Raw genomic sequence first — 124,335 nt, 5'->3', positions numbered from 1 at the left:
CGCAATAGCCATTTCGATTTTATAGCGGTACTGTACTATGAAGCTTTTGCTATTTAAGTGATCTTTGGTCTGAATTGCTTGGCAGTTGGAGTCTGAGGGCTGCCTGAGGGATTCCTATGTGGGAACACCTTTGCTGCAATATATCAAAGGGGCTACAGACACATCTGGACCAGTGGGAGCATCGGTTCCTTAAAAAAAAAAAAAAAAAAAAAAAAAAAAAGTTTGATCTTTCATTTTGAGAGCACATTACTCAGATAAGAGGCTTGGATATGGGGAAGCACTCTTATTCATCACTGGGCAATGCAAAGCACTGAGATTATGTGGAGTTAAACTGTATGGACTTTCACTTTACAATAAATTTATATTTGATAGGATTAATATTTTTGTGTTTACATTATAGTTATGTTTGAATCTAGATAATCATTTATATGATTACATTATTTAAGGGGCATGCACACTTTTTTTTACATTTTAAGTATAAAGGTTCCATGTACACTGGGCTAAAAAACAAAAACAAAAAAAAAAAACCCACGTCTGTTCTCTTGGGAGTAAAAAACACTCAGAGAATTATTTTGTACAAAGTCTAGACGAGTTTAGGAGAGTTGTAGGTTTTTTCTGCAAGTGAGCTCCAATCAGAAGCATAAACCAGGTGTTTTTTTTTTCCTGCTTTTAAACGTTGAGCTCAAAATATGCATCAACGTCCTAATGTGCATGGACACATAGGCTAACATTGAGCTGCTTCTACAGGCAGAACACAAAACTCCTGTAGAAGCAACATTTTTTATGCCAGTGTGCATAGAGCCTTAGAGGGAGCTGGGGAGGAACTGTGCAGGTTTTTCACCTTAATGCAGAGAAAGTATTAAGGTAAAAAACAACTTTTAGCCAGTGAGTATGAACTGACCTTTCAGGTCAACTAATTGACTAGGTGGTAAAGAATGGCTAAAATTGATAGTCTCTTTCTTGCAGGTTCAGAAAAGGACAGAAGTAACTTCACCTGGAGACTTCAAATCCAGGTTGCAGAAGAAACTTGGGAGAAAACTCCAAGAAAAGTGAACCCCTTTTAGGTTAAATTAAATGAAAAAAAATGGCAACCGTCATTTTAGATGCAACTAAACAAAGTTCTTCCTCCACTTCCAGCTTAATTGCACAAGAAAAGAAAAAGTAGCCACATTGGACTTCAGGTGGTCTGCTGTAAATTGGATGCACAAGTAAATCCCTTTTATTCTGTAATGCAGCTACCATTACTTGTGCAATTGAGTTTGATGTGGGAGACAGTCCACCTGGTGAGCTAGCACACAACACCGAGTTGATTTAGAACACCAGAATTCTTAAAATAGTCTTAATATGCAGAGAGCACTACATTGTACATACCCTTCTCCTGTGAGGGCGCAGCAAGACTGAATATGCCATGGGTGATCTTTTATGGCGCTAAGGGTGAGGTATTTAGAAATGTCTGCTGCCGACATGCACCCCTTCATATCCTGCTTGTTTGCAAAGATGAGAACTGCTGCCTTCCGTAAATCCTAAAAAAAAAAAAAAAAAAAAAATGGAAAGAAAAATCACATTAAAGGGCCATGCCAAAATCATACAATATATAGAAATCACAGTAGTTGGTTTGACACATTTGTTCAAAAGACAAGCATATACCCAACCACTACATTAAGGGAAACATGAACTATGAAAAACACAGATATGCCTTTGTATCAAGACAAGTACATTGGTAGAAGTGTGCCTACATTTACAACCAGTGCTGCAACTCTCATTACACGGAGCTCTCTGTAGCAGAGTGTAGGTACCATTAAGCATCACTAGGACGGGACAGTTTGACAGGGTCAAACCCAAATCACATAGCAAAAGCTTACTTTTATAAAATATGCATCAGTTTACTCCTGTATGACTGTGTAACACATATGGGTCATCTAAGAAATGGGCTTTAATCCTGGGCACCGCATGTATGCGTTCCTCTGTTACAGGGCCCGGGTGTCCTGCTCACGATCAGAACCTCGGGGAGGAAAAGATACACTGGGGCTGATTTTTTTAAAACGCAGAGTGCAAAATCTGGTGAAACCAATCAGCTTCTAATTTCAGCTTGTTCAATTAACTGACACTAAAACCTGGAATGCACGGATCAGCAGCTGCTGACTGAGGAAATGTTTGCTTCCAACATATCCCTTTCACAGCAAAACAAAACATTGCGAGGACAGCCACAAACTGATAGAAATTCGTCCAGTCTGTTGAACCGGTAGAATTTCGATCAGTGTATAGTCAAGCTTTATTCTGTACCAAATTTCCCAATGTACGTTTGGGTGTGTGGTTTGGTTTTAATCGCCATTTACATTGTTCAGTTCTGTCATTGCGGTTATGAACATTACCCTACGTACATAGATGGGAACATTAGACCCACACCAGAGAGGAAACTGAGAAAATCTTAAGGGTCACATGAAACAAAGCTTGCCATTATACACAACTTGTGTAGATTTCTAAACCTGTGCAAATGAAGTAACCTGATTCTACGATGACTAAATGGCCTCCAAGGCATTTCATATGCATATAACAATGTAAGGCTCCCAGCTCTTAGTCGCCCTTTCCTCTGGCTTTTGTGCTGCATGACGCAAGCTGAATACCATCACCCATTTCAGTCACCAGGACTGAAGTGTCCCATTTTCATTAATCTCTATCATAATAAAGTGGCAGCTCTTGGTTTCTACCAGCAGCTGCATACTTACTAGTTCCACAGCATTGCTAATATTTGTATTGAAAAAGAAGTTCAGCATCACTGCTTCAGAACTTCAGAAGCCGCCAATGGAATACTTTTGTGACCAACTCCCTGAAATATCTCAAGGTTTTTGTAGCACATAACTCAGGGGCACCCACATGAAAACTGGATTAGTGACTGCATGTAAATGACAATGTTCCAGTTGATGCCAAAAAGGGGGGCCACCCACACCTTGAATTATAGCGGATATATAGTCAAACATAACTCCAGCTAGGTATGCTTGTAAAAGCAGAAATTAACAGGCCCACAGCAGGTATGCCATCATCAGCGTATGACCAGCTTGAATATAAAAAGAAGTCACAACGTGTAGCCAACACCCCCCACCCCCGGGTCCAAAGCATTTCACCCAACTCCAGTCAAAATGCCTCACACCCCCAGCAGGACTGTCTACACTGCATCGGCTAACTGATTGTTTTGTCTAGGGTTAACAGAGCCTAAACTCATCTGATCCTTTAATCCTCCAGAAAACCGCACTCCCCCATATCCAGCGGTGGCCTGTTCCCGACTTCTTCATGTCCAGAGCTGGTCTATGGGCATGATGTCGTCAGGAACAGTCCATTGCACAAGACGGCACTGGTCTTGCACTGGAAACATTGTAGGTTTAGATGTGTATCTTTTCAAGAGCCCCTAAACAAAAACCAAGCAGGTAAACCCATGCAGTGCGGGCACAGCCCCACTGCATGGGAACAACAAAAAAAAAAAAAAACTAAACAGTTGACATCTGCACATATTGGCAGCATGGGAAAGGATGACAAGTTTTGAAATAATGCCAGTGTTTAAGAAATTGTATCTTTTATTAAACACATCAACATAATTAAGAATGTACTGTAGTAAACCTCAAACACTAGAGAACCTGACTGTTATGATTTGGGCTTAAAATACACACTGCACATCATAAGCTTGTAATATCCAGAACTTTGCATTTTTCTCAGCTTGTAACATACCTCGTGTGCCAGCATTCTGTAGAGTTCTTCTTTTGTGATAGAAAGCCGCTCTCTGTCAGTGCTGTCCACAACCAGAATAATAAACTGTGGAGACAAAAGTTTTTTTCAAAATTCTTTTTTTTTTTTATAACTTGAATTTGTTCGCTACATATGATCAAACGATTCATATAGTAAACTGCTGTCATATAAAGTAATAAACTTCAATCCTCAAAGCTGTTCAGTACAGTGAGTAACAGATCGCAAGTAATCAATTTAGTTTGCGCTGTTTAGATCAATGATGTAACAATCCCTTTCACAGTTTATCAGAACCCCTGAAGTGCCAGAGCAAACAAAACGTTCCTAATGCCAACTGAATAGGTGGACATCCTCTGAGGAAATGCAATGCATTGGTGGGGGGGGGGGGGGGGGATATTGCAGGAGAGGGTGTGCATATTGTCCCAAAGCCCTTTTTTCAGGAACACCTATGATGCCATGAAGAAGCAAACCAGCACAGCACACAAACCATCATAGCAGGCCTGATGGTGGTAAAGTGAAGTCAGTTCTCATTAAAAAAAAAATCCTTAGGGTCCTTTCACATTTTATTTATTTTATTTTTTTTCAAAAACACACACCATGGATACGGATGTCAATTCTTACATCAGTTTTCATGTCAGACATTTGTTTTTTAAAAAAGGGGAAAAAAAAAAAAAAAACACACACGTACTGGACGCCGTGTTTTTGGGTGTAAAACGGATGTCAGCAGATCGGATGCAAGTGGATGATGTCCGCTAACATCTGTTTTTCGTCCGTTCTTTAAAAAGGGAAGAAAAATAGGGGTTTCTTCTGTCTCAAAAAAACTGAACTTAACGGAGGCAGATGTCAGCACATAATGATCTGATAGCCCATAGACATACATGTCCGTTTTCCATCCACATACAGATGGAGGAAAAACAATTAAAAAAAATCAAACATACAGAACGCCCGTGTGAAAGGACCCCAAGAGTAAAAGTAAAGGCAAAATCTAACCAACTCCACCTTATCTCAGATTTAGGCCATGTAAAAGCAAGTCCACTTATGTTTAAGCTGTGCCAATATACTGTAGGAACCTTCAGGTTTAGTGGTGCAAGCTGCTGCAATCATTGGGTTAGGTGCAAACAAAATGTGGGAGGCAAAAAATTTAACACCTCATATTTTGGTGAAAGATGTTCTACTCAACATGTCACACTTTACAACTGAGTACACCCATGACACGGGGACAAACTATGGTAAAAATCTCCATAGGTGACACTTTAAAAGTCTAACGTTTGCAACGATTCCACATGTGTGGTGCCATCACTGTGAACACAGGGGTGCACCAAAAAAAAAAAAAAAAAAAATGTAATTAACGATTTTAATTGAACACTTTTTTTTTTTTTTTTTTTTTTTTTTTAAGGATTCATCTCACCCCGTCTAATGTACCTGATGAGGACCAGTAGCATCGGTACTGGGCTCCCTGATGGGAAGGGAGAGTCCAATAAAGGTGACTGACCAGCAGGAGGTGGGTGGGGAACCTCTTCCGCTGCCTATAAAAATAATCAGGTGACTATAGCCACTTAGGCAGGCCATACATGGGTCAAATTTCGAAAGAATTTTCTTTTGAAAATCTGATCTAAGAATTTGTGTTTGAATTTCGCACCATTTAGTGGGCTGCAGCAACAGACTATTTTCATGCAGCCATGAAAATAGTCTGAATGTGAGTAATCAGGCATGTTGAAATCTTTTGAAAAACAATTTTCTAATCGATGATTAGATGATCGTGCGAAAAAAAAAAAAAAAAAAATATCCCACACACAAAAGATTCTCGGCTACAAAAATTATTTTCTGTAGCAACATGAGGTGAAATTGAAGGCTTTGTTGGCTGAACTTTGAAATCAAAAAGGTTAAACCATCGTTACAAAACGCACAAAATTTCTGATTGTCAAAAGAAAATTCTTTTGGAAATTCGACCATGTATGGCCAGCCTTAGATGACTTCCCTTGTGCAGAATAGCTGAACAAAATGATATCTGGATCACGGCCACACACACAATTTTACCACACAGATTGGCAATGTACTGAAAAGGGGAAAGTCCTAAATAGAGCGTATAATGTAGAGAATTGAATAGGAATCAATGTACTCTTTATATTGCTTGTAACAGTAGAAGACGAGTCATTTATTTGGATATGCTAATCTACTCCCAGAATGAAAGATTAAATACATATGAACGTCAATTTGCTACAATGTTTCCAGATCAGCTGTTGGAAACATAAATAGGCTGACGTCAAACGAGAGCAGTCTTGCATCGAAGACAAAGCAATTTACCAGAACCTATTAGAAGACAATCGGCTCACGGAATACAACCTAAGGCCTCATGCACTGTGCTGTTGTCAGACAGTATGCGTTTCAGAATTGTCCTGCTAAAATATACAAGACATTCCCTGAAAAAGACATCTGGATGGAAGCATATGCTGCTCTAATACCTGGCTATGTATTTCTGCACTGATGGCGCCTTTCCAGATGTGCAAGCTGCCCATTCCATACACACTAATGCATCCCCATACAAGAGATGGGGGCTTTTGAACCGAGTGCGGATAACAAGCCGGAAGGTCCCTCATTAGTCCGGATGACACGGCGCCCATGACTGCCCAAAAGAATGCCAAATTTTGATTCTGTGCTCAGAACAGTTTTTCCCTTTGCAACAGACCATTTTAAATGAGCTTTGGCTCAGAAAAGGCAATGATGTCTCTGAATCATGTTCAGACATAGCTGCTTCTTTGCATTATAGAGCTTTACCTTCCATTTTTGGATGGCACAACGAACCTTAACATTTGGAAGTAATTGAGTGCATGCAGTGATCATCACAGAATCATGCACTGCCACCTGAAGATCACAGGCATCCAATATTGTGGTTTGGCCTTGTTCATTGTGCAGAGATTTTTTTTCAGATTCTCAAAATCTTTTGCCATCACATACTGTAGATGTTGACGTATTTAAAAGACTTGGCAGTTTTACATTGAGGAACATTATACTGAAATTGGCTGTTTACATGCGAATTGTTCTAGATCTCCAAATAGATCACTACTTTTATTGTGATATATGATAATATATACTATATTGAAATTGATAACACAGATTTATACAATGCATTATTCATGCCCACAAAATAAATTATATATACACACACACATATATATACATATACACACATACAGTGGTGTGAAAAAGTGTTTGCCCCCTTCATCATTTCCTGTTCCTTTGCATGTTTGTCACACTTAAGTGTTTCGGAACATCAAACCAATTTAAACAATAGTCAAGGACAACACAAGTAAACACAAAATGCAATTTGTAAATGAAGGTGTTTATTATTAAAGGTGAAAAAAAATCCAAACCATCATGGCCCTGTGTGAAAAAGTGATTGCCCCCTAAACCTAATAACTGGTTGGGCCACCCTTAGCAGCAACAACTGCAACCAAGCGTTTGCGATAACGTGCAATGAGGCTTTTACAGCGTCCTGGAGGAATTTTGGCCCACTCATCTTTGCAGAATTGTCCTAATTCAGTTACATTAGAGGGTTTTCGAGCATGAACGGCCTTTTTAAGGTCATACCACAACATCTCAATAGGATTCAGGTCAGGACTTTGGCTAGGCCACTCCAAAGTCTTCATTTTGTTTTTCTTCAGCCAGTCGGTGGTGGACTTGCTGGTGTGTTTAGGATCATTGTCCTGCTGCAGAACCCAAGTTCGTTTCAGCTTGAGTACACGAACAGATGGTCAGACATTCTCCTTCAGGATCTCTTGGTAGACAGCAGAATTCATAGTTCCTTTTATCACGGCAAGTCTTCCAGGTCCTGAAGCAGCAAAACAGCCCCAGACCATCACACTACCACCACCATATTTTACTGTTGGTATAATGTTCTTTTTATGAAATGCAGTGTTCCTTCTACGCCAGATATACTTGGACACACACCTTCCAAAGAGTTCCACTTTTGTCTCATCGGTCCACAGAATGTTGTCCCAAAAGTCTTGGGGATCATCAAGATGTGTTGTGGAGAAATTAAGACGAGCTTTGATGTTGTTTTTGCTCAGCAGTGGTTTTCTCCTTGGAACTCTGCCATGCAGGCCATTTTTGCCCAGTCTTTTCCTGATGGTGGAGGCATGAACGCTGACCTTAACTGAGGCAAGTGAGGCCTGCAGTTCCTTGGACGTTGTTGTGGGGTCTTTTGTGACCTCTTGGATGAGTCGTCGCTGCGCTCTTGGGGTAATTTTGGGCGGCCGGCCACTCCTGGGAAGGTTCACCACTGTTCCATGTCTTCGCCATTTGTGGATAATGGCTCTCACTGTGGTTCGCTGGATTCCCAAAGCTTTGGAAATGGCTTTATAACCCTTTCCAGACTGATAGATCTCAATTACTTTCTTTCTCAATTGTTCCTGAATTTCTTTGGGTCTCGGCATGATGTGTAGCTTTTAAGGATCTTCTGGTGGACCTTACTGTGTCAAGCAGCTCCTATTTAAGTGATGCCTTGATTGTGAACAGGTGTGGCAATAATCAGGCCTGGGTGTGGCTAGAGAAATTGAACTCAGGTGTGGACAACCACAGTTATAGTATGTTTTAACAAGGGGGGGCAATCACTTTTTCACACAGGGCCATGATGGTTTGGATTTTTTTTCACCTTTAATAATAAACACCTTAATTTACAAATTGCATTTTGTGTTTACTTGTGTTGTCCTTGACTATTGTTTAAATTGGTTTGATGTTCCGAAACACTTAAGTGTGACAAACATGCAAAGGAACAGGAAATGAGGAAGGGGGCAAACACTTTTTCACACCACTGTACACATACACACACACGTTACGGACTAGTTGCCAAATTTTTTTTCCTGCTCTTCCTCGTTAGTACCACATTGCCAGATTTGAGCTGCCCTGTCCCAACTTGTGACATGTTGTTACCAATTTCAAAATTATCTTTTTTTTCCTTAAAATGGTAACATTTCCTCAGTTCAAACATTTGATATGCATTTTCAACCTATGAATAAAATATGGGTGTGAGATTTGTAAATCATTGCATTCTGTTTTTATGTAGATTTTAAACAGCGTCCCAATTTTTTTTGGAATTGGGGTTGTATATTTATGCACATGCATGATTTTTTCTGCCTAGAAGTGCTGTTTAACCACTTGCTGACTCCATAGCTATATCCCGCGCCGGATCATATACCCAGTAGGGCAGCCTTTCTCAGGCTTGTGATGACAGAGGAACCCTTGAAATAACTTTCTGATCTCCCCTGCTAAAAATTACTATATCTAAAATCTATTATACACTAGTGTGATGGTCAGTCGAAGAATGCTCCTTACACGTGTGGACATTGGGATGAATTAGAACCTTACAGATAGCTAAAAAGATCAATGTGTCAGAGGGAACATATCCGAGAGTCAGAAGTCGATTACTGCTCAAGGAACCCCTAGAAACCTCTGGAGGAACCCCAGGTTTCATGGAACCCTGGTTGAGAGCCCCTGCAGTATGGGGTAGAGGAGATCTGTCAGCGCCATCGCTGTGCTGCGATTAGACAGCACAAGCCCATCAGATGTGGGCCGCCACCTGCCAATTGTCAAGGATAGAGACAGAACAGAGCTCTGCCTAAATAAACAAGACAGGGCTCTGTTCTATCAGCAGGGATGTGATGGATTTTCTTTCCCTGCAATGCAGAGAAATAAAATCCATTTGATCCTTTTGTAAAAACGGTACACAAACACTGGTTTGGCACATATTTAACCCTTCAATCCTGAATATTTAACTCCTTCCCAGACAGACAGTGTCCGTACAGTGACCGTGCATATTTTTAGCACTGACCACTATTCGTGTCACTGGTTTCCACAAAGTGTCAGACTGTCCGTCGAAATATCAGTCCCGCTATAAAAGTCGCCATTACTAGTATAAAAAGGAAAAATTCCAGTACATATAACACAATGGTTTATAGGCACTACAACTTTTGCACAAACCAATCAATATACGCCTATTGGGATTTTCTTTTTTACCAAAAATATGTAGCAGAACACATATTGGCCTACATTTATGAAGAAACGATTTATATCAGAAAAGCCTCATGCACACAAGGACATGTCAAAAATCAATGGTTCCTTATGAGAGCCCATTGATTAGAATAGAAGTCATATCCAAGTTGGATCATAACTAGAGGTCGACCGATATGGGTTTTTCTTTGGCCGATGCTGATATTTAGAAATCATGGCAGCCGATATATGATGGCGATTTTTTTTGACCGATATGTTAGGCCGGATTCCCCCCCCCCCTCCCCTCCCCCATCTTAAAATCTAACAGACACCTTTCCCACCGGGGCGTTTTTTCAGGCGCTTTTGGGCTAAAAATAGCGCCTGTAAAGTGTCTGCAAAACGGCTCCCCTGCAGTCTGTGTGAAAGACAGAGTGCTTTCGCACTGAGGCGATGCGCTGGCAGGATGTTAAAAAAAAAAAAAAAAAAGTCCTGCAAGCAGCACCTTTGGAGTGGTGTATACCGCTCCTCCACCACTCCTGCCCATTGATATGAATGGGCACCACTGCCGAAGCGCATGCAATGCGATTTGGCAGTGGCGCTTCACGGGCGCATTTAACCTCTTCCTCGGCCGCTAGCTGGGTTATATGCGCCCCACTAGCAGCCGAATAGCACCACTAAAACTAGCAGCGTTTTACCATCAATGCCTGTCCGCTCCAGTGTGAAAGCAGCCTCAATAAGTGATACAGAAAATTTCTTACATTTAAACATTTATTAAACAAAACAAACCTCCAGTTTACTTGTATGTATAATTTAGATTAAAAAAAAACAAAAAAAAAAAACAACTATATTTTATATAAAAACCAGGTAGTCAAAACTTTTGAACGAAAAAATAAAAAAAATGGGCTAACCTTACTGTTTTAGTTTTTTTTTACCTTTGCGCAAATGCCGTGTGACATAAAATATTGCAACAACCGCTATTTTATTCCCTAGGATCTCTGCTAAAAAAAAATATTATATATATATATAATTTTTGGGGGTTCCAAGTGATTTTCTGGCATAAAATGCAGGATTTTTACTTGTAAGTGTCAGAAAAGATTTAGTCTTTTAATGGTTAAACTGAGAACTCTACACACAGAGCTCAGTTCATTCATAAGTGTAAACATTGTATCTCAGGTGCCCAGAGAGGAGGAAAGTCGCTTCACTGAAGACTCAGGCAACTTGCATTGACTTCTATTACAGAAGTCATTTGCAAGTCGTGCTGTAGTTCTAATCGGCCTTTTTATCAGCACAATCGGCCGATGCTAATTAAAAAACGGCAAACATTGGCCGATATATCGGTTGACCTCTAATCATAACGATTAGACCTGTGCTGTGACTTGTGCTCTGAGGATCTTGAAGGGGAACACCATGCTAAAATAATGAGAAAAAATAAAAATAAAAAAAATAAAAAACACACACAAACGTAGGATCCCCCCACCCAAAATCCATACCAGACCCTTATCTGCGCATGCAGCCTCGGAAGGTCAGGCAAGGGGGAGGGGGGGTGAGATAAGTAATGGCGTTAGCGTCGAGAGAAGACGGAAGAAGAAAAAACGGTGGCAGCAGAAGCACCAGAGGAAGACGACAGTGAGAAAAACTGGAGAGGGGAGGAGACATGGGTGATTAAATACCACCAAAATAAACTACTTTTTTTTTTTTTAATAAGGCATATATTTCATTTGTGTACAGCGTTGCATGACTGCACAATTGTCAGTTAAAGTGATGCAGTGTCGTATTGCAAAAAATGGCCTAGTCCTCAAGGGGGGTAAATCCTTGATACCCACCGATCAGCTGCCACTGTGTGTAATAAGCATGTGTGCCTCCTACCCAGATCATACATATACACACACACACACACACACACATATATATATATTTATATATATATATATACACATACATATACACACATACATATCTGCTATAGGGTGGACCTTAAGTGGTTAAAAGTACACTGGCCAGATCTGACAGAGGCTTTAGCTAAAAATGTAGCCATCTGAAAATTTATAGTAACTGAAGCAGCAAGTTTATTTCAATTTAGTTTAAACTAAAGTCTCTGTTCATGAATAATCCAGATTAAAAAGGGTCAGCCAAGAAAGATATTTCACATTGCTGAGCCACTCACTGCCGTTTTTAATTTTTTTCTTTTGTAACTTGGATCTCCAGTTCCTTATATTAAAATAAATTGCTGAGATTGTGAATGTAAATAAAAGGCAGATTTTTCTGATTACTTAGTGTTAGGTGGAGCCATAGAGGCAGTCATGGAAATGTAAATAATTCCAGCACTTATGGTCACTTTCATTCTGAGTTTTCTGGAAATATGTGCTGGAAAATTTTCCAAGTACAGCAAGTCAACTGTACACAAGTTAAAAAAAAAACAAAAAAAAAACAGATTTTCTTTAAGCATATTCTAAATTACAGCTGTGCAAGGGGAAGTCAATTGGACCGAATTGCTCAAGTATGAAAGAAAAATAAATAAAGTTTCCGAATCAGAAGGATGTGTTGGGGAAATGTGGAGTGATCGAGATTAGGAAGGGTCCCTTTAAGGCTGTTTTCAAACCACATTGTGTAACTGGCTCATGTCTGAGGTTGGTTCCAGAGAGGGCCTATCCACTGCGCACATCAAAAGCCTGTACTGATTTTCATATCCCCAACACCACCCCCCCCCCATTCTTCTGTGGTTACCCCTCTATATCTGCAGGTTTTGGTGAGCCAATCCATAAGATTTGCTCCCTAGTGCCCTTTTACCAATGGCAGCTGAAGTCCACCTCTGCGTGCACAGCTCCCGCTGAAGTGGGCCTTCTATGGAAAAAACGGCAGGACCACTTAAAGCAGTTATCCACCCTAAAGGGGAAGTTCCGCTAATCTGATCCCTCCCCCAGGGGGGAGGGGGGTGCAGTTACCTGGATAATCCAGGTATCTGCACCCACTTCCGGGACAGACCGCCGCAGACGCCCCGCCCCCCGTTGTGTTCTGGGAAACACACAGACTTGCAGCGCGACTCGCGCATGCGCAGTAGGGAACCGGGCAGTGAAGCTGCAACACTTCACTTCCCGATTCCCTGAGAGGATGGCGGCGGGGGCAGCAGCGAGACGAGCGATCGCTCGTCATCTGCCGCCAACATCGCTGGACCCTGGGACAGGCAAGTGTGATTTTATTAAAAGTCAGCAGCTGCAATATTAGTAGCTGCTGGCCTTTAATATTTTTTTTTTTATTTTTTTTTTTTTTAAACAATACTTTTTTTTGCAAATTACAAAAAAAAGTGCATTTTTTTTCTAGGAATCCGCAGAGCATTGTATCGGTGATCAGATCACTGGATGTAATGTCTGGCACTTGCAGACTCAGTACAGCAAGTTACTGAAGAGCAAGAAGAATTCATGAACCACGAAGGTGCTCACTGAACTACAAGCCGTCTGCAGTGGAAGATGGGACTTGTAGTTCATGCATTCAGACTGAATGAGATGGCTGTGTGAGGAGGGTTGGTTTTTCAGGCAAGCAGCTTCAACATCACGTTGCACCCCAAATACGCAACCCAGCATGTTACTGAGGCATATTTTCGCAGGGGGCCGTCTGATTAGGTCCGCCTGTCTGTTTTTTCGGGCAGACCTGCTAGGACCCTCTATTTTTCCTTTTTGGGCAGCTGGATGTTGAAAAAAAAAAAAAAAAAATGAAAAAAGCTTGTGCTTCGGCACTCGGCTGCCTCCAATCCCATAAAAACAATTGGAAGGGATTAGTTTACCTCCGTTTGACTGAATCGGAACAGAAGGCAGTCGGACAAATGGACAGCTGGTCCATTTACATCCAACTGTCCATAGGGCAGAGATGGCCGTGTCCTTGTCCTCTGCTTATGCAGAGTGGACACTGACCTGTCATCCGGCAGTTCTGCTAGGGAGCCAGGGACAGATCCCCTGCTGAGCAAAACTGGATCCCGCCCCTGTGAAAAAGGCCCCAGAACAGATCCAATAGCCGACACCCCAAATTTTGATGTACATGTGTGTGTGTCAGAATTCGCGTCCACATCCAAAAAAAAAAAAAAGTTTTATTCCCACGTTTTTGCAAATGTATTAAATTGAGATTTGTAGAATATCAAGTTAAGAAAGGCTATAGTCCTTACTGCAATAACTGCATAAAGCCTTAACAATTATAATGAAAAATAGGCAATATATGGAATACATTGTTTTTAATTAGACTTGAACTGTTATTTAACCACTTGCAGACCAACCGTCATACTGCAGCAGGTCGGCACGATCCCGCGAGCCGTCATAGCTGTACGTCAGATCCTTTAAGTAGGATAGCAGGCACTGCACTGCGGGGGTGCTGATGCCCGTGACTGGCAGTCGCAATGACTGCCGGCCATGAGAAGCAGATGTAAACACAGAAATCCCTGTTCTGAGAGGAGATGCAGATTGTGAGTTCCTAATAGCTAGGGACCATGATCTGTCATCTCCTATAGTCAGATATATATCGGCCTAAACTGAAAAAAATTAAAAATAAATAAATTTTGAAGCCCTGAAAAGCATATACAGAGTGTTTTAAAGCACATTTATCTGCCCTTATGTACATGGAAAAGTACATAATGTGCAATTTTTATATTTACACAAAGATTTTTGCACATGTAGAACACAAATAATTAGAAGTTACATGTAATGCTGGCCATACACGCACAGAATTTCAGCCGTTTGCAGGCTAAACGATTATTCATTGGCCGAAAGTGAATTGGCCACTGACAAAATAAACTTGTTTACATTATAGTTTCCATGATCATAGTGCCCAATAAATCATACAAGACAGATGATCGTTTTCATTACAATATACATTTTAGGTGAAACCGTGCCCATGGTCCAAATCGTCCGTTAAGTTGGGTCCAATAGCGGCACAATTATCAAACAAGCTTTCTAAAAACGGCCAGTTTTGGCCAAAATTCTGTGCCTGTATGGCCAGTATAAAAAGTACATATGGCTGTCATTGTGTACATTTTAAAATTACACATTTAAAAGGTCATCTGGCTCAAAGCCATACAGAACTTTGAAGGTGGCATTACCTCAGTATTGGAGTAGTAAGTGTTCCAGGAGGATCGCAAAGATTCTTGGCCTCCAATGTCCCACATCAAAAAGTGGGTATTCTTTACTACTATTTCCTCTACATTACTTCCTATAGTTGGAGACGTATGAACCACTTCATTCATTAAACTGAAATGAAATGGGAAGTTAATCAGAAAACATTCTGAGAACTTGTACACAGGTTAGGAACTCAAAACATTTTTATGAACCAGCCTTCTGACACTTTGTTATCAATTTTTTGGAAAAAATACACTTTAATGAATTGTCATGCAAAACACACACAATACCATACCCAATTTCTCGTTAAAGAGGTTGTAAACCTCCCTTTGTAAGTTGTACCTAAGGTAAGCATAGAATAATGCTTACTCAATAGGTACTGTCAACATCTCCTAAACGTGTGCCGTTTGAGATATTTACTGTGTCGATGAGGTCATCGGTGAATGCGCTCTAAAAGGAGCGGCCACCCGCGCCGTTTCTTCAGGTGTGTGCACCGTGACTGGCGTCTCCTGCAAGCATGCGCAGGAGTAACATGTGGCCCCGGCCAGTCACAGAGCCGGAGTCCGTGACCCTGGAAGGAAGACAGGCGAAGATAGGAGACCGCATGCAGCGGTTACAGTGCGTGCTTTGTTTGTAGGTGTCACATAATTGCTAGTATGCAATGCATACTTGTACATTATGGCTTTACTTTGCAGGAAATTAGAAAGAAAGGAAAACCCACTAGGGTTTACTTCCTCTTTAATATAAAATATGGTGTTACACCGGGTAAATATATACCAAACATGTCACGCTTTAAAATAGCCTATGAAGATTTTGAAGCCTTTACAGCAGGGGTTTCCAAACTATGGCCCTCCTGTTAAGGTAGTACAATTCCCATCATGCCTAGTCATGTTGGAATGTCAGAGTTTGACAATTCCTCATGGGGCACGTAGTTCTGCAACAGCTGGAGGGCCGTAGTTTGTAACTCTTAACTGGTAACCTGTAAAACAGGGATCTCCAAAGGAGGTCTAGTGCTAGAATTATTGCTGTCGCTCTGACACTCACAGCAATACCTCATTTGTAGTGCCGATCGCTGTTTACATGTGTACAGGACCAACAAGCGCAGTCAGCTTTCAACGCGAAGATGGGGGGGGGGGGTGTCACAAGGAGTGCAAACATTCCTTGCTACAGCAATATACAGTGACAGATACCCTTTATGGAGAGATCTGGGGTCTATTAGACTCTCTGCCCTAAAAGCATCTGATCACACAAAGATCTGCGTTCAGATGCTTTTCCTATTCAAAAATGGCGCCGTTTACATCTGAAGAAACCGGAAGCAACAACCGTACTTGCCACTCCTGGTTTCATACACCATATAGGTCATCAAAGACCTTCTAGTCCTCCGTGGCCTCTATGGTAAGCCGGTGGACATGCTGGCTCCAGTTTCTCGAATGAAGATCCCAGAGACATGGTGGCAGACAACCCCTCCCGTTGCCTGTAAAAGCAATCCAGTGCCAATTAGCCACTCAGATGGCTTTTATATAGGTTCCTGTGCAATTCACATGCGGTGTAATTTCAGCCCATTTATTTTGAACGGGTTGAAATTGTACTACTCTGAAAGTATTGCATGTGCCACTTCTGAAATCATTGCAACCAGATCACATGGTACCTTTGTATCATAGACCTGGTGCCAGCAAACACACTATATTTGCAACATGCATTTGGGTTGTCATTAAACTATTGACACCTACTGCAGACAGTGTTTTGAATGCAGTGCAGGAAACTGGTTTCCCACACCGTATTCTGGTCTGAACTGGCCCTTAAAAGGTGTACTTAAAAGGTAAACAGCCATGTTTTCCCACATGGGGATGCACAGGGCACCTCACACAAATGTTAAACTGGGGGCAGCAGCTGTGTCCCACTTGATATAAATGGGGCAGCCTATACAGGGATGCAAGGAACACCTGTGTTCATTCCCATGTAAACAGTCCCATTTATACCAATTGGGATGCAGTGGCTGATATTCCCAATTTGACATCCATGTGTGTGGATCCCTGTGCAAACCCATGCAGGTCCCCAAACGCACACAGTGGGAGTCCGGGGACAGCCACACAGATGTCAAATTGTATGTAGATTAAATTGCAGCATACCAATTTTTATTTTATTTTTGTATTGACTGTATTCGTTTATTTTTTTATTTAGGCGTTGTCCCTACGTTTCACCTAGTGGTCAAGCCAATGGTTTAAACCATTTCCGCCGAGTGTACGCAGAAGTGCGTACTCGGCTTTCGGGGGTTATACCAGGTTGATGCCTGAACGACGCTTGGTTGTTATCCGGGGAGGAGCGGGTGGGGATGTCCCCCCCCACCTTTCGCCGCTCTTCCAGTGCCTCCCGGTGGCACGGGAGACCCGATCAAACATCCGCCGCTTCTGGTGGCTAGGGACAGACTGGAACAAAGCCAGAAACTGGTTCATTCCAGCCTCCCCATTGTAAAAAACCGAAGTCACTTCCTGTTTACTCGGCTGCCAATGGCGCCGGTTTTAAAAAAAATACAGAATCGCCAAAAACGCTGATCTGAATACTTTAAGTGCAAAGGAGGGATCGGGGGTCTTTTAGACCCTCGATCCCTCCATAAAGAGTACCTGTCACCACCTATTACTGTCACAAGGGATGTTTACATTCTTTGCGACAGCAATAAAAGTGATAAAAATATAAAACTACAACTTAAAAAAAAAAAATCTTATTTTTTTTTATATTAAGGGGCCCCGAGAGCTCACGCAGCAAAGAAAACGTATTGGGAAGTCGCGCCCACATATGTAAACGGTGTTCAAATCACACATGTGAGGTATCGCCGCGATCGTCAGAGCGAGAACAATAATTCTAGCACTAGACCTCCTCCAACTTTAACCTGGTAACCGTATTTAAACTTGTAAACATCAAGTGTCAGAAATGGGCTTAGTCACGAAAGGGTTAATACCACTTTAAGAAGCCCACATGAACAAAGCCCAAAACAGGTATGTAAATTAGCGGTTTGTCCTTAACACAAGGGTTTATACAATGATGCCGAGACAGCAGGTCACCTTCTCTTTTATGGCTTTAGTAGTGGGAGATTGAAAGGTGGCACAAAATACTTACAACTGATAAAGTATAGTAGTCTTTCCTGCATTATCAAGTCCAACAATGATCACCTTGTGTTCTGTAGAAGAAAAAAAATAAAAATTTACTTTTTTTTCGTGCAAAAAAGGGACAAACCTTAATCTACCAAAATACTTCATATAGTTAAAAGGAGACAAGTATCTGTTTAGTATTTATTGGACAATTCTCTGTCCAACTGAATGAACCCAAACGACAGACTAACCAGAAAACAGGCCTCATGTACACTGCTGCCGCCAACAGGACATTTTAGGAGCAGTTGGGCATTTATTTTTTAACTGCTCCTGAACTCTCCTCCATGTCATCTTATTAGTCCATGTACACAGGGTCGTTTACAGCGGTTTCTAGGCAGTTAAGGCTTTTTTTGGAATGCAAAAAAAAAAAAAAAAAGTTAAGTTTAGAGGCATTTCAAGCGCCAAACGCTTCCAGGCATGGCTAAACACAAACACGGCATGTAAACGCAGCACAACGGATGTTTTAAGCGTGGATTACCATCTGTCAAGTTAAATCATTCAGGAGAGCTAGTAAAAAACGTACCGTGTACATGAAGCCAAAAGCCATAATGTGAAGAGTTGCCTTAATGATCAAAAGAGAAAAGCTGGATGGTAGAGCTAAATCCTATGCACTTAGTGATTGTAAAGGAAGACTTTTTTTTTCATCTTGATGCATTCTATGTATTAGGATTAAAAAACAAAAACAAAAAAAAAAACAAAAAAAAAAAAAACACCCGTGTGCAGCAGCCCCCAATTTCAATCTAGTGATATTGCATGAGAGACTCAGATGTCCGTGACTCTCCTCATTGGCAGACAGCAGCGAAGCACCAATGGCTCCCACTGCGGTCAAAGTCAGTGAGCCAATGAGGAAACAGAGGGGGGTGGGGCCTAGCTGCGGCTCCATGTCTGAATGGACACAGCGGCGCTTTGGCTCGGGTGCCCCCATAGCACACGTAAGGAGGAGGCCATGAGTGCCAACGAAGGACCGGAGAAGAGCAGTATCTGGGCTGCTCTGTACACAAACACCACACAGAGCAGGTAAACATGATTTTTTTTTTGCTTTAAAAAGAACACAACAAAAAATTAAAAAAAATAAACCACACAACACTTGAGCATCACTTTAACATAGTAAGAAAAAATTGTTTTTTTGTGCGTTGCGCTGCTGGATTATATATGTCCTGGATGGGGGGAGTGAGGAAGGAAAAAAGAGGGGGGGTTTTTGTGGGGGAGGGGGAAAAAAACCGCTGAAGTTGGTAAATTGGTGTGGCGGATTTAGGGATGTCAAGTCTGCTTATCACAGAGTTTTGCAATCCTTGTTGTGTATGTCAGTAAATGCAGCAGAAGTAATGGATAGCTGGCAGGATCACAAATTATAGTCCACAGTTACTGGTTGTGGAAAATAGTCATAGAAAGGGGATGATTTCTTTAGCACAGGCAGGTAGGCAGCATGTTCAAGGGTAGAAGGTACCTTGTAAAAGACATATAAACAGAAGAAAAAACAGCGCCAATCTAAGTGCAGTATTGTTGAATCAAAGACATTTAATTTGTGAAGTTATGCACTCACACTCTACCAGAAAGTTTCAGGCACATCATGTATCTAGAGGGCATCGCAGGGCTCTCGAGGAGAAGCGGTAACTCGTTCGGCTGTATCTCTCGTCCGGTGGCGCCGGTGGTTCCCAGCGTCGCACGGCTTGGTGTAACAGCGTCAGGGAGGTCCGTTCGTTGTTATGTTGAGGGGCGCACTGCGATGACGTTTCGTTGTGGTTTACGTTGCACGCGTTCGGAGCATGCGTGCTCCTTCATCAGGCATCTCCATGTTACACCAAGCCGTGCGACGCTGGGAACCACAGGCGCCACCGGACGAGAGATACAGCCGAACGAGTTACCGCTTCTCCTCGAGAGCCCTGCGATGCCCTCTAGATACATGATGTGCCTGAAACTTTCTGGTAGAGTGTGAGTGCATAACTTCACAAATTAAATGTCTTTGATTCAACAATACTGCACTTAGATTGGCGCTGTTTTTTCTTCTGTTTATATCACTTTAACATGTCCTACAACTAGAATAAGTGGTGTCATTCTAAACATTAGACCTCTGATCTAATTTACCAGAAACCCTCGGAGACAGCAGATTTATGACACACAAGGAAATGGAATTTGCAATGCCCTGAAGGTGATGATCACACAATCCATAAAAATACTGCTTGCTTCATTTTGGTGCAGTTTCTAGAAAGATAAACCAAACTGCATTGAATATGAAACTAGTATATGGAGGCCAATTCTCACCTCAAGTATTCTGTTATTTCAGCACATTTAGAAAATTTAGAAAATTACTGCTACAATGACCTGAATATATAAATAATCTGAACAACCTCTATTAAAAATAAACCTTTACTGCATTTTAAAAACAAGATAACTTAAAGGATCATTTCACCTTTTATCCCTTCACCTGCTGTCACAATAAAAAAATAAAAAATAAAAAAAAGACGTCAAGTTCTGTGAATAGGAAACTACAACTACTGGCACCATTTGCAGCTGTCGGCTTGTAGTTCTCAATGAACAGGGCCGTCTTTAATATTGATTGGGCCCGGGGCAAACAAACATTTCCTGGTGCTGTGGTAGTTCATTGATTCTTCCCGTCAGTGTGCAACCGCCTGCCTGTACGAGCAGAGCTCACACCAACAGTCTGCAATATCCCTGCACTGCACCCAAGTAACTGCTGACTTTTAATGACACTTACCTTTCCAGGGCGACCGCGAAGTCAGCCGCCCAAGGCCGACCCATCCCTCGGGTCCCGGTGCCACCAGCCTCACTAAGGGAAACAGGCAGTGGAGCCTTGCGGCTTCACTGACCGTTTCCTAGTGCACATGCGCGAGTCGCGCGGCATTTAGTGAATGGGACGCGTTGTGTTAGGAAAGCGTTCCCAGAACACAGCGCGCCCCATTACCCAGAAGACAACACGAGGAGAGAAGACCGAAGATCACTGTGGCGTAGGAAGAGACAGATTAGGAAGACTGCCTAGCAACAGGGGTTTCTAGTAATAAAAAAAATTTGAAGAAAAAAAAAGTTTTTACATTTTTTTTAAGAATATTAATGCTTTATTTTTATTAGGGTGGTCCTCCACTTTAAAAGCAGAGCTTCACCCTCAAGAGAAATCTCTGCTTTATGTCCTCCAACCCCCTCCTTTACTACATTTGGCAAATTTAAAATTTTGTTTTGGGGGGGGGGGGGGGGGGGAATCCGGGCAAGTACTGAAGTTTTGATAGGAGGTACCCACTCCCACTTCCATTTGGATTGCCTAGGCCAGGGATATGCAAATAGCGGACCTCCAGCTGTTGCAGAACTACAAGTCCCATGAGGCATAGCAAGACACTGACAGCCATAAGCATGGCACCCAGAGGCAGAGGCATGATGGGACTTGTAGTTTTTCAACAGCTGGAGGTCCGCTAATTGCATATCCCTAGCCTAGGCGATCCAAGCGGAAATTTGCCCCTCCCACAAGCTTCTGGAACATGTGACAGGTCCCAGAAGAGCTGCAGGAAAATTCACAAAGCACAGCACATGCATGCGCAGCCCACTGTGAAGCCACAAGGAGTAGCAGCTGGCTGCCTACAGTAATGATGCCAGTACCAGGGACCTGAAGACTAGCGAAGAACTGGCCTGGGTGAGGACAATGCTTGATCCCTGGTCAGGTGTGTGTCTTATTACAGTACTTGTAGCTGTTTACTTAAATTTTTTTTTTTTTTAAAAGGGTGAAGATCCTCTTTAACCACTTGCCGATCACCAATTTACGTTGGCAGTATGGCATGGTCAGGCAAAAGGGCGTACCTGTATGTCCCTTTAAATTTGCAGAACATGCCCGCGGGTCCCGCAAGCTTGATGTTCGCTGGCGGCTGGCGAGGAGAGGCAGAACGAGGAGATGCCTATGTAAACAAGGTATTTCCCCGTTCTGCCTAGCAACATGACAGGGATCTACTGCTCCCCGTCATTGGGAGCAGTGATCTCTGTCATGTTGTAGTGAGCCCACTCCCCCTCCCCCCTACAGTTAGAACACATCCAGGGAACACACTTAACTCCTTTATCGCCGCCTAATGTTTAACCCCATTCTCTGTCATTTATACAGTAATCAGTGGCTATTTGTAGCTCTGATTGCTGTATAAATGTCAATGGTCTCAATAGGGTCCGCCATAATGTTGCAGTCTTGTGGAAAAATATAAAAAAAAGGATATAAAAATTCCATAAATCTATCCCCTATTTTGTAGACGCTGTAACTTTTGCGCAAACCAGTCAATTTACACTTATTGTGATTTACCAAAAATATGTAGAACACACAATCGGCCTAAACTGTGGAAGAAATTTGTGTTACATCTTTTCCGGGGATCTTCATGGCAAAAAGTAAAAAATATTGATTTTTCTTCAACATTGGTGGCCTTTTGTTTATAGCGAAAAAATGATAAAGAAATGAAAAAAAAAAAAAAAAAAAAACAAGGTTGCCCGGTCTGATGAGTCAATTTCAGATGTGACATTCAGGTGGTAGGGTCAGAACTTGGCATAATTAACATAAAAGCATGGATCCACCCTGCCTTGTATCAATGGTTTAGGCTGATGGTGTAATGGTGTTTGGGATATTTTCTTGGCACACATTGGACCCCTTCGTACCAATTGAGCATTGTTTAAACACCACGGCCTACCTGAGTATTGTTGCTGACCAGGTCCATCCCTTTATGACTACAGTGTACCCATCTTCTGATGGCTCCTTCCAGCAGGATAATGCACCATGTCACAAAGCTCAGATCATCTCACCACTGGTTTCTTGAACATGACAATTAGGGATGCACCGAAATTTCGGCCGCTGAAACATATCGACCAAAAATGGCCCTTCCGGCAAAAAGTCGAAAGAGAATTTGTCGATACTGGCACCGAAAATGGGGCGGGCCTGCTGGGGTTGGCACCGCCCCCGGTGCTGCCCATCACAAGGTGTCATTCTGTCTTTACTCTCTCCTCCTCCCCTCCCTCCTCACCCATGCTGCAGGCAGCCCGTGGGGTCTCGCTGTAAAGTCCCCCTCTCCCCAGCGGTGGCTGCATATGGCTCCTCAGCCGATGTGTAAATCGGCTGTGCAGGAGCTCGGGCACGCCGTTTACTGTGAAAGTAAGGGAGAGATGTCTAGCAGTGTGTGCTGTGCTCTCTGCCTCCCCCTAGAGTGCAGTACCCAGCATGGAGATTAAGGTACAGAGCTGCAAATTTTTAAAAAGTCTGAAATAAATATATATATATATATATATATATATATATATATATATATATATATATATTTTTTTTTTTTTTTTTTTTTGAATGCCTCTGTGTGCGCATGTGTGTGTTATGTGTTATATGTGTGCATGTTTATATGTGTGTGCGCGCATGTATGTGTTTTAGGTGTGTGTGTTATGTGTGTATGTTTAAATGTGTGCATCTGTGTGCGTGTGTTTTTATATGTGTATGTTTATATGCACTGGTGAGGCACAGGCAGGCTACATGATGTGCACTGGTGAGGCTGCATTGATCTCCTGCACCGTGTCCCCAGTCTCTGGCCATCTCCTGCACCGTGTCCCCAGTCTCTGACCATCTCCTGTATAAAAATATTTTTTAAAAACAGTCAATTTCGGTATCAGTGCTGTTTCGGTATCGGTTTTTGGGATCAAGGAAGATTTTCGGTATCGGTTAGGGCACCAAAAAACCCATTCAGTGCATCCCTAATGATAATGAGATCACTGTACTTCAATGTCTTGTACTTCAGTCAGCAGCTCATCCCTCCACTTGTGAGGAACTCTGTGCAGAGACTGGGTATAAAATTGCAGGAGCCCCTCCGTTTTTCTCTGCCCGGGTGGGGAGAAGTATTCCCACGGGCTCCCAGGCCTCACTTGTCCCACTGAACTGGTATTCTCCATTTGCAGTCTTTTTTGTTTCTTTTTTCCTTTGAGCTCATTACAATACCATCCAACCACGGTCATGATCTGGTGGGATACCCAGGTGGCTTTCCTTTTGAAAGGTTTGGTTCCTGTGAGGTTCATGTGTCTCCGGTGCAACCTAAAGGCCGCGGCTGAGATATAGCCAAACACTGTTTATGCTTTGCCATCTGCATCCAATTGAGTAAAACGGATATTCCTATAGGACAGAGAAATCGATCTGCAATATTTGAATTTCTATTTCCATTGTGGTCATCTTCAAGCTTAAAGGCCTAGGCTGGGCTGTAGCCACCTGCCTTTTAAGTTTGCCGTCTGGTAAGCAGAATTTACAGCTACAGTGGTTGGGCACTCGTTTTGCGTGTGTACACTGTGGTGATTTCAAGTCTTCCAGTGGTCCAGAAATAACGATTTCCGTGTTTTTGTGTCAGTTTCTGTGGACTCATAACATTGAGACTTTTTAGCACAGCTTTTCTAATTTTATCTGTACTTCAATGGCCTCCACATCTCATTCCAATAAAGTACTTCAGGATGTGGTGGAAAAGGAGATTCACATCATGGATGTGCAGCTGACAAACCTGCAGCAACTGTGTGACGTTATAATGTCAATATGGACCAAAATCTCAGGAATGTTTCCAACACCTGTTGAATCCATGGCACAAACAATGAAGGCAGTTCTGGAGGGGAAAAAAAAGGGGGGGGGGGGGGGATTCAACCCGGTACTAGCAAGGTGTACCTAATAAAGTGGCCGGTGAGTGTATAGGGCAGTGATGGCGAACCTTGGCACTCCAGATGTTTTGGAACTACATTTCCCATGATGCTCAACCACACTGCAGAGTCCTTGAGCATCTTGGGAAATATAGTTCCAAAACATCAGGGGTGCCAAGGTTTGCCATCACTGGTATAGGGACACCGATGTGGAATCCCAACCAGGACTACAGGTTTGTGTCAATGCATATCAGCCTATTTAAATTGTTTATTTAACCACTTGCTTACTGGGCACTTAAACCCCCCTCAGTCCCAGACCAATTTTCAGCTTTCAGCGCTGATGCACTTTGAATGACAATTGCGGGCATACAACACTGTACCCAAATGAAATTTTTAGCATTTTGGTGGTATTTAATTACAGCTGGGAGTTTTATTTTTTTCTAAACAAACAAAAAAAGATGAAAAAAAAAAAAAATCATGTTTAACCACTTTCAGACCGGACCATTTTGCTGGTAAATGACCAGAGGTCTTTTTACAATTTAGCACTGCGCTGCTTTAACTGGTAATTGCGCGGTCATGCAATGTTGTACCCAAACAAAATTTGCGTCCTTTTCTTCCCACAAATAGAGCTTTCTTTTGATGGCATTTGATTGCCTCTGCGATTTTTATTTTTTGCGATATAAACGTAAAAAGACCGCAAATTTTGAAAAAAAATGATATTTTCTACTTTTTGTTATTAGAAAAATCCAATAAACTCAATTTTAGTCATACATTTAGGCCAAAATGTATTCAGCCACATGTCTTTGGTAAAAAAAAAGTCAATAATTGTATATTTATTGGTTTGCGCAAAAGTTGTCACATCTACAAACTAAGGTACGTTTTCTGGAATTTACGCAGCTTTTAGTTTACGACTGCCTATCTCAGTTCTTGAGGTGCTAAAATGGCAGGGCAGTACAAAACCCCCCCAAATGACCCCATTTTGGAAAGTAGACACCCTAAGGAAATTGATAAGTGGCATGTTGAGCCCATTGAATATTTTATTTTTTTGCCTCAAGCGATTGAATAATGACAAAAAATAATTTTTTTTTTTTTTTTTTTTTTTTTTTTTTTACACAAAGTTGTCACTAAATGATATATTGCTCACACATGCTATGGGCATATGTGAAATGACACCCCAAAATAAATTCTGCTGCTTCTCCCGAGTACGGGGATACCACATATGTGGGACTTTTTGGGAGCCTAGCCGCGTACGGGGCCCCGAAAACCAAGCACCGCCTTCAGGCTTTCTAAGGGCGTAAATGTTTGATTTCACTTCTCACTACCTATTACAGTTTTGAAGGCCATAAAATGCCAAGATGGCACAAAACCCCCACAAATGACCCCATTTTAGAAAGTAGACACCCCAAGCTATTTGCTGAGAGGCATGTTGAGTTCATGGAATATTTTATATTTTGCCACAAGTTGCGGGAAAATTACAAACTAATTTTTTTTTTTTTTTTTTTCACAAAGTTGTCACTAAATGATATATTGCTCACGCATGCCATGGGCATATGTGAAAAGACACCCCAAAATAAATTCTGCTGCTTCTCCTGAGTACGGGGATACCACATATGTGGGACTTTTTGGGAGCCTAGCCGCGTACGGGGCCCCGAAAACCAAGCACCGCCTTCAGGCTTTCTAAGGGCGTTACAGTTTTGAAGGCCATAAAATGCCAAGATGGCACAAACCCCCCCCCCCCCCCAATGACCCCATTTTGGAAAGTAGTGAGACTAGGTAATAAATGGCGGGTGCCCTGAAACTATAAAAAAAAATAACTAACCAACCAGCGTCACCTGTAACAGTTATATGGTGATCACTGGTGAAAGGGTTAACTAGGGGGCAATCAGGGGGCTTTATGCGGTAGTATATGGGGGTCCCTGGCGCTATAAAAAGCTGCGGCAAACCTAAATACCTACCTGCCTAACTAGCGTCACCTGTGACACTAATACAGTGATCAGAAAAACGATCGCTTATTAGGCTGGGTTCACACTGGAGCGATGTGGGAACGCCACGAATCCGCGGCGGGTTCCCGCATCGCATGCCTCTCGGCGGCAGTTCACACTGCCCTATGCGAACTGCTGGGAGTGTCAGTGAAATGTTAATGACACCCCCAGATCAGTTCGCATATCGCAGTGCGATCTGCAAACTCGGATCGCATGGTGTGAACACCCATGCGATCCGATTCTGCTGCGGACCAAAAAAAGGGTCCCGTGCGAGTTTGCGGCGGGTGCGACACGAATTCAGCCATACTATCTGTATGGCTGAACTCGAATCGCACAGAGATTGGATGTGATTTGCACTGCAGTGCGGTGCGAATCACATTCGTTCTCATAAACTGCTGCAATGTGAACCCAGCCTTAGTGACACTGGCGAGGGGGGGTGATCACGGGGTTAAACCTTTATTGGGGGGTTAGGGGGGCACATTAGAACTAAAGGGGGCTAACCCTAACTGCCCTAACAGTTATTACAGTCACAAATGACACCAATGCAAAAAAAAAAAAAAAGCAATTGGTGTCACTGTGACTGGGGGGGCAGGGGTAATTGGGGGGTGATCGGGGGGTAAAGGGGGGGTGTGAGTGTGCCTGGCATGTTCTACTGTGTAGTGTAGTGCTTGTGCAACTCACCGATGCTCTCTCCTCGGTGCCAGAACGAAAAATACCGACACGGAGGAGAGAATACATCACTTCCTCTCCTGTGTTTACATTACAGGAGAGGAAGTGATGTCACGGGACATTTTCATTCGTCGGGAGCGATCGCGAGGGGGTGGCCACGAATAAATGGCCGTCCCCTCGTCCGGGATCGCTCCCCGACCCGCGGGCAGGCAAGGACGTACATGTAACCCCTTATGCCTGCCCGTGCCATTCTGTCGACGTACATCGTCGTGCGGCTGTCGGCAAGTGGTTAATAGTTTGTTATAAAATTTTGCAAACGGGTCATTTTTCTCCTTCATTGAAGTGCGCTGATGAGGCGGCACTGATAGGCTGCACTGGTGGGCACTGATGGGCTAAATTGGTGGGCACTGATAGGCATAGTTAAGGCGGCACTAATAGGCACAGATAAGGCAGCACTGATGGGCACAGATAAGGTGGCACGGATGGGCACAGATAGGTACCACTGATAGATCGGACTGATAGGTGGCTCTGATAGGTGGCACTGGTAGATGACACTGATGGGCACGGATATGTGGCACTGGGGTGCAGCACCTTTGTTGAGGCAGATTGTGGGCACTGCTGGGTGGCACTGGGGTGCAGCACCTTTGTTGAGGCAGATTGTGGGCACTGCTGGGTGGCACTGGGGTGCAGCACCTTTGTTGAGGCAGATTGTGGGCACTGCTGGGTGGCACTGGGGTGCAGCACCTTTGTTGAGGCAGATTGTGGGCACTGCTGGGTGGCACTGGGGTGCAGCACCTTTGTTGAGGCAGATTGTGGGCACTGCTGGGTGGCACTGGGGTGCAGCACCTTTGTTGAGGCAGATTGTGGGCACTGCTGGGTGGCACTGGGGTGCAGCACCTTTGTTGAGGCAGATTGTGGGCACTGCTGGGTGGCACTGGGGTGCAGCACCTTTGTTGAGGCAGATTGTGGGCACTGCTGGGTGGCACTGGGGTGCAGCACCTTTGTTGAGGCAGATTGTGGGCACTGCTGGGTGGCACTGGGGTGCAGCACCTTTGTTGAGGCAGATTGTGGGCACTGCTGGGTGGCACTGGGGTGCAGCACCTTTGTTGAGGCAGATTGTGGGCACTGCTGGGTGGCACTGGGGTGCAGCACCTTTGTTGAGGCAGATTGTGGGCACTGCTGGGTGGCACTGGGGTGCAGCACCTTTGTTGAGGCAGATTGTGGGCACTGCTGGGTGGCACTGGGGTGCAGCACCTTTGTTGAGGCAGATTGTGGGCACTGCAGGGTGGCACTGTGGGCACTGCTGGGTGGCACTGGCAGGGCTGGCCATGATCGGGACTAATGTCCCGATCACGGCCGCCGGTGATCAGCTTTTTTTTCTCCTCGCGCTGACAGCGCGAGGAGGAATAATAGCCGATTACCGGCTCCGTTATATCACATGATCAGCTGTCATTGGCTGACAGCTGATCACGTGATAAGGGGTCGGGATCGACCCCTTGAACGGATCGGTGATCAGGCGAGTCTCAGACTCGCCGATCACAGAGTGCGCCACGCGCGCCCCTCAGGGGGCACGCAGGCCGCTCGTGCATGGGACGACGTCAATAGACGTAGTCCCGGAAAAGGAGATCCGAGCTGTAGCCGTCAATTGACTATAGCGCGGATCTCAAATGGTTAAAAGGCCCCTTTCACACATATACATAGTTGGTAAGGTTGAATAAAGACACCAGCCCATCCAGTTCAACCTGAGTGTCTACAATTGTCCCTATCCCTGTACGTTGCACATTCACATCAGTCCCTACCCTCAAGGAGCCCACAACCCAAGGTCCCCCATTCATATACTAAGGCCAATTTTTTCAGGACCGAAGCCAATTAACCTCCCTGCATGTCTTTGGAGTGTGGGAGGAAACCCACGCAAGCACAGGGAGAACATGCAAACTCCGGGCAGGTGGTGTCGTGGTTGGGATTCGAACCAGCGACCCTTTTTCCTGCTAGGCGAGAGTGCTACCCACTATACCACTGTGCCGCCTGCAGCAACGTGAAAGTCACATGATTGCACCACGATTTCTGGGAATGCCTGTGTAAACTTGGAGGTCTAAGGCCCTCAACTCACATCAAAGTCAGACCAAAGTAGTACAGGGACTACTTTGAAGTCGCACAGATATGAATGTTATCATGGGGTATGACTTATTACGTGACCGATATCCAAAGTCGCGGGAAAAGTCACATCTACATTTATAAAATACAAATCTTTTTACTCACCTAGAAGTTTCACTTCTGGCATGTTTTGGAAGAGCTTGGATTTAAAGACTAAGGCTTCATTCCTACAAGGCGGATCCGCTGCCTCGGAGGCCGCCTCTTTAGCAGGAGATCTCTCCGTTGAGCCGGCGGATGACAGGTCTCTCTGCTCACTGAGCGGGGAGGGGCTTGTCAAGCACCGCTAGTTTCTATGGAGAGATCGGATGAAAAACGGACAGCATGTCCATTTTCATCAGATCTCACCTGATCCGATAGTGACGGATCCGGACGTAGGGCCATCGTCTGCTTTTGGCAGATTGGACCAGATGTCACTGCTGACATCCGTCGCTCCATAGACCAGCATGGAGTGCCCGTTCAGGTCCACCATCAAAACTGACAGGCGGGCCTGAGCGGTCTGACAATGTGAAAGGGGCCTAAGCCTTTTTCTAACACTTGTTGCTTACAAGTTAAATTCTGTATTTTTTGCTAGAAAATTACTTAGAACCCCCAAAAGAATAAAGTGCCGTCATTGCAAAATTTTATGTCACACTGTATTTGCTCAGCGGTCTTTCGAAAGCAAAATTTTTTTGAGAAAAAGTACATTTCAATAAATTAAAAACGAAATCAAGTTAGTGCAATTTTTTTGTATAATGTGAATAATGTTACTCTGAGAATCATGATCTTTAGTCTAAGCAAAAAAAAAAAAAAAAAAAAAGTGACGATTCTCAATTTATTTTATTTATGATTCCAGAATCATGCAGCTCTACTGTAGTGCAGTAACATCTTTCTTCCTATGTGAGAATGTCATCGTTTACAACTGCAGTACCTTGTAGTCAAGCAAATACCAACTGCAAATAAATCAGACATCTCAATCAAACACTATTCTATAAACACAGGTTTCAAATACAAGGCCCGTGAGCCAAATCGGACCTGTCAGGCCCTGCCAAGTGGCCCGCATAGCGGCCTCCAGCTGACAACTGTTAGTTTCTCACTGCCAAGTCTCCTAAGTGTAAACATCTCCACCCAGCGAACGGTGGCAGCGCATGCGTGGCCCGTCGGTCTTCAAGGGGACAAGAATAAAACATCTTCTGCTCGCTCTCCTCAGTCCCTTCAGAGGTGCCGGATTTTTGTGAATTCAACCACTGATAGCTATGCCGGTGTTTCTTTCTCCCCATCTAGCGGGATGAATCCTGAGGGTGGGCTTTTGAGGACTTGGAGAGGCAGTGTCGTGCTGACGATTTTGAATTGAAGGTGAAATAAGGACATCTAGAGCAGAACTGAACACTGCTGCTCAACACAGATCCGCCTTCATAGGGGAGGTACTAACTGTAGCCCGATGCACAAGAAGGCAGCCACCTATATGGGGAGGTATCAGAGCTGGGCCAGGTAGGAGACAGTACAGATGTGAGGAAGCTGGCAGGGGGCACAGTGTGAGGGCTGTGGAGGAAGCAGTGTGTAGAAAAGGGGGGCTGGGAGGAACATGCTGGTGCCAGAGGTCAGAACCCAGTAGGGAGGGGTGGAAATATGTCACACTCTACACGTAGCGCACCCCTAGAGTAGATACATATATTCTATAACATCACAACTTCCACCAGATGCCAGTTTTGCTTCAACTCTTCCCATAAGCGGTAGATAACCTGAGATGATGGCTGACTAAATCAGCAGTTTTGAATTGAGAAAGTGACGGTTAGTAAACCTTCCCTATTGTAAACTGTCAGAGCCTAAGAAGCAGCAAAACTTGATCTATCCACCTCCCCCACATTCCCTGTACACTAAAATGAATACATTAGTATAAGAAAAGTTCCTGACCGCTGGCCCCATGAGAAAAGGTCTGGCTAGGATGTCATAATGGGATGGCAGTTGACAAGGATCGTTGTGTAACATTGCAGACATCTCTTCCATGCTTAAATCCAAAACAAAATGCAGCTTAACAATCATTAAATATTGAAATTTTGGTGCTAAAAACACAGGATGCACTCAGCCGAAAACTATAGTTTTTAAAAGAATATATTTTTATATAGACTTTATTATATTTGTCTTAATTAATATCATGAATTTATTGTTGACCATTATTGGCACATTTCACGCAAAATAAGTGCAAGAAAAATGCACCTTTTAAATTTTAAGTATGTCGACAGACTGGTCCATTGCGCTTCCATTGTGGTGTTAAATCTTGCTGCATTTTTGGCCATTTTAAAACTGACCAAAAACACACCTCGCCGTTGAAATGAATTAAAAACGCAGGAACGCATCAATTACACACCCATGTTATGTTTTTGAGTCACGTGACCTGTGAAAAAATAAAAAATCATAAACACAGTAAAATAATAAAAACCACCACAAAACTGTGGCAGAATCGTGTGCGTTTTCTGCACATTTTTCCCGTATCGACAAAATGTCAATATCACCATTTTTGGTGCATCTCTAATATCAAGCATGCGCTTTAAATCCGACCTGCATAACATTCAGAAGCTATTTTTAACCATTTCTCTCTACAAAACTACTTGAGATTAGACATTTTTAGACTGTCTGGTGTGGTCGGCTCTGGAGGTCATTCCACAGCATCTCTATGGGGTTAAGGTCTGGTTTCTGACGAACACTCAAATGCTCATTTCCTTTTTCTGAAGCCAGTCTGGTGGATTTACTTCAATGCGTAGGATCATTGTCCTGCTGCATCACCCAACTTCTACCAAGCTTCAGCTGGCAACCCCCCCATGGTGTTCTGCATTTAACATCCTGCCAGTTCAAAGACTTACATTAGTAGACTCATGAGCAGGGATGTTTGCCAGTCCAGTGATGTCCGAGCCTTTAAAGTGATTGTAAGGGTTTGTTTTTTTTTGTTTAAAACAACATCATACTTACCTCCACTGTGCAGCTTGTTTTGCACAGAGTGGCCCAGAACCTGCTCTTCTGGGGTCCCTACATCCTCCTCACATCCTCCACATCAGATAACCTCCTCGGAGAAACGCTTCACCGAGGGGGTTACCTTGCAGGTGCACTCCCGAGTCCGGGAGGTCGAGTTCGGACCCCCAGACTGCGTTGCTATCAATCTAGCCAATCAAGACACCACACCGGCTAGAGCGGGTGTGCTCATGCCTGGCGCAAGAAAAAAAAAAAAATAAAAAAAATAAAAAGGAGGTTTCAGGTAAGTAAAAAGCATTGAGATTTAAAAAAATAAAATAAAAAAAAAAAACACACACAATGTGGTCAAAGTATCTGCGGATATTCTACGGCTATCTATGCCCAGAAGTGGGTACAGATGCCTGTAGTATACAGGTATCTGCACCTCCCTGAAAGGTGCCAATTGTGGCACTGGATGAGCGGAAATTCCACTTTAGGGTGGAGCTCTGCTTTAGGCCGGGTTCACACCGCTGCGATGCGGGAACGCCGCGAATCCGCAGCGTTTTCCCGCATCGCACGACTCCCGCCGGCAGTTCACACTGCCCTATGCGAACGGCTGGGAGTGTCAATGATATGTTAATGACACCCCCAGATCCGATCGCATATCGCAGTGCGATCTGCCGACTCGCACAAGAATCGGATCGCATGGTGTGAACGCCCATGCGATCCGATTCTGTTGCGGACGAAAAAAAGGGTCCCGTGCGAGTTTGCTGCGGGACCGCTGCGAGTTCAGCCATACTATCTGTATGGCTGAACTCGCAGCGCTACGGAGATCGGATGTGATTTGCGGTGCGAATCACATCCGGATCTCCCCCCGCAGCAGTGTGAACCCAGCCTTAAAGTGAGATAAAAAATACATAAAAAGTAAACATGTTATACTTACTTGCCCGGTGTAAAGGTTTTGCAATGAGCAGCCCCGATTATCCTCTTCTTGGGCCCCCTGCTGGCGCTCCAGGGCCCTTTTCTCCAAGTGCTTCCATAGCAAGCCGCTTACTAAGGGTGTACTCGCGTATGCTCGCTCCCGAGCTCCGCTCTGTGTCCATAAGAGACATGGAATGGGACTTGGCCTCACCCCCTGCTCCCTCCTCACTGGCTGAGATTGACTGCAGTGGGAGCCAATGGCCCCCGCTGCTGTCTTTCAGCCAATCAGGAGGCAGAGACCCAGGAGAGCAGCCATTCATGCACATCGCTGGATTCCGATCGGGTATTAGGGGGGCTGTGGAGGGGAGCTGCACATTGAAGGTTTTTTACATTCGTGCAGAGAATGCATGAAGGTAAAAACCTTCAGCCTTTATAACCACTCTATTGCACCTTACATGAGGATCAGACCACATTTTATGGCAAGTTGCTGCTGAAAAAAAAAAAAAAAAAAAAAAAAGAAAAACGTAGTTTCCACTATATATCTGATTGGCTGTTCTGAATACTAGAGCAAAGAAAAGTTGATCAGATAACATCTATAAAATAATCTCTGTGCATTCTGCTGTATATTTTGGTTTTGGGAACTGAAAGTCCTTTTGCCCTCCTATGTACAATGGAAAAAGATCTTCATAAAAAGCAAACATAGCTCTTTGGATAAGAGGCACACAACACTAACCGGAGATATAATTATTAACTAAAACCACTATAGAAACACCTGAAAATAACTCCTTACATAGTATTCAAAAATATAGCCCAAGGCATACAAAACCACTCATCCTGAATGCCAAATATAACTTCTATCAAATCATTCACTAAGAAACTCTGGTGCATTTTATGCAGAGTGGATAAAAATGATAAATAAAAAGCGATACATTTTTTTAAACTAGCTTTTATTTTTAATAAAATGCTTTTGGAGTAAAAATCGATCTAAAAGATAGTTTCCTATTTATTGTACATTCAAAATTTAGTTTATTCAGCATGAAATGGCGCTTTGTTATGTAACATGAGGCTGTATATTCTGAGAATATATATATATATATATATATATATATATATATATATATATATATATATATATATATATATATATATATATATAATCTTCCTTGACATTGAGTCGGGATATCTAAATGATGCCTGCTGCTCCTCCCCCCCGGCCACCATCCGCTGATTCTCCAGGCTCTCCCGTGACCGGAGAAAATTGCCCGGCACTGGATGACGATGATAGAGATTACCAGTCATCTCTATGACCATTGGAGGCCCAGGCACAACATTATGACGTCATGCCTGGGTTCCCGGAAGTAAACAAAGCCGCAATCATGGCTGTCAGAATGAGATCTGTGAATTATTTTTGCAATCTCATGCTTTGTTCAAACCACACACGTGAGGTATCGCTGCGTGCATTAGAGCGTGTGCAACAAATCTAGCACTAGATCTGCTCTGTAACTCTAAACTGGTAACCTGTAACCTAAAAAATTTCAAAAGCATCGCCTATGGAGATTCTTTAAGTACCCAAGTTTGGCGCCATTCCATGAGTGTGCACGATTTTAAAGCGTGACATGTTCAGTATCCATTTACTCGGCGTAACATCTTTCACATTATACAAAAAAATTGGGCTAACTTTACTGTTTTGTTATTTTTTTAAATTCATGGATGAAACAGTTATTCCCCCCCCCCCCCCAAAAAAAAAAGCGTTTGAAAAATTATTGCAAATACCGTGCAAGATAAAAAGTTGCAAAGACCGCCATTTTATTCCCTAGAGTGTCTGCTAAAAGGGGGAAAAAAAGATTTAAAAAAAAAAAATTATAATATATATACCGAGTAATTTTCTAACAAAAACATTATGATTTTTACATGTAGGAGAGAAGTGCCAGAATAGGCCCAGTATTGAAGAGGTTAAAAATTATGATTTAAATCAAGCTACAAATTTAAATTGACTTGTTTTAAATCAAACCCACCTTGATTTTATGTAAAAGAACGTATTAGCACTACGTTTTTGGAGCTCCCTTCCATGAATGTGGCCATGTACAGCAGCTGCATACTCCTTGCATTTCATAGGAGTGTTCGTTTGTACACGTCCCACTGTTTTGTTTCACCATAACCATATTTGGACCCATAATCTTCTATTCAGTTAGGAATTTGGCTGCCATGTGTCCACACAGATTACCTTAAAGCAGCAGTCCCGGCCCTTGGGGGTACCATTTCACCCACTGGCACCAACGATGGGGCACCAGCCCACCCCCCCCCCCCCCCCACCACCAAAAATAGGGCATTGTTTACCCACACTGGACACTGACATTTTCTACTCTCACTGGCCCCCTAAAGTCTGAAAGACAGTAAAATAGCCCTTTGTTTAAAAAGTTTGGAGACCCTTAGAGGATTCTACCCAAAAACCAAGGTACACCATTTAAAATGATGAAGAAAAAAAAAAACCCAGTGCAAAAGTATCGACTATACTGAAAAGATAGCTTCATTAAAATGAACTCAGGAAGAAATGCAAAGCAGTAAGTGTTTAATTTTTTTTTCCCCCTTTAACAGCAAGTGAGGCATGTGACAGGGGGAAAAATATTGCTGTGGAATGTACATGTTGCGTCTGCCAGTGGAAGAGTTGTAGCTGTGCCATGTCTGGGTAACTAGGTCATCTCAGGAAATGTTTCCTTATCCTGATCTTTTGTGCAGACCAAACTTAAAGGACAAAGAAAAAAAAAAAAAAAAAACACGTGTGTGTGTGTGTGTGTGTCCTGCAAAACGATCCAAGGGTTATATAAATTAGATATACTACAGCTTGAGAGCTTTATTTTGTGGTTGTGTACCGCATTCAAAATGCATTGGGTGTGCGATGTGCTGCAGTGGTTAATGTATTCCTGACGACACCCCAAACACAGATTGCAAACAGTGCGCTTACCTCAGAGGTGCACTGAAGTGAAAAATTTTATAGTGTCAAAACCGAAAAAGAGTAAAAAAAAAATATACGGTATTTATATACAAATTGTATTATATTCAACTTCTATCATAAAGTTAAATTAAAAGGAATTGTTGGCCATTATTGGCACCTTTAGGGCAAGAAAAGCTCTAGAAAAATACATCCCTTTGAATTCTCTGCATGTCTTCACACTGGTTCGTTACATTTCCCCATTGCAGTCAGGGTGGATATAAAATCAATGATTTAAAGAAAAAAAAAAAAAAAAAAGAAGATTTTTGGATTTTAAAATCAGATTTTTTGATTTAAATGACTAAAAAAAATATGCTTTTGAAGTTCCTCTAAAGATAGTTTTCTATTTAAGATACATTAGTCATATCGTTTATTTAGCATGAAATGGAGCTTAGTTATGTAGCAAAAGGCTATATATTCTGCAATATTTACATTTTTTGTAAACTCATTCAATGAATCCAAGCTCTGCAAGCTGAGAACATGTACTGCATTGATGCATTCACACAATTTTACAGTAACCATGAGATAAAGTTCAGGAATATTCCTTTATTCCATTGTTGGTTTCCGATATTGCGGTTTTACAAACCTGGCAGCTTATTATTCTAAATAGAAATCTATATTTACAAATATTAAAGATTCTTACTAGCAAGAATTACATTTAAAGAGTACCTTTCATTTTAGATCCATCATGGCAGCGCCTGTTAGCGGGCATCCACTAACCTGCTGCCACCACGTCCCTCTAGTCGTGTCACAGCAATCCCATTAAAGTGAATGGGACTGGCGGTGAGTAACAGCGGGTCAGAGGAGGAGACGCTGCAGGAGAGAGGACAATTGCTCTTTAAAATTTATTTTTATCAAGCCTTTTTACTAGTGATTTAAAGTGACTTGATTTAAATCAAATCCACCCCGATTATGAAAAAAAAATAAAAATAAAAGGATCTTGCTTGGTGTATTTTTGGTTAAAAAAAAAAAATAAAAAAAATCAAAAAATGCACCTCACTGTTAAAATGCATTGAAAACGCAGCAAGAATGCAACCGTGTTATGTTTTTGATGCAGTTTGAGTCACATGACCTATAAAAACACACCAAAAGCACAGTAAAATCGTGGCAAAATCTGTGTGCCATTGCCACCTTTTTCCCTAGTGGATGCCAAACACCATTTTGGGCCGCCGTAATTTCGGTGCATCTCTAGTTTTTGTCTGCACAGATTTGCAGAGTATTGCAGTACCTTTTGATCTGGCGGCAGTGCATTTTTACCCACAGTACATTTACTATGGGCGAGCGGTGTGGGCAGGCTGGATCACGTACATGTACATCATCCAGCATGTTGCAGCGGATCCAGGTACCCGGACACTGAAAGTAGCCAGGGAATTGTGTGCTTGCTATGCCATCACATGCTCACAAATGTCAACAAAGCAGCTGTGTTTCCTATAGTGTAGGGGTGCACCGAATGGGTTTTTTGGTGCCGAAACCGATACCGAAACATTTAAAAATATATATTTTTATACAGGAGATGGTCAGAGACTGGGGACATGGTACAGGAGATGGTCAGAGACTGCACACGATACTAGAGATCGATGCAGCCTCACCAGTGCCCATCAGATGCAGCCAGCCAGAGTGCCCCATTGCAGCCAGCTTGTGAAGGGAAGAGAGGAGAACCGTCTCCGCCGCCTGTTTGATCACAGCGATCACACATAGCCCCCCCCCCCCCCCCCGTCCGGGCACTTTGATAGACAGATCATCCATCCAATCCTGCGGGTGATCTGTCTATCAAAGTGCCTAAACAAGGGGGAGGGGCTGTGTGTGACGGCACGTGGCTGGTGGCATTGATATGTAAATAAAGGCGGCATTCATATGTATATCATGCCCCTCTGTAGTGAGATGATGTGCTATAACCTCTAGCAACCAATCAGTGAGCAGTATTAATGTACAGAAATCTATCAATTAACAAGCAGAAATCATTTGCTGTAGCCTCTAGCAACTAATCAGTGAGCCGTAATGTGTGCTGTAACCTCTAGCAACCAGTCAGTAAGCAGTAATGATATGCTGTAACAGCTGGAAACCAATCGCAATTGCTGCCTGATCTGATACAGTAAACTGATTTTAAGTCTAGCTGCTACTTATTGTATGTCTCAGAGTAAGTGGAGGGTGGAATTGCATGGGGGGGGGGGGCCCAAGAAAATTTTTGCCCAGGGTCCAATCAATATTAAAGACAGCCCTGGGTGGGGGACCCGATGGGACTGGCTGGTGGGCGCGATCACCTTCACGAGAGCCAGAACAGGGATTTGTGTGCAGTAGGGACAACCATCTGGCTCCTGCTCTAGTCAGTCCTATACCCCCAGTTAGAAACACACCCAGGGAACGCATTTAACCCCTTTGTAGACACTAAAGTTTGCACAAACCAATCGATATACATTGTGATTTTTTTTTTTTTTTTTTAAACAAAGTAGGATATTATAAGTAAAAATTGTGTTTTTTTTTCCCGAAATTGTTGCTCTTATAGTGCAAGAAATAAAAACTGCAGAGGTGATCAAATACCACCAAAAGAAAGCTGTATTTGTGGGAAAACCAGCTTTGTTTGGGTACAGCGTCGCACGACCGCACAATTGTCAGTAAAAGCTACGCAGTTCAGCATCGCAAAAAATGCTCTGGTCATTAAGGGGGCAAAACCTTCCAGGGATGAAGTGGTTAAACATCCTTTCACCAGTCAATATGCCTGATCATTGCCATACGATTATTTTCTTAACTTTTCCAAAAAAAATTGTGACAAAAATTGCCACTTTAACCACTTCAGCCCCGGAAGGATTTACCCCCTTCCTGACCAGAGCATTTTTTGCGATTCGGCACGACTTCGCTTTAACTGATAATTGCGCAGTTATGGCTCCCAAACAAAAGTGGTGTTTTTTTCCCCCACAAAGAGCTTTCTTTTGGTGGTATTTGATCACCTCTGTGGTTTTTATTTTTTGCGCAAAAAAATAAAAAAAAAACAATTACAGTAAAAATGTCACTGACAGTGAAGGGATTAACCACTAGGTGGCAACGAGGGGTTAAGTGTTCCTAGAGGCGTGGCTGTGTGTGACACCACACTGATCCCAATGACAGGGAGCAGATGATCAGTGTGCGGTCATTAGGCAGAATGGGGAGATGCTATTTACATCGGCATCTCCCCATTCTTGAGCTCCTGGTATCCCCACGTCGATCGAGTCCGTGGGACCCGTGTCCACGGAGCTCTCGGTAGGCGGGCAATTTAAAGCAACGTGTGGGTGCGTTACTTAGCCCAGTCGTGCCATTCTGCTGGCATACATTTACAGGAGCTGGTCCGGAACCGGTTAAAGTTATAGTAAAGTTTTTTTTTTTTTATTTAAAACATACATATCATACTTACCTCCACTGTGCAGCTCGTTTTGCACAGGGTGGCCCCGAGCCAAAAAAAAAAAAAAAAAGTGGCACTTCCGATTTAGGCACTTTTTTGGGCTCCTCCTTTCGCCTTAGGAGGCCCTCCCTCTAGGCGATCTCCTGGGATGCATGACAGGTCCCAGGAGATCGCCTGTCCACTCCGGGAGCACAGCGCGACTCACGCATCTGCCGTGCATGCCCGGCCATGAAGCCGAAAGCTGTCATGGCCAGGTGCCCAGAGTGGCAATGGAGGTGCTGGCGGAAAGGAGGGGGAGAGGAGCGCCACCCTGTTCGGCCGCATTGCTGGAACGTGGAACAGGTAAGTGTCTGTTTATTAAAAGTCAGCAACTACACCTTTTGTAGCTGCTGACTTAACATAAAAAGCCAGGAACTCCTATTTAATAATAAGTAAAAAAAGTAGAAGTCTATTATATAAACACACTATACAGAAACACATAAAAAGCTGCAATACTGCGATCAGTACTCCCCTTATAATATAGTACAGAATGATTATTAGTGGTATTGCTCTCTCCCGGGGACAGGGTATTAATGGTGGTACTCAGTGGGATCATACAGAGAAGGGGGTAGTATTGATGGTGGTACTCTCAGTAGGATGAAAACTGGGGGGAGGGGTAGTCACACAGGGGGATGAGTAGTGATTGTACTCTCTCTCAGGGGGGGGGGGTAGTGTCAATCATACACAGGGATGGGGGGGGGGGGGGGGGGGGGGAGTGTTGTGCTGATGATGGTGGTACTCTAAATCTCTAAATGGAGGGGGGGGGTGTAGTAGTGATGACGATGGTACCCTCAGCAGAGGGGGGAATAGTCATACAGATAGGGGAAGATGAGTGTAGTAGTGATGATGGTAATGGCGGTACTCTCATGGGGGGGTGTAGTAGTGATGGCGGTACTCAGTGGGGATTGGGGGAGGGGTGTAGTAGTAATGATGGTGGTACTCTCAGTCTGGGGGGGGGGGGTGTTGTAGTAGTGATGGTGGTGGTACTCTGTGGGGATGGGGAGGGGTGTAGTAGTGCTGATACTCAGTGGGGGGGGGGGGGCGCGTAGTAGTGATGATGATGATGGTGGTGGGGGTATGCTCAGTGAGGGGGTTTAGTAGTGATGATGGTGGTGGTACACTCAGTAGAGGGGGGGGGGGGGGGGTGCAGTAGTGATGATGGAGATGGTACTATCTGCGGGGTGTAGTAGTGATGATAGTGGTGCTCTCATTGGGGTGGAGGGGGAGGAATGTAGTAATGATGATGGTGGTGGCACTCGGGGGGGGGGGGATGTAGTAGTGACGGTACTCTCAGTGGGGGGGTGTAGTAGTGATGATGGCGGTACTTTCATCAGTGGGGGAGGGGAGAGGTGTAGTAGCGATGATGGTGGTACTCTCGTGGGGGAGGGGTGTAGTAGTAGTAATGGTGGTACTCTCAGTCTCGGGGGGGGGGGGGTGTTGTAGTAGTGATGATGGTGGTGGTACTCTGTGGGGATGGGGGGAGGGGTGTAGTAGTGATGATACTCAGTTGGGGGGCCGTAGTAGTGATGGTGGTACTCTCGGGGGGGGGGGGGTGCAGTAGTGATGATGGAGGTGGTACTCTCTGGGGTGGTGTAGTAGTGATGATAGTGGTACTCTCAGTGGGGGGGGGGGTGTAGTAGTGATGATGATAGTGGTACTCTCAGTGGGGGGGGGAGGGGTGTAGTAGTGATGATGGTGGTGGTATGCTCAGTGGGGAGGGGTGTGTAGTAGTGGTAATGGGGGTGGTACTCTCAGTGGAGACAGGGGGGTGTAGTAGTGATGATGGAGGTGGTGGTCTCAGTGGGGGGGGGTGTAGTAGTGGTGATGAAGGTTGTAGTCTCAGTGGGGGGGGGTGTAGTAGTGGTGATGGAGGTGGTAGTCTCAGTGGGGGGGGGGGTAGTAGTGATGATGATGGTGGTACGCTCCGTGAGGGGGGGGGAGGGGTATAGTAGTGATAATGGTGGTGGTACTCTCAGTTGGGGGGGGGGGGGGGGGTTGGGTGTGTGTAGTAGAGTAGTAGTGATGGAGGCGATACTCTCAGTGGGGGGGGTGTAGTAGTGATGGTGGTACTCATCAGTGGGGGAGAGGTGTAGTAGTGATGGTACTCTCAGTGGGGGAGAGGTAGTAGTGATGATGGAGGTGGTACAGTAGTGATGATAGTGGTGCTCTCATTGGGGTGGAGGGGGAGGAGTGTAGTAGTGACGATGGTGGTACTCCGTGTGGGGGGGGGTGTAGTAGTGATGGTACTCTCAGTGGGGGGGGGGGGGTGTAGTAGTGATGATGGTGGTGGTACTCATCAGTGGGGGAGAGGTAGTAGTGATGATGGAGGTGGTACTATCGGGGGGGGGGGGGGGTGTAGTAGTGATGATAGTGGTGCTCTCATTGGGGTGGAGGGGGAGGAGTGTAGTAGTGACGATGGTGATACTCAGTGTGGGGGGGGTAGTAGTGATGGTACTCTCAGTGGGGGGGTGTAGTAGTGATGATGGTGGTACTCTCGTGGGGAGGGTGCAGTAGTGATGATGGAGGTGGTACTCTCGTGGGTGGTGTAGTAGTGATGATAGTGGTACTCTCCGTGGGGGGGGGGGGGGGGGGTGTAGTAGTGATGATGGTGGTGGTGGTGGTGGTACTGGTGATAGGGGTGGTACTCTCAGTGGGGGGGAGGGGGTGTAGTAGTGATGATGGAGGTGGTACTCTGGGGGGGGGGGGGGAAGAGGGGTGTAGTAGTGATGATGAAGGTGGTACTCTCAGTGAGGGGGGGGGGGGGATGTAGTAGTGGTGATGGAGGTACCCGGCCGGCTCCCTCACCTTGGTTACAGAAGAAGTTCCACAGCTTGGCGAAAATGAGTCCCATGGCGGCGGACAGCGGCTCTCCCTCTCTCAAACACACATGACTAGGCCGGGCTCCGGACTCTGTCACACCTCCAGGAACCGCACACACTTCACACTGCCAGCCGCCGACTACTCACACCACCGCCGCTGCCTCTTCACAGCCGCGGGCGCGCTCACGCCACGGCTTTACCTCAGCCAGCGTCTGACGTGCGGGTGACACGGTCAGGACGTCACTGGCCTTTCTTCTCCCCGCGGCACCATGGTTCTACCACGCACCACCTCGACCAATCATAGGCAGACTTTCCCCACACGCCTACTCTGGAACGATACCATTTGACCGCAGTTACAAGGCTGATGTGATCCTATTGGCTGTTCGGTGTAAATCGTTATTGCTGATTGGTTAAACTGAACTTTAGTACCATGATCGATTGCTGATTGGTTTCTCTGAAGTAGCTTTCTTATTGGAAGTTAGTTTGGCTGCACTATCCGTTCAGGGGAAGAGTTGTGACTTTGCCTGCATGATTAAAGTGTACCTCCCCTTAAAGTAGTTGCCCAGTCTCCTGTGAAAAAAAATAAAAGTCAGCAATTACAAAGACCGTAAATGCTGACTTTTGAAAAACCGAGAGCCCCGGATCCAGCGGTGTGCTCACTCGTGCCGGTGTTCTGCCTAATAGAGTCCGGCCATCCATATGTGTCCGCTCCGTACTGCGCATGCGCAGTACGGAGCAGACGAAGCTTCGGAAAATCTCCGAAGCTGAACGGCGCCTGCGCCGTGAGTGGAGGAGGTAGCCCCACTATCCAAGCGGACATAGGGTTTAGAATTTTAGAGGGCCCCTCGCGGGCGAGCTTCGCTCGCCACGCTTCGGGCTCGGCCTCGCTGCGCTCGGCTCTTTTTTATTCTAACTCTATGTCCACTTGGATAGTGGGGATAGAACCTGGACTCACGGCGCAGGCGCCGTTCGTCCTCGGCAATTTTCGGAATCTGTGCTCCTGTGTACTGCGCATGCGCAGTACGCAGAGGACAGCATCTGATGGAGGACACTATTTGACAAGACACCGGTCACCCGATTTCTTCTCTCCTCAAATCCGGCATCTTAACCACTTGCTTACTGGGCACTTAAACACCCTTCCTGCCCAGACCAATTTTCAGCTGTGGTGCTCTCACACTTTGAATGACAATTACTCAGTCATGCAACACTGTACCCAAATGAATTTTTTGTCCTTTTTTTCCCACAAATAGAGCTTTATTTTGGTGGTATTTGATCACCTCTGGGGTTTTTATTTTTTGCGCTATAAATGAAAAAAGACAGAAAATGTTGAAAAAAAAACGCATATTTCTTTGTTTCTGTGACAGAATTATGCAAATTATTAATTTTTCTTCATAAATTTTGGCCACAATTTATACTGCTACATATCTTTGGTAAAAATAACCCAAATTAGTGGATATTATTTGGTCTTTGTGAAAGTTAGAGAGTCTACAAGGTGTGGTGCGAATCGCACAAAATTGATCACATCTGATGTACTGGTGGCCTATCTCGCTTCTTGTGACCCGAACAAGTCAGGAAAGTACAAATACCCCCCAAATGACCCCTTTTTGGAAAGTAGACACTCCAAGGTATTTAGTAAGAGGCATAGTGAGCTTTTTGATGTTGTCATTTTTTCCCACAATTCTTTGCAAAATTAAGATTTTTCATTTTTTTTTCTCCACAAAATTGTCATTGTAATAGGTTATTTCTCTCACATGGCATGTGTATACCACAAATGACACCCCCCAAAAAATTCTGCTACTCCTCCTGAGTATTATGCCCCGTACACACGAGAGGGATTAAGTCTGACAGACCTCCAAAGGAGTTCCGACGGAGTTCTGGCGGACTTTTCGACCGAACGGACTTGACCACACACCATCACACCAAACTCCGACGGAGTCGAAAGTGATGACGTACGACTGGATTCGACGTAGGAAGTTCATAGACAGTAGCCAATAGCTGCCCTAGCGTCGGTTTTAGTCCGTCGGAGTAGCACACACACGAGCGAATTTTTCGAAGGGGACCGGGTCCGGCGGAGTTCCGTCGGGAAAATTTGAAGCATGCTTCATTTCTAAAGTCCGTCAGACTTTTGCGAAGCTAAAGTCCGTTGCAGCCCACACACGATCGGATAGTCTGACGGACTCGGTCTGACGGACTTTGGATGTTGAAAAGTCCGCTCGTGTGTACGGGGCTTTACAATACCACATGTGTGGGACTTTTTCACAGCCTGGCCACATAGAGAGGCCCAACATGCAGGTAGCGCCATCATGTGTTCTAGGAACATAAATTACACATCTAACTTGTTGACTATTTATTACACTTTTGAAGCACCAGGACAATGACACGTGACACTGATAACAGGTGGCAATGATGACACTTATACGTGGCACTGATGACACGTGGCACTGATGACAGATGGCACTAATATGTGGCACTGATGACAGATGGCACTAATATGCGGCACTGATGACACGTGGCACTGAAGACACGTGGCACTAATACGTGGCATTGATGACAGATGGCACTAATACGTGCCACCGATGACAGATGGCACTAATACATGGCACCGATGACGCGTGACACTGATGACAGATGGCACTGATAAGTGGCATTGATGACACGTGACACTGACAACAGATGGCACGTGACACTGACAGGTGGCACTGATGACAAATGACACTGATACGTGGCACTGATGACAGATGGCACTAATACGTGGCACTGATGACAGATGGCACTATGTGGCACTGATGACACGTGGCACTGATGACAGATGGCACTTATACGTGGCACTGATGACAGATGGCACTGGGGACAAATGGCACTGACAACAGGTGGCACTGACAACAGGTGGCACTGGGGGCAGGTAGCACTGGGGTGGATGGCACTGGGGGCAGGTAGCACTGGGGTGGATGGCACTGGGGCGGATGGCACTGGGGCAGGATGGCACTGCTGGGGGAGGATGGATGGCACTGTTGGGGGAGGATGGCACTTTTTTTTTTTCAAAACAAAGCAAAAAAAAACAAAAAACTGTTTTTAACTTGTAAACAACAAATCTCAGAAAGAGGCTCAGTCCTTTCGTGGTTAACCACCTCGCGCCCGCCCTATAGCCGAATGACGGCCGCAGAGCAGGCGCGTTCGTCCGGGAGGCCGTCCCTGGACGTCCTAATGTTTACTTCCGCAATACGCGCCGCCGCGGGCACGCATCGCGGAAGTTCTGTGTTCGCCGTGTCCCCCGGGGACAGGCAAACACAGATCGCTGTAAACGGCCAATCACAGAGGCCGTTTACAGCGCGATCGGCGTGTCCAATGGGAGATGATCTCATATGTAAACATATGAGATCATCTCTCAGCGCCGCTCTCCCTCCTCACACAGACAGAGTGTGAGAGGGGAGAGATGAACGGCTGCAGCGGCAGCCCAGAACTGGAGGGCGGCGCTGAGAGATGATCTCATATGTTTACATATGAGATCATCTCCCATTGGACACGCCGATCGCGCTGTAAACGGCCTCTGTGATTGGCCGTTTACAGCGATCTGTGTTTGCCTGTCCCCGGGGGACACGGCGAACACAGAACTTCCGCGATGCGCGCCCGCGGCGGCGCGTATTGCGGAAGTAAACATTAGGACGTCCAGGGACGGCCTCCCGGACGAACGCGCCTGCTCTACGGCCATCATTCGGCTATAGGGCGGGTGCGAGGTGGTTAACCACGAAAGGACTGAGCCTCTTTCTGAGATTTGTTGTTTACAAGTTAAAAACAGTTTTTTTTTTTTTTTTTGCTTGCAAATTACTTAGAACCCCCAAACGTTATACATTTTTTTCTAAGACCCTAGAGCAGGGATCTTCAAACTACAACCCTCCAGCTGTTGCAGAACTACACATCCCATGAGGTATTGTAAAACTCAGACGTTCAGACTATGACTAGGCATGATGGGAATTGTAGTTCCTCAACAACTGGAGGGCCATAGTTTGAGGACCCCTGCCCTAGAGAATAAAATGGCGGTCGTTGCAATACTTTCTGTCACAGTATTTGAGCAGCAATTTTGGGGGAAAAATACACTTTTTTTTAAATAAAACATAAGACACCAGTAAAGTTAGCCCAATTTTTTTTTATTGTGAAAGATAATTTTACGCAGAGTAAATTGATACCCAACGTGCTACGCTTCAAAATTGTGCCCGCTCATGGAATGGCGACAAACTTTTACCCTTAAAAATCTCCATAGGCGACATTTAAAAAAATCTACAGATTGCATGTTTTGCGTTACAGAGGAGATCTAGGGCTAGAATTATTGCCCTTGCTCTACCGATTGCACAGTTTTCATATGCGTTCGCTTCTGCGCACAAGCTCGGCGGGACAGGGCGTGTTTAATAAAATGTTTTTTATTATTAATTTTTTATTTTTACACTGTTTTAAAAAAAAAAATAAGATTGTGTCACTTTTATTCCTATTACAAGGAATGCAAACATCCCTTGTAATAGAAAAAAAACATGACAGGACCTCTTAAATATGAGATCTGGGGTGAAAAAGACCTCAGATCTCATATTTACACAAAAATGCAAGTAAAAAAAAAAATTAAATAAAATGGCCCTTTAAGAGCTATGGTCGGAAGTGACGTTTTGATGTCGCTTCCGCCCTGCAGTGTCACAGAGACGGGTGGGGGCCGTCTTATTCTCACTCGTCTCCACACACAGCCCTGAGAAGGACCGGATGGCCTCCGTCGCTGCCGACAGCTCCAGTATAGTTGCCAATATTGTAAAAAAATTTATAGGGACACTTTTTGGGCTGTAGGCTGAGTCTTATTATAATTAGGGGGTGGGGCATGCATTTGTAGGCGTGACATAGCAAAAAAATGCCCCCCGTACATAGTAACCCCCCTGTACATAGTTACTCCCCCTGTACATAGTAACTCCCCCGTACATAGTAACCCCCCCAGTACATAGTAAACCCCCATACATAGTTACTCCCCCTGTACAGAGTAACCCCCCGTACATAGTAACTCGCCCCTGTACATAGTAACTCCCCCGTACATAGTAACCCCCTGTACATAGTAACCTCCCCTGTACATAGTAACCCCCCGTACATAGTTACTCCCCGTGTACATAGTAACCCCCCCATACATAGTAACCCCCCTGTACATAGTAACCCCCCCCTGTACATAGTTACTCCCCCTGTAAATAGTAACCCCCCTGTACATAGTAACCCCCCTGTACATAGTTACTCCCCCTGTACAGAGTAACCCCTCTGTACATAGTAACCCCCCCCCCCCCCGTACACAGTTATTCCCCCTGTACATAGTAGGAGAACGTGGGTCCGGCAAGTAGGAGAAGTATGTGAAAGTTTGTGATGAGGAAACTCATTATTGCACACATGCACAGTGCTCATCCTTAATGCACAGAAGCGGCGCCGTGTGTTCAGTGGAGAGAGGAGCAGCCGATCCATGCAGCTAACCCCGCCTTCGGAGTTGTGAAGAGCCCCCTCCACTCTCCACTGAACCCAAGGGGAATGATCTAGCGCCAGCGGTCATTTTGTTGGAGCCAGCTGCTGCAGAGCCAAACATTCCCAATTTCCCTGGACAAAAAAGGCAAAATCCCAAATCGGGACGGCCTCCAATCAGGAAGAGGATCCCAAAATCTGTATTGTTCCGGGAAAATCGGGTCTGTTGGCAACTTGGGGCTCCGTTAAGCGGCAGGGGGAACCGGATCACGACAGGAGGGAGGGGGCCTCTCCTGCTACCGATAAAAGAGATTACGCGGTGAATCCACTGCAGAGACCACTTTTATCTTGTACCGGACCGCTGGCCGAACACGGAGATACTGGGGTTATGGCAGCTAGCTGCTGCAATAACAACGATATCCATCCTCAAAGTGAGGACATACATCGGAGCGAGGAGGTCCGCAAGTGGTTAACTGTGGGCACCCACCTGTGGCAGCATGTAGCTCCACAGCCCACTGAACATGCATAGCTTCCAACTGTCCCTGATTTGGAGCAATGTCCCTCTGTCCCTCTTTCCTCCTCATCATTTGTCCCTCATTTTGGTCTGATCTATATAATTGTATATAAAATACACTTTTTAATTTTCAAAAAGTGTTTCCCAGTGCTAAACCTTTCATCCAAAATCTAAATTGCTGCATTTGTAAATTTCAATATAAGCCAATATAAAGGAATAGTAGTGGTAAAAAAAAAGCACTTGTGGATTTAACAAATTTTTTTTTTTTAGGTTAATTCTCCTTTAAGGGACGTGACAGGGGGGGTGTCCTATGCCTGCATGCTTTCGCTAGTAGGTGTCCCTTATTCCCATCTCAAAAAGTTGGGAGGTATGAACATACGAGAACCGCTCCGCACATTTTAAATGGTCCCGCAGTCGCAGTCTTCATGAACCTGTCATGTGTCCCAGAAGACTGGGGGTGGAGAACTTCTACTTCCGATCACCTAGCCAGTCAAAATTGGGTGATTGGTTTGTACAAGCCATGGTATATATACTGGAATTTACACTGCTATAGAAGCTCTGCTGGTGATAAGCAACTTATAGTAGGACTGGGATAATGTGGCGAACAATCTGGCACTAGCTGACGCTGGGTGGGACAGTGACTAACTGACTCTGACACTTTCTGAAGTTGTTAGTGACACTCAGGCTGCATTCAAAATTCAGAGTTTTGAAGGATTTGCCATGATTTAATAACAATGATGTGGGAATGACAAATCGCAGGACTCACATTGAGATGCCATTCATTTGAATGACACCTAAAATTGCGGTGCGGGTCTGCTGTGATTGTCGAGTGATAAATCACACTGCAATCGCGGCAACCTGCATCGCCTGAAGCATGACGCTCAAAATAAGCTCCTGAACTTTATTTGAGTGACATGCTTCATGTGATGCGGGTTTGCCGTAATTGCAGTGCGATTTATCGCTCGGTGATCGCAGCAGACCCACACAGCGATTTAAAGGGTGATTCAAATGAATGGTATCTCAGTATGTCATTCACAGATTGGAGCTTTCAAATCGCGGCAAATCTGCCCACAATTCAAAATGGTGAAGTGTGAATGCAGCCTAATACAATGATAATACGGTACACTGTCACTGTACTAATGACACTGGTTGGGAAGAGGTAACATCTAGGGTCAATCAGAGGGTTAATTGTGTGCCTTACTTGTGTAATGTAAGCTGTTTTTATTTTACTATCTGTCTAATTTTTCTCCCTGCTTTGCAGGAAGAAGAAACAGCCAGATCGCTGTTTCCTGTACATAGAGCTCTGTTTTTTTGTAAACACAGAGCTATATGTGATTGGCCACAGCTGATCAGCTGATTCAGTTAAAATCAGTGCCTGAAATCAGCAGCACAGGTTGGTAGGGGGTGTGAGTATAGGCAGCTGCAGTGCAGAGTCAGGAGAAACATGGTTCCTCTATGGCAGGGATATGCAATTAGTGGACCTCCAGTTGTTGCAAAACTACAAGTCATGTCATGCTTGTGGCTGTCACATTCTTGCTATGCCTCATGGGACTTGTAGTTCTGCAACAGGTAGGGGTCCACTAATTGCATATCCCTACTCTATGGTATCCTGGGTCACTGAGGCAGCAATTCAGTTGGATGGTGACAGCTCTTGTGACTCTAGCAGCCATTTGGGTCAGGCAGAATCTATTTAGGCCCCTGGCTCCTGGGTTGGGCACACATTTAGCATGTGGCTAGTGTAGGGGCAGGTCTCCTGTCTGTCAAGGACAGTACTAGTGGTCTGGAAAGGTTCCAGAAAAATAGGGTAAGTATAGGGACCCCCCACTCGTCCTGGAACCCCCCCCCCCACTTGGATACGGAATGGCCAGGAACCTCAAGACAGACGCTGTCAGTTCAGCTGAGACCTTCTCATGATGATCCGACTTGCGGTGTGGCTTTTGCGCTAAGGAACTTGAATGGGAGCCCTCGCCAAAATAAAAATAAAAAATAAGCACGGGTCCCGCCCAAAATCAATACCAGACCCTCATCTGAACATGTAGCCCAGCAGGTCAGGAAAGGGGGGGGGGGAACAAGGACGAGCAACCATACCAGGTCACCCACTCTCAACATGGGGGATGGCTGCTTTGGGGCAAAGCACCTTGTCCTCATGTTGATGGGGACAAGGGCCTCTTCCCGACAACCCTGGGCGGTGGTTGTGTGGGTCTGCAGGCGGGGGGCTTATCAGAATCTGTAAGATCCGAGCCCCCCACCCTAAGTGAATGAGTATGGGGTACATTGTACCCCTACCCACTCACCCAAAAAAGTGTCAACAATTAAAACAGTACACAAGTTTTTGACAAAGTAATTTATTAAAGCAGCTCCGGTGTCTCTTCTTCGGATTTCTTCTCCCTCCAGCAATGTCTTCTCCCTCTGCCGCTGTCATCACCCATTCCGCTGTCCACTCCCTCTGTTACTTCTCACTCCGCTGTTTTATCCCCTACCGCTTCTCCTCTCTCTGCTGTCTTCTCCCTCTGCCACTCCTCATTTCTCCCCTGTCTTCTCCCTCTGCTGCTTCTCCTCTCTCTGCTGTCTTCTCCCTCTGCCACTTCTCCTCTCTCTGCTGTCTTCTCTCTCTGCCGCTTCTCCTCTCTCTGCTGTCTTCTCCCTCTGCCACTCCTCATTTCTCCCGTCTTCTCCCTCTGCCGCTTCTCCTCTCTCTGCTGCTTCTCCACTCTCGACTTCTATTCGAATCAGTGGGCTCTCATAGGGAACCATTGATTTTGACATTTAAAAAAAAAAAAAAAAAAACGCTTGACGAGGCTTATAATGTCCAATGTTAAGCCACATCAGACGTTTTTACAGCTGTAACATCGGTCCTCAGAATGCGCTAGCCCTGGATTTTTTTTGCAGATTAAAAACGCCTATGCCACTTACAGCTCTTAAAAGTCTGTATGTGCATAATGCCATAGAATAACACGGAGAGGCATTTTTAAGCTGCAAAAAAAATCAGCGGCATCTCCGTGCAAGGGACATCTAGATATGTAATCAGAGCACTGATCATCAGTGCCCTGATTAAATAAAGCCCCCTCCCCCCACAACCCAAGTTTGATAGAAGCTGGTGTCAAGGTGCTAATGAGATGGTACCTAGTCCCTTCGAAATTGGCTAAAATGTTCCCATCAACTTCTCCTCTGTGTTTCCGAGGCTGTGGCCTACGGGGTGACATGTTACACATTTGGTGGACTTGCCCCAGAATACTCAGTTCTGGTATAGGATTTTTACCTGGATTTCCAAATTTTCCGCCATCCCTGTTCAGATGTCTCCTCTCGTGGCGCTCCTTAATTTCCCAGTAGAAGGAGCCTCCAGGAGTACACAATGCCTCATCACCTTTATCTTACTGGGAGCAAAGCTTACTCTTGCCAAAGCCTGGAAGCAACCCACTATTTCCACCCTGATGGCCAAAAGGAAAATTTCATGGATCATGCTCCAGGAAAAGATGGCAAGTGTACTCCTGGATCGCTCGGACAAATTCAGGGCCACTTGGGAGCCCTGGGCATGCTTTGTGGGTATTGCCCTGTCCACGTAATTCCACACGGATTGGGATCCCGATTACAGCTTCATTACCCCCTAGTCGACTCCTGCTAGAAGATCTCATTTACCTTTCTCGTCCTTTTCTTTCCTCTCTCCTTTTTCCTCTCTTCTTCTCCATTTTTGCCTTTTATGTGACGCTTAGCGACGGACAGTCTGTCGTAGCTGCTCCTTTGTAGAGCAGGGTCAGTAAAGCCTAATTCAGGGTCTGTCCTTGCACTACAATATAGGCTAAAGCCTGTTTTTACCGGCTCCCGGGATACCGGGGTGCATACACTCAACTGGTTACTTTGGGCTCTGACGCCCGTCCTGGATGTTGTTATAATCATCTCTGAATCCTCGCTCTCACTGACTTCAGTTTTGGTGAGGGGTTGGGGGTCCCCGGTCACAGCAAGAGCCCTTATGGGGTGACGGAGGATCCTCCCTCTTTCCTTTACATCCCTTTTAGCTGGGATTTTGAACAGATGTACAAGATAGCTCCTGTCTATTGGAGGCTATTGACTCATCCAGGTACCTCAGTTTGTAATCCCCGTAGTGCTTACTTTATAATGGTTCATTGACTGTATTATGTTGATATGTTCGACTGTCAGCCTGCTTGGCAATTTCAGGACTACAAATATTTTAATTTCATGTCACCTCCTGATGCACTTCTGTCATATCTACATTGCTTCTGTTTCTTTTTCTTTATGCAAAATAAAATATATTGAAACGAAAAATAAAGCCCCCACAGTGTCGCCAATCAGTCTCTATTAATGATGGCAGTCAGTGCTAGCAATCAGTGTCACCTATCAATGCCCATAAGTGCAGCATATTTGTACCTCCTCATCAGTGCCACCTAAACAGTGCCCATAAGTGCTGCCTATCAGTGCCCATCAATTACTGACAGAAATTAAGATTTTTTTTCCAAACATTTTTGGTCTTTATTTTTTATAATAAAAAAAAAACAGAAGTGAGTCAATAACACCAAAAGAAAGCTCTATTTGTGTAAATAAAATGATAAAAAAAAATTTCACATGGTTACAGTGTAGCATGACTGCGCAATTGTCATTCAAAGTGTGACACGGTGGGGGGGGGAGAGGAGAGAGAGGGAGGAGAGGGAGAGGGAGGAGAGTGAGGGAGGGGGGGGGAGAGAGAGGGATGGGGGAGGAAAGAGAGGGGTTGAGGAGGGGGAGGGGAGGAGAGGAGAGGGAGGGATGGGGGAGAGAGAGGAAGGAGGAAAGAGAGAAGGAGAGGGGGAGGAAAGAGAGGGAGGGAAAGAGAGAGGAGGAGAGGTATACAGACATACAGAAAGAGAAGGGGAGGGAGAGTAAACAGAGAGGTGAAGAGTTATACCGGGGGAAAGGTACGGAGAGGATACAATATAAAAGAAGGGGGAGGAGACCCTCAGGGTAATAATAATAGGATAGGGTGATCTACTTGCAGTCTCCTCTATACTATAGCGGCTCCCAGTAATATCATTGCCCCCCATTTCCTGGTCACGTGTTTCCTGTGACATCACAGAGCAATCTCCAGGATAGGAAGTCGCCCCTCCGGTGTGTCTGTAGACCGGATACATGTGTTACACCGAGGAAGGATTTGCTGTCAGAAGTGGATCGTCCATTGCTGCCCATACATGTATTGTACGGATCGGATGTGTGATCTCTGGTGTGTATGGAGATCGCCTCCAGGGACAGTCATGTCTTCTTGTGTTATTTAAATATCCCTGATTTCCATACTGAGCGTGTTTAGAACGATCCTGATTGTATATGTCAGATCTTCTCATAATGCAATTATGTATGCTTGGCTCTTATTTGCTTGTTTGTCTTATTTATTACTGAAGAGCAACATTTAAAATGAAAATATTGTCAGTCTCTTGTGCCAAAACATGCCATCAATGTATAACCAGTTTTTCTAGATCTGATTGGAAGCTCTGTGTAAGTCTATGGACAGGCAAATGTAAACAAATGTGTGAATCTGTCCAGGTCTGCACTAAAAGTGGAAACGTTTGCTGCCTTTCATTTATTTATTTTTTGGGGATATAAATGTGATGGATCTGAGGTCGTCAACTTTTATTTCCATCTGCTCATAGTCTGATCATTTAAGGTCCAGGAGGGCATAAAACACATCTATACCATTCAGCCTCCATTCACACAGCGGTGCGACTTGTCATGTGACTTGACAGTTCCAAATCGCATGACAAGTTGCACCCAATTGCCAGCAATGGAACCGTTCATATCGCTACAACTCATGGCACAGCTATTATGAAAAATGTTCCTGCACTACTTTTTTACCATTTATTTTTTTATTTTTATTTTTTCATTTAAACTTGCATAGACTTCTATTAAATGAAGTTGCAAGCTGCAATGAAATTGGCAGCACAAATCGCACTGATATGTGGCTTTGAAATTGCGCTATAGTAGCTCAGCTGGGATTTAGCAATATATCTGTTCACGGATCCCCTGCAGATCAGAACAGGCGCAGCTGGTGTGAAAGAGCCCCAAGGCTGGATTCACAAGAGTGCAATGCCAGACATCGCATGTGATTTGGACCACATTGCTGTGCACATGCATGATGTAAATTCGGCCCATACAAACTGTGCATTTGCACCAAAATGATGCAGGAACATTTTTTTTGGTCCACAGTGGAATCAGATCGCATGGGTGCTCACACCGATTTGATCTGATTTCTGTCCTGTTTCGCAGTTCGCACTGCATTCTGCGAACCGATTTGGGGGTGTCATTAACTTTACATTGACACCCGCGGAGAGCGGCGTGAGCTGCCTGTGAGTGAGATGCAATGTGGGAACCCACACAGGAATTGCGCTGGTTCCCGCATCTCACCACTGTGAACCCGGGACTCAGGGTCACCACACATGTCTGATTGTACAAGGCCCTGGATGGTAGATCTACAAGAGATTGTACAATCAGATTAAAAAGTTTGTGGTCACCTTAACCGCTTGCCAACCGGTTCACGCTGATATATGTACGCAGAAGGGCACATACAGGCAGATTAACTTTTAGCGTGGTTTGTGGGTGTGCGCGCACCGCGACCTCCGTAAGTGTGATTGCAGGTGCCGTGGGCTCGATGTCGGCGGGCATAACCGCGATCGTCTCACGGAGAGGAAGAATGGGAACATGCCAATGTAAGCAAACATTTCCCCATTTTGGCTAGGGACACTGATCACAGCTCCCTGTAATCGGGAGTGGTGATGAGTGTCGTGTCACACATAGCCCCTCCCCCCAGTTAGAATCACTACTCCCTAGGACACACTTAACCCCTACATGCCATCTAGCGGTTAAACCCCTTCAGCGCCAGTCACATTTACACAGTAATCAATGCATTTTTAATTGCACTGATTGCTGTATAAATGTGAATGGTCCCAAAAGTGTCTGATGTGTCCGCCATAATGTAGCGGTCAGGATAAAAATTGCTTTTCTCCGCCATTACTAGTAAAAAAAAAAATTATTAATAAAAATGCCATAAAACTATCCCCTATTTTGTAGATACTATAACTTTTCAATAAACGCTTATTGCAATTTTTTTTTACAAAAAATGTAGAAGAGTACGTATCGGCCTAAACTGAAGGAAAAACATTTTTTTATATATATTTTTTGGGGATATTTATTATAGCAAAAAGTAAAAAATAATGAATTTTTTAGAAAAATTTACACTTTTTTTTTTGTTTATAGTGCAAAAAATAACCACAGAGGTGATCAAATACCACCAAAAGAAAGTTCTATTTGTGGAGAAAAGGGACGTCCATTCTGCTTGGGAGCCACGTCGCATGACCGTGCAATTGTCTGTTAAAGTGACTCAGTGCCGAATCGCAAAAAGTGCTCTGGTCTTTGGGCAGCCAAATGGTCCAGGGCTTAAAGGGGTTGTAAAGCTTTGTTTTTTATTTTCTAAATAGGTTCCTTTAAGCTAGTGCATTGTTGGTTCACTTACCTTTTCCTTCGATTTCACTTCTAAATGTTTTTTTTTCTGTCTGAATTTCTCTCTTCCTGTTTCTCCTCAGTAAACTTCACACCATCACCCGAGCGGTGTTTAATCAGCCAGAACAGTTTACTGAGGAGGAACAGAAAGTGAGAAATTCTGACAAAGAAAACAAAGAAAAAAAAACATTTAGAAGGGAAATCGAAGGAAAAGGTAAGTGAACCAACAATGCACTAGCTTAAAGGAACCTATTTAGAAAATAAAAAACGAGCCTTTACAACCCCTTTAAGTGGTCAAAGCCCAAATTTGGACACCTAAAAAATGACGCCTTGCAGTGGGACTGTGCCTACATTTCAAGGGTTAAAATTCAGTGCACTCCTGGTATCATGACCAAAAAATGCTTTGCCCATACTTCTTTTCTGGGTCACAGGAGAGCAAAAGTAAGTGCACTCCTGTGACAGTCCACAGTCAGAAAATAACACATTTTTATTAGCTGATGTCGCAGAGCATCACCAGGCTCTGGAAGGATCCCGACATTAATGTTGTGATCCACCAAGTTGCTTGATTGACAACTGGCTCTGTCTTTCATTGTGTGGCTGGGAGCCAGAGCCAGCTGCTCCACTCCCCTCTCCAGCCTGGAACACCAGTACTTAAAGGAGGGGGAGAACAGTGACTGACAGTCACAGCAGAGCAGCTAAGACTAGAAAATCCACCATCAGAGCACTGGAAGAATGGCAATAGCGAAAATGTAAATGAAAGAGTTAAGTTCGTGAAGTGACATGCACCTTCTTGGACTTAACTCATAGTAATATGCCAAATTTTACAGTGGATTTCAGCTTTAAAGTTGATTGTACAGAGCTTGTTTGGTCAGATTGGTGAGCCTGAAACGAATGATTTCATTGCTTCAGTCAATTGTAAATACACAGACTCCAGTGATTGGATAGTTCTGCTGCTAATTTGTGTGTCTGTACATACAGGTATAAATGCACACATACAGTGTACATACAAAGAAAACATTTGCTCAGTGTTTGTTCTTATTTTAGGTTATTTTAGCTGCAGTATAAAATGTGACAATCCGTCAAGCATAAAATGTCTGTTTTCCCGAAGATTCTTTTTAAAAGAGAAGTAGAAGATTATCTGCGCAATGGTTATCACAATAAGGAGGTGAGTTCTCTGTTTTAAAGTAGAACTGTGACCTACGATAAAACAATGTGCTGTTCTACCTAAACAAAATACCTTTTCCCATCAGCAGTATATAGCAGTCTTGTGACTTCTATCAGTTCCTGGTGAAGCCTGTAGGAGGAGTTTTCATATTGCACTGCCGTGGCAGCTGGTGCGTTTAGTTTTTTTTTTTTTTTTTTTGGAGGGGGGGCGGCAAACAACTCCCCCGCGCCCCCCCCCCAATGCTGTCAGTCATCCAGCCCCGCACTTACCCCATCTAGGTCACAGGCGGGCAGTGCTCCTACAGGCAGTGGGCAGAGGCCTCTGTCGTGTCTCCTCCTCCCCTGAATCCCAGCAGCTTCTGCCGTTTGTCCCCTCCCTCTCTCCTCCTAGGCATCCAATAGGATTGCCTGTCCTTCTAGCTAATCGGGTGACAGGTTTCAGGACACGCTTCCTGATTGGCCCGGGAGGAGGATCAGTGGGGGCAATAGCAAATATTCATTCGCTATTATCATACAACTGGGTGGGCTCAGGGCGCAGTGCTCTGCACCCCGAGCCCACCTTTCTTTGAAGCCTATTGGAGCCTCTGGCTCTAATCATGTGCTTCCAAAAAAAAACGCATTGGAATTCATGCGTCTGGCACCTAGCATGTAGTATAGGGGGCTTGGACACATGGACGGGGGGGGGGCGCCCTGCACCCCTAATGGATGGGTCGCCACTGCTGCACTGTCTATCCTATGAGGCTGCAGGGCTCCTGACCCACTGTCTGGACAGTGCTGATTGGCCCTGTGTTGATCACATGCACTCTCCCAAGATAAAAAAACAAAAGACTCTCTAGCAATACACACCAAACTGAGCATGTGCAGCTTTACTCCAAAGGCTCTGTCTTATCCGGACCTGTCCAGGGGGACATTAAAGGGAGGGGAGGATCTGTGTATACAGGATCAAAGAGCTTTTTTACACAATGCAGAGAATTAACCCCCTAGGTTTCACAATGAAGTGCTTTACTGCATATACAAGCTGATTTAAGGCTGGGTTCATACTGCCGTACGGAGCAGTTCACACCAGGGGTCCGGTGCGACCCTGTTCTCTGTTTCAGGTCCGATTTAGGTCCAAATGTTTGGCTGGATTCAGACCTGAAATGGACCAGAAGACGCACAGGACTCTTGTGCAATTTGCTCCGCAGCCATCCTGGAGATGTGTGAACTGGCTCCATAGAGAGCTGGTCACAGTCTCCTGCATCCAGTTCGCAATACTGTGAGCCCAGCCTTACTGTTATGGGTTTAGTAACACTTTAAGTCTCATGTAGTCTGTGGACCTGGGGAAAAGCAGCTCCTTCTGTATTCCAATACTAATAGGACTACTGAGGTACTGGTATGTTCCTATGAGCTCCATGTTATCTTCACATATGCATTAATTGAATAAGCTGAAACACATGAATGGCCCTATTGTTATCCTAGAGTAGGTCATCTCCAAACTATCAAGCATCCGGCTCACTACAAGACTTTATCCAGTCTTCAGCTAGGCTTAGGTGCATATCTTTAATATGCATAGATTGAGGATTCAGGTTAGCAAAGACTGCTTAAGGTCTCCAATGATAGGGACTCTGATGGGAACCTTAATGTAAGAGAGAAAATCTGGTGGGGACCCTGAAGTAAGGGATATTTCTGATGTGGACCCTGTATAGGCTTGCCATCTGTCCAGAATTCACCCGGACAGTTCGGGTTTTGAATCATGTGTCAGGGTTTCAGTCCACCTGAAACCCAGACGCATTATTCAGAAAGGAATGTGGCTTGGAACAGGGCCTGAAAGGAGGGTGAGGGGCCCCTATGTGTGCCGCATTACTGTTCTGTTTGGCACTCCCAAAGGTGTCCCAGGTCTGTTAAAATCCTATAATGTATAAAAACAAATGCACCGCTAAAGTGTTCTGGGTTTAGCTTGAGGAAAAACTCAATTTTAACCCTGATGTAAGGACGGACTGTGATGGGGACCTTGATATAAGGGGAACTTTTATTGGAACACTTATGTAAGGTGAACCCTGATGGTGACCCTGATGTAAGGAGGGGCTCTAATGGTGACCCTGATATAAGGGGAGCTTTGATTTGAACACTGATGTAAGGGAGGACTCTGATGTCAACTCTGATGTAAGGAGAACCCTGATGGAGACCCTGGTGTACATAGGAGTTGCAATTGGGGGACCCTGATGTAAGGGGTACACTGATGGGGACCCTGATGTACAGAGGGACTCTGATAGAAATCCTGATATAAGGGGAACTTTGATTGGATCACTGATGTAAGGGAAACCCTGATGGGGACCCTGATGTACAGAGGGACACCAATGGGGACTCTGATGTATCGTAAATCCTGATATAAAGGAGGACTCTGATGGGAGCCCTGATGTACGGAGGGACTCAGTTTTAAATATAAAACTTTTTCTTGGCACCAAATTTTTTTTTTAAATATACAATGTTATTCTCTAAATTAAAACATTGAAGACCCCTGCACTATAGCTATGGGTCATGCCTGTATGACATTTTATGCACCATTTTATATCCTCCAGCTGATTGCTAGTTTGGGCCTGGATGAAGTGGAAAGAAAATTTGACCGTCTGCAGCGTTGTCTATCGCACCCGCCATCCTTTACTACCGTTAGGGTGAACACGCTGGTGACATCCGTGGAAGCTGCCAAGCAATATCTAGGCGATGAAATAAGAAAGGTAAAAGATTCTTGTTTTCCCACTTTGCTTTAAAGCTAAACTCATCTTAGCACAATTTTCAAACCTTAATATGTGCTAGTAAAACCATACATATTATCACAACTACTTTGTGCATCCAGGTGGATTATACCTTTTGATTTAGAAAAAAAAAAAAGGAATACATTTTTACATTTAGCTGTATATTTCTTGCTACTACCATAACCTTCCACCAAAGTGCAACCCAAATTAAATTCTCCTACTCCTGACGATTGCAGTGATACCACATATGTGTATGTTATTTGTTGTTTGTACCCGTAGTAGTGCACATTTTTTCTTTTTTTTTTCTTTTATCCTACTTAAAGCGGAATTCCACCCATATAAAAGTCAGCAGCTACAAAAAGTGTAGCTGCTGACTTTTAATAATCAGGCACTCACCTGTCCCACGGTCCAGCGATGTGGGCAAACGAAGCCTCGCTCCTCTCCCCCTCTCTACGGTGCCGGCATTCTGACTGTGGGCGTCTGGCTGTGGCTTCACAGCTGAGCACGCACTGCACATGCACAAACCGCGCTGTGATTGGTCGGGCAATCTTCTGGGACCTGTAGCGTGTAGCGTTGCAGGGTGGGAGGGGGGAGAGGTGAACTTCCTTCCGGCGCCATGAAGCCCTGGGAGGAAGTGGAAGCTGGATGCCTCTAAAAAAAAAAAAGAATAAAAAAAAAAGCGTATCCATTACCCCCCCCCCCCAAAAAAAAATGACATGTCAAATGTGGCATGTCAGAGTGGTACCTTCCCTAAGGCTGCTTACACACTGGGGCGGTATTCAGGCCTGTGTAACGCCTGAAAAAAAACGGCCCCTTTAACTCCAGTGTGAAAGCCGGAGGGCTTTCACACTGGATCGATGCGCTGGCAGGACGGTGAAAAAAGTCCTGCTAGCCGCATCTTTGCAGCGGTGAAGGAGCGGTGTATTCACCGCTCCTATACCGCTCCTACCCATTGAAATCAATGGGACACCGCGGCAATACCGCCGGCAAAGCGCCGCTGCAGCAGCGCTTTGCGGGCGGGTTTAACCCCTTTTCGGCCGCTAGCGGGGGTTAAAACCACCCCACTAGCGCCCGCACACCGCCGCTAAAACGACGGTAAAGCGCCGCTAAAAATAGCGGCGCTTTACCGCGACGCTGCTCCCGCCCCAGTGTGAAAGCAGCCTTAGTTCCATTTTTGGGTGGAACTCTGCTTTAAAACACACTGACACTGATATAAAAAAAAAGCCTATCGCAGTGATCTGGTGACCTGGAATAGGAAGATTCGGGTCCAATTGTTAGTACGGGGCTTTCCACGAGACCCGGTCTCTATGCTGGGAACGTGCTGTGGGAGATGCGCAAATATGCTGCCCCACAGGAAAAAAACCCAGTTCAGTGGGCCCACTTAGTTGTGTATGGTCAGCATGCAGGAATTAATACATCAATAAATTCATTTTTCTAATACATACAGTGTAAGTATCTGAATTTTAACTTGGTATTGGCATCTTGCAATCCTCTGTAAGCACAGGCAACGGAAGAAAAACAATACTGGGGTTCTAACCACTTTTTCACTCTATGCAAAGCAAAATGTTTTTTATTGCAGTTCTAATTTATTATTATACAGGTTTTATATAGCGCCAACAGTTTGCTCAGCGCTTTACAACATGAGGGCAGACATTATAGTTACATTACAATTTGGTACAAGAGGAATCAGAGCACCCTGCTCGTTAGAGCTTATTAAATGGCTCTTTGTTGTTACTTTACAGCAATTTCCAGGTGACGTTATCCCAATTCATCAGCATCCCAGACTCAAGGACCTTCTATTAATTCCTGTTACTGGACCAAGGTTGGTAAATCATATACTGTATACAGTGCATCTGAAAAGTATTTACAGAGCTTGACTTTTTCAAAAATGTTTTTATGTTAAAGCCTTATTCCAAAATGGATTAAATTCATTCATTTCCTCAAAATTCTTAAAACAATTCCCCAACATGAAAGAAGTTTGTTTGAAACCTTTGTAAAAATTGTTTTTTTTTTTTTAATTCACATATCCGTAAGTATTCACAGCCTTTGCTGAATACTTGGTTGAAGTACCTTTGGCACCAATTACAGCCTCAAGTCTTTTTGAGTATGATGCTACAAGCTTGGCACACCTATTTTTGGGCAATTTCTCCCATTCTTCTTTGTAGGACCTCTCAAGTGCCATCAGGTTGGATGGGGGAGTGTTTGTGCAGAGCCATTTTCAGATCTCTCCAGAGATGTTCAATCGGGTTCAAGTCTGGGCCACTCCACGACATTCACAGAGTTGTCCCGTAGTCACTCCTTTGTTATCTTGGCTGTGTGCTTAGGGTTCTTGGTCATTTCCCTGACTAAGGCTCTTCTCCCCCTGATTACTCAGCTTGACCGGGTGGCCCGCAGTAGGAAGAGTCCTGGTGTTTCCAAACTTCTTCCATTTACGGATGTGGGAAGCCACAGTGCTCATTGGGATCTTCAATGCCGCAGACATTTTTCTGTACCCTTCCCCAGATCTGTGCCTCCATACAATCCTGTCTCGGAGGTCTACAGACAATTCCATGGACTTCATGGCTTGGTTTGTGCTCTGACATGCACTGTTAACTGTGGGACCTTATATAGACATGTTTGTGCCTTTCCAAATCATGTCCAATCAACTGAATTTACTACAGGTGGACTCCAATCAAGTTGTAGAAACATCTCAAGGATAATCAGTGGAAACAGGATGCACCTGAGTTCAATTTGAGTGTCACGGTAAGGGTGTGAATACTTATGTACATGTGATTTTTGTTTTTATTAAATTTGCAAAGATTTCCAACAAACTTCTATCATGTTGTCATTATGGGGTATTGTTTGTAGAATTTTGAGGAAAATAATTAATTTAATAAATTTTACATTAATGTGGGCCTGGACTCAAAAAGTAAAGGTTTGCTATATTGTAGGAAATATCTAACAGTGTTAATAGCACTTATGACTAAACACTGATGTTGGTGTGAAACGCGTTAGTTCTATGTTCCCTTGAATGTTGTGTGGAGAGTCTCTCTTGCATATGTCTAAATAAAGGTGATTTTATTGGACGTACGGCCGACCAGATTCTTCTCTTCTACTGTCAAGTTTGCCACAAACAGGGCCAGCACCTGCCAGCGTGCAGTGGAGGTGATACAAGTGGAAACCTACATAGAGCGGTGATTATCTTTTGTTCATGCAGACTCGTTAGCGAGAGCCATTTCTCTTATATTCACCGACTGACACAGCTTCTCTCTTTAGACCATTGGGTTGTTATGCCACCTTCAGGAGAAGACTAGACATTGATAATAAAACTAGAACCTTCGGTAACGACCCCTTAGCATGCTACTGCAGCCTCAGTTTTATTTTGCCTAGTGAAGGAGAAGGACCTAGGAACCCTGACGGGCCCATCGGTCTGTCTTTTTTTTTTTTTTTCTGCAAAAGCTTGGCTTTTTGCACAAGATAGATCCTGTGAACTGCTATCAACAGCTGGCTGGGTCACAGGCTGGATACCCTTATCCTTGTAGTCTCCCCAGCCTGGCCATCGAGCGTGTGCAGGTCGCAGCTCCGCGCTAGGCCGGCCACAATGAAACCTCAGCTCCAGAGGTGGTCAGTGAGCTTTTATGCTCCAGGGCACACATATGACCAGGCTACTGATGTCTGCATCACAGTGTGCTGGGCCAGCAGCCACTCTGTACTGATCAGAGAGTGGATCTGTAATGGAATGTCTCCCAGCTCTTCAGGACTGGTAAGTACAGCTCTCCCTGCCTCGGTGGGGCTGAGCAGCTGGGCATTCCCTGGGAGGTCGATTTGGGGGTCCCTCACCTCCCTTTCTTCATTCCCTATCTTCCCTCCCCCCTCCCTGTGTGGGATGCTGCAGAGCAGCGTGTGTGTGTGTGTGTGTCTGTGCAGGGGCTCTCATGGGGGGGGGGGGGGGGGGCTGCGCTGGCTGGCTGTGTCCTGAGTCCTGTTTTTCATGTCCCTGGAAGGTGCCTGTGAGGCTTTACCTGTGTCCTTTGCAGCACTGTTTCACCACCATTGTTTCTCTCTGTCCCTCATGGTTTTGCATTAGTGGCCATCTTAGGTGTAGGCAAGGGAAAGCATGCTCTCCTGGCCTTCGGCGGCCATTTTCCCTTATACTGGACGCCGGCGGCCATTTTCTGGCAGCCTGAACACTTTTTGTTAGCGTTCTCTAGCAGCAGCATGTGCCCCTGTGCTCTGGTGGCCATTTCCCCCTGTGTTTTATGTCCTTATACTGGACGCTGGGTGGCCATTTTCTTTGAGCTTAAGCACATTGCAGAGCGGTTTCAGCAGCATTAGCAGCAGCTTCCACCGACACAGAGCTGATTCCTCTGCACCTGGGAGCCAACAGAGACCACAGGCACTACCTGCTGGATAGCACAGAACCTTTCATGGTGGTGAGTCCTGCGGGAAAGAGCCCCTCAGCCAGCAGCAGTAAGGAGGGTGGGACTGTCGCTGTCCTAAGTCCCCTTCAGGTGGCAGACAGGGTAGGGTCAGCATGGCTTCAGAAACTGGTGTTTCTTCCCCCGAAATCCAGGCAATTGAACTGGTTTGCCTGCGAAATGCGCAGTGCCCTTGGACGTCTTGTTGGCTTTCCTCAATTCGTTGCCAATATCGAGGCGGCGCGTGAGCGCAAGGTGCTAAAAAGCGGCCCCTGCCCCCCCCTTGCGCTAAAAAGCGGCCCCTGAACCCCCCCCATCCTCTGGGGAGAGCTCTGACACAGACTCTGGCCCTACTGAGGCGGGTGACCCCTGCTCTGTATTTTCAGATGACGCTGACCAGGACCGTTCAGACAGTGAAGATGAGTCCCCGTCCGGGTCCGTGCACGACAAAGCGCTTGTTGGAGCACTTATCACAGCTGTGCGTGATACCCTGAAGATTCAGGAGCCAGTAGATCCCTTTGCTGATGTAGCGGTCCCTTTTGGGTCCCGTAAGCCAGCCATTCACCTAAAGGTGTTCCTGTATCTGACTTATTTTGACTGACAAGTTCATTTACAAGGAATGGGGTCACCCGCAACAGACCTTTTCGGTCCCGAAATACATGATGGTGCGTTACAGTTTTGAGGAGAGCCTTTTCAAAGTGGTCGGCTCCTCTGGTCGTTGACCCCCCCCCCCCCCCCAGTATCCAGGTTAAAGGGGTTGTAAAGGTCCATTTTTTATTTTCTACATAGGTTCCTCTAAGCTAGTGCATTGTTGGTTCACTTACCTTTTCCTTCGATTTCCCTTCTAAATGTTTTTTTTCTTTGTCTGAATATTTCACTTCCTGTTTCTCCTCAGTAAACTTCTCACCATCATCCGAGCTGGTGGTTAGTCAGCCAGAACAGCTTACTGAACAGCTTACTGAGGAGGAACAGGAAGTGAGAAATTCAGACAAAGAAAACAAAGAAAAAAAACATTTGTAAGGGAAATCGAAGGAAAAGGTAAGTGAACCAACAATGCACTAGCTTATAGGAACCTATTTAGAAAATAAAAAACGAACCTTTACAACCCCTTTAAACAAAGTAACCACGATCCTGGTAAGGGGACTTCTGCATTTAAGAATCCCATGGACAGGAAGGCCGAAGCAGTGGCTCGTACCTTGTTTACGGTTGTGGGGTCAACCATGCGACAAGTACTGCCATCCGCACTTGTGTTGCAGACACTGAGTGGGCAAAACTGTTGCACCGTGAATTGGGAGAACAGCAGGCTTCTCCTGTCTGCGTGGAACTAGCAGACCAACTAGTGCATGGCCTTAAGTATGTTGTGACGTGGCCCTGAATACTCTTCCCCCGGTTATCCAGGGCTTCAGTGTCAGCAGTGGTGCTGAGGCGCCTGATTTGGTTGAAATGCTGGTCTGCTGCTAAGGCATCCAAAAAAGCCCTGACGGATCTTCCCTTCCTTGGCAACCGGCTCTTTGGAGCCTCTTTGGATGTCATTATTAAGAATGCCACAGGTGGTAAGAGTACTCTGCTCCCACAGGCCAGGAAGGTTAAGGAGCCAAGCCATAGGCAAGGGCCCTCTTTTTCTGCTCACAAACGGCTTTTTCGTCTACCCCGCGCTTCGGCTAAACGTCCCCAGCCCGACAGGACGACCGCGGAAGGACAGAAACATCTCTGGAATCGCAAGCCTAACAAGCCTGCGAACAAAAGTGCTACAGCATGAAGGTTTGCCCCCAACCATGACTCGGGTGGGGGGTCACCTTCCGGAGTTTGTAGCCCGATGGTCCTCTCGACTGTCCGACTAATGGGTCTGCGATCTGATTTCCTACGGCTACAAGATAGAGTTCCTCTCTCTTGACTGCAAAACAGATTGTTCCCCTCCAGCATACCCTTTCTCCCGGCTCTCCGGAAGGGCCTCTTGGGGGCAATAAGGGACCTGCTGAATCACGGGGTGATTGTACCTGTTCTGGAATCGAAATGTTTCCAGGGGTTCTACTCAAATCTGTTTGTAGTGCCCAAGAGGGAAGGGGTACGTTCAATCTTGGATCTAAAGCCCTCAATCACTTGTGAAAGTGCAGAGGTTTGGAATGGAATCAGTTCGCTCAGTAGTTGCTGCACTCCATCAGGGGGACTCCCTGGCATCCTTCGACATCCTGGATGCGTACCTGCACATACCCATATGCCTCCGGCATCAAAAGTCTCTGCGATTGCAGTCGGGGAAGCCCACTACCAGTTTGTGGCTCTCCCTTTTTGGTTTGGTATCAACCCCCCGAGTCCTTACCAAGGTGTTGGCGTTGCTATGGCAACGCGGGATCACGATCGTGGGTTACCTATACTATCTCCTCCTGAGAGCTTCTTCCACCTCAGAGTTAGAAGAGGATGTGGCGATCACCATGCAGACCCTGCAAGAATTTGGGTGGCTGTTGAACCTAAAAAAGTCGGTGATAGTACCGACTCGTTTGGAGTATATAGGCTTGCTGCTGGACTCCAGGGAAGCGAGAGTGTTTCTCCCTTCAGACAAGCTGCAGACTCTCAGAGCCGCGGTAAAATTGCTGATGAACCGCAAGTGGTTGTCGCTGCGCTTCTGCATGCGAGTCCTGGGACTCATGGTGTCCTCTTTCGAGGCAGTACCATATGCCCAGTTCCACACCAGAGTCCTGCAGAAGGAGATGTTGACAAAGTGGGACAAATCCTCAGTTTTCCCTCGATCGACAGATCCAGATGAGCCAGTTAGTCAGGGGTTCCCTGATCTGGTGGCTGAGGTCCCCGGTGCTTCAGTCCGGGAAGTCGTTCCTACCTCTGAAATGGACGGTGATCACAGCGGACGCCAGCCATTTGGGCTGGGCTGGGGTGGAGTGATGGGAGTTCAGTCGACTCAGGGCCTCTGGTCGACAAAGGAATCCATTTACCGATCAATCTGCTCAAGCTGAGAGCAATCAGGCTATGCCTCTGCACATGGTCAATGAGACTGCAAGGGCGTCCGATCAGGATACAGTCAGACAACGCCACTGCTGTGGCATATGTTAATCACCAAGGAGGAACAAGTAGCTTGGCCACCGCACGGGAGGTCGCTCACATACTTCGGTGGGGAGAGCGAAATGTACCGGCCCTGTTGGCCATTTACAACCTGGGTGTGGAGAATGCGCGTTGCATTTGGAGGTGTTCAGGCTACTGTGCCTGCGGTGGGGCACATCAGACGTGGATATTCTGGCCTCCCGTCTCAATAGGAAGGTGCTGAGATTCGTGTCCAGGAAAACAGATCCGTGGGCAGACGCATTAGAAGCGCTGGTGGCTCCGTGGGATCAGTACCAGCTGATCTACGCCTTTCCTCCACTGAAACTGTTACCATGTCTGCTTCGGAGAGTGGAAGCCGAGGGGATCCCAGTAATACTGGTTGCCCCAGATTGGCCTCAGCGTCCTTGGTACGCAGACCTAGTGTGCCTGGTGGCAGATGCTCCCTGGCGACTGGTGTTGCAGGAGGACCTTCTGTCTCAAGGTCCGATTCTCTATCCTGCTTTACCATCGCTGGCTTTAATGGCATGGCTATTGAGAGCCAAGTGTTGGGGAACCGGGGTCTGTCGGACTCAGTGATCCCAACTATGTTGAGAGGATGGAAATCTTCTTCTCGGAAGGTCTACATCTCCATGTGTGAGGAGAAAGAATGGCATCCACTCTCCTTTCTATATGCAGGATCCTGCTGTTTCTTCAGCAAGGGGTGGACCAGAATTTGGCACCCTTAACCACTTGCTTACTGGGCACGTAAACCCCCCTCCTGCCCAGACCAATTTTCAGCTTTCAGCGCTGATGCACTTTGAATGACAATTGCGCGGGCATACAACACTGTACCCAAATGAAATTTTTATCATTTTTTTCCCACAAATAGAGCTTTCTTTTGGTATTTAATTACAGCTTGGAGTTTTATTTTTTGCTAAACAAACAAAAAAAGATGAAAAATAAAAATAAAATAAAAAATAATGTTTAATAGTTTGTTATAAAATTTTGCGAACAGGTCATTTTTCTCCTTCATTGAAGTGTGCTGATGAGGCGGCACTGATGGACTGCACTGGTGGGCACTGATAGGCATAGTTAAGGCGGCACTAATAGGCAAAGATAAGGCGGCACTGATGGGCAAAGATGGGCACAGATAAGATGGCACGGATGGGTGGCACTAAGGGGCACTGATAGGTACCTCTGATAGATGGGACTGATGGGCACTGATAGGTGGCACTGGTAGATGACACTGATGGGCACGGATATGTGGCACTGGGGTGCAGCACCGTTGTTGAAGCAGATTGGGGGCACTGATGAGTGGCACTGTGGGCACTGCTGAGTGGCACTATGGGCACTGATGGGTGGCACTGACGGGGGGGCACTTATTTATTCCTGAGGTGGCACTGGCAGGGGGCAGGTGGGCACTGGTAAGCTGGCCGTGATCAGGACTGATGTCCCGATCACGGCCGCCGGTGATCGGCTCTTTTTTTCTCTCCTCGCGCTGAGAGGAAAAATAGCCGATTACCGGCTCCGTTGTATCACATGATCAGCTGTCTTTGGCTGACAGCTGATCACGTGGTAAGGGGTCGGGATCGACCCCCCCCCCCCCCTGCTCGGATCCGTGATCAGGCGAGTATCATAGACTCGCCGATCACAGAGCGCGCCCCTCAGGGGGCGCGCAGGCCGCTCGTGCACGGGACGACGTCAATAGACGTAGTCCCGTCAAAGGAGGTCCGCGCTGTAGCCGTCATTTGGCTATAGCGCGGATCTCTAGTGGTTAAAGGACAAATATCAGCTTTGGCTTTCCTTTTTCAGTGACCTCTGGCATCTCACTCTCTAGTGAGTACTTTTGTTCAAGGGGTGCGACATGTAGTTCCTCCGGTGCGTCCACCATTACCCCCGTGGGAACTGAACCTGGTATTATCGGCGCTTTAAAAACCGCCATTTGAAAATACCAGAGAGTTTCCCCTGTTGACTCTTTCCCAGAAAGTGGTCTTTCTGATGGCCATCACATCGGCCAGGAGGGTTTTCGGGAACTGGCGGCCTTGTCCTACAAGTCGCCCTATCTGGTTATCCACAAGGATAAGGTGGTGCTGCCTCCGCAACCGTCTTTTCTGCCGAAGGTAGTCTCGGCATTTCACATCAATGAGGACATTGTGTTACTATCTCTGTGTCCTAAGCCGACACATCCTAAGGAGGTGGCCCTTCATGCTTTGGACATGGTTCGGGCTCTGAAGGTGTATTTGTCTGCCATGGTTCCCTTCCGGAAGTCAGACTCACTGTTTGTTTCGGTGCCTGGTCCAAGTAAGGCATGGCAGTCTCGTCGGCCACCATTTCCAGGTGGATCAGACAGATTGTAGTACAAGCCTACGCCTTGAAGGGGCAGGTGCCCCCCTTTCCGGTCACGGCCCACTCCACAAGGGCAATCTCAACATCTTGGGCATTTCCGACATCAAGCGTATGCCGCTCAAGTGTGTAACACAGCGACCTGTTCGTCTGTCCACACATTTACAAAATTCTACAAGGTAGATGTCAGTGCATCGGGTGATGCCTGTTTTGGCTGCAAAGTTTTGCAGGCGGCTGTATAGTTGCAATTGCATATGCAATTTTTTTTCCATTTTTTTTTTTTTTTTTTTTCCTGTTTTTTTTGGGGTAAAAACGCAGTACCTTTAAGCTAATGCACTGCTGCATTCGTTACCGCAGTTTTTGGTGCGGTTGGAGGGTAGTGCTTCTCCATTGAGGAGCACCCTGTTGTGGTGGTTTTTCCACACACTGTCATTTTTTTGTGGGTAAAGTTTGTACTAGCTCCCACATGCCATGGTGGATGAAGTTTTTTGCTCGCTTTGGCACTGCTTGGGGACGTCCCAATGGTCTAAAGAGAGAAGCTGTGTCAGTCTGTGAATATAAGAGAAAATAGGATTTTTTCTACTCGCCCTAAAATTCTTTTCTCTGTAATTCACCGACTGACACAGCACCCACCCCTCATATTTTTCTTTACGTTATACTGCTTGTTGACGTACTGAGGCTGCAGTAGCATGCTGAGGGCTTGTTACCTAAGGGACTGTCCCTTGGGCGGAACTAGAAAGTTCTAGTTTTATTATCACATGTTAACATGTAATGTCTAGTCTTCTCCTGAAGGTGGCATAACAACAGAATGGTCTAAAGAGAGAAGCTGTGTCAGTCGGTGAATTACAGAGAAAAGGAAAAGGAAATCCTATTTGTTTAGTAAATCAACCCCTGTGTTTCATCACAAATGTGGGAGTGCTGATGTGATAAAACAAATCTCTTCTCTCCATTGTTCTGCCTACTTCAGATCTAATTATAGGAAATGTCAGTTCTCACACTACAGACAGAGGTCATGCATTAAAGCGGAGTTCCACCCAAAAATATAACTTCTGCTTTAAGGGAAGGTGACCCCCTGACATGCCACATTTTTTTGGTGGAGGGGGGGGGGGGGGCGCGGCGGAAACTCTTTTTTAGAGGGTTCCAGCTGCCACTTCCTCCCGGGGCACCTCAGCGTCGGAAATAAGTTCACCAGGGTCCCGCGCATCGCTGGACCCTGGGACAGATAAGTGTCCAATTATTAAAAATCAGCAGCTGCAGTATTTTTTTTTTTTTTTTTTTTTTGGAACTCTGCTTTAATCTATGCAGTGCCTCATGTTTGAGCACAAACAGAATTTGGACATGGTGAGGGGGCAATAAGTGGGAGTACCATCGGTTTGCCTAAGGAAATCTGGGGACAAGAGTGAAGGGCGAGGTTTTCGTTTATGCACTAGCATTCTATGGGACTTATTTGAATATTCATAGAATTTCTGTTTTGACCACAAAAGAGATTTGTAAATTTTTGTCATGTCTAGTGACCTAAGTTGATTACGCAGAAAAATAACGGCTTGGAGCCCAGCCACCATGGGGGAAGACAACATGAGTTTCCCAGCTTTGCAAAGTTTAGACAGGATAGAGGATCGTTAGAATGCTGCATCTTTTTTCAAGCGAGAACCAGTGGCTATGCAATGTCCTCGAAAGACGACCTTGTGGGCCACCCATAGGGTGGAGGGCCCCGAGACCGTATTTAAGTTAAGTTCGAAGTATTCAGTTAAGCTTTTTGGGAGGAGGTCTCTAGTTTCAGGGGTATGCAGAAAGGACTCATTGAGGCGCCAATGACAAGTTCTAGGAGAGATGGAAGAAATGGCAATATCTAGTTGCACAGAGGAGTGGTCTGATCAAGTTATGGGATTGATTTCCGAAGGGAACCACGTACGTCAGGAGGGGATATGAAGAAATTGTCTAATCTGAAGTAAAGTTTATGGGGGTGTGAATAAAACGTGTATTGTTTGTGTGTGGTGTGTTTAATCCTCCAGATGTCTAGGAGGCAACACCAGCTTTCCCAGACAGGTCAGAGGCCATGAAGGATATCAGGAAATGTTTGCTAGCAAATTTGAGGGATCCCCCAGGGCAGAAATGGGTCTCCCGGACCAAGATAACGTCCCCTTTGGAAGCTTTAAACTCTTTCAGAGCCAACCATCTCTTATGAATAGAGTTTAAACCTTTTACATTGTAAGTAACACATTTTAACCGCTTCCCGCCCGCCCTATAGCCGAATGACTGCTATAAAGCAGGCGCTTTCGTCCGGGAGGCCATCCCTGGGCGTCCTCGTGTTTACTTCCGCAATGCGCGCCACCGCGGGCGTGCATCGGGGAAGTTTTGTGTTTGCCGTGTCCCCCGGAGACAGGCAAACACAGATCGCTGTAAACGGCCAATCACAGCGGCCGTTTACAGTGCGATCGGCGTGTCCAATGTGAGATGATCTCATATGTAAACATATGAGATCATCTCTCAGCGTCGCTCTCCCTCCTCACACAGACAGCGTGTGAGAGGGGAGAGATGAACGGCTGCAGCGGCCGTAAGTGAAAAAAAAAAAAAAGTAAAAAAAGTGCCATTTGTCCCCAGTGCCATTTGTCCCCAGTGCCACGTGTCATCAGTGCCACGTATCAGTGCCATTTGTCGTCAGTGCCACCTGTCAGTGTCATGTGCCATCTGTTGTCAGTGTCACGTGTCATCAATGGCACTTAGTGCCATCTGTCATCAGTGTCACGCGTCATCGGTGCAACGTATTTGTGCCATCTGTCATCGCCACGTATTAGTGCCATCTGTCATCAGTGCCACATATTAGTGCCATCTGTCATCAGTGCCACGTATTAGTGCCATCTGTCATCAGTGCCACGTATTAGTGCCATCTGTCATCAGTGCCACGTGTCATCAGTGCCACGTATCAGTGCCATCTTTCATCAGTGTCACGTGTCATTGTCCTGGTGCTCCAGGGCCTTCAAAAGTGTAATAGTTAGTCAACAAGTTAGATGTGTAATTTATGCTCCTAGAACACATGATGGCGCTCCCTGCATGTTGGGCCTCTCTATGTGGCCAGGCTGTGAAAAATTCCGACACGTGGTATTGTAATACTCAGGAGGAGTAGCAGAATTTTTTGGGGGGTGTCATTTGTGGTATACACATGCCACGTGAGAGAAATAACCTATTACAATGTCAATTTTGTGGAAAAAAATAAAAAAAATAAAAAATCTTAATTTTGCAAAGAATTGTGGGAAAAAAATGACAACATCAAAAAGCTCACCGTGCCTCTTACTAAATACCTTGGAATGTCTACTTTCCAAAAAGGGGTCATTTGGGGGGTATTTGTACTTTCCTGACTTGTTTGGGTCACAAGAAGTGAGATAGGCCACCAGTACATCAGATGTGATCAATTTTGTATGATTCGCACCACAGCTTGTAGACTCTCTAACTTTCACAAAGACCAAATAATATCCACTAATTTGGGTTATTTTTACCAAAGATATGTAGCAGTATAAATTGTGGCCAAAATTTATGAAGAAAAATTAATAATTTGCATAATTTTGTCACAGAAACAAAGAAATATGCGTTTTTTTTCCCAAATTTTCGGTCTTTTTTCATTTATAGCGCAAAAAAATTAAAAACCCCAGAGGTGATCAAATACCACCAAAAGAAAGCTCTATTCGTGGGGAAAAAGGGACAAAAAATTAATTTGGGTACAGTGTGGCATGACTGAGTAATTGTCATTCAAAGTGTGAGAGCACCGAAAGCTGAAAATTGGTCTGGGCAGGAAGGGTGTTTAAGTGCCCAGTAAGCAAGTGGTTAACAACATATTTAGTCTAATCTGATAAAAAGGAAAAAGGTAAACATCGTAATGTACATTAGGTAAGAGATACCATGGTATAGGGATCATGTAATGGGCAAGAGGCAGCAAAACCACATTTAGTACATTGGTAGCATCATGACAAAAATATACACAGTCCAAAAGGTGTAGTAGCCTCAGGTCAAAAAAGGGGGCATGAAGAAAAATTAAATAAAAACAAAAAATAGAAATAAAAACAAAAACAAAAACAAGAATTTAAAAAAGGCAAAAAAACTAAAATTTGTCTGTGTCAAAAAAGAAGCCTCCAGGAAACCTAGGTCTAGGGCTGCGAAGGGGAGTATGAGCACCTCCAAAAATGGGGGTGGACGGTCCCCCTTCCCCTTCCAAGTATCAAGGCCTGGGTCACATAACAGGAACTCTAGAACAAACAAACTTGTGAGCCAGGGTGCCATAAATACAACAGGCAGCACACCCCATGGGCAAGGGGGTGAATGAGTCCATCACAGGAAGATGGGTCAATCAGGAACTTCAAAAAGGTCACGTAAGGTGGTAATGAAAACCGTATCTAGATGGCAGGTCTTCAGGTTGGGAACCTGAAAGTGGGGAGCCTCTGAGGTGTGGAGTTGGCTTTGGCTGACTTCTGTCTCACCTGGGTCCAGTAGCGACTCAGCCGTTGGCAGCTTAGGTGTAGCAGGAAGCGGCAGAGGGTCTTCGCCCAGGAGCGGTGGTAGGCCTAGGTTGCGTAGAAAGTTGTCACTTTCCTGGAGATCCCAAAGTGAATACTGTATACCTTCATGGGAAGCAGAGCGGCAGAATGGGGCAATACATGACTTTGTGGGTTTGGAGGTGTAGTGTCAGAGGGCGTAGATTCCTCTGTCTAGCCAAGGTGATAGACGAGAGGTCACTGAAAATCTGGATGCTAGACCTCTTGAAGTCCAATCTGGATTGGTTTGTGGGTGGCAATAGTAAGTGCTTCTTTGCTGTCAGTAGTGGAATCTGACAAGCACATCCCTCGGATTGGTTTAGGAGTGAGGGATCTATGAGCCCTGTCTAAACACCAGTCGATGTCGGGGACGTTAGGGGCTACCACATTGAACAGGCTTAGGAGGTATGAATGGAGGTCCCTGTCCTCCACTGCTTCAGGGATACCTCTGATTCGCAGGTTTTGTCTGCATTACCTGTTTTCAAGGTCCTCTTGTTGTGCTTGAAGCTGGGTGACTGGTTCATAACGGCATTATTATCTTCTAAGGCCTGAACATATTGCACTAGTTCATCGAACTTGGACTCCAGTGTATCAGTGCAGTCTCGCAGCTGGCCTATTTCCCCTCTCAATTCCTTGGCAAGTTTACCCACCTCTTGTGCATTGTTGTGGGTGATGGCCTGGAGCAGGAAGTGTTTTTATTTTATTTATTTATTTATTCAAATGCTTAACCTACGCAGTCTTACCCGAAGGCCTTGATGCGCAAAACAAGACATTGACGTTAAATGACCTTAAGAGAACCAACATACAAACAGGGCAACATACAAAATAAAAGCCAAGGAGTCTGTCCAACACACCCCAATTAAAATTAGGTGACTCCAAAAAGTAGAGTTTCCGTTTCAGAGGCAAGGAGTTCCAAAATTCAGCTCCTTGTACTTCTCTCATTCTCCCTCCGCATGTTTTCTTTTTTAAATTTTAGAATCTTCAATATGGCCAAGTTTGCCGATCTCAAGGATCGGGTAGGTGCTCATTGATGAATTTTTCCTTCAGATACTCTGGGCCACGTCCATGCAATGTTTTATGGACAAGACATCCAGTTTTGAACAGAACCCGTTCTTTCATGGGCAGCGCCAATGCAGGGCTCTAAGGGATGGAGTGATGTGGTCACGACGACAAACACCTGTCAGTAACCTTGCTGCAGCGTTCTGAATCAACTGGAGCTTGTAGATGGTACAAGCAGGCAGACCCAGATACAGGGCATTACAGTAGTCCAATCGACTGCTGATAATGGCATTGAACATGGCGATCTTGTCAGAGTCTGCGATATAGCTAAAAGTCAACCTCAGGAGTCTCAGGTAGAAGGGGCATGAACTCACCACCTGATTTACCTGAGGGCACAAGCTCAACCTAGAATCAAAGTTGACGCCCAGGTCCCTGGAAAAGGTTTGAAAGATTCCGGCAGGACAGAAACAGGTTGGAATACACCTGGTTACTGAAGATGATGCATTCAGTTTTGGATCCATGTAATTTTAGATAATCGGCACCCATCCAGGTTTGGATTTCCTCCAGACAGGAGGCCAGCATAACCTCATCCTCCCCTTTCTTGGATAATTTGAAGTAGATATGGGTGTCGTCAGCGTAGACATGGAACGGGAGATTGTGATGGCAAATGATGTACAGCATCGGCCTCATATAGATGTTAAAAAGGATCGGAGATAAAGCCGATCCTTGTGGGACCCCGCAAGACAGGGAGCGATCAGAGGAATAAAATAGTCCCAACTTTACCCTCTGAACCCTGTCTCACAGGAACGAGGCTACCCATGCCGAAACTATGCCATCCATTCCCGCCACCATCTTCAACCTATCCACAAGTATAGAGTGGTCGATGGTATCAAAAGCTGCCGACAGATCCAGAAGAACCAAGGCCGAAGATTCATTCACATATATGCAGTTCCCAATGCTACAATGTAGTCAGCTACTCTATTGAAACTGCAGGAAAACAGGACCATTTGTATCTCTGTGCTGCAATGTAGAATGTTACAGGAAATGTGACCCTAATGATGGAGAGGAATTTCATTGCATTATAATGCAATGTTTCATACAACCCGCAGCCAGAGATATATTTATTTTTATTTATTTTTTATTAGGAAGAAATATTCAAAAGCCTTGCAGTTGCAAAGAAAGAAAAAGACATGCCCGTGACAAGCACAAAAAAACTCTGAATACAAATACATTCACATGTGAATAGTCTTTTATTTTGTCTCCCGCAGCAGCAGGATTGCACTCTCAATATTGTAAAATAAATTAAATTAAATATTTAACAACGGGAGTAAAGGTAGCCATGTACAGCTCAATATTTCTCTTGTTCAGCCCATGGGTTGAATGAGAGAAAAAGAATGAGTTCACTATTTTCATTTTTTTCTGAAAAGGTGAACTAACACTTTAACCACCTGTTGACTGCTCATATTAAATATACTGCAAGCAGGCAGCAGGCTTCAGGTTCAGTAAGGTACGTGTAGGTAAAGGCTTTCTTCTGGGTTTGTGCGCCCTGTCTGCCCGTGTTGTGAGAAAGAACAGTCAGATTAGTAAGTAAAAGCAGCGCACATTACACATTGTTAGGCACACATTTAACCGCTTGTTTTCCCCTTGATGTTAACCCCTTCCCAGCCAGTGTCATTAGTCCAGTGTCAGTGTATAGTATTGTCACTGTATTAGTGTCCCAAACATGCTCATCCATGTCTTTATGGACCTTGCTTTTTATGCACTGGTCCAAATCATTTGGCGGAGGGGGGGGATTATGGTGTGGGGGGTTGTTTTTCAGAGGTTGGGCTTGGTCCCTTAGCTCCAGTGAAGGGAACTCCTAAGGCGTCGGCATACCAAGGCATTTTGGACAATTTCATGCTCCCAACTTTGTGGGAACAGTTTAGGGGTGGCCCCTTCTTTTTCCAACATGACTGCACACCAGCGCACAAAGCAAGGTCCATAAAGACCTGGATGAGTGAGTTTGGGGTGGAGGAACTTGACTGGCCTCCACAGAGTCCTGACCTCAACCCGATAGAACACCTTTGGGATGAATTAGAGCAGAGGCTGCAAGCCAGGCCTTCTCGTCCAACATCAGTGCCTGATCTCACAAGTGCGCTTCTGGAAGAATGGTCAAACATTCCCATAGACACACTCCTAAACCTTGTGGACAACCTTCCCAGATTTGAAGCTGTTATAGCTGCAAAGAGTGGGCCAACTCAATATTGAACCCTACGGACATATGCCCCATACACACGGTCGGACATTCCGACCACAAAATCCGTCAGATTTTTTTCAGACGGATTTTGGTCGAAACTTGTCTTGCAAACACATGGTCGCACAATGTTGTTGGAAAAGCCGATAGTTCGGGACGAGGTGACGTACAAAACGTACGACGGGACTATGTAGAGGCCAGTAGCCAATAGCTTTCGTCTCCAAATTTTTTCTGAGCATGCGTGGCACTTTGTACTTTGCAATTCTCTACACACGGTCGGAAAAAGTCAGATCGGATTTTGTTGTCGGGAAAATTTTAGATCCAGCTCTCAAATGTTTCCAGTCGGAAATTCTGACAAAAAAAGTCCGATAGAGCCCACACACAATCAGATTTTCCGACAACATAATCCGATCTGACTTTTTCCGTCTGAATTTCCGACCGTGTGTATGGGGCATAAGACTGGGATGAGAATAAAGTTCATGTCCATTGTCTGTTAGCAGCAGATTTCACCCACCCTATCACAGTCACACAATAAGTCATTGATTACTGTCATTGCAGCACCGCTCCTATAGCTGAGTAAATTTCAGTGTGTGTGTGTGTGTGTGTGTAATAAAAAAATATATATACTGTGTGTGTGTGGATGTATATATATGTATATATGTGTGTGTGTGTGTGTGTATGTGTATGTGTATATATATATATATATATATATATATATATATATATATATATATATATATATATATATATATATATATATAAATAACACATATCTCATTGTTTGTAGATGCTATAACTTTTGCACAGACCATTTTAATGTACACCTATTGGGATTTTTTTTTACCTAGGACTTTTAGTAGAATACATTTTGGCCTAAATTTATGAAGAAACGTAAAAAAAAAACAATTTTTTTTTTTTTTTAACAGAATTTTTTTTATTATTATTATAAAAATTTTGGCCCTTTTTTGATTTGGATAATAAAAACAAAACAAAAAAAATGGTAATTATATGCCACCAAAGAAAAAAAAAATCACTATTTGTGTGAAAAAAAAAAAAATCCTTTCATGCAATTACCAGTTAAAGTAGCGCAGTGCTGATTAGTAAAAAAATGCCCTGGTCATGAAGGGGCTAAAACCTTCTGGAGGTCAGGTGGTTAAAGCGCAAGTAAACTCGCAGCACGGTACTCTCTGCATTCACAGCACACTAAAAGGGGTTGATTTACTAAAGTGTGTTGTCTGCAGTGCAGTTGCTCTAGAGCTTAGTAAATTTAGTTAGATCTCTGCTGACTTCCATCATTTAATCTTGCTCAAGCAAAAATGCATTTTTTTTTCCTTTTTCCTTGCATGTGATTGGTTATTCTTTGTAACGTGAAGCTTTTCCTCATTTATGATGCTCTGGAGCAACTGCACTTGCAGAGCACACAGTCTATTTACTGTTAGTAAATCAAACCCTTAATGTGCATTTACAGTGACATCATCGGCCATAGCAGAGGTGAATATCTCCTAAATGGCACAAGTATTCACCATACCTATGGGTAAGACATTATAAGCTCACCTGTAGGACAAGTTTTAAGCTAGATTTTATGACTGCTTTAAGCCAGGGCTCGACAAAACCCGGGCGCCAGGTCGCATTTGCGACTAGAATTAGCGACCTGGCGCTTGGGGCATCACAGCTGGGGGTATCCTGTCACCGCGGACCCCCCCCCCCCCCCGGCGTGATCGCGTCGGGCCGCGCCGCTGGTGGCCGGTAATTGAGCCCCCGGCTTTGAGGCCTTCTACGATCCTATGGTTCCTTCTGGAATCTGGCGCCCTCTTGTGGTGGCCGTTGGAATTACAACCAGCAATGCTAATAGGCTGGCAGGCAGGGGAAGCTCCATCTCCTTCCCTTTACTCGGAACCCCTAAACATTATATATATATATATATATATATATATATATTTTATTCTAACACCCTAGAGAATAAAATGGTGGTCATTGCAATACTGTCTGTCACACTGTATTTGCACAGCGGACTTACAAGAGCACTTTTTTGGGGAAAATGTATTTAATAACAAAAAAATAAGACAACAATAAAGTTAGCCCAATTTTTTTTTTTATATTGTGAAAGATAATGTTACATCGAGTAAATCGATACCCAACATGACATACTTCAAAATTGCGCCCGCTCATGGAATGGCGACAAACTTTTACCCTTAAAAATCTCCATAGGCGACGTTTAAAAAATTCTACAGGTTGCACGTTTTGAATTACAGAGAAGGTCTGGGGCTAGAATTATTGCTCTCACTCTACCGATCTCAGCGATACCTCACATGTGTGGTTTGAACACCGCTTTCATATATGCGTTCGCTTCTGCACGCAAGCTTGGCGGGACAGGGCGCGTTTAAAATAATTTTTTTTTTTCTTATTTTAACTTTTATTTTTATTTTTTTCACTGTTATTTAAAAAAAAAAAAAAAAAAATGTGTGTCACTTTTATTCCTATTACAAGGAATGTAAAAATCCCTTGTAATAGCAAAAAGCATGATAGGTCCTCTTTTATATATGAGATCCGGGGGGTCAGAGAGACCTCACATCTCATATTTACACTAAAATGCAATTTAAAAAAAATGTGTCATTTGAAAAAAATAAAAAAATAAAATGTCCCTCTAAGAGCTATGGGCAATGACTTGGAGACAGGTGGGGGGCGCTATCTTCCCCTCACTCGTCTCCATGTCAGGCCAGGGACAGGTCCAGATCGCCGTCACCGACCCGGCTCCTAACTTTTTTAGCTGGCTCCTAGATTCCAAGCAAATTTGTCAACCCCTGGCTTTAAGCAGTTGCTCACGCTGTGTGAGTCACAGCAAGGGCGCATAGAAAACAAGTGTTCCATGTGTCCTGTGCACACCATAATGCAATGTGTGATGCAGTACAGAAAAATAACAACATGCTGCATTTTTCCGCAGTGCAGTGGATGGCACAGCAGGTCACCACACATCATACTGTAATTCGGAGACTTGAATGATGTACAACTGATGTATAACTTTTTGTACACTCTCTCAATAATGTTTAAAAAATAAATGAAACAGCGTGATTGCCTGAAACAGCATATCGCATATTACCTTCACCTCTGGCAAAATGGACACCAGCTGGCATACTAAAGGTGAAATATTTTACTTGTGGTTCCTGTGAATGAACCCTTAGATGCTGGAGAGCAGGAGGTACATGAGAAGCCTGGAATGAGGTGGGGGGGGGGGGGGGGGGGGATTGCGGGGATCTGCTCAAAAATAAAACCTCAGCTTAAGACTGGCCCTTTAAAATGTACCTAAATAATTAAAATGACCTTCTGTAACTTTTTCCCAAAACACCTTTCAGGACAGCACCCAAGAGATCATGGCTCCTCCTTCAACAGGAAACACCTCATCATTCTGAGCTTTAACAGGAGGCCTCCACACAGCTTCCTTCAGTTTTTTGTGTTTCCTCCAGCCGGAGGAACATCTCTGGTGGGAGCCATAGTCTCTCAAGGCTTTCCTGAGAGACAAAGGTTCTCGCCTGTCATTTTTTTCTTTTTAGGAGATTGATCCTCTTCTTACTTGCCTCTTGCTGGATGGTCCCATGGACTCCCTCTCCCATTCCATGCTCAGGGAGAGCCTGTACTGCCTGGGAGTGCTGCCCGTTCTTTTCCTCCAGATAGGCATTGTGGTGATCCCCCGCTGGCTGCCTGCATCGCGGGACGGTGGTGGGGCAAAGCTGTGCAGCCACCATTGTTCTGGTGACCGAGGAGAGCCTCGGTCATGTCCTGTGTAGTATACAGGAAGAGGCAGCACTTCCGGGTTGGGCATGCGGGGTCATTTCCTGCTGCAAAACGCAGGGGGTGAGGGCAGGGTCACCTGGTGCTCTTAAACTTCCGGGTCAGCGTAGAACCGGCTTTCTTTCAGCCACATGACTGCAGTATGGCTGCAATGGAGGATGCAGCGGATAAGGGTCAAGCCAAGGAACCAGCAATGCCAAGGTAAGGGACTGTGCTCCTTCTCACTGTGGTCCTTTTTCTTCCCCCCCCCCCCCCCCCCCCCCGTGCTCCCTGTTGTATGTGTAGCACAGTGGCTAGTGGGTTAGCTCCTCTGCCTTGCATAAGGGACTCCACATAGTGGTAGTGGTGGTGGCTTGCTTGGGCACAGGGAAGTGAGATTTTCTTTCCTAGTGCACCTGGGTGTTTGTTTTTTTTTACTTGTGTTGTACAGCAGCATTTAGCGTGGTCCTTTTTTTTTTTTTTCTTCTGTTTGTCCAGGTCAAAGCCTCTGTTCAACCAGTCAAGAGAAGGTGCCCTGTCTGCAAAGAAAAATTAAGCGAAGCTTGGTCAAAATCGCTTTGTGCAGATTGTATTGCAGATTTAGTCAGGGAGGAATCTCCATCAATTTGTGGTGATCTGGTTGCAGCCGTTAAGAATGAGCTCCGTGACAACTTTCAAGATTTCAGGTCAATCCTGAGGGAAGAGCCAGGTCCCTCAGTGGAGCCGAGGGCTCCTCCAGCCATCTGCAGAATCCCAAGGGCTTTCTCTGATACAGGCAGGAGGTCCGGTCTCCCAGGATACTTCCCAAGAACCTGTTCCCCCCGCTCCAGATGGAACAGAAGAGGAGGAAAATAAAGCAGATGCCACCTCTAAGTATAAGTTGTCACTAGAAGAGGTAGGAGGACTCTTGAAAGTAATCCATGCTACCTTGGGGATATAGGAGAAAAGAAGGAGCTCTCACTGCAAGACTACATGTACGCTGGTCTGGGAGACTCAAAAGGCTGTACGTTTTCGGTCCATTCGATAATCAGTCATGATTAAAAAAGAATGTCTGGAACCAGGGAAGAAGCTATTTGTTCAGGCCCACAAGAGAAGATTCCCATTTGAGGAAAATCTTGACTCTATCTGGAACAAGGTTCCCAAACTGGATTCCGCTTTCTCGCAGGTCTCAAAGTCAACTCACCTTGCCTTTGAAGATATTGGCACACTAAAGGAGCCCATAGATAAGAGGATGGACCTACTTCTTAAGAGTCTGGCTATCGGTTATGAACAATCTGAAGCCGGCAATGGCAACAACATGTGTTGCCAGGAATTTAGAGCACTGGATTAACCAGATGAAGGCCCATGTTACTGCGGATTCCCTGAAACAGGATATTTTGGACTCCTTTACAACCTTATCTGCAGCAGTGTCCTATATTGCAGATGCCTCGGCAGAGTCCATACCTATGTCAGCTAGGTCCGCGGCATTAAAAAACTCTACTAGGACGACTTCATGGCTAAAAACCTGGCCTGAGGACGCAGCATAAAAAAACAGGCTGTGTAGCATTCTCTTTGCAGGGGATTTGCTGTTTGATTCAGATCTAGAATCCATTCTTGACCAAACGGCCGATAAAAATGAATCGTTTCCGGATAAGAAGCAGGTGCAGACCCGTAAGCTGTTTTTTTTCAGCCTCAGAAAGAACAGCATGAAGGTAAAATGCAGGGAAAAGGAAGCCATGATCTTTCCAGAAGCCCAAAGATAGGAGTGGCTTGCTCCACCTGCAACTTCCAGAAAGTCGCAGTGACTCCTTCCTCCCATTCAGAGAAAGGCTCCAGGAGTTTCTTTCACGGTCGGGAGGCATTACATCAAACCAATTTATTTTAAACATGCTCTCCCAGGGATATGTGATCGAATTCATGGAAGAACCTCCAAAAAGATTTTTGGGGACAAACGCAACAAGGGATCCAGCCAAGGCTCTCGCCATGAAGTCTCTAATCCAGGAACTGAGATCCCAGAGAGTCATTGTTCCGGTGCCTACAAGGGAGTTCCTCCAAGGGTTCTACTTGCATGTATTCCTCATTCAGAAACCCTCAGGAAAGTCCTGGCTCATCCTAAATCTCAAGATGCTAAATTGATCGGTAGAGTACAGAAGATTTCGGATGGATTCCATTTTTTCAGTCAAAAACCTCCTGAACCAAGGGTGCTAAATGGCATCAATAGGCCTACAGGATGCCTCCATACACCTATTTCTGTAAATTCCCAAAAATATCAGGTTGGTAAGGTTGATAAGGTTGGCACTGAAAGTAGGGAAAAGTGTGGTAGTTCAGGGCACTCCCATTTGGCCTATCATCATCCCCAAGAGTGTTCATAAAGGGTAATGGCCGAAGCATTGGCACTTTTGCATCTAGAAGGAATCTCAGTGATATCTTATCTGGACAACCTGTTGTTTTTTTACTCCAAACAGAGAAATTCTTCAGCAAAACTTGGTTAGCGCTCATGCCTACTTAGAGTCCGTAGGATGGATCTCCAGAAGTCAAATCTGATTCCCTCACAGGAGGTGTAATTCTTGGGGTACCGGATCAACTCTGTGGATAAGATTTTTCTTCCAGAAGAAAAGGAGAAAAAGCTGGTGGAAGTAGTGTCTATGTTGCAGTCCAGTCAACTCCTGTCCATCATGAAGATCATGTCAGCATTGGGAACCTTGACCTCTTCCATACCTGCAATTCAGTGGTTAAGACTCCTGCAATGTTTCCTGTTAAAAGTCTGGGATCACCAGCAAGATTTGCTGGATTCGCTAATGAGGGTCCCCAATTCAATGAAAAGGTTAACGGTTGCCAGCTCCTGGGAGTGGGGGGCTCACATGAGCGGGCAATGGGTTCAGGGTTCGTGGTCCACAACAGAAGCAGTAAGATTTTTGAATTGGAGGGAAATAAAAGCAATCGAAATGGCTTTGCTGACATTTGCCACAGAAATGCAGGGACTTCATATTCAGGTCCTTTCGGAAAACGCCACGGCAGTGGCCTACATAAAGACAGGGGGCATCAGAAGCAATTCTCTTAAGTGCCTAGCAGAAAGTATTCTAAGATGGGCAGCACTTCAAATTCTATCCTTGTCTGCGGTCCATCTAAAAGGGACTCTAAACAGGGTAGCGGACTTCCTGAGCAGAAACCAGGTGTACGTGGCAGAGTGGAGACTGAACCCGTAAATCTTCCATATGATCATGAAAAAATGGGGGCAGCCAAAAGTGGATCTCTTCGCAACTCGGGAAAATGCACAGGTGTCGCTCCTCTTCTCCCTAAACAGAACCGAGCCATCCCTGAGGTTAGATGCTCTGGCTCACAGCTGGAATGTTCACCTCTGTTATGCCTTTCACCCTTTTCAGCTGATCCCTCAGGTCATAAGGTAAATCCAGAAGGAGGATACTACAGTAATCCTCATCACTCCCTTTTGGCCCAAGAGAGTTTGGTTTTCATCCCTTCTCCCGATGCAGCTCGAACCTTATTGCCACCTTCAGTTGAGGCAAGACCTGCTAAAACAAAGTCCCTTACTTCACCAGGCTGTAGCAAAGTTAAAGCTCACAGCTTAGCTTCTGAAGATCAGTTCCTAAGGAAGATGGGGTTTCGGATAGATTGGTTGCTACCCTCCTATCTAGCAGAAAGAGTGTTACCAGAGCAATTTATTCCAAAGTCTGGAAAGTTTTCAACTCTTGGTGCACTGCATCCAGCAGATCCTTTAAAAGACATTTCTTCTATTTTTGAATTTCTGCAAGAATGAGTGGATAAGGGCTTAGCAGTCAGTACCCTCAAAGTTCAAGTTGCCACACTAGGGGTATTTTTGGAAAAATCTATCATCGGAAACCCCTAGTGATCAGGTTCTTCAAGGCCCTCACCTGGTTCAGACAGGTAGTGATCAGAAGCTGACCAAAGTGGGACTTATCGGTTGTTCTACAAGCCCTGATCAGGGAACCATTTGAACCTATTAATTTAACCTCCCTGAGACTCATTACTTTGAAAATAGTTTTTTTTAGTTGCTATAACGACAGCTCAAAGAATTCACAAGTTTCAAGCCTTGTCAATCATGGAGCCAATTTTTTTCTCTTTTCAGAACAATTTGTTTCGATACAAAATCACGCTCAGGAGATGATACTTCCGACGTTTTTCTCTAATCCATCGGGAAAGAAGGAAGAAGAATTCCACACCTTGGATGTTAGAGCAGTCTTAAGTTACGGAAAGGACTTTAGGCATTCAGATGCATTATTTGTTTCATATGCTGGTAGTAAGAAAGGAAGACAAGCTACCAGAGAAACAATTGCCAGATCGTTGAGAATGGTGATCACAGAGGCCTATTCCCATTCAGACCTCCTGATGGCTGGGGACCAGGCTTTCGAAAGGAAAGTCTGGCAGGCTGTTGTTCAACCCTAAATGGTGTAAGTCTTGATTATCCTCTCAGGTGCTGTCCTGAAAGACGTTTTGGGAGAGTCTAGTTGATATTCTGGCTCATTCTGCAAGAGCTTTGGTGGTGAGTTGGGCAGAAAGAGCTGGTGCCACCCCCCAACAGATCTGTAAAGCAGCTACGTGGTCTGACAACCTTTACTCGTCATTATAGGTTAGACCTCCTGATGGCTGGGGACCAGGCTTTCGGAAGGAACGTTTTGCAGGCTGTTGTTCAACCCTAAATGGAGTAAGTCTTGATTATCCTCTCGGGAGCTGTCCTGAAAGACGTTTTGGGAAAATTCAAGTTTGACTTGCCGGTAACTTTTTTTTCCCAATAGTCTTTCAGGACAGCAATAACCCGCCCCTTTTTTGTTGCTGTAATACTATGATATAACTGTTGCTTATGTGTTGCAGCTGGGGCTGGAGGTTCTCTACAAACAACTGAAGGAAGCTGTGTGGAAGCCTCGTGTTAAAGCTTGGAATGAGGAGGTGTTTCCTGTTGGAGGTGGAGCCATGGTCTCTCGGGGGCTGTCCTGAAAGACGATTGGAACACAAGTTACCGGTAAGTCTAACTTGAATTTTTTGTTGCTTGTGTCCCAGCTACAGGGTAGAGGGTAGATGCACCCTCTTTGTCCTGGTGAGCACTGTCATCAAAACGAATGTGTTAAAGTCTAAATTTTAGTGTGGTCGCCAAATCAAGAGCTAAGTCATGTAGTGGTGACCAATATCTAATAAGGCTCCATACACAATTGTGCGACTTGTCATGTGACACTAAAGTCGCGCCCAGTGTCTTTCAATGACAGTCGTTCAAATATGTGCGACTTTAAAAAGGTTCCAGCACTACTTTGGTCTGACTTTCATATGACTTAAGTGCCATAGACTGCAATGTAAACCTCTCAAAAGTCCCATAAAAGTCACACCTGAATGTCATACATTTGACAGTGATGTAACAGTTGTCCATTATCATTGGTTAAAGCGGGAGTAAAGCCAGTTTAAAAAAAACACTTACATTCCTGGCATGCCGGAAATGCTAACGTTCACATTGGTTGTGCTCTCAACCAAACTTTCAAACCATCCAATGGCTGGTGTCAAACTGTGCAGCATTATAGCAGTTGAAGAATTATTAGAGGCCAAGATGGCAGCTTCCTTGACTAAAAAAGATAGAAGAGTTTACTTCCACTTTAAAGCCAAAGTTGAACCCATTCAAAGTCGTGAAACTATGGAGTTGTACAAGTGTGAATGGAGCCTAAGGGATTTCATCTCGCTTTTGTCTTGATTTCTTCTCATTTCCTGTTGCATTTCAAAGACAGGAAGCGAAGAAAAATCTCCCAAGACAGCAGAAAATTACTTAAAAAGAGTTTTAACCAACTCCCTACTCTATTCAGAATGAAAGAAAATACAGTGGTGTGAAAAAGTGTTTGCCCCCTTCCTCATTTCCTGTTCCTTTGCATGTTTGTCAGGCCGCGTACACACGCGGGGACTGTTCGCTCAACTTTGTCCGCTGAACAGTGTTTCGGCGGACAGTCCGCTCGTGTGTGGGCTTTCAGCGGACGGTTTCAGCGGACAGTCTGACGAACAAAGTTTTTCGGAAATTCCGAAAAACTGTCCGCTGAAACTTGGTTTGAGCGGACAGTCCGCCCGTGTGTAGGCTTGTTCGTCAAACTAAGTCTCGCGCATGCTCAGAAAGAATTTACACGCCGAAGGTTGCATTGCAGTGTATAGGACGTCGTTTTCTAGTCCCGTCGTACGTGCCGTTCACGTCATCGCGCACGGTTTCAGCGGACTGTTCGTTCGTCGTGTGTGGGCAAGTCCGTCCATGCTAATTTTGAGCGGACTGTCCGCTGAAACTGTTTGACGGACAAAGTTGAGTGAACAGTCCCCGCGTGTGTACGCGGCCTCACACTTAAGTGTTTCGGAACATCAAACCAATTTAAACAATAGTCAAGGACAACACAAGTAAACACAAAATGCAATTTGTAAATGAAGGTGTTTATTATTAAAGGTGAAAAAAAATCCAAACCATCATGGCCCTGTGTGAAAAAGTGATTGCCCCCCTTGTTAAAACATACTATAACTGTGGTTGTCCACACCTGAGTTCAATTTCTCTAGCCACACCCAGGCCTGATTATTGCCACACCTGTTCACAATCAAGGCATCACTTAAATAGGAGCTGCTTGACACAGTAAGGTCCACCAGAAGATCCTTAAAAGCTACACATCATGCCGAGACCCAAAGAAATTCAGGAACAATTGAGAAAGAAAGTAATTGAGATCTATCAGTCTGGAAAGGGTTATAAAGCCATTTCCAAAGCTTTGGGAATCCAGCGAACCGCAGTGAGAGCCATTATCCACAAATGGCGAAGACATGGAACAGTGGTGAACCTTCCCAGGAGTGGCCGGCTGCCCAAAATTACCCCAAGAGCGCAGCGACGACTCATCCAAGAGGTCACAAATGTTCCTTGGACAACAACGTCCAAGGAACTGCAGGCCTCACTTGCCTCAGTTAAGGTCAGCGTTCATGCCTCCACCATCAGGAAAAGACTGGGCAAAAATGGCCTGCATGGCAGAGTTCCAAGGGGAAAACCACTGCTGAGCAAAAAGAACATCAAAGCTCGTCTCAATTTCTCCACAACACATCTTGATGATCCCCAAGACTTCTGGGACAACATTCTGTGGACCGATGAGACAAAAGTGGAACTCTTTGGAAGGTGTGTGTCCAAGTATATCTGGCGTAGAAGGAGCACTGCATTTCATAAAAAGAACATTATACCAACAGTAAAATATGGTGGTGGTAGTGTGATGGTCTGGGGCTGTTTTGCTGCTTCAGGACCTGGAAGACTTGCCGTGATAAAAGGAACTATGAATTCTGCTGTCTACCAAGAGATCCTGAAGGAGAATGTCCGACCATCTGTTCGTGTACTCAAGCTGAAACGAACTTGGGTTCTGCAGCAGGACAATGATCCTAAACACACCAGCAAGTCCACCACCGAATGGCTGAAGAAAAACAAAATGAAGACTTTGGAGTGGCCTAGCCAAAGTCCTGACCTGAATCCTATTGAGATGTTGTGGTATGACCTTAAAAAGGCCGTTCATGCTCGAAAACCCTCTAATGTAACTGAATTAGGACAATTCTGCAAAGATGAGTGGGCCAAAATTCCTCCAGGACGCTGTAAAAGCCTCATTGCACGTTATCGCAAACGCTTGGTTGCAGTTGTTGCTGCTAAGGGTGGCCCAACCAGTTATTAGGTTTAGGGGGCAATCACTTTTTCACACAGGGCCATGATGGTTTGGATTTTTTTTCACCTTTAATAATAAACACCTTCATTTACAAATTGCATTTTGTGTTTACTTGTGTTGTCCTTGACTATTGTTTAAATTGGTTTGATGTTCGGAAACACTTAAGTGTGACAAACATGCAAAGGAACAGGAAATGAGGAAGGGGGCAAACACTTTTTCACACCACTGTAAGGTTATACATACACTTTAATTATACTTGTACGTGGTGGCATACTTGTAGATATGCTTGCTGTGCTTCCAGTGTTGGGAGTACAGTACAGTGATTTGTTTTTTATAGGTTTTTAAATGGCTTAGGTTTACATTTTGTATTCTTATTTAGGAGGGCGCAGAAAAAGCATACGGTCCAAGTCATCGTTGGAGCCCAGTGTGGAAATGCTGTCCTCAGAGGAGCCCATGTGTACGCTGCTGGGATTCTGTCTGCTTCCAAATGTAAGGATGGTGCAGTGTGGTACTTCCTGGGAAATGGCTAATTGCTGAGCACATTTGTGATCGAATTGTGTTCCTACTTCATCTGCCTCTATAGAGCATTCAGAGTCAAACCAACTGAATATATATACAATTGCTGGTATATTGGAGTAACAGGTATGACAAGTGTGCACACAGGTGTCTGCTGCTAATTTCCTTATTACTGAGCAATGCAGGTTTTTTTTTTTTGTTTATATTTTAAATATGTTTTTTTTTTTTTTATCCTGGATGCTTGGTGTATGACGAGATATATGATTGGTAGAAAAGGTATTCAGTAATTAGCAATAAAGGTTTACAGACCACTATTATCTCTATGTTCGTATTGCTGAACATCAGCTGCTATAGGATTTCAGTGGTTCTCATTGTACTTATACTGTGTAAATGCATGTGTTTTTGTTGATTGTACTTAACAGTGGAATGAATACCAATGCTGTATTATGCTTGATGTGATATGACATACTTGAATATTTATACTCATTTTATAATTGTATGTTTATAAAAAACTATTAAATAAATTATTGCGCTAATCTGTGAAAAAAACAAAAAGAGTTGCTACATACGAATGCGACAAATATTCATGTAAAGAAGGAAGTAAAAATGTAGCATGTCTAAAACACTATTAGTGTACTATAAATATCATAAACAACATGTGCTCATATCACACTGTGAGAATAACCATCAACCTGAATAACGGATGGATAATTATACATAGATCCAAGAATATTGGTATAAAAATGAAATAAGACCGAAAGAGTCACTCCAAATACTTGGTAGATCTGCCACAAACTAAATGGTTCATAGAGAGAAGCAACCAGCAGTTGAATGAACATCTGAAGGTAATGGCATCAGTAGTATATTAAAGATGGATACTCTTACCAGAGCAAATGGACCTGCGTGTCAACGACACCAGATCAAACGAGCGTAAAGGGATAGAGCCACGATCATGCAGGACAATGCGACAGGTCACGGATGATCCCTCCATCGGTGTGGACCAATCTGCGATGTCCGGTTTCTCCGCTCCACATATTGCCTTTTAATATCGTGATCACTATTTTATTTCATTTGTAATTTTACTTTTTTGTATGTTGGTTTTTATGGAAATAAATAGCCATCTTGTGTTTTGACCTGCACCGTTGGAAGCCTGTGTTCCTTTTTGTTTTACATATCACCTGCTCTATGAGCCTGTTTGATCTCCTTTGGGTGATATATTATTTGGTGGCCATTCCTTTACCTCCTGGATTCCATCGTAAGAGGATTTGGTTTCCTGAGGACATCGCAGATTGGTCCACACTGATGGAGGGATCATCCGTGACCTGTCGCATTGTTCCTGCATGATCGTGGCTCTATCCCTTTACGCTCATTTGATCTGGTGTCGTTGACACGCAGGTCCATCGGCTCTGGTAAGAGTTTCCATCTTTAATATACTACTGATGCCATTACCTTCAGATGTTCATTCAACTGCTGGTTGCTGCTCTCTATGAACCATTTTGTTTGTGGCGGATCTTCCAAGTATTTGGACTGACTCTTTCGGACTTATTTCATTTTTATACCATTATTCTTGGATTTATGTATAATTATTGACCCTTTTATTCTGGTTGATGGTCATGCTCACAGTGTGATATGAGCACATGTTGTTTGATATTTATAGTACAGTAATAGTGTTTTAGACACTAGCGCTACATTTTTACATGAATTGTATGTTTATGCCTAATAAAATAACTTAATTACTAAAGCATTTTTGTTATGTAGTGTGTTTTTTACTTTTTTTTATTTAAAAGAAAAGGCATTTAGTGCCTAAAGTTACAAAAGCTACTGAAAAGAGTGACTAAGTATAATGCCTCATCTACCTATTCTAATGATGCCTTGAGTGCCCCAAATCCCATTATTATATTTATTATAGTCAGTGTGCATATGTTTGTGTATATACTGTAGTTATGGTTGTGTGTTGTTTTTAGTATTTTTATATTTGCCTTCAGGGATGAAGACGGGTGATGAGGTGTCTGTGTACTCTGACATTGAAGGGAAATGTAGACGTGGCGCAGTTGAGTTTGATGGAGCCAAACTTTTTATTGGCAACGGAATAGCAGAACTAAGCCGCTCAGACATCTTCTGTACAAACAGTACTATAAAGTAAGTAAACCCAATGTAGACCTTAAATAAAAGATGGATATGCATGTTATCTACAGTGCCTTGCGAAAGTATTCGGCCCCCTTGAACTTTTCAACCTTTTGCCACATTTCAGGCTTCAAACATAAAGATATAACATTTTTATTTTTTGTGAAGAATCACCAACAAGTGGGACACAATTGTGAAGTGGAACGAAATCTTATTTTAGCATAATTTTAGCAAATAAAAAAACTGAAAAGTGATGCGTGCAAAATTATTCGGCCCCTTTACTTTCAGTGCAGCAAACTCACTCCAGAAGTTCAGCGAGGATCTCTGAATTAACCAATGTTGTCCTAAATGACTGATGGTGATAAATAGAATCCACCTGTGTGTAATCAAGTCTCTGTATAAATGCACCTGCTCTGTGATAGTCTCAGGGTTCTGTTGAAAGCGCAGAGAGCATCATGAAGACCAAGGAACACACCGGGCAGGTCCGTAATACTGTTGTGGAGAAGTTTAAAGCCGGATTTGGATACCAAAAGGTTTCCCAAGCTTTAAACATCCCAAGGAGCACTGTGCAAGCGATCATTTTGAAATGGAAGGAGTATCAGACCACTGCAAATTTACCAAGACCTGGCCGTCCCTCTAAAGTTTCAGCTCAGACAAGGAGAAGACTGATCAGAGATGCAGCCAAGAGGCCCATGATCACTCTGGATGAACTGCAGAGAACTACAGCTGAGGTGGGAGAGTCTGTCCATAGGACAACAATCAGTCGTACACTGCACAAATCTGGCCTTTATGGAAGAGTGGCAAGAAGAAAGCCATTTCTCAAAAATATCCATAAAAAGTCTCGTCTAAAGTTTGCCACAAGCCACTTGGGAGACGCACCAAACATGTGGAAGAAGGTGCTCTGGTCAGATGAAACCAAAATCTAACTTTTTGCCCACAATGCAAAACGATATGTTTGGCGTAAAAGCAACACAGCTCATCACCCTCAACACACCATCCCCACTGTCAAACATGGTGGTGGCAGCATCATGGTTTGGGCCTGCTTTTCTTCAGCAGGGACAGGGAAGATGGTTAAAATTGAGGTGAAGATGGATGCAGCCAAATACAGGACCATTCTGGATGAAAACCTGTTGGAGTCTGCAAAAGACCTGAAACTGGGACGGAGATTTATCTTCCAACAAGACAATGATCCCAAACATACAGCAAAATCTACAAAGGAATGGTTCACAAATAAACGTATCCAGGAGTTAGAATGGCCAAGTCAAAGTCCAGACCTGAATCCAATCGAGAATCTATGGAAAGAGCTGAAAACTGCTGTTCACAAACGCTCTCCATCCAACCTCACTGAGCTCGAGCTGTTTTGCAAGGAAGAATGGGTAAGAATTTCAGTCTCTCAATGTGCAAAACTGATAGAGACATACCCCAAGCGACTTGCAGCTGTAATCGCAGCAAAAGGTGGCTCTACAAAGTATTAACGCAAGGGGGCCAAATAATTTTGCACGCCCCACTTTTCATTTTTTTATTAGTTAAAAAAGTTTCAAAAATCCAATAGATTTCGTTCCACTTCACAATTGTGACCCACTTGTTGGTGATTCTTCACAAAAAATAAAATTTTTATATCTTTTTGTTTGAAGCCTGAAATGTGGCAAAAGGTTGAAAAGTTCAAGGGGGGCGAATACTTTCGCAAGGCACTGTACATCGCAACTAGTCAAATGTTCAACCAATTTCGATGTACAACTCTATAGATAAGTTTAGACATGCGGTTGGGGGGCAGAAAAAATGTGCAGTTGAAATTGTGTTTTTCGCGATGAGACACAAATGGCAAAAAGATACACCTGATAGAGGTTCTAATCCTTCCCCACATTACCAAAAACAAATGTAATTAAAAAAAGTTGGGATATATAGATGACGTAAAAGAGCAGTTACCCTTTAAAAGAAAAATAAAGGTAGAGTTTTATCTTAATGAAGTTTAAGGGCCAATTCACACTGGTCCACAGTCAAATTGCAGAGCAGCTGGAGCAATTCAGTGATCCAGTCGCTCTGCCTTGCCGGCTGGCAGTGTGGTGCATGATTCAGTGCACCGCATTATCCTCTTGTTTTTTTAAATATTTTGTTTTATTTGAAGTGTAAAAAACATACACTTCAGTCATTGCAACGTTGGGCGGCACGATGCGCTGCTCTGCCTGATATTGCAGTGCGAGTCAAGCCGGTGTGCTGCAATAATATGTAGCGCTAGGCTGCATTGCAGTGTGAATGGGAGACAAAGGAAACCGTTATTTTGCCATGCAGTAAAGTGTCTGTCACTGCATATAGTGTGAATTGGCACTAATTAACTCTTTCTTTTATTATAGGGGTAAAGGCATCAGAATGACAGAATCGGTGTACTCCAGTCCATCCTTTGACAATATGCTGCCTGGAAATATATTCTTGCAGGTAAATCAGAATGAGACCTTTGACAAGTATATTCAGTAAAGCATTGCAAAGAGCAGGAAGGACACAGAGTGCGGTATCCTAGAACAACCAATCAGAATAATGCAATTAGCTGCACTCCAGGCAAACTTCAAAATGAATAAGTAACTTGACAAGCATTCTGCAAAAATCTATTCATACTACTTACTGATATCCTTCTTCACTATCATTATTCCCATGCACATTCCTCTCGGTTTTCTGTCTTTGGGACTGGACATGTTTTCCCACTTATTATCTGTTAGGTTGTAGCCACTGTTACTGTGCCGAGATAAAGATGTCAGCATAGAGTATTGTGGACAAGACTGGTAAAATTCTGTTATGATCAGCCCACCTGCCGTGTTCCTGCTCTGCCTCCCTTTTTTGCCTGTATCTTGCTGCTAGTGTTGGATTAAGACGGCCATACACCAATAGATTTCTTCCAATCAGCTTGTGGGCTGAACAAAATAAATCTTAACAGATTCCTCCATTCACACTACACAGCACGAATAGATGAATTCTGACAGTGGGCATCACCAGCTGTCAGATAACCCAGACAGCAGCTGCATCTGATTGGATGCAGGAGCTGTTTGGCTGACAATTTCTCACCCAGCTCCTTTGATTTTTCAATCAATGTCATTTGGAAAAAGGTGCTTTTTTGGCTTCAAAGAATTTTAAAGTGAGTACATGAAAAATGCTTTAAAGGAGAAGTATGTCCAAAGCTCTTTTGACCCTACTCCTCCTATGGGTCAATGGAGTGCATTTCATTTTTCACTCCTGTGACCCATATTCAGCTACAGTGGGCTAAAGCCAGCTGATGACATTCAGCTGGTCCAGGCTCTGGAGAGATCCCAATTTTAATGTCAGGATACACCCAGATGCTTGGACCTGCAGCTGGCTCAGCCGCACCTCCTGAGAGCCTGGGCTCCCGCTCCTTCCACAGCCTGATGTTCCAGTGAGTACTGGAGGGGCAGAGCACACAGCGATGACTGACAGTCACCTGCTCTCTGCTCACTGAAGACTGAGAACTGAGTGATTGGCAGTCTTTGATCCCTCAGTTCTCTGTCTTGGAGCTGGCAGGGAAGTACCTAGGTGAGTATGTATGTTTGTTTTGTTTTTTTATTATGATTCCGCTTGAGGACACGAACATGGTGCCCAGGAATAATGGGACATGCAGTGCTGGAAAATTGGGGGAAATGGTCAGCCCAGACATTCCTCAAGTTGCTCCAGTATACTGTAGATATAGTACTAATATATGGGATGTATCCTTTCTAAAGTTTGTAATTTAAAAAACGTGTATGTATTGGATATGTGTAAGGGTGAGAGGGCTGGAATCCTGGAGTTGGGCTGATCTGCTGAAAAATACAAACTGCCATTTAGTTTGGTTATTACTGCACTGAACCCCATCCTTGTGTGTGTGTGTGTGTGTGTGTGTTGTTGTTGTTGTTGTTGTTGTTGTTGTTTTTTTTATAATAATTTATTAATTTAATAATAATATTTAATATTTTAAGTTTTACTGGTTTTTACAAGTATGCCACTCGCCAAACAATGTAAAACCCAGGGGCACCATTACCTGAAAACATACACAGTTGGTGACACAAGATTGTTGGGGTGTAAAAGCATGGTGTCCATAATATATAATAAAGAAAAAATTAACACGAATTACAAGATTGTAAAATAGCCAATAGCTGTTCCTAAACGAAAGATCCCCAAAATATAATCTACTGTAAATAGTGAGATGTGGATGTGTGGCTTTCCTGCCTGGGTGGAACCTGCTCAACTAGTGGAGAGAATTTTGAATACAATCCCATAATTCACAGAAAATGAAAACTTCTTTCCCTCCAAGTCAAGTCATATATATCCAAAAAACCCGGGTAGGGTATGGGGCTGGAGGGTAACAAAAACAACTTTTAGAGGATAAGTTAACCTTTGGTAACATGTTACACTCGTATTTAGGGTGCAAAATGTAACATGTTCCCAAAGAGCGCGTGTTCCCAAAACAGCGCGGCTATGCGGGGCTCCACCCACAGGTCCATGTCATTCATTCAAAGTTTTCTATGAATAAATGAACTACAACTACCAGGCATTTGTGAGTGCTGTCTACATTTTCTTACCTAAAAAAAGATGTGCAATTATTTTTTGAACTTCGCCTTTAACAACAGCTCAAAGAGAAAACCATCCATCATTGTTTGTAATTTTTATTTTATTTTTTTAATCAGCAGAAAGTTTTATTTGAACACATTCAAGCATACATGTTTCATAAACACTCACAAAAGAATGTAAAGTTGAAATGTACAAAAACAAATAGTCAATTACACCTTCCAACTTCATAGAGCTACGTACAAACATCGATTCATTGAAGAGAACATACAACCCCACCTAGTGGTTGAAAACGGAAATGACAGTACCAATAGAGCACCCTTTGTCACCCCCCAAAGTCAGATAGTAGTAATCAACTCTGTCTTTGTTTCTACCTTTTTAGAATTTACCGTCTGCTGTTGTCAGCCATGTTTTGAGCCCTCAGCCTGGGGAACGGGTGTTGGATATGTGTGCAGCTCCTGGAGGAAAGACCACTCACATTGCGTCTCTTATGAATGACGAGGTAAGGAAAAGACTCCTCACCTCCACACAACACTACTATGTGAAAATACCCGACTGGCCCGAACTGCTGTAACTGCTGAAATGCTGTACTGCTTAACTACCTCAATATCAAGCACTTTCACCCCCTGCCTGCACAGGCCAGTTTTCAGCTTTCAGCTCTATCGCACCTTGAAATAAATTTGCACGTGTGTCATGCAACACTGTACTTGTATGTATGACATTTTTTATAATTTTTTCCCACACAAATAGAGCTTCGTTTTGAATTGTATTATATCACCATGGGATTTTTTTTTTTTGCTAAACAAACCCAAAAAGACAAAACATTTTGAAAAAATAAAAAACCCTTTTGTTTTTTAAGTTTAGTTTTGCAAATAAGTAATTTTTCTCCTTCACTGATGTGTGCTGATGAGGGGGCACTAATGTCGGCAGTGATGCCTCATCTGCACTGATAGGAGACATTGATAGGCGGTGCTGATTTGGCTGCGCTGATGATGTCCGGATTATCTTTGTACATGTCCCCTGTCACACTTGTCGGTCACGGCTCTCCTTTTCTCACGCGGTGACGGCGAACAAGGAAAGTATTGCCGATAACCGGCAAGTCCGTTTACATTGTGGTCAGCTGTGACTGAACACAGCTGATCACATGGTAAAGGGCCGCAGATTGGCCCTTTACTGCGATATATGATCAGCTTTGTCCAAAGGACACAGCGATCACAAAGCGCACCCCAGGGCGACGTCCATCGGTACCCCTTCTGGAACAGAGCTGCCTAGTCGTCTTTCAGCTATAGAGAGGTAATGAAATAGTTAAACAAAAATCGATTATTCTGGTATCTTGTGAGAAGAATTTTCATGCGTTTGCCCCTTTGGATTATTTTGCATAAACTGTCCTGATTGGTTCTTGGAAGCTGTGTACTAACGATCAGATTGTCATATGATTGCTTTGAAAGCTATGTTTTCGTCAGATTTTCTCATTGTGTGTACTAGGACTTATACTGTACTTGGCACCTCTGTATTCATATTATTGCACTATGTTCGTAGTGTTTTTGTACCTCTTTACTGTACGCCTTTGAAAACTCTAACAAAACATATTAAGCATAAATAATACAATTGTTACTTATCTGCATTCCCAGGGAGAAGTCATAGCTGTGGACAGGATAGCCAACAAAGTGGAGAAAATAAAGCAAAATGCTTCACTACTGCAACTCAAATGTATCCAGGCCTACTGCTTCAACAGCACCAAGGCTGTGTTACGTGAACCCAAGGAGCTGGAACCAGGTAAGAAGTCACTGAGAAGTGGAGCATTGTTTTTAACGTGGCAATATAGAAAGGTTGCATGGTCACATCTATACCATATAGATGGAAGTTTGTAGACACGTGGCTATCGCAGCTATATGAGTTTGCTGGGCATTCCAATATAAACCTATGGGCAATAACGTGGAGCTGTGATCTGCACTCCCTTTGCAGCTATAAAAGCCTCCACTCTTCTGGAAGACTTCATCCAAGATTTGGAGTGTGTCTGTAAGAAGGTGTGCCCATTCAGCAAAAGCAAATTAAAAAAAAAAGTGAGATCAGAGGTTGATGTTGGGTGAGAAGACCTCATTTGCAACTCTTATTCCAATTCATCACAATTGTTGGGTTTTTAACAGGATTGTGGTCAGAAACCGTGTTGGATACTTGAGTTCCTGCAAACCAAACTGGCCTGTGCTTGTAGGCAGGCACCCTTGACTTCAGCACTGCGAGGAGGACAGTTGCACCCGGGATCAGTCTTTTCCTGTATTTTCCATAATGGCATGCTTAAAGGATAAGTTCACCTCTGTGAATATGTTACACCCATATTTAGGGTATAACGTGTAACAGCGATAAATCACTGTATTGCATTTTGCAAGGGCCATGGAGTCACTAGGAGTCCTAGTGAAAACTACCTCTCCCTTCCTTTCTTTAGTTTGGGAAAAGGAAATGTCTGGGAATTTCTGGATTGACTGCTTCCCTATTTGGATTGTATGGCTGCTTGTTGATAATCTAGATGGGCCAATGGGGGGCGTCATTATACCTCCCTCTGTGATTTCACCATATGTCCATATCTGTCTACCCTAAAGTGGTTTTGGAGGCACATATGATAATTTTTTTTTTTGATGTTTCTACAAAATGTTTTTTTTGATATTTTATCATTTTTGTCATTGTGTTTTGGCACCCTAAAAATCACATATTCTGTACTTTTGCTGTGTATCTATTATTTAGGTATGTGGTGCTGATGACTCTCAAACATTCAGCAATTTTTTATTTTATAACATGTAACATGTTCAGCATCAGTCCCCTCTCCCCCGGATCCCCCTCTCCTTGTGGCAGAATTCAAAGAGAGCACGACCACGCGGGATGCCGCCCACACGCCCACATCATTGATTTATAGATCCCTGTGAATCGATGGACTACAAATACCGACAATAGTGAAAAGTCACCTTTATTCCGTAACAAATAATATATGAGTTTATTCTGTAAAAAATGAATATTTATGCAGCAAACGGATGACTGAATATATGGCACAGCTAACGCGTTTCACACTGTGGCTGTTAGCTTGTAGTTCTCAATGAACTATCACGGCGCTCTTAAGTGCTATGGTAGTTCATAGATTCTTTATGTCAGTGTAAAACTACCTGCCCATATGATCTGTGGGGAAGACAGCTCACAATGACCTTTTGCAGGATCCCTGCATGACATCAGTGATCTGCTGATCACTGGTCCAATGCTTTCCAGGCTCCTAAAACAAAAAATAGTAAATGCACATTTTTTTACCTGTTAAAAAAACAAAATGTGTATTTTATTATTTTTGTTAAAAGGTGAACTTATCCTTTAAAGTTTGGCAACATGTCTCACTGTAGAAAGTTTTGGGGGCTCACAATGCTGCGATCAGTAGCATGCCGTGTCCCCGGGACATGACGCATCCCCAGTCTCGGTAAAGATGAGGCTCTTTAGCCATGACAGCTGATCACATGTAAACAAGGAAATGCCGGTTATCGGCTCTCCTCTCCTCACACTGACTGACAGCATGTGAGGAAAGGAGAGCCGATCAGAGGCATTTCCTCACAGGGGAGACCTGCACAGATCAGTGATTATCAGTGCAGCCCCATCAGTGATGTATTTAATCACCACTGGGTTTTTTATTTTTTGCTAAAAAAAATAAAGTTTTAGCTTGATAAAATAAAAAACCCAGTGGTGATTAAATACTATCAAAATAAAGCTCTATCTGTCTGAAAATAAATTTTAAAAATGTAATCTGAGTACAGTGTGGCATGACTAGTAAATGTCATATGACATCACTGAAAGATGAAAAATGGCCTGGGTGCAGGAAGGGGGTGAATGTGCCCAGTATTGAAGTTGTTAAGCAAATAGTTTTTCTGAATGTGTTGCAAATTTTGCTTATCTGGAGATCTCGCCATTAAGAGCATTTCCCAATGCAGGCTGACAATACTAAGGCTTAACGTTACAATTTACATCAGCTTTGCTGTGTGCATTGTTTTGTGATTGGATCATGTTGTCGGAAAATCTGATCGTGTGTGGGCTCCACCGGACTTTTTACATTGGATTTTCCGACGCACAAAGTTTGAGAGCAGGATCTAAAAATTTTCCGACAACAAAATCCGATCGCGTGAATTCCGATCTTGTGTAGACAAGTCCGACGCACAAAGTGCCACGCATGCTCAGAATAAATTACGAGATGAAAGCTATTGGCTACTGCCCTCTTTATAGTCCCGTCGTACGTGGTTTACGTCGCCTCGTTCTGAACGATCGGATTTTCCGACAACTTTGTGCGACCGTGTGTGTGCAAGACAAGTTTGGGCCAAAATCCGTCTGAAAAAATCAGGCGGATTTTGTTGTCGGAATGTCCAATCGTGTGTACAGGGCATATCACTTATTATGACACTGGGATTCCCCATTATGGTAACAGACCCTACCTCTTAGATCACTGCGGTGAAAGAAAATGCTATGTCGATATCAAAGAAAAAAAAGATGGTAACATTTTGACTTGAACTATGCTAAAATCCTTTAATGTTTGTATTGAAGAGTATATAGTAGTTTTATGTTTTTATTTAATGCTAAACAATTATTTTCCAGGTCTTGGCCCTCCGTTCTGTCCAGAGTCATTTGACCGCATTCTTTTGGACGCTCCTTGTAGCGGAATGGGGCAGAGGCCTAGTATGGCTTGTCCACTATCCCTAAAAGAACTCACTTCTTATCAGCCTCTGCAGCGCAGACTTTTAAGCACGGTAAGGACCCCTGTAGAAGAAGGGCTTGCTGCATGTTTCTGGTAGCCAATGCATCTTCTTGTTTTTGACTGATTATCCAGGCTGTTATTGGAAGGGGCAATAAACCAAGGAATGTAATAAAGGTCATAGAAAATTATGTACAGGCAGTCCCCGAGTTACGAACAGGTTAGGGAATGCGGATTTGTTCGTAATCCAGACACGCATGCGCAGAACGTTGTTTCTGATGTTTTTCAACGTTGTGTTCCGATGTGCCCGTCGGCGCCGCCTGCCGTTCGTAAATAGGAGTCGTTCGCAAGTCGGATGATCGTAACTTGGGGGACTCCCTGTAAATGTTTTATACAATAAATCTCTTATTTGTGGTGAAGATATCTGTGAGGTCTTGGTACCAATAGGGCAAGTAAGCCCTGCTAAGAGTTAAAGCGGGAGTCCACCGGGACTCCGCGTTTTTTTTTTTTTTTTTAAAAGCCAGCAGCTACAAATACTGCAGCTGCTGACTTTTAAAATAGTGACACTTACCTGTCCAGCGCGCCCGCGATGTCGGCACCCGAAGCCGATCGCTAGGTCGTCTGTCGGGTCCTTCCGCCGCCATCTTGGGTATGGGAATCAGGAAATGGAGCCTTTCAGCTTCATTTCCCGGTTCCCTACTGCGCATGCGCGAATTGCGCTGCGCAATAAGGACGCTCCCCGCTGCCTCTGGGAGCTGTGTGTTTCCCAGCAGGCAGCGGGGCACTTGCGGGAAGGGGCGGGCACTTGCGGAAAGGGGCGTAAGTTACGCCCCTTTCCGCAGAGAGCTGTCCCGGAAGTGGGTGCAGTTACCTGGATTATCCAGGTAACTGCACCCCCCTCCCCCCTGAAAGGTGCCAATCGTGGCGCCGGAGGGGGGGGGGGGGATTCCGATGAGCGGAGGTCCATTTTAGGGTGGACCTCCGCTTTAAACTTGCTGGGAATTACTTAGGTTAGAGGAAAAAATTGGTTGAATAAAGATTTAGACTTTATAGGCACATGTATAGATTTTTGTGAAAAAGTTATATATTTTTAATCGGCTAAAATTAAAAACACTGTATATAAACACATATTAAAAAACGTATAACTGATTGACCTCATAAACTCTCATACCACCTATGATACAGAAAATTTACAGGGTGTATGTATGTGTGTGTGTGTAATATAAATATATATATATATATATATATATATATATATATATATATATATATATATATATATATATATACACACTCTATGTACAATCTCTAGAGACTGAAATATTAATATATATCCAGGATTGTTTGATACATTTAGGTGGTTGAGGCAAGATGGAGGGACGCTCATGAGGATTTATAAACCTAAATGTAAACAGTAAACTACAAGCCAATTTGTTAAAATGGAAGTAAACCCTTCCAAACAACTTTGACCTACAGGTAAGCCTAGATTAAGGCTTACCTGTAGGTCCAAGTAATATCTCCTAAACCTATATGGTTTAGGAGATATTTGCCCGAAAATGGGCACCGCTGTCTACGGCGCATGCGCCGTAGACAGCGGCGCGCAGGCGCACTAAATGCGGCAAGTCCAAGAATGGATTTGCCTAATTTGTCGACTCCCGTGCGCATGCGCGGGAGTGACGTCATCGCGGCTCCGCCGAATGGCAGCGTCGGAGCTCCGAGACGCGACTCCCGTGCGCATGCGCGGGAGTGACGTCATCGCGGCTTCTCCGCTGTCATTCGTCGGAGCTGCGAGAGACGCCACAACCAAGATGGATGCGGCGGACTACAGGTGACAGCGGCGACTTCGCTGGCTCCTGTGTCAGGTAAGTGACACATAATGAGCTACTATGCGATGCATAGTAGTCCATTATGCTTTACCTTTGCAGGGAAAAAAAGAGGAAGTAAACCCATCAGGGTTTACTTCCTCTTTAACGTCCATCAATGCAAATAACCCAAAAACAAATGACAACCAAAGGCCTAAGAAGCAAAACCTAACTGTGGGGTACTGCAGCGTATTGCTAGGACGCTGCGAAAACCCGATCTCCGTAAAGAGCTGCGCCCATGACTCTTTAACCATGTGATCGGCTGTGTACAATCACAGCCGGTCACATGTAAAGAAGTGCCGGTAATCGACACTCCTCACCTTCGCCTCACACTGACAGAATGTGTGGCGAGGAGAGCTGATCAGCGGCATCTCCACGAAGGGGGACATGTAGGAATGTAATCGGGGCACTGATCATCAGTATCGCCATACAGTGCCCACCAATGCCAGCAATCGGTGCCTATTAGCGATGCCAGTGCTGCCTATCAGTGCTGCCCATTACTGCTGTCGCTCAGTGCCCATCAGTGTCGCCCATCAGTACAGCCTATCCATGCCACCTATTTGTGCCGCCTATCAGTGCCCACCAGTGCCACATATCAGTGCCCATAAGTGCGACATATTAGTGCCGCCTCATCAGTGCCCATAAGTACCACCTCATCAATGCCCACCAGTTCAGCTTATCGGTGCCCATCACTCTCGGCTCATCAGCTCACATCAGTGAAGGCGAAAAATTACTTGGTTACAAAATTTACTGACAGAAAAAAGTAAAAAAACATTTTTTTTCAAATTTTTTTTATTTTTTTTGTAAAAAATCAGCAGTTATAGAAAGCTCTATTTGTGTGAAGAAAATGATAAAACACTTGTTTGAGTACAGTGTAGCACGACCGCACAATTGTCATTCAAAGTGCGACAACGCTGAAAGCTGAAAAATGGCTTGAGCAGGAAGGGGGTGTAAGTGCCTGGTAGGCAAGTGGTTAAAATAAAGGCAGTATAGTAGGGATTGATATTTTTTAATCCAAAGCAGACTTTCTGCCCAGTATTCCTGCAAAATAATGCTGTCAACCATCAACCTTCCCTGTCCCTTTAGGAGTATTGTAGCCCTGCAGCACCGTCATCTCTTTGTGAGGTGGTGCATGGGCTTCCTTGATTATGTGATTGGGTGTCAAAGTGATCAGGTGATTTGGAGCCTGTCCTACTGCCTCTCAATTGTTGCTAGGTGACTTTGCACTGTCGGTAATCACAGTGCTGGAAATACCCAAATGAGCCCATTGCCAGCACAAAAGAGGAAAGCATGTTTGTGGCAGCACACTTCTATCTTGTCACATACATGCATAAAGCTGTTGGGAAGGGGTTAAAGGTTTCTACAGTCACAGCATACACTTTCATTTTATAACATCAGCATTGTAATAACAGTACAAACAAAATAGTTATTTTTTACAATCCAATATAAGCTTAGTTGAAAAATCTCCTTTCATGTTGAGTGCTGCCTGCCTGCTGGCCGTCTCGTTCCACAACTTTCTGTATTCCCTGCATGCTTTCCAGCTTCTCTTCTGCTGTTAACTTTCCAGTTCTAAGGACTACATATCCCATGGTACCTTTCTGCCTGCAAGCAATGAGAATTCAAGGAAGTAAATGTGTGAGGATCTTCACAAAGTGAACAGTGTAAGAGTGTTGAGACATGACTCGGAATGTGGCACCACATCCAAACAACAATGGAGAAAATATAGAAATGGACTTTAACCACTTCTCACCTGACATATAGAAAAATGACGGCCAGAAAGTGGTTGTATTATCCTGACTGGACGTTGTATACACCATATATGTGGGGATTATCCAAGGGGGCAACATGTGGAATAATCCACTGAGTGGATGTCCCTGTCTCTATGTGGAGGTGCTTCTTTGCAGCCTGGATTGATACAGGCACTAGGGGAGATTTAGTAATTAAGCAGACCTATGATGTTTGGGGACCACTCATCTGTTTAGGACGGCTTGGCTTTACTACATATAAACGCTCCAACATTATTACACGTGTTGCACCCTTGGATAATCCACATATACCGAGTATTTTTTTGACCTCGGGGCGAGCTCTCTTCTTTGGCTGAACTACACCTAATGCACTCTCGCTCTGGGGTTTTCTGTGCACTGCTCCCCCTTCTCTTATCTCCATGCTGTGGACTGGGTGTCCCATGTTTCCCATTCAAACCTGGTACCAATAGGATCCCCTGAGGAAGCTGTAAGTGAAACGCGTAGCGATTCCTTGGTACTCTGATTTCCTGTGGGGCCCTGATATGGAAGATCATCTCTGATGCAAGCAATAAGATCATCATACCTACGGTCATACTTACATGTTTCTGTGTGTATGTATATATAATATATGTTTTTTGTTTTTTTTTGAGTACTCATTTTCCTTTTTTGGAGCTACTAGTGGCTACCAAATTAAAGTCCATTCCAATTCCTGTTTTTTCTTCATCTTCACAAACTAAGCTTTCAAACTTCAGGATCACTCCAATTAATAGAAGTAGGCTAGAGATAATGGAACCCTAATGTAGAAATTAATATAATGATTACGTTTGAACTATAGATGCACTTTACGGCTTGTTTAGCCTACGATGGCATTTTATGTAGGACATGAAGTTGCACTGCAAAGTTACAAAGAATGTAAAGAGTGACAGTTGCGGATCCTTTCAATGCCGTGTTCTTTTCTCATAACTTTCCCTTTTTTCCCCCATTAGGCAGTTGAGTTGTTGAAACCCGGAGGCACGCTGGTTTACAGCACATGTACTATAACTTTAGCTGAAAATGAAGAACAGGTTGCCTGGGCTCTGAAGACGTTTCCCTGCCTCCAGCTTGAAGTGCAGGTAATGGAAATGCGGCATTGTGTGTTCTGCGTTATTTCTACCCATAAAAGTAGGAAAAAGCTGTGCAAATACATTAAATTATAAGTAAAGTGACAAATTCTAGTAAATCGCACCAACTAATCAAACCATATGGATAACAAAATATTAAATAATAATAAGTGATAAATATCAAAACCTCAAAAAATAATAAAAAATTATTAATTGAGAAAAAAACAGTCCAGTGAAGTGAATAAAAATCAATAAACAGCTCCTCTTGTGCAGACAAAAAAACATCGATATTAGTGAGCCGCCACCACACAAAATATGCTCTTACCAGTGGCAAGCAATATCAAACCTGTATGTCTGATCAGCATCCAGACATCAGACCTACAGCAGCAGCAATTCACTGAGAGTACGCTGAAGACAAGTCAGGAGATCACAACTCGATAGATGGACCAACAGACAACGATCATGGTCTCAGGAAAATAATAAGAAACTCTCCATAGTGTAAATCCATAAAACAATCGATTTAATAAAGGTAAAAAATTGCACTTACATTTGTATAAATGATAAACCTCTCATAAAAAAATGCCTGTCGGCTTACAGACACCCGTCCACACATACACTACACCGCAATGTCGTCAGCACGTCTGCCTCCCTATGTCTACCCATACCAGACAATGATTGCCTGCTTTTCACGTTTTCAGTCCGCCTATGAAGATCAGAGTATGGGAACTTGGCCAACTTGTTTTTAAATAAGCAGGCTCCAAAGTTGTAATCTTGATCACTACCTAGGAGATCACTGACATATATAGTACAAGCATGCAGCCAGTGAAGTCTTGCTTTCCTGCTGCAGTTTGCTGACTCATTGGTAAATGAATTGGAGGAGGTATTAAAATGTTACTATACCCACACAAGTAAAATCAGTCTGTATATGCAGTAAAGCATGCTTGTTATACTCACTGTGGAACCTAAGGGGTTAATTCTGTGCATTGTGTAAAAAGGCTGTGTTGATCCTGAGCACCACACAGCGTGCCCCCAACATAGAGACCGGGGTCCCACCAAGAGCTCTGGGTCCCGTACTAACGATCAGACCCAGAAATTCTGGTTTGGGGACACCTCATTGCTGTTATATCCTCTCATTGGCTATCACAGCGATCAGTCATTTTGAAGCCCGCCCCTGTGTTTCTCTCTTTGTGAATGGAGAGGAAAGATACATTGGGGTTTATTTACTAAAGGCAAATCCACTTTGCACTGCACGTTCACTTGGAAGTAAAGTCGCTGTAGATCTGAGGGGGACATGTAAGGAAAATAAACAGTATTTTTGCTTGTACATGATTGGATGATAAAATCAGCAGAGCTTCCCCTCATTTCAGATCTTCCCCTCAGATCTACAGCGATTGCACTTGTAGGGCAAAGTGGATTTGCCTTTAGTAAATCAACCCCAGTGTATCGTTCGCTCTATGTGTAAAATAAAAAAATTAAAAGAATAATAAAAAAAAAAAAAAAAACAGAGTTCAATGTTTAATCTAGGTCAGTGCCAATGTTAGTGTTTGGGTCAAGTAAGGGTCAAAGGTCAGTGGTCAATATATTTTGAACAGAATATATATAATAAGAAAACATCAGTGTGCTTTAGGCAGGTTAAAAAACAGCAAAATATACACTATTGATTCTGGGCTGTACTACGGGTACAAACCACAACTGACATACACATATGTGGTATCGCTGCATTCGTCAGGAGCAGGAGAATGTATTTTGGGTTGTTCTGTGGTGGTAGGTTATGGTATTAACAATAAATATATAGCTAAATTAAGAAAAAAATGTTTTTCTTTTATTATCTTTAATCATAAAAAAAAAATTAGGAGAGAGACATTACCATTTACCACCAAGTAAATGTCCAATTTATCCTGAAAAAAACGAGGTATAATCCACCTGGATATACAAAGTAGTAGTGATGATATGCATGGCTTTACTAACACAGTCAATGTTGCAAAATTTGTGCTTAGGCATTAAGATTTGTTTTACCCTTGAAGGGGGTGTGAAGGTATATAGTGGTTAATACTTTAAGATGGCAATACGAGTGAGCCAACCACACGGTTCTATCACTAATTTTACACCTTCCTCAACCACTTTATTTTAATGGACTGCCTAATGCACCAAAATAAGATGCATGTACTATTTTTTTTTTTTTGTAGTGTACATCTTTTGGCAAGGTTCATTGTGCTGCCATCAATGTGCAGAATGATGGTATAAATGAGTCCTAAATATTAGACATGGGGGGGGGGGGGGGGGGGCTACCATCGACATGGCCGCCAGACGTGTCTGAGGAGAGCTTTGCCAGCCACCCATAGAATCCGCAGGAATCCTGCATATTACTAGCACCACTCACTCCACAAATTGCATCCTTGAGGTGCCCAGACATTATACAAACACCAAAGGCTTATATTATGAACAAGGCTACCCCCTCTACACCAGCAGATCATCTTAAAGAATTTGCCCGCATGGAGAAACAAGATGGCATTAGCGGCCCTCGTTCACAAGTGGAGCAGCGCAGTGGCGGCTACCCCATAAGTCGGCACATCAGCGGTGGAAAAGATGGGTAAGCTGACCCTATGGCAAGTACATGCCCAGCTTCTTGAGGCGATCACCTCCAGTAGCACCTCCCTGACAGGCAAGATGGTGGAGGTCAAAGTGTACATAGGCCTCTTGAGACATGACTTGCAGCATGTTAGGGAAAGGGTGGCAGAAACTGAGAATAGAATTTCCACCTTAGAAGATGATTTCTCCCCTTTCCCTGGTTGGGTGACAGCTGCTGAGAAATCTCCTTCTGGTCCCAAAAAGCTGATGACCTTAAAAATCGTCCTTAGATGTAACAACCTCAGGATAGTGGGGCTCCCTGAAAAGGCTGAGGGTCAGAACCCAGGGGACTTTGTGGAAACGTAGCTCAAAACTGCCTTTCCTGATGGCAAGTTTTCTGCTGGCTTTGTTGTTGAGAGGGCTCACAGATTCCCAGGCCACTGTCCCTATCCCTGGTGCAGCTCCCAGGCCACTGCTGGCCAGAATGCTCAACTGTAAAGATCGTGCTCTGGTGCTTCGTAAGGCTTAATAGAAAGGCATGATCAACTTTGAAAACGTACAAAATTTCCATCTATCCAGGTTTCTCGATCAAATTTCAGAAGCAAAGAGCCACATTCACAGAGGTTAAACTGAAGATGAGAGAAGATGGGATAATCTACTCTATGACTTTCCCTGCTCAGTTGAGAGTGATTGATTGTGGTCATGTTGTCTTCTTCACTACCCCTGATGCAGCTTAAGAGTGGTTGAATGCAAAATGGCGTCCGTCCTGATTATTCTCGAATAGCATTGTTGTTGGGGAGATTCCTTTACCTTGCTTGCCCTAGATCTACATATTTTCCTGCAACAAGTGTTTGATAGGAATCCTATTATATGCAAGCTCCCTTTTTGTTTGTTTTCAAGTAAATGTCTTTGCTGCCCTGGCATTGAATGTCTGCAGTTTTTCTATTTCCTTTTTCTACTGTTTGGAGCAACGTAATACTGAACTACACATACCACCATTTCAATTTAACACTGGGTTCTTATTTTATTTTTTATTTTTTTTCATCGCGGTTTTTTTTTTTTTCTGCATTGCCTTTTTTCAGTAGGTTTTCTGAATTTCAGACTTATTCTAGTCATAACTGCTGTGTTGCTGCCCTCTTCTGGACAAACCTGGAACTCCTTATCCAAATGGCTTCTATTGTCTACCTACTAACCATGGTGGGGGGAAAGCTCTGAACTCTGGTAGTATTATACACACTGCGTGCAATACGGGTATTTTGTGCATTTGACACTGTTCAGTCTGACGCTGTTTATTTTATCTAACAATAGCAATGTAGCAATGTTTTTTTTTTTTTTTTTTTTTGAGAGCTTAGGGGGATGGCTACTACCACAAATTGCCTTCACATATCCTGTTGTAATGTGCAGGTAATGCCCCGTTGATACTTCTTTTCGACATAATCACTCAAAAGTTACTGGCTACATCAGTTATTTATGGTTTGGCTTTTGGCCGCAATTGTTACGCCACTTGCCGATTTGTTCATTGGTACATATATAGTTTTACTGTCATGCATTTTATCTCATTACATGCTATCTCATTGTTATTTGCTGATATGCTGAACATCATTTTTTGATAGTTTGATGGCTAATCTCAGTACCTTTTTTCTCATGGAATGTGAGGGTTCTAGGTACCCCCCACAAACATTCCCAAGCGTTTACTACGATACTTAAATCCAGTGCTCACCTAATAACGCATTTGACTCCTGAACACATTGTTCACCTCAAGAAGCCTTGGCTGCAGTGGACAGACCATTCCTGTCATTCTTCTTATTCTAGGGGGTATCAGTATTGGTGCACCGCTTGATCTCGTGGGAGTGTGTGAAGGTTCAGGTAGACCCCAATGGGGGGTATGTCTTTATTCGGGCACAGCTACATGCATTCCCATTTGTGATTATGGGTATTTACAACCTCCCTTCTGCTAACCTACAGGTGGTTAAAGACGTGATGATTTTTGCTGCAATGTATCCAGAAGCCTATGTTTTATGTTTCGGTGATTTCAACCTGCTCTTGGACCCGGCCGTGGATAGACATGGTGACCCTTCGGCCACACAGTCCCAGACATTGTCTGCTTTTGGTTCCTTGGTTTCTGAGTTCTGTTGGAATGACTTATGGTGGGTTTCCAGTCCCAATACCAGGGCATATTCATGGTCCATCCCCAGCAGAGGCCGTCTCTCAAGAATTGATTTGGCATTATGTAATAAGTTTCTCACCAAATTGTCCTCTATCACATATCTGCCTAGGGGAGTGTCGGAGCATTCGCCTTTATCACTGTTGATTTGATACTGGGGTCACTGGAATCCACAGACCCTGGCAGGTTTAGCCCTTTTGGCTGTCCCTGATTGGGTTCAGTGAAAGGATACCAAATCAACTAGCGGCTTTCCTAGAAGCCACGGCTTTGTTTTAGGATGCCTTGAAGGGGTATTTGAGAGTTGGCTCTTAAAGCCAGGTTCCACCCTAAAGTGGAACCTCCGCTGATCGGAACCCTCCCCCCCTCCGGTGTCACAATTGGCACCTTTCAGGGGGGAGGGGGGTGGAGATACCTGTCAAAGACAGGTATTTACACCCACTTCCGGGCATAGACTCCCATGGGAGTCTACGCCATTTCCTGTCCTGCCGCGCTGTCTGCTGGGACACACACGGGTCTCAGAGACCGCGCGGACAATTCCTATTGCGCTGCGAGATTCGCGCATGCGCAGTAGGGAACCGGGAAGTGAAGCCGATTCGCTTCACTTCCTGATTCCCTCACCTAGAATGGTGGCGGCAGCAGCCGAGGGCCGAGCGATCGATCGGCCTCAGCTGCCGGCATCGCTGGAACCCGGGACAGGTGAGTGTCCATTTATTAAAAGTCAGCAGCTGTAGTATTTATAGCTGCTGGCTTTTAATATTTTTTTTGTAGGTGGAATCCCTCTTTAAGTCCAATTTATCATTTATTAAACTTTCTTCGAGACAAGACGTGGAAGATCTAGAAAAAAAGTAACAAACAGCTGAAGTGACTTATTTGACAGCCCAAACTAACGCCACCTGTATCCACTGGGAGTTTGTCTCATTTATATTCAGAACATATGTCTGCCGCTGTAAAAAAGGAAATCATTCGTTACCCAGCAGAAATATTTTGAATGTGGGAACCAGCCCAGTCAGTTACTAGCCCATATGGCTTGACAGCAGTTGGGTAGTTCTGTAGTGAATAAAATAACCTGTCCTAATGGGTACGGAGGCACGTTTGGCTGGAGATATCCTTACTTGCTTTCACGATTTTTATACAAGTATGTATGACTCTACCCTTATATTTACCAGTCAAGACATTGAGGCATACTTTTACAATTTGATATTCCCTACATTAACTCAGGAATAGGGGGAGGACTTAGATTCTGATATCACAGAAGATGAGGTCAGGAGGCAGTAGCGTCTCTGGCTAAGGGAAAGGCCTCGGGTCCCGATGGTCTACCCTTGGAAATATATTGCAGATACCTGGACACTCTTGCCCCCCGGTTCTGGCATAGGTCTATTCTACAGCATTTCAAGATGGGAGACTTCCACCCTCTATGTACTCTGCCACGGTGGTCCTTATTCCTAAACCTGAGAAGGACCCGGCTGATTGTGCGTCATAGCGTCCAATTTCTTTATTGAATACAGACTATAAAATACTAGTAAAGATCCTGGCCAAACGTACATTCTTAATATAATTCATCCAGACAAAACTGGCTTTATGCCAAGAAAGTGTACCTCCATTAACAATACGTATGACCAGGGCCGTTTTTAAGGCATGGCAAAAGGGACAGCTGCCCTGGGCCCTGTCATTGTTGTGGGGCCCAAAGCAGCTGCCTCATGCTTGTCAATTATCCTGGTTTAAATTCCCTCATCCCTTGAGGTTTTAGTCCTGTGCTGTGTCCCAATATCTCAGTGTGAAGTGCTAGTACTAATGCTGCCCAGCTCTGCCCTATTGTTATGTACAGATGACTCACCTGCAGACCCTGTGTTTACAAGTAAATTACCGGCATTCATATGTAAGTAGCGGCGGGCCAGTGGCATTCATATGTATAGCATGCCCCCATGAGGTCATATCCACAGTAATCTCTAGCAATCGATCAACAAGCAGAAATCATGTGCTGTAACCTCTAGCAACTGAGTGAGCCGTAATGTGTGCTGTAACCTCTAGAAACCAGTCAGTGAGTGCTAATGATACTCTGTAACCTCTGGCAACCAATCGCAATATCTGCTTGATCTGATTCAATAAACTGATTTTGAGTCTAGCTGTTATTTGTTGTATGTCTCAGAGCAGGTGGAGAGCAAAACTGCATGGGGGGGGGGAAGTTTTTTGCCCGGGGTCCAATCAGTATTAAAGACGACCCTGCGTATGACGCAACTAATAGCTTAACTTAGAAAATTTCTGCCTTGTGCACTGGCTTCGCTAGACACCGTGAAAGCCTTTGACTCAATAGAATGGCCCTTTCTTATGGCTGCGTTGCACTCATTTGGCTTTAGCACTAAACTCCAACAATGGGTCACTATACGTTATAGGGATCCCACGTCTAACCTTTTAGTCAATGGTCTCCTATCCTCATCTATACAGCTTCGAAGAGGTACCAGGCAGGGGTGCCCTCTGTCTCTGCTGTTTGCGGTCAATATCGAGCCACTGGCACTGAGAAGGCATCACTATGGGTGAGACAGTAGACACTATAGGACTATACGCAGATGATATTATTTTATATATGCAGGATACCTCTGCCTCATTAGAAATGGCAATGTAATTCATAGACAAATTTGTCACGTATTCGGGCCTTAAAATTAACTGGCAGTAGTCATTCCTGATGCCCTTTTCCTCGCAGGCTCTTCCATGCAGTGATCCTCCATCCCCTTGTTTAAATATTTGGGAATCGTTACTACCCTGTTTCCTTCAGAGGCTTCCCAAGCGAATCTGGACCCTCTGGTTACCATGATTAAAGCTAAACTTACTGTCTGGGCCAAACTTACCCTGTCTGTGGCAGGCAGCATTAATCTCATTAAGATGATCCTTCTGCCCAAGTGTCTGTACATGACTTCTCACATACATCAGTACCTAAATCATTTTTTTAAAACCCTGGACACTCTACTTATCACCTTTATTTGGGCCGCCCATAGGCGGAAACTTAAATTCTCCATTCTGCAGCGCCCTAAAGCTAATGCTGGCATGGCAATGCCTAACATATTATTATTTGGCTGGGCAGCTACGCCATCTGACAGACTGGTTGGGACTATACTGGTGGTGGTTGAGTCATATCTTGCCTATGTCCTTAGAATCAAACATCTGTTGATGGCACTGGAGGCACCTATGGCTGCACTGGGGGAAAGGCATATACCAATATTGACATTGGCCCGTACGTTGTGGAGGGAGACCAAGAAAATTACACATTTTCAGGGTACTAACGAGGCGCTACCACTCTGGCACAATCCAATGTTCTCCCATTTAAAGCAATTTGTGGACTCTGGTTTCTGGGAGCGTAGGGGAATGGTTTCTCTGGACAAAATCTATGATGGAAATGTGTTGGCTTCTTTTGAGGGATTGCAAAGGAAATATGAATTGCCCCAATCTACCTTTTTTTTTTTATAGGTATTTTACAACTTCAACATGTGCTACATATTAAATTTTGTATTCCTGACACTGACATCTCTGAATACCCACTGATAGAAGTGTTTTGATCTCAGGGACCTATGGGGACTTATCTTAAAGTGGAGGGCCACCCTGAAAAAAAAGAGCATTAATATTATAAAAAAAAAAAAAAAAAAAAACATTAAAATTTTTTTTTTTACCTGGTCACAAATCGCTGTTGCTAGGCAGTCTTCCTAATCTGCCTTCTTCCTGCTCCTCGGTGATCTTCGGTATTCTGGGTAATGGGGCGCGCTGTGTTCTGGGAACTGTGTGTTCCCTAACACAGTGCGTCCCATTCACAAAGCGCAGCGCGACTCGCGCATGCGCAGTAGGAAATGGGCAGTGAAGCTGCAAGGCTCCACTGCCTGTTTCCCTTAGTACGAATGGCGGCGCTGGGACCCAAGAGCCGAGGGACATGTCGGCCTCAGCGGCCAACATCGCGGGCGTCCTGGAGAGGTAAGTCTCCTTTTTTTTTTTTTTAGCTGCTGACTTTGAAAAGTTTTTTTTTACAGATGAAACACCGCTTTAACTCTGTATCTACATTTACTCTCTGCCATGACTAGCGGGGCTCTACTGGAGGTGCGCATCAAGTGGCAGCAACAACTTGTCCCAGATTTGTCTGATGGGGATTGGGAGGAGGCATGCTTCGCCCATCTATCTGTATCTACCACAGTCAACAATAAATTAATCCACCTTTATATGCTACATCAAACATAACGGACACTGGTCAGACTGCACGCAATGCATCGTATACCTACTTCTGCCTGCACTAGGTGCACTTGTCCGCGCGCAGATTTCATGCATTTTATGTGTCTCTGTCCAGTTATAGTGGGATACTGGCAACAGGTGATGGAGATATTGTCTGCGGTCTTATAAATTCCTGTTCCATGTACTCCACTGGTGTGTCTGCTGGGGGGTCCTCGATGAGGAGCAATGGCCACGACATATTAGGACCATGCTACTGGAGACATTATTTATGGCCCGTAAAGCTGTAGCACTTAAGTGGATCCAGCCCACACCTCCATCAATATGCTGAGAAATGCAGTCTACTTGTAAAAACATTGACATTTTTGCACTGTAAGATGTACCACAATGTTTTTTGTTCGCTCATGTTGTGCGCATTTGATAACTGTCACTGTCATGTACCTTTTTTTTCAGTAAAAAGTTTAAAAAATATTAGACAGTGATAAGCACATAGAAGATTAGAAACAGCTGAGATAGTGTCCATTTCTTACATGTATATCAGACCTTTTAATATTATAATTACTTTTTTTTTTTTTTTTTTTAAACCAACAGGAGCCACACATAGGAGGAGAAGGCATGCCCGGTGCTGGGTTGTCCCCGGACCAGTTGAAACTTGTACAGCGGTTTGACCCATCGGCCACTGAAATACTTGGCGTTGACGCAAACAAGTTAAAGTTGGATGAGGACCTTGTGGCAGTCGCAAACTCTGACACCATTGGCTTCTTCATAGCCAAATTTCTCAAAAAGTCTTGACCTACATTTTTATATTTTGGCGAATGTGTGCAGAGGGATGTGATTCGATCTTCAGGTGGCAGACTCATTAGACTTCACTGTTTCCATGACAACAAATTAATATCTGTCACTATGAAAGCAGACTGTCTGCCAGCTGTTCACGTTGTAGCCCGCTATTGCGGCGACGAGTTGAAGTGTAACCCGGGGGATTTCGGACGTGATTTTATTTATTTATTTCTCATTTCATCAGCATATGCTGATAAATGCCAGCCAACACATAGATGGTTCAAAGAGAAAAGTTAACCTGTGCTCTGCATGCCTACTTTCCCGGCATATGGGAAAGATGTGACACTTGCCACTTTGCCCAGTGTCTGAGGGGCCAGTTAGCAGACCCAGGAGCTGTCGCATGGGGAACGAGAGGGAGTGTGAATAGCGCTGAGCAATACATAGGTGTTTTCAGGGCTGTGGGAAGCATGGGAAAGTTAAGTATAAGGGCCTTGTCACCGGCCTTTGTTGGTGTCAGAGCTGCTTCTCTCCACACATGTCAATGAGAATGCAAAAAGCAGCTTGCAATAGGTTCATGCAGCTCAACTAGTGACATTAAAATAGTAGAAATGTAGACGCCAACAGGTTTGGACACCCTCTTATAGCGTTAAAAAGTTCATCTGGGAAACAGAATGTATAAAGTCTATAAATGAGATGCCCGTGATCCTGAAAATGTGTGCACCGGGGCACCTTCTCGGAGCAGAAGAAGACTCTCTATGTAGAACATGAAAAACAAATGGAGAAGTGCAGACTGTTTAAAAAAAAAAAAAAAAAAAAAACTTTTAATAAAGAATAAAAATGACAAATGGCAACATGCATAGTAAGGTAGGTATTGGGCTCATCAATTAAAGTAAGTCCGGGATGCAGTGGGGAGAATGCCACCGAGGGGCCGTCAGAGATGGGGCCAGGATGACGGCTCCGGTGCTGCAATCACAGGAGTGCCATGTATTGCCTACTATCTATGCCTTACAAAAGAGCGAGCATGCTCTGAAATGAAACGCGCCGTAGCTCCGGTGACTTCATCCCACCAATGCCCTGTGTCACATGTGTGTTCCAGCACCATCTTGGAAGTGTCTGGCCCGCTTCCCTAAACACCTCAAGGCGTGGCAGCAGAACCTGGAAGCCCCTCGGCGGCATTCTTCAAACTGTGTCCCAGGCTTACTTTGATTGATGAGCCCAATACTTACCTTACTGTGTGAGTCGCCATTTTTATACTTCAATAAATGTTTTTTTTTTTTTTTTTTTAACAGTCTGCACTTAGAGGCACTTCTCCATTTGTTTTTTTGATGTAGCTGAACTGCAGGTCAGATGAAGGTCAGTTGCACATGTAAACTGTGAATGATCTCAGACGCATCTCAAACTGATGTCAAATGTAAATAAGTGTAATGCACCTGAAAGCGCTGTGCGTTTGCCCATCAGTGCAGGTCCTTAGACTTCGGGTGCAACACACTATCAAGGGAACCTATTATTTTTTTTAAAGTCCAGCTGAAGTAGAGGTTCACATGGCTACGAGGAATCTTCAGCTTGTATTTTGGCAGTCGACACTACCAGCTGTCAAAATGCTGGAACAGCGGCTGTATCTGATTGGATACAGTCGCTGTTCGGCTGACAGTTTCCTGCCCGGCTCTTTCAATTATAATGTGATATCAGGGTGGAAGCAGCCGCAGAGCCACTTACTGAGCAAATTTGGGCTGATTCATCAGGACGGTTAGAAATATTTCTCTGTGTATGGCCAGCTTTAGTCTGTTTTAAAGTACAATAAAATCGGGCACAGACCTTGATACTTGCTGGCCAAATCTGACACAAACAGCCCTGCTCTGAGGATCCTGCCCAATGGAAAATACCAGTTTGCCTTCTATGTAGTTCAGCTACCTATCTGCCGATAAAATAGCAGCTCCAGTGCTGGTACTGAGGCCTTTTTCACATGGGCTTCAACTTGTATAATATCAATGGGAACAGCAAGGTTTGATAAATGATTTGCAGAGCTTTCTTCAAGCTTTGTTGAAGCTTTAAAGGTAGATTTAGGCATGCACCTAAATCTCCCATACCTCTGAAGCCTGATCCCTGTTCTGATTGCGCTTCAGGGGGTACTGACAGATGGTGAAGAAGTGATGTAACGCCTCCTTGCCTCCTGTTTCAACCCCATTTTTGCAGACAAACGTGCCGCAACCATATGCATTGCACACAGTTGTGGGTTGTGTGCAGCATTTCTTCATTTACTTGTGTAACGCTACATGTTTGGTAAACTTTGTGCGGCCGTGGCATGTAAACATCCCTGTCCGATACCCTATTGCAGCTTAAGGGGGGTGGTTTGCGGGTGGAAAAAAATCAGCTCAACTGCACATTTTTTTTATCTGCCAACTCCCGTCCCCAAACCATAAGTCTAAACGATGCCTTGAAGTGGAACTCCACCAAATGGGGGAGTTCATCTTTAAGTACTCTTCCCCTGCCACATTTGGCAAGGCATTTTTTTTGTGGGGGGGGGGGGGGGGGAGTAGGTACCTGGTATTGACAGGTACCCACTCCCACTTCTGCTGGGATTACCTCTCTCCCTCTTTCCTTGCAGTCTTCTGGGAAACATCACAAGTCCCAGAAGACTGCAGGACTATTCAGGAGGCACAGTGCAGCTTGCAAATGGGAAGTGGGCACCCGGCTGTAAAGTCGCAAGCTGTCACAGCCGGGTGCCAACAGTTGAGATGCCACTGGGGAAAGGACATGAGGAGAAGGGGGGCTTGGGTGAGCCCATTGCTGGATTGTGGGACAGGTGAATGTGTGTTTATTCAAAGTCCGCAGCTACAGTTTTTACACTTCCTGACCTCGCTATAGCAAAATGATGGTTACAGCTCAGTCATCCAGTTCTCGGTGGGCGTCGCATGACGTCCTCCCAGAACTGCGCCCCCGATGTGGCGCTTACCTGGTGAGCTCTGTGATTGCTGTTTTATTTGGTCACAGCTGACCACAGATAGAGGTAAAGAGCCAATCACAGCCGCTCTTTACCACATGATCAGTTGTGTCCAATCACAGCTGATCACAATGTGAACACACATGCTGGTTATTGGCATTCCTTTCCTCACACTGTCAGTGTGAGGAAAGAAGAGAGCCGATACTCAGCTAGTGTGAAAGGGGACTGCACTTATCGCCAGCCCCAACAGTGCTCATCAGTTCCTTTTGAGTGCTGCTTATTAGTGTCCATCAGTGTAGCCTCATCAGCGCACATCAGCAAGGGAGAAAAATTGCCTGTTTGCAAAATTGTATAACAGAAGCTAGGAAAAATGGTTCTTTCAAAATTTTTGGTAGTTTTTTGTTTGTTTAGCAAAAAAAACAAAAAACGCAGTGTTGATTAAAAACCACCAATAGAAAGCTCTATTTGTGTGAGAAATTATAAAAATGTCATGAGTACAGTGTTGCATGACCGCCCAATTGTCATTCAAAGTGTGACAGCGCTGAATGCTGAAAATTGGCCTAGGTAGGAAGGGGGTAAAAGTGCCCTGTAAGCAAGTGGTTAAAATAGATTCCTGCTGCAGTTTGTAAATGTTAAACACAGATCCTAATGGGAGTGCTGATTGCCACTTTAACCACATTAGCCCCGGAAGGATTTGCCCAGGCCGTTTTTTGCGATACGGCACTGCTTTATTTTAACTGAAAATTGTTGTTGTGCAACACTGTACCTTAATTTTGAAGAAAAAACAATATTTTCTACTTTCTGCTAAAAATACATATGCAAAAAAAAATAATTTATTCATCAGTTTAGGCCAATAGGTATTGTGCTGCATATTTTTGTTAAAAAAAATCACAATATGCGTATATTGATTGGTTTGCGCAAAAGTAGCATCTACAAAATAGGAGAAAGATTTAGGGACTTTTTTTTAAATTGTTTTTACTAGTAACGGCAGCGATCTGTGATTTTAAGCAGGACTGTGATATTTCAGTGGACAAATCTGACCCTAAGTAACACTTTTTGGTGACCAGTGACACCAGTACAGTGATCAGTACTATAAAAATTCACTAATCACTGTATAAATGGCACTGGTAGGGAACGCTAGGGGGTGATCAAGGGGTTAAGTGTTCCCCAGGGAGGTGTTTCTAACTGTGGGGGGAGTGGACTGACTGAGTGAAGCGAGAGATCGCTGTTCCTGATCACTATGAACAGCTGCCTCCCTTTCCTCCTGCAATCACAGGTGGCCGGCGGACATAGAGTCTGCCGGACCCGTGGGCGAGCTCCCGTGCCTTCCGGCAGCAGGCACGCGCCTGCAACAGCCAGTGCCACAAACCAGCGTACCAGTACGGTGATTCGCAGGGATGGAATCCAATGCTGTCGGTATCCAGGGAAGAGGATCTGCAGACACTGGATCCTGAGGAAGAAGAACGCATGCACCCTCCTGCTGACCTTGATCCGGAAGTGATGACATCACAGCGCTACGTTACGGTGTCTGCAGATCCTCTTCCCTGATTACCGATAGCATTGGACTCCACCTCTGCAGTCGTTAGAAAGGTTTGTCCCATGGCGCACACCGGTCATAGTCTGCTCCTCCCGGACAAGCGCCAATGATTCCTGTATTATATGCACGGTCCCATCATCTGTCTGTGAGTGTATTTGCAACTTTTATACACCGAACCCATTAAAGAACTTTATTTACTACGCTTAGAAGGCAACGCTTTCGTTCCTGTCTATGTTTCAGATCCACTTCTATCTGCAAGCTGCCAGCCTTCCTAGAATATCAGTTCCCGCATTGTACATATGGACGTTCCATTATGGACTCTATTTAAATACATGTTTTTATCTAGTTCACTCCACCCAGAGTGCGCTTAATTTACCCTGTTCTGTTGACATTAGTAAAATAGAGGACCTGGTACTCGCGGCGTGACGCCAACAGAAAAAATATAACAAGACATGGCCACTCTGGCACCAATTCATCCTCTCCCCAGAAGGCATCAACCTTAGGACTTCTTGATGAGGTCAATACTCCAATAAAGGTGAACTCCGGGGCTGTCCTGAATTAACCAGGACCTCCCCATACCCCCCCCATCCATACACCACCCCGCCCCGTACCCCCTCCTGCTTCCTCCTTAGATTCCCCTCCCTCATTTCTTTGTGGGTCCCCCCCCTTCTTTCCCTTGCCCCCCCCCCACCTCTGGTAATGGAGTTCCACCCGAATGGGGAGGGAGGCGGTTGGGGAGTGGGAGACGGAAAGTGACTGAGTTTTTCCTCCCTCCATCGCCACCTACTGGAAGATTCATTGATGAAGAGGGCCCCTGGCTCCACAGCATTGATTTAGGAGTTACTCATCACTTGGTATGCAACCACGAGTTAGAAAGTGTCCTGTCTCATCTCTTCCTCCATGTGTTGCTGTTGACCATGTTTTTCCCCTTCCTTTTCAGTTGTTTTTCATATATGTTTGTACTTATTGTCTTAGCCCATTTTGGGATTAATAAAAAAATTTATTTGAAAAAAAATAAATAAAAAATAAGACCAAGATAAATTAGTTCAGATTTTTTTCCACCTTTAATGTGACCTATAAACTGTACAACTCGGTTGAACAACAAACTGAAATCTTTGTAGGAAAGTAAAAATAAAAAAATAAAATAATATGGTTACATAAGTGTGCACACCCTTAAACTAATACTTTGTTGAAGCACCTTTTGATTTTATTACAGCGCTCAGTCTTTTTTAGTATGAGCCTATCGGCATGGCACGTCTTAACTTGCCAATATTTGCCCACTCTTCTTTGCAAAAACACTCCAAATCTTTCAGATTGCGAGGGCATCTCCCATACACAGCCCTCTTCAGATCACATTTTCAATGAGATTCAAGTCTGGGCTCTGGCTGGGTCTTTCCAAAACTTTAATCTTCTCCTGGTGAAGCCATTCCTTTGTTGATTTGGATGTATGCTTTGGGTCATTGTCATACTGAAAGATCAGTTTTTAGCAAAAGCTTGAAGGTTTTGTGCCAATATTGACTGGTATTTGGAACTGTTCATAATTTCCTCTATCTTAATTAAGGCCCCTGTACCAGCTGAAGAAAAACGGCCCCAAAGCATGATGCTGCCACCACCATGCTTCACTGTGGGTATGGTGTTCTTTTGGTGATGTGCAGTCTTGTTTTTGCGCCAAAACATATCTTTTGGAATTATGGCCAAAAGGTTCAACCTTGGTTTCTTCAGACCATAACACATTATCCCACATGCGTTTGGGAGAGTTTGGATGTGGGTTTGCAAAATTTAGCAGGGCTAAAATGTTGTTTTTCATAAGAAAGGACTTCCGTCTTTCCACTCTACCTCATAGCCCTGATATATGAAGTATACGGGAGATTGTTGTCACAGGTACCACACAGCCAGTACTTGCCAGATATTCCTGCAGCTCCTTTATTTGTTGCTGTAGGTCTCTTGGCACCCTCGCTGACCAGTTTTCTTCTTGTCTTTTTATCAGTTTTGGAGGGATGTCCCGTTCTTGGTAATGTCACTGTTGTGCCATATTTTCTCCACTTGATGATGACTGTCTTCACTGTGTTCCATGGCATATCTAATGCCTTGGAAATTCTTTTTGTATCCTTCTCCTGATTTGATACCTTTTAACATTGAGAGCCCGCTGATGCTTTGGAAGCTCTCTGCGGACCATTGCTTTTGCTATAGGATGTGACTAAGTCTAGCTTGACATCTATGCGGCTGCGCTTGATGCATTTTCCAGGCATGTTTTGCTGTGCATGCTGCGTTTTAAAACCTTGTTTTTTTATGCATTTTTCTTTGCATGCAGTTTTCATAGATTTAAAACATTTTTTTTTCTCTGTAAACACACTGTATATAGCTGGTTGCTATAAGTCATCAGCTGACAGCTAAATGTAAAAAAAAAAAAAAAAAAAAAAAAAAATGCCGGCAAAAAAAAAAATACCGGCAAAAAAAAACCTGCTTGGGGTTGGAAGGGAGGGAATCCCCAAGGCATTTTTTGTTTAAATGGCGTGGGGTCCCTCCTAAAATCTATACCAAACCCTTATCCGAGCATGCAGCCCCCTGCCCCCCCCCCCCCCCCAAAGCACCTTGCCACCATGTTAATGGGGACAAGGGCCTCTTTCCGAAAACCCTGGCCGGTGGTTGTCTGGGTCTGCAGATGGGGGGCTTATCAGAATCTGGAAGCCTCTCTTTAAGAAGGGGGCCCCCCAGATCCACCCCCCTTATGTGAATGGGTATCGGGTACAATGTACCCCTACCCATTCACCTCAAAAAGCATTGACATGTAAAAAAAAAAATACTAGCCGGTTTTTGACAAGTCCTTTATTAAAAAAAAAATAGCTCTGAGCCATCTTCTCTCGCTGCCGTCTCTCGCAACCGCCTTCTCCCCGAGCTGTTTTCTTATACTATCTTCTCCCGCTGATGTCTTCTTCCTCGCTGCCAGTTACTCTCTATAAAAAAAAAAAGCTACTCTTCTCCTATGGCTGTCTTCCTACGTTGTGTTGTCGCCTGCTGTCTGGCCTCTCTTATATAGCCATGGAGCGTGGCCGTCTGATGACATCATCCAGAGAGCCCGTCTCTTGTGACTTTGCAAGGGGTGGGCTCTCTGGGTGATGTGATCGGAAGGCCACGCCCCATGGCTATATAAGAGATGCCAGATACTGGACAACAACACAATAGGGGGAAGACAGCCACAGGAGAAGAGCTTTTTTTTTTTTTTATACCGGCTTACCCGTGGCAAGGAAGAATACAGCAGCGGGAGAAGATGGTACAAGAAGACAGCTCAGGGAGAAGATGGTTTAGAGCTATTTTTTAATAAAGGACTTGTCAAAAACTGGCGCTTGTGTTTTTTTTTTTTACATTTCACTGCTCTTTGAGGTGAATGGGTAGGATGTTTCTGGTTCCCCGTTCACATAGTGGGGGTGGGATCTGGGGGCCCCTTTTTTAAAGGGGGACTTCCAGATTCCGATAAGCTCCCTGCCTTCAGATCCCGATAATTACTGGACAGGGTTGTCGGGAAGAAGCCATTGTCCCCATCTGACAGCAGCTGATGACTCATCAGTTGTTAAGGATGCGGTGGCCGGCTTCCCGGCCCCCTGCTTAGGAACCAGCTATATACAGTGTTAAAATAAAAACTGCAAAACACATGAAAAATCACATCACAAACACAACACTTGCATTCTTGATGTGATTCCATTGAAGTCTATTGCTCGCAAATCATGGGAAAAAAGTCCCTGACTCCTTCCAGAAACGCACCGGCCACAAAACGCATAGATGTGATTTTGTACCATAGGAAACCATGTTAAATGGCCTGTAGTGCGTTTCTGCAAACTGCAAAACGCACTAAAAAACGCATAGGTTTAAACCTAGGGTAAGAATGTCAGGAAAGACCTACTAAAACAGTTGAACTGTGTTTGGGGTTAATCAGAGGCACTTGATGGCAGGTGTGTACAGACTCCTATTTAACGTGAATTTGAATGTGATTATTTAATTCTGAACACAACTACATCCCCGGCTATAAGAGGCTGTGCCCACTTATGCAAACACATTATTTTAGTTTTGTGTTTTTACTCCACCCCCCCCCCCCCCATCTCACTCTCAAAAGCAATTCACTGCAGGTCACTTTTCAGAGGGTGGTAAGTTACCTGTCTGCAAGAGCCTTAATCTTGTGTTTTTTTTTTGTTTTTTTTAAAAGGTAGATTTTTTTTAAATTCTTTTATTTAGGAAATATTGAGTATTACAATGCAAATAAATCATCAGAGGTACTTTCAATAAACAATAGTAATACAGTTAAGTCCATATTTATTTGGACAAAGGCACAATTTTCATACTTTTGGCTCTGTATTCCACCAGAATAAAATAATCAAAATGAATTAGAAGTGCAGACTTTCAGCTTTAACCACTTAACAACCGCCCATTGCCGATTAACGGCTTCAGGGCGGTTGTTTAACTCTGAGAGGCCGTTAATTAACGGCCTCCCAGAAATCTGCTCTCGCGCGCCCCCTGGGGCGCGCACACGAGAGCATCCATGACCGCTGGGTCCAGTGGACCCGGCGCATCACGAATCACGGTAAACGGCTGCTCAGCGCGGCCGTTTACCACGTGATCGCTCCGTCAAATGACGGAGTGATCACTTGTAAACAAACCGGCGTCATGTTATGACGCCGGTTCCTCCCTCCCCCTCTCTGTACCGATCGGTACAGCGGAGGGGGAAGAGATCGGTGTCAGCAGCGATGTGGGCTGCATCTGCAGTGCCCACTTCGCTGCTCACCGAAAATTAACCCCTCGATT

General features: G+C 44.3%; 2 protein-coding genes across 8 annotated transcripts in view; one reads left to right on the top strand and one right to left on the bottom strand.

The window, feature by feature from the left end:
- Nucleotides 1–42,690, bottom strand: part of ARL5B (ARF like GTPase 5B) — a 49,460-nt gene extending 6,770 nt beyond the window's left edge. The window contains exons 1-5 of the mRNA XM_077490930.1: nucleotides 42,444–42,690; nucleotides 17,931–17,991; nucleotides 14,801–14,948; nucleotides 3,721–3,804; nucleotides 1,372–1,523 (exon numbers count right to left, since the gene is read on the bottom strand). Coding sequence (XP_077347056.1) covers nucleotides 1,372–1,523; nucleotides 3,721–3,804; nucleotides 14,801–14,948; nucleotides 17,931–17,991; nucleotides 42,444–42,489 — 491 coding nt within the window. The 5' untranslated portion in view covers nucleotides 42,490–42,690. The remainder of the gene's footprint in view (nucleotides 1–1,371; nucleotides 1,524–3,720; nucleotides 3,805–14,800; nucleotides 14,949–17,930; nucleotides 17,992–42,443) is intronic.
- A 10,571-nt stretch (nucleotides 42,691–53,261) lies between these two features.
- NSUN6 (NOP2/Sun RNA methyltransferase 6) lies at nucleotides 53,262–119,741 on the top strand. 7 transcript variants are annotated; one of them, XM_077490923.1, is made up of 12 exons: nucleotides 53,262–53,649; nucleotides 56,961–57,081; nucleotides 59,639–59,794; nucleotides 61,555–61,634; nucleotides 89,131–89,240; nucleotides 91,253–91,406; nucleotides 93,743–93,824; nucleotides 96,319–96,438; nucleotides 97,568–97,712; nucleotides 100,548–100,699; nucleotides 105,238–105,363; nucleotides 114,878–119,741. In XM_077490923.1, exons 2-12 carry the CDS (start codon nucleotides 57,007–57,009, stop codon nucleotides 115,076–115,078), a joined length of 1,401 nt encoding a protein of 466 aa, XP_077347049.1. In that variant the 5' UTR covers nucleotides 53,262–53,649; nucleotides 56,961–57,006; the 3' UTR covers nucleotides 115,079–119,741. The 7 variants fall into 7 exon arrangements, with proteins under 7 accessions (XP_077347049.1, XP_077347050.1, XP_077347052.1 ...); XM_077490924.1 differs by lacking the exons at nucleotides 53,262–53,649; nucleotides 56,961–57,081; nucleotides 59,639–59,794 and adding an exon at nucleotides 62,473–62,554; XM_077490926.1 differs by lacking the exons at nucleotides 53,262–53,649; nucleotides 56,961–57,081; nucleotides 59,639–59,794 and adding an exon at nucleotides 62,473–62,554 and having other exon boundaries at nucleotides 89,131–89,393.
- The last annotated feature ends 4,594 nt before the right edge of the window (nucleotides 119,742–124,335 follow it).

This window comes from Lithobates pipiens, unplaced genomic scaffold (assembly GCF_037356315.1).
Source record: "Lithobates pipiens isolate NorthernLeopardFrog02 unplaced genomic scaffold, aLitPip1_a1.2 Scaffold_19, whole genome shotgun sequence".
Lineage (NCBI taxonomy): Eukaryota > Metazoa > Chordata > Amphibia > Anura > Ranidae > Lithobates > Lithobates pipiens.
This window is presented reverse-complemented; position numbering and strand designations above follow the sequence as displayed.

Excerpts from the sequence above, each read along its gene's own strand:
- NSUN6 (XM_077490923.1), top strand. The coding sequence starts at position 57,007 with ATGTCTGTTTTCCCGAAGATTCTTTTTAAAAGAGAAGTAGAAGATTAT. Across the intron at positions 93,825-96,318 it reads CTGGAAATATATTCTTGCAG|AATTTACCGTCTGCTGTTGT; the intron begins GTAAATCAGAAT and ends CTACCTTTTTAG. Across the intron at positions 100,700-105,237 it reads AGCGCAGACTTTTAAGCACG|GCAGTTGAGTTGTTGAAACC; the intron begins GTAAGGACCCCT and ends TTCCCCCATTAG.